Source organism: Nyctibius grandis, chromosome 1, assembly GCF_013368605.1.
Source record: "Nyctibius grandis isolate bNycGra1 chromosome 1, bNycGra1.pri, whole genome shotgun sequence".
NCBI lineage: Eukaryota > Metazoa > Chordata > Aves > Nyctibiiformes > Nyctibiidae > Nyctibius > Nyctibius grandis.
The window spans coordinates 127,875,395-128,019,573 of NC_090658.1; the positions used below are offsets into that span (position 1 = coordinate 127,875,395).

General features: G+C 41.7%; 6 protein-coding genes across 9 annotated transcripts in view; 3 read left to right on the plus strand and 3 right to left on the minus strand.

Annotated features, from left to right (window-relative positions):
• Positions 1-20,311: 20,311 nt before the first annotated feature.
• On the minus strand, positions 20,312-55,560 carry CDC5L (cell division cycle 5 like). The gene is made up of 16 exons (XM_068397651.1): positions 55,414-55,560; positions 52,991-53,094; positions 51,940-52,101; positions 51,238-51,365; positions 50,301-50,400; positions 49,826-50,044; positions 48,626-48,770; positions 47,950-48,138; positions 46,870-47,018; positions 43,635-43,797; positions 42,042-42,206; positions 40,341-40,421; positions 39,739-39,984; positions 36,912-37,109; positions 22,553-22,765; positions 20,312-20,818 (listed from the first exon to the last, which is right to left on the minus strand). Exons 1-16 carry the CDS (start codon positions 55,456-55,458, stop codon positions 20,714-20,716), a joined length of 2,412 nt encoding a protein of 803 aa, XP_068253752.1. The 5' UTR covers positions 55,459-55,560; the 3' UTR covers positions 20,312-20,713.
• A 3,442-nt stretch (positions 55,561-59,002) lies between these two features.
• Positions 59,003-65,519, minus strand: LOC137671524 (zinc finger protein 184-like). The gene is made up of 3 exons (XM_068415123.1): positions 65,419-65,519; positions 64,503-65,138; positions 59,003-63,826 (listed from the first exon to the last, which is right to left on the minus strand). Exons 1-3 carry the CDS (start codon positions 65,459-65,461, stop codon positions 61,176-61,178), a joined length of 3,330 nt encoding a protein of 1,109 aa, XP_068271224.1. The 5' UTR covers positions 65,462-65,519; the 3' UTR covers positions 59,003-61,175.
• Positions 65,520-96,076: 30,557 nt separating this feature from the next.
• LOC137671700 (opsin-5-like) lies at positions 96,077-102,568 on the plus strand. Its single transcript, XM_068415349.1, has 4 exons — positions 96,077-96,149; positions 99,354-99,647; positions 100,609-100,940; positions 102,221-102,568. Exons 1-4 carry the CDS (start codon positions 96,077-96,079, stop codon positions 102,566-102,568), a joined length of 1,047 nt encoding a protein of 348 aa, XP_068271450.1.
• Positions 102,569-108,215: 5,647 nt separating this feature from the next.
• MMUT (methylmalonyl-CoA mutase) lies at positions 108,216-130,651 on the minus strand. Of its 3 annotated transcripts, none has more exons than XM_068401323.1 (13): positions 130,587-130,651; positions 128,313-128,724; positions 125,792-126,159; positions 124,932-125,089; positions 124,018-124,189; positions 122,163-122,411; positions 120,802-120,913; positions 119,452-119,567; positions 118,675-118,790; positions 112,627-112,758; positions 110,237-110,384; positions 109,950-110,117; positions 108,216-108,633 (listed from the first exon to the last, which is right to left on the minus strand). In XM_068401323.1, the coding sequence occupies exons 2-13, from the start codon at positions 128,689-128,691 to the stop codon at positions 108,505-108,507; spliced, it is 2,247 nt and encodes a 748-aa protein (XP_068257424.1). In that variant the 5' UTR covers positions 128,692-128,724; positions 130,587-130,651; the 3' UTR covers positions 108,216-108,504. The 3 variants fall into 3 exon arrangements, with proteins under 3 accessions (XP_068257424.1, XP_068257440.1, XP_068257431.1); XM_068401339.1 differs by lacking the exon at positions 130,587-130,651 and adding an exon at positions 130,437-130,494; XM_068401330.1 differs by lacking the exon at positions 130,587-130,651 and adding an exon at positions 130,292-130,366.
• A 95-nt stretch (positions 130,652-130,746) lies between these two features.
• CENPQ (centromere protein Q) lies at positions 130,747-138,405 on the plus strand. Of its 2 annotated transcripts, none has more exons than XM_068407637.1 (9): positions 130,747-130,822; positions 133,026-133,192; positions 133,986-134,040; positions 134,718-134,832; positions 135,085-135,153; positions 136,411-136,540; positions 136,819-136,938; positions 137,202-137,279; positions 137,719-138,405. In XM_068407637.1, exons 2-9 carry the CDS (start codon positions 133,040-133,042, stop codon positions 137,845-137,847), a joined length of 849 nt encoding a protein of 282 aa, XP_068263738.1. In that variant the 5' UTR covers positions 130,747-130,822; positions 133,026-133,039; the 3' UTR covers positions 137,848-138,405. The 2 variants fall into 2 exon arrangements, with proteins under 2 accessions (XP_068263738.1, XP_068263731.1); XM_068407630.1 differs by having other exon boundaries at positions 133,983-134,040; positions 137,719-138,404.
• Positions 138,406-143,129: 4,724 nt separating this feature from the next.
• GLYATL3 (glycine-N-acyltransferase like 3) overlaps positions 143,130-144,179 on the plus strand; it is a 5,497-nt gene continuing 4,447 nt past the window's right edge. Inside the window, exons 1-2 of the mRNA XM_068413322.1 lie at positions 143,130-143,197; positions 144,070-144,155. Coding sequence (XP_068269423.1) covers positions 144,078-144,155 — 78 coding nt within the window. The 5' untranslated portion in view covers positions 143,130-143,197; positions 144,070-144,077. The remainder of the gene's footprint in view (positions 143,198-144,069; positions 144,156-144,179) is intronic.

Genomic DNA, 144,179 nt, shown 5'->3' on the forward strand with positions numbered 1-144,179 from the left:
CTCTTACTGGTGGAATCATTTCTGCTCTACTTCTGCTTCCCACTCTCTGGTTAGCTCTAGTGCCATCTATTAAATGGATTTATCCATCTAGGCAGTTTTTAAAAAGCACAGGTTCCCAGCGATTTCTCCATATTTGTAAGTATATCAAATTAGCAAATACAAATCTATGAATCCTAAGCGATTAAACTGTGGCTGAAGTTGTTTAATGACATCCTGGTTGTGCTCTGGCTCTTTAGGTGGGCTGGCTCTTCAGGTGTCATGTAGCTCTGCCAAAATCACATTGCTCTTATTCTGGTACTCTTGAGCAAAAACTGCAGTTCCCATCAATGACGATTATTGGCAGTAGCCGTGGTAACAAAGAACTGAGGTCTGCTGAGCACAGCCCTGGCTGTAGGAGGTTGCTTGCAGTGCCTGGGTGAGCAGCAGAAGACCCATGGTCCTGCTTTGCCTCCAGCAAAGGCTGGTTGCTGGTGGTACTGTCCTCAATAAGCATTTCAGGGTGCACTGGTATCCCATTCCTGGGTGCCATGCCACAGCAAGCTGCATGCAGGACCCTATTTTTTTCTCATCAAGACCTATAAAGCTACAGTGTTTGCTGAGTGTGAGCACTGACCATGCTCACGACACTTGTTGTGGGGTAAGGGCCTTGTCCATGGTCTCCTGATGGAGATTTTAGAGGCCTCCTTTCCCCCATCCCCTACACAGGAGGCTGTTGGCAAGGCGTGCATGCTCCTGATGGACCTGTTTTTCCATGCTGAGGAAGCAATTTCAGTGCCTACGAGAATATTACTCTGGGCCTGAATCCAGTGACCTTTATTCAACTTTTACTCTGTCAGGAGAATAACGATGGAAATTGGAGGAGGGGAAGATTGAAAACCTTTCGAGGTAATGCTTTCCCATGTGGTGCCACCAGGACTGTAATGGTGTATCCCACCATTGAGGCATATGTTAGCTGTTGGCTAGAGGTTCAGCCCTGGCTGGTACGCTGTCCTGGTGCCAAGTGAGGCTTTGAGGGGACATCCCCCCACCTGCAATAACTTACAGATGGATTTTTTTGGTGCTTGAAGTCCCCTTAGGAAGAAGAGGGGAGGTGAAAGCTGACAGTCTCACCCAAGAGGGAGGCATTCACACAAGTGAATGTCCTTGATTAAAGGGTTAATGAACTTTACTTCTCAGCCTAGTGCCCACAGCTGTAGATATCTGCCTGCTCCTCAGTCCAGCTCTCTTCCAGCTGAAGCTCTGTTGTCCAAGTGCTCCACATGCTTGGGACCATCCCAAGGTACCCGTAAACTGGGCTCCCCATTGCCTCTCACACAACCCAATCTGTGAGCATCGCTTCTGCATAGGGCTGCCAGTGATTCCAGCACAGCAGAGAGCAGCTCTGGATGGTTTTGCTCAAAAAGGATGATGGAAACAACGTTCTTTATGACTGTCTCCTACAGTGAGCATTTTCCATGGTGATGGAAGGTCCTGGTCCAGTTTCTGCTTCTGTTTGAGGAGATGCGATGTCTCTCTCCCACCTGGGCAAGCTACAGAATAAGACCCTTTTTTATTATCTTAACTTCTCTGCAGGCAGACTGCAAGATACTTGGGGACAGGAGGAAAACAGGTAAGAGAAAGTGGGGTTTTTTTGCACCCTCAGCTGGGACAGAGGCACCCTAAGGCTCTGCTCCCTGACCAAATAATGTACTACAAAATGCACTCCTTGGATGTAAGCCAGAGGCTATCTCAGGAGTGTGGCTGGGAGGGCAGGATCCCCTCCTGCCCAGCCCTGGGCCCTGCGGCTGCGAGCAGGAGCTGTGTGCTCTCTGGACCGAGGTGTCTAAAACCATGTGCGAGTGCAGACTTCCCCTGTGAAGTTTGCTCCAAAGGCTGCTCGTGGTCGTTTGGCTGGGATCCCTATCTGCTCCGTCAAATCCGAGGTTTTGAAGGTAATGCCTGAGACTGTTAGATGAAAGATAACAACTAACAACATTCCCTGGCTTTAACTGAGTTGCTGCTCAGCCAGGATCTGTTCAAATTCCTTGAAATAGATGTTTCACCCCAAACGTGTCCAAAAACTGAACAAAAGCTTTTGCAAGCCTGATCCCTGCCATGCGCAAAGGCTGTACCTGCAGCAGCTGAGCCCCACCGCTCAGTGGCAGCCACCTCCGCAGCCATCCTGGAGAGAAGCAGCAGTCCAGCCACATCCATCAGTTCATAGTGAACAAACATAGTAGCTCTGTGCATTATTCACCTAGCAGTGGGCCATTTTCAAAAGTTTTACAGCTTTTATTTTTTTTTTTTTGGTAGTAGGAAGCATCCTTCGAGTGAACATAAGACCATCTGATGTTACAATAAACCATTCTGCTGGCTCAAATCAAAGATGAGGCACCGAGGTGTTGTAAAAATCTTTGAGTCAACGCAAGACAGCTGGTTGAATCATTTCCCAGATTTTCATATGACTCATAAATTTGTTACATAGTGAGGAAATTCCCTGAAAGCTTCTTGGCAGGCACTACCAGTCTGACCAGTAGCTAAGAAACACATAACCTTCCAGTTATAGGGGGGAGCGGTGTGGGGAGGAAACAAAGAAGACTCTGCTTTCAGGTTTGAGCATGGGGACAGCTGAAAATGCATTCCTGCCACCAAAGACAGAATCCTTCTGCACAAGAGGCCAGGAGATTAAAGGGACAGTTTCTCGGTTGTTATGCGTATGTCCAGAAGAATCACACAGAATCACACAGAACCACACAGAATCAATCAGGTTGGAAGAGACCTCTGGGATCATCAAGTCCAACCATTGCCCTGACACCACCATGGCAACTAGACCATGGCACTAAGTGCCATGTCCAGTCTTTTCTTAAACACATCCAGAGATGGTGACTCCACCACCTCCCTGGGCAGCCCGTTCCAATGTCTAATGACCACTTCTGAGAAGAAATGCTTCCTAATGTCCAACCTGAACCTTCCCTGGCGAAGCTTGAGGCTATGTCCTCTTGTCCTATCGCTAGTTGCCTGGGAGAAGAGGCCGACTCACACTCTGCTGCAACCTCCCTTCAGGTAGTTGTAGACTGCAATAAGGTCACCTCGGAGCCTCCTCTTCTCCAGGCTAAACAACCCCAGCTCCCTCAGCCGTTCCTCATAGGTCATACCCTCCGGACCCTTCACCAGCTTGGTTGCCCTCCTCTGGACTCGCTCCAACACGTCAACATCTTTCTTGAAGTGTGGGGCCCAGAAGACTCTGCCTCCTCCCCCTCTCTCCTTCCACCTATACACTCGGGTGCACATGTGCACAGAAACACGCATGGCCAGACTCCACGAAGGTGACCTGGTGGTGTAGATACCTCCATACCAGTCGAATGCACGATATTAAACCTTGTCCCTGTTAACCAACAGCCTGACATTCGGTTTCATTTCTTTACAGGCAGCCTAAATCCTTTACAGGCATCCAGCTAATGGCAAATTTGTAGATGTTTCTGTCACTGAGATACACATTTCTTTGGGTAGTTAATGGTGAGTCTCTAATGGGAAAAGCCTGTCTGCCTTGGGTGGGTAGGTATGTTGGGTACATGTGTTTTGGTCTCCCTGCGAGACCTTCAAATGCTTTTTCTCTCACCACTGACTGTATGTGGAGAGGAATGTCTTCCTTCAGGGGAACTAATTATTCAGACACTTATAGTCTTGGCAAAGACTGAGGCCTCAGTGATGTGGACTTCAGCTCCCTAACATAGTCTGCCACAAATTAAGCCATGTGAATAAGCCCTGGTGTCCGTCTGCATTAACGCAAACATTGGGACAAGATCTTTCCTGGCATCTCAGAGATCTTTTCCACCCAGAGTTGTCTTCATTACCCCAGAAAAATGGAGCATTACCCACAAAACTCCCCCAACTTCAGATGTCACTGGTGCAGACATCTGCATCTGAATTACTCAGTTATCCCTTCTTCATGGCCAAAGGAGAGGAAGAGCAGGTTCTTCCCATCCCAAGTTAAGCGACATGAAGCTCCGTGTGATCTCTGGTATTGTACAGATGATAAACTCATAATAAACTTTTTTCATATCCTTGTGACATATAAAGAATAAAACAAGGGACATATTGTTGAAAGCTGTGATGTAACATCATTAGTACCTCTATAGTAAGACTCTACGATGAGCTTTTTGTGGTTCTGTTGGGTCTCTAAACTCTGCGCCTAGTTATATTTTGAGGAACCACCAAGGCATCTGCAGGGCTTGGTGAGCCAAACTCTTGTACAGCCTGGGTGTAAGTGCACTTCCGTGCTGGGAATGTGCATGTCTCAGGTTGTAGCAGAGAAGCTGTGGTGCTTTGGTGTGTTGGTGGACAGGTCATCTCAGGTGGTTCCCTGTCACTGCACTGTGGGAGGAGTCCATAAACCAGCTGCAGCAATTGATCCCAACATGTTGGGTTAGGTCATGGGAGTAAGACAGTGTCCAGGTTGGAGAGTGTGAAGATGATGAGAGCCACCTTGCAGAGACTTGGGGACCACCAGAGAGACGTGGGCTCCAGTTTGAGAACTGTGGAATTGAGATAATTTTTAACTAGTGCTTCAGAAGTTGCGTGAATTGGCAGTTTGCCCCATGACTTTGCACACATTTAATTAATTCATTAGGTAATTCAACAGCCATGGACAATCATGTACAAAACTCCCACTAACGTCCCAGTGCGTGAGCACACACAGGCACACACACATTTAATGCAACGCCGCTCCCCGCTCCCCAAATCCTACTGTGTTTACAAAGGCCAAAGGAAACACAAACGACATTTTGTCTCTCCTCTGTGAAAAACACTTGCAAACTCTGACCAGCAAGAATGGATTGCATTTCAGGGACTTGTTTATTCTTCTAAAGCTCAAAAGATTTAAGAGTTTAAATAAAATGTCTGAATGAGCCTCCGTGTATGTGAGCCTCTGAAATGCTCTTTTTAAGAGACAGACGTCTGACGCCTTGGAGGAGCTCCTTGGTGGCAGAGAGGGCTTTAGCAGCTTCAGGCATGTGCAATGAAAGCTGATCAGGGCTTCAGACTGGTTGACAACAAAGAAAATCACGCTCAGTGCAGCACTCCAAAATGCTTCTCCATGTCACATGTTTGTCACAGTTTTAGCTTCAAATTGCAGCATGAAATATACAGCCCATGACCAGGTTTAGGAGTAAAAATGCTCCTAGGAATCCAGAAACTTTCCCAAACCGTTATTCTGACTGCTTTCCAGATTGACTCCTTTTTTTTTTTTTTACTCTCTTTCTTTCGGTTGCTTTAATTTAGTAGAGGAAGTGAAGGCAAATAGTTTAATCATAACCATCCCTAGGGGCAATTTAGAATCATTTTCTCATTAGCGCATGTAATATGCAGTATAAGTAATGTTCAGTCAGATGGTTGCTACAAAGGCCTGTGCAGACACTGAAGTGAAATGCACTCCAATGCTATGAATAGCTGATGGAGAATAGCTTGTCTTTTTGTATCTTGCTGCTTTGTTGATGGGTGAATAGGATTTTTTCCCCCTTTCTTCTCTCTCTTTTTTTGCGGGGGTGAACCAAACTTTATTCTAAATAGTAAAATCAAGTTATAAAAGTGGAGGGATTCCAAGACTATTAAGGCTCCAGGGAATTCAATTACAAACAGCCAAAGGCAGGAAGTATTTGAAGAGGGAAAAGAAAATAAAAACACGAGGGAGCAGGAAATACGTGCTCCATAAAGATGACTTAACTGGGAGACACGTGTCACACACCCACAAGATGGGTCCAACAGGAGTACCTGAGGGTATTTTGGGGCAGACAGTAGCTTCAAAGGCTTCTCCTCATCCAAAAGCTACTCAACCTGTGATACATTTAACCCCTCCCCAATTTCATCATGCCGCTTTGTGTGGGTCAGGCTTAAAGTTGGATCATGGAAATGACCTCAGTTAAAAAGCAAGCTATGAAGATCCAAGATGGTGGGGCAGGAGTTTTTTGCACCGTCTCTCCTACCAAAGCTAGTACAGCATGGGATTACACCCAGGCTTGTAGATGGGCAGATAAGCAGAAGTAAAATGCCTAGTACTTGGATGGCCAGGCAGCCCTAGCACTCCTATCACCTGGGGTGGGCTGCTCAGAGACAGCTACGCCATGTAATTGGGATCTCATGGATCATGCTGACCGAGATGGGAAGCCCAAAGAGCACTGCCTGTGATTGCAGCACAAGCCGGGAGCTGCGGAAGGTAAACGCTTTCCTCTTCCTAGAGGAAGAAGTCAGTAGGACCCCTAGTTGTCTGCCTCTTTCTGCATTTCCCAGTAGGCTGATGCAGTGCTCAGTGTGGTACCTGCTGGCTTTGATGGACCTTGTTTGGGAGAAGGGTGAACTCTGGGATTTCCTACTTTCCAGCTGGCCTCAGGGTGGTGACTGGGATTGGATGTTGTCTCTTGGATAGTGAAGTCTCTACATAAAAATGAGGTGGCTTCACTGGCCTGTTTTTTATAGGTTAGAAGAGACACGAGTGCTGCTCCCAGCATCCGCAGAGATCAAAGGTATGAAATAGGACTCCATAGCAAGGGGGTTTACAGATCGTTTTTCAGGATCATTCAATGAGGGTTTGAGCCTCCCAAGTTTCACTTAATTCTTCATAACTAAATAAAACCAAAAATTCACAGTGAAACTCAACCCAGAAATCCACGTTCTGCTTGGTTTTGGATGGGAACCAAAGGAAATCATTTAATCCCAACATGGTTTCCACCAGAAGCTCTGTATTGGTCTGGGTTTGGTTGAAACTCAGCTTTTGCTTCCCTTTGCTGAACGGTTCATGTAAACTATGGGATAAGAAGAAACAAATTCAGGAAATACTTGTGTATTTTCCTTTAACGGTTTAAAAATATCTTCTGAATTCTATCAAACACATCAGTTCAATGGAACTCCAGGAAATATATCAGTCCAAATTCTCTGTAAATTGGAAATAAGAGAAATTTGTCACTTCAACACAAATTCAACACATTCAACACAAATACAGGTATCTTAGCACTGGGAGAAATAGGAATATGTAGCCTGCAACTTCTCCCATAGGTGGAGAAAAAAGACAACTCCAAAATAGATTCTTTGTTTTGATAAACAAAAATGAAAGGCCTAGACAATGAGATAAACTAGTTTTTCCCCTCACTTTTACAAAGCCTGAAGGAAGCAAAAGCATCACGCTTACTGCTACAACAGACTTGGAGGATGTTTTCTGAGATCTTAAAAATGATGGTGTTATACTAATGCCCTATTGTGCAACAGTTGATGGGATAGTTCGGAGATCATGTTAGTAGTGACTAGTGGGTATCAGAAATGGATGTTTCTTATTTTAGGATGTGCTTGTGTAAGTCCCATGAGAGACTGTCATACAACAGCAAGTTTACTAGACAGGCTTGTCTAGCTCATATCCTCTAGACCATGAGAACATGCTGCTTCATAGGAAGGGACAAGAAACCATAATTTATGCTTATGGGATGAGCAGTCCTATGCAGGAGGATTTTGCTAAGTCAACAATTAGGGGTTGCCTGAACTCAGTACTTGCTCCTTTGAGCTCATGGATGAGTTGGTATCAGTCGATCTGGACTACTACTGTAAATTGGTATTCCCCTTTAGGCATGCTGGGTGGCAAAAAAAACTTGTATCCAGAGTTTTGGTATGATTGTTACCCCATAGGGAGTGCTGGACATCTGCAAGCTGTGTGTAAGGCATGCTCACACCCGGGAGGTATTTTGTGGAAATCCCGCTCACTGACTTCTTGGTAATTTCTCCTCAAATTCCTCATTAATATATTCTCCACTAATAAATCTGTTCATTGCTCAACCAGCTCTGTAGAAAACAAAAGTACTGTCAGGGGAGTGTTTGATTGCAACATTTTTTCTGTAGAAATAATTATTAGCCAATAAAGCTGGAAGGAGCTTGGCAGAGTTAAATCTTCCACTGGGATTGGGTGCTTCCTCACTGGATCCTCTTGAAAAGACTCAAATTAATTTTGCCTTTGCCATGGTTTGATTAGTTCTCGTTTCACATGTGGTTGAGCTTCAAAACAGAGATTTTTATCTGTGCAGCTAAGCTGCGTAACAGCACTTGTTGCTCCTTTTGACTTTATTTAATACATTAAGTACAGTACAAAGACATGTGAAAAAGCAAACATAAAGAAAAGATTTAAAATACTGACTCGTACACATGAAGTTGTTGTGCTTCTCTTCTTACTTTGACTGTATGCAAGAAAATAATGTGTTTTGGCCAGGCCATTGTCAAAACAGATGGAGATTAATTACTGCGGCCATTTGTTCCTTTACAAAAAAGATAAAAATAACTCATGAGTCATGAGGACAGCGAATATTGTGGAGCCAAATCTTGCATCCTGTTTGCCATTTTCTAGCCCCAGTGTAGAAGAAAAGATGTGATTTTGAGAAATGATCTGATGCTATCTTTAGTACCTCTGCAGTGTTTACACAGCTAGGGAAGTCAGTGTCTGGCATTGCCTTTAACGACATGCAGACGTGGCTCGGGAGGAGGGCGTCCTGCTGCAGGCTGTGGAAGTGGAGTGTTGCTGGATGGGGTGGGAAGGGTTTGTGTACATCAGTAGATACGGATTAGGGCAGAGACATAACCTTAAAACATGTCAGGACTCAGAAATTAGGGGAAAAACTATAGTTTTACTCAAGCGGAGTCCTTCAGCATGTGCTTGGCATTTATTAGCATGTTGTCGTTTGGCCTTGACCACATGCTTAGTCACTGTGTAGAGAGGACCTCCAGTCTTAGAGTGATCTTTGAAGGGCTGGGTTTCATCCTACCATGTGGGACATGTCCTCCCATGTAGGGGACACGAATAAAAGTATTCTTGCCCATTTGCTGGTATAACCTTAGTGTTTCTGAGGTTTCCTGCCCTTGTATTATTACTAGCATGGCCAAGGAGATGGACTTCACCTCTGAAGCATTTTCATGGCTACAGATGAGTATCTGAATGGGCAAGAGGTCACTGTAGTCTCACAGGGAGTGTTGTCACCATCTTTCATGCAGAATTAGAGCTTCACATCCAGCAGCAATGCTGCCCACTGAAATACCACAGAAGTACCAGCTGATGGGTCTGCACCCCTCTGCCACAGTCTCCATAAGCTGACACAGAACAAGGGAAGACACAATGGTGATCCTGCAGCTTAGCCCCAACGGGGTCTTTGTCAAATGGTGGGCTCACCAAAAACCAGCACTGGTAGCACAAGTGAGCCTCATCTCCCCTCCTGAAGGAGAGGGGGAACCTGCTTAATCAGCTCCAAATCTTGGAATATTTTATGAATGAAGATTTGAGTGCAGGGGGAAAGAAATCAGTCAGCTCTCAGGTAAAGTGAGCACTGAGCAAATAGGCTGATAATATTGGCAGAAAAAAAAGTAACATTTTAAAATGTGAGCTAGACATGCTTAAAACCATCTAAAACCTTAAATCATGCTAGAAAAAATAATCCACAGTGCTTTTCTTCAATAGTTGAAGCTGTTTTATCATGGTAAAAGACCATCTTTTAAGAGAGATCAGTCTATCATGAGTTAATAGTGCTATCCTACCTGATAGCACTAGGCTGTCCTGTGCCAGCATCTGCTGAGATGGTCAAGGACTGTTTATGGCTGTTCCCTCATGAAGGAGGCATGAGCCAGCCCAGGGAGGATGGGTTTGGGTCTGTATATGCTGGAAGTGATGGCAGTGGGACGTGTAACGTGGCTCTGCAACCCATGGAGTAGCATGTTCAGCCACAAAAAAGGCTCCTATCACCTTGTCACTTTTGGGGGTGAGAGAGCAGCTCTTCCTTGCCTGCTTTCCATTAAGCAGTTACAGACACAGCACAGGGCCACGTGTCACCAGCGGACTGGACCTGGGGGTCTGTATTGTGCGGCTGGTAGGATGCTCCCTTTGCACCACTGATTCCCAAGCTTTCCTCAGGTGTTAGCAGGGGCCAGGACAAATTTTTAACACAGTTGTCATTTTGGGAGAATGAATTTAATAAGGGCATGGCCATGCCCCACCTTAGGGACAGGGATAGGCATGGTTTAGCTTCCTGGCACAGATGTGGCCATGCACTGGAAGGAGGACCCTGTAACCTCAGTGGGGCAGGCAGCAAGCAGTGAGCAGCTCTGGACTCTACACCCAGGTCCAAGGACTGCTCAGGTATTTTTCATTTAACAGTGAATGGATATAATAAACAAAGACAAGCCTGACCAGAGTCTCCTGACCTCTTCCTTGCAGTGCTACTGTCTGCCTGGTCTGGGGAGGAGGGAAGAGGAGCTGAGTGCCTTGGTGTTACAACACAAAATTGGGCAGCTGCTGGTCCAGGCAGTGCTCCCCAGCAGAGAGAGAGCTATGGGGATGAGGCTCTTCCAGCTGAGGCTGTCCCTCCTCTTGCCTTCTATCGGGCCAAGTGGTCTGCTGAGGAGCTTGAGCCAGAGATAGTCAAAGACCAAATACGTCACCTGAGTCCCATCGTCTCTGGGGGTGTGGTGATGCCAGACAGAAGGCATTTGAGGTCAGCCCTGCACGTGTGACATGAGCAGAAAAGCATCAGAACGCAGTTTTTTTTAACGTCGCTGGCACACATCTTGTGTGTCAGGTCATTTCTTCACACATACACATGTGTGCACTTCATTACAGCTCCTTGTCTCCCTCCCTTCCTCTGCTTTGCCCTGCTTCCCTGCAGTATCCTCCTTCCACCCTGGGGCTTGGAAGCTGTGCTCAGCCTCTGCAAGAAAACTGCTTCCAGCTGTGGGCTGTGACAGGCTCTCAGCCGCTGTGCAGCTGTTCTTGGGCTTCTGCTCCCTAAACCAACAGGATGGGTGGGGAAAGGCTGATCCTTACTGCTGACTGTCTTCAGAAGCAGTTACCCAAGCCTGGGTTTGGAGATTGCCTTTGGACACTGCGAGCAATAGGCATGGGACCCTTTTGACAAGCTAAATTGATGAGCAGGGCTACAAGAGTTAAAGGAAGAGTTCAGCAAGGTGGGTTGTAGTAATCTGGTGTCATCCACACCACGAATGCAAGAAGGGTCTAATGGCTGCTTGGGGAATCCCTTTCTTGAAGCAAATTTGGCAAAAAAGGATCTTGTATGTGCTGTGCCCAGGCAGCTCTGTCTGTGGCATGTGCTTTCTCTTCATTTGGTTACCTTCTCAGTCTGTTACTGACTTGGTCTGGTTGGATGTCAAATACCATCAAACTCTGAAGGAAAGATATTCAAGCCTCCTTAAAGCACTCTTTCTGGCTTTGGTCATATGGCCTTGGATACTGAGGCCACTGTAGATCAAATTTCTCTGTCTGAAAGGTTAAAATTCCTGAAAGCATTTCAGTCAGTTTCCTAAAGCAACTTTCCTTTTGTGCCAAGGGCGCTTCTCAGCAGTGTCCAGACAGTCTGGGTGTCTGCTTCTCCTTGAAACCAACGAGACAAAGGTGCTGGATTTGTGTTCCTGAAGACACCAGAAATAGCCCAAGTATATTGGATGAGATCAACAGGAAGACCTAAGTGTTTGCAACTGGGACTTACGGAGAATTTAGCTAGTTCGGCCCAAAAAGCTCTCTGCAGCCCTTAGGCCCCCTCATTTCTTTGTCATAAACATGCCCAGAACTGGCCTAGACTGGAGGCTTCTTTCTAATCTAAACACCACCATGATTTGCACAAGCCAAAGTGTCCCCAGAAGGGCCAGGTATGGTGTAACACAGCCCCCAGTTTGGACTTCAGCATATTCATTCTTATGCTTCAAGACTTTTGGAGGTACCACTCAGTATCTCTGCATGCAAAGGCAAGGAAGTCCTTTAGAAAAATCTGTCCCTTACAACACCAAAGGGTTGGCAACCCGCTGCCCTGCTGAAGAGGACTTCCTAGTAGGTAGGTAAGTGCCTCCCAACCAAATGGCATCTCTTGACCTCTCCTGGCCAAGTCTTTGTCATTATCTGTGGTTATCTTTTGCTTGGTGTTTCCAAGACATGTGACTGCCTGGCTCAAGCGTTCCCTGTGAACCCTTGTTCTTCTGGCTGATTCGGCAGTTTCTTCAATTACCGTCACAACCGCCCCTCGCGAGGCCACGTCGGCTTGGCTGTGCTCCTGCGATCACTCATTACTGCTGGAACAAGGGAAGGCAGGCAGACGTTTGTGCATTCTCTGGTGATGCACAATCTGCGTCCTGTGGTCACTGGGTAACCATAAAATTAAAACAGATCCTTGCTGTTAACCAAAAGGCATTTGCAATAAAAGGAAGTTAAAGACAGTGCTGGAGGGGTTGTTTTGCTGCTAACAATACATTACAGGACCTGCTAGGAAACTGGCTTCACTACTCTATTCTAGCCTCTATCCACGATTAAGTTCTCCCCAGTTCAATGTGATTTAGAATAGGATATTTTATGTTGATAGTAGATTCAAGGACCTTTTTTTTGCCTGGACTTTGGTAGCATTGCCGTTATTAAGAATGACAGAATAAAATCCACAGGACGTGTTACAGCAGGCATGAAATACACAAAATACAATTCTTGAGCCTCCTTTCCTTTCTGTACATCCTTTCGTGAGGTAGAGGATGGTCAGCTACTCCCACCTTCCTATCTAGAGATCAGGCAGGAGGCCAGAGCCAGGGATGGCGAGGCTTTCCTTACGCTCTCCCAGTAACCTGGGTCCCTTCCCCATTAACTGCTATGCAGGTTGGTGACCCTTCAGGACTCAGGTTGGCCAAGGCTGCAAGTGGTGCACATGTGAGTCCAGTCAGAAGTGCACATGGCCAAAAGAAAAACCATGGACCTATTACATGGTAATGAGGCAGGTTTCTGTAACACCAGAAAGCCCAAGGCTGGGTTTAGACGTGTGAAGATGCACCACAAGGCAATAATTTTGGGATTTAGCCCACAGAGCTGAGACCTGCCAAACCTACCTCTCCCATTTCCCGAATCACCATGGTGCAGTCAGGGTATTTGAGCAATGTTCAGCTTATCAACAGTGATGAAAAATAAGCAGGTTGATCATGGCCAGGTAGGTTCTGTGCTCAGAGCTCCTTCAGTCCAGGTCAACAGAGTGATTTCTGAAGCACGTGGGATCCATCAATGTCTGAGAGCTGGGGGACACTAGCATTTAAGGAACTCTCTTCTCTTTCACCAAAGGACTTACTTGTCCTAGATTTTGTCTTATTTTCCTCTAAACTTAAAGCAAGAAGACAAGCATTGTCTCTTTTCAACTACAGCACCAGGAAAAAAGGGAATGAAAATCTTTGAGGTGACTGTTGTAGCCAGAATGAGCTAAGGACGTAGAAGCAGCATGGTTTGAAAAGAGAATATTTTTGAATAAACCAGCTGGAAAAGGGAGGTGAGATTCTAGCTTCAGAGTTCAGGACTTCATGAATATCTGTGTTCTCCACCTATATGGTCTAATGAAAGACCCCACCTCTTCCCAAACCCTTGAGAGTGCTTTGGTATGAGCACAGAGCAAGGAGGGGCAAACCTGTGCTGTGCTAGAGATTGATTTGGTTGAGTTTAAATTAAGAAAGAACAGTGGGGGGACACAATCCATTGAATAATTTAACTTCTATTTATAGTTATTTTATGGACTGCCGTGCAGATTAATTAATGTGGCCAGTAAACTCACTCTTTTTTTAAGATCCAGCTACAGTGATGGTCCTGCCCAAGCCCTAAGATAATTCATGAACATTAATAGATAAGAGAGACAGCTTTGAAACCAATGCTTTACACAAGGGCCAGATATTACAAAGATCAGTGTAATAATTATTTTTTTAAAAAAAATCATACAGTTGAATTACTTCAGGGGTGCCTTTGTGTCTGAGGTTCAACCAGTGGATTCGGTCCTTTTAATCAGAACTAGTTCTGGAATAGATTTTGCTGGCCATGGAGCTAAAAAAGTAATCCTGGCTGGCTCCTTCAGCTTTATTAAGCACCTATGACTATTTTTCAAAAGATGATCTCTTTCTTCTCCTGACAGAAAGGCTCATCAAATACAGACAGGAGAGAGGAGGAAAGGAAATCTCAGCTTCCTTGAAGTTGAAGCCAAATCTCCCATTGGTTTCACTCGGGCCACAATCTCACCTAAGCTGCGTAACATGCTTTAAAATGCTACTGGCATGATAATTACACAAAATAGACCACACATTTCTTTTTGGGGGGAGGGGAGGGAGTGGGAAGAGGGGAACCTAACACACATGTTTGTCTGATCCTATGAGGCATTTACCTGTAGGTATTGTACTTGGCAAAAGATCTGACAAATGAACTGAATAAATAATAAAATAGTCTGTGTTTCCTCGTGTCACAATTCGTAAATGCTTTCGATGTACATAAATGATCTTAAAAGATGTATTTGCATTTCCTTTGAGGAATTTTTAAGGAATCCAAATACATCAGAACCACGGTTGTAACTTGGAAACCTGAAAGTGATCTAGTGAGGCAGACCCTGTCTAATCTGATACGTGAAAAACCTTTGACTTTGACTTGAAAGCAAGATTTTTCTAATCCTGACACTAAGGCATCTCTTAATAAATTATAAAGAAAATCCAGAAAACGCCCCCCAACAACTGGCAAACAATCAAACCCACTATGAGTAATCATACCGGCAGCAGAAGTGATGCTGTAAAACACTGCTTGTACCCACTTCTTTACCTTTTCACCTACTGTGTGGATCACAGTTATGCCTGAGGCAGCAGGAATTGGTTAAAGCCACCTCATTTAAATACATCAAAAAATTAATGAGCCATAGGCTAGCTGGAGGGGAGAGGAGAGACTTACCTAACAGCAGTGCCTGCATGCAACCAAAAGGTGAAGCTCCTCTTTTTATCCACTGCTACTCCCCTTTGCTTCGAAGTCATTAAGGCCCCGATTCAACAAAGCACTTAGAGACCATGTGGAATTTTAGAAGAGGTGGGACAATTCAATGTCCTTAGTGGAGATACAGGTATGGATTGGCTTGCATATATGTTAAGCATGTCTTTTAAGTTCTTTTCTGAATCAGGGTCTGACCTGGCTCCCATGTGAGTTAACGTGAGTGCAAGTCTTCAAGACCAGCAGAACCAGGTATTCTGTTGTTCGTAAGCAAAGGTACAAGCTGGAGTCCTAGAAAGGCAGAAAGTACAAGTCTGGAATCAGTTATAAGGACACTTTGCTGTTAGATGAGCATCTGGCTATTTTTCAACATGCATTTCACTCAGCTAAGAAAATGGGGGAAATGCTATTTGATACTTCACTTTTAAATCCTGCTTGGAAGACAGGTGTGGCTTTGAACACACAGTATAGAAGATAACTACAAGCTGGATTCCTGAGATGAATGTGAGGCAGATTAACTCCAGACCACAATAATGTCATCTTCTCCAGCAGCATCACTGTCCTGGGATATCGAAGGCAAGCCAAAGTTCACACACTAGTTTCAGACACTACTAGCTAGTTTGCAGCCAAAACAAAAAGTTCAGACATGGTTTTTGATGCATTTTATTTAGAAATCTATGTTTAGGCCATGTTTGCAAAGAGCAATGAATCTCCAGCGTTTATCGTCAGGGGCTCAGATCCAGTTGAGTCGGTTAGAGTGCCTAACCGTGGGTAGTTGCCTCATGTTAGCTGCTTGCCTTGAAGCACTGCGGACCATGTTCTTTAAGCAATGAAGAGGGACAACCTCTGAAAGAGGCGATTCTGCCCCACTTCCACCTTCGCTTGCGCTTCCTACCTCAAAAGTTGGCCCAACTCATGTCTGTACAGGGGATTGGACAACAAAGCTGGATTGAAACAAACCAAATGTGTCTGCCCCAATGCTTGCACCAGCAAACTGGGGTGCAAAAGCAGAACAAGCAGCAATAGGCAAAGACAAGATGCTCCTTCTGTTGGCACTGTAAGTCTCTGCTTAAGGAAGCCAGAGAAATAAGTGTATCTTGGCCATTGCTGGCAGGAGTGACTAATTACAACGTTAAAACAGTGCTTATTTCTCTGGAGATCTGCCATATTTTGAAGAGCTGGCTCTAGCTCTGCTGGATTTCTCACAGGGAACCTCCTGTGCCTTAGAAAAGTCTCCCCCTTAGCTCTAGCTCATGCTTGATTTTTGTTATCTGCTGGGTATGGATGAGACACTCAGCTGTTATGATTTAACGCTGCTGCCCTATTAGCTTTCCCAGGTACCTGAATCCAACTCAATTGAAGTAAATGACAGTTTTATCAACGCCACGGACTTTGAAGCAGGCTCCAGCTACGGGATTGATCCAATATGTAAACGTCAAGTCTGATTCCAGGAAGGGAGGAAAATCATCAGCCGGAATTCTTTAAAGACTTGCAGATATATCTTGGCATGCTAAATGGAAACGAAGGAATTTCTGAGGGAGAATGTTAAATAATTCTCAAAATAATTGTTAACACACACAACACAACCCCCGTCCCACCTCTGTCACTCAGTCAGGTTATGGTTTACCCACTGCAGTAAACTGTTAACTAGTTTGCACTGTTTGTGGTTATACTTACTATTGATTTTGGTAACAAACACCAAATTAGTGGCTGGCTTCAGAAGTTTAAAATAAAAATATGGTGTCAAGGTGTGCTGGTCACTCTTGCGTCCACCAAACATCTGTATTCAATTACAAAGCATTTTAGAAAGAGGTTCAGGGAGCATGTTTGGGGCATAAACTGGGCCTAAGCCCAAGAAAGAGACATAGAAAGCCCAGGCTCCATCACCACCTGCTGTTGGAAGCATTGACATCTACAAGCATCCAAATTCAGTTGAACAAATTTCCTAAGCACTCCAGTTTAGGCTACCACACCTGAATTCCTTGATCTCAAGATGTCCCAGCCAGGCTCTGCTGCTCCATTCACATCCCTCTGGATCCAACAGACACACACACAGAGCATCCAGTGTGAAGTTTTGGGGGAGATTTCAGCAGATCTACGATTGGCTGCCTTAGAGTGGGCAATGAGGCTGTGAATGATCCCAGGACTAACAACCTCAGACATCTTAAGCATCTGCCAGTGATAAGTTACTGTCCCATGGCATTGAAATACTTCTGGAAAAGGAGGCAGGAGTGGTGCCACAGTCTCTGTCAATATTTTGTGTCTGCAAAATAAAAGCCCAAAGCTCTAGTAGCAGTTACCTAGGATAAAGACAAGGTGGGGAAGAGGGAGTGTCTATAGCTTAATATCACCTTTGCACTTTCTGTCCTCTGGTCGCTAGAGTCCCGATTACAGCAGGGCTTGTTTAGGACCCTCAGCAGTACCTGACATCAAGCCTTCTCCAGCACTCTTTTTGCCCTCAAGAAGCACCCCAGGCCCTTGAGTACCTTCTGAACCAAAAGTGTCTCTCCCTGGCTCACAGCAGGATTTCCTGGCAGCTCAGGGTGGGTAAAAAGCCAAAACAGGGTCCAAGTGAGCTTTAAGTAAGGCAAGAAACTCTGTTTCATTAGTTTTCTTTCGTTATTGAGATAGGCATAAAAGGACCTGGGGGTGTTGGTCGACAGCCGGCTGAATATGAGCCAGCAGTGTGCCCAGATGGCCAAGAAGGCCAACAGCCTCCTGGCTTGTATCAGGAAGTGTGGCCAGCAGGACTAGGGCAGGGATCGTCCCCCTGTACTCAGCACTGGTGAGGTTGCACCTTGAATACTGTGTTCAGTTTTGGGCCCCTCACTACAAGAAAGACATTGAGGTGCTGGAGAGAGTCCAGAGAAGGGCAATGAAGCTGGTGAAGGGTCTAGAGAACAAGTCTGATGAGGAGCGGCTGAGGGAACTGGGGGTGTTTAGTCTGGAGAAAAGAAGGCTCAGGGGAGACCTTATTGCTGAAACTGCCTGAAAGGAGGTTGTAGCGAGGCAGGGGTCAGTCTCTTCTCTCAGGTAACAAGCGATAGGATGAGAGGAAACAGCCTCAAGTTGTGCCAGGGGAGGTTTAGATTGGGTATCAGGAAAAATTTCTTCACTGAAAGGGTTGTCAAGCATTGGAACAGGCTGCCCAGGGCAGTGCTGGTGTCACCATCCCTGGAGGTATTTAAAAGACGAGTAGATGTGGTGCTTAAGGACCCAGTTTAATGGTGGACTTCGTAGTTAGGTTAGTGGTTGGACTCCATGATCCTTTTCAACAAAAAGATTCTGTGATTCCGGACAAAAACTCTGACTGGAGACAGCGAAAACACTGAACTTGCTTAAGCGTTGTCTAAACAAACTGAACTGGAGAAACTGAACAAACCTGCTGCTGTACCTTTCAAAGATAACCACCTCCTGTCTGCTGCATTACAGGCCACAAACGCTTATCTGCTACACTGAATGATTGGTTAATTGTATGCATTTCAAGAAAGAAAAGTCTCTTGTGATTTATCAGTCCTCCTGAATTTGCCATTAAAAATATTTGCTAAGACTGAATGTTTGTATACCTGTCTATCTTTGAGGCTGTCAAAAATACAGGAAACATCAAAGACGCTCTGCTGCAGCCCTGAAAAGAAAGGAAATAATTGTAGTTGTGGTATTGGTAAACCTACAAGGGTTTTCTGTTAATATCTCCAGCTACCACACAACCACAAGAACTGTCATGATACGCATTTATATGATTTTTTCCTTTTGGGTATAACCATCCAAGCTAAAATACCCCATATGCTAAAAGATTGATGCTTAATACTTCTTTCCAGATGTGCTCTGGTTTAGTTAAATATTTAACACATTTCCAGAAGTATGTAGTCTATAATTGCATTAATACTTCAGAAGAATGATGTCCTGGTGAGTAAAGGGAAGGAGATTACAAGGCTGGCTGTGTACCTACTCCCACCAGTGATCAGTAGAAGTCAGACAGTTTACACTGAAGACAATCTTTCCCATTACCATTGATCAGCACAGATGGCATTTAAACAGCAACACAACCACAATCCTGACAGTGTCCCCAAGTAATGCTCCCAAGGCCTAAACAAAGTGATATTCTGTAACATGGTAAAATTGCAAACAGCAAAGTCCTCATTTAAATTCAAATATGCACAAGCAAAATTGCATGATGCATGCAACTGGATGTATTTAATTGCTGAATTGTGTGCTGTTAACAATACAGTTTTGCCTTTTTCCCCCATGCATTTCCACAAACAATTGCTCAAAAGACCCGAAGTGTAAGAGCTAGAAATAAGATGTATCCCTGATGAAGCGATGAACACAAAAATAAAAACATGAAACCAATGCTCTAGTGAGATGCTGGACTCTGGCATATGCATGTATTAAAAACATTGGGAATAGCTGACAAAATTTTAAACAGTACCATCGAACTCCAGTGTGGTCTGACTAAACAATACCCGGAGAAAGATTTTGGATGAGATTTAGAAAAGTACCTCAATGAATAGGAAATAATGCATTCACCCCTTTCAATAATCCCATCCTTACCCTTCAGAAGAACGGTCAAAGTAGCGAGAAAACAAAAACCTGTTGAGATGTGGTGAGAGCAGGAGGAGTAAGTAAATAGCTTTCCTCTACCCCACTCCACAGCTGCTTGGGACAACAAAGCATGCTGAGCAACCAGCTCTCAAGGAGCAATAGGAAATAGTGCCAAGGATCTCAAAGTACTATGTGCTCAGGACGTACTCCATAAACCCCTACATGACGGTGTGCAAGGGTGACTTTGTGAGATATGTGTTCATGTCTGCAGTAGTAAACCAAACCATGTCCAGGACACGCTCCTCAACACTCAGGCTAACTGGCACAGCACGGACACATCCATGCAATTAAGCTACCAGGGCTGGCCACATCCCCACTGCCTGCTGAGCATGCCCAGTGTCCCTGGCCTACGCTAATTCACAAACCATGCAGACACCAGTTGATCAGAGCCAGAACAGAGCAAAGGATAATTCTAAAAATAAGCAACTGATTTCCAGTGCTTGTGATGTGTAAGACATAGGGACATAGCCTCCACAATCATCTTCCACCATGTCCAGGTCAAGGTAGAACTGTGATGTTACCCAAGTCCTTCCACCCACTGTATAAAAGTCAGCAGAAAAATGGTTCATCAACCAGATGGAGGGAAGATGCATTATGCACAGATGATTTTAAAAGCATTAATATTTTGAAAATTTAAGGGTACATTTTCTGCTGAAATCTATGGGAACACTTAGGCGATGCTGGGTTCTTTTATAAAACTTAAACCTACCCTGTTTCAGGATGGTGAAGTTATGCTTACTGCTGGTACGACCATTTGAACATCTTGATATAAATGAGTGTTTAGTCACATGCACAGAGAAGAATCAGGAACACAGTATTACATGGATCACAATTATCCCACACAGGTCCTGCCTAATACAAATTACTGTCTTGGAAAATAAAAGCAGCAGCAGGGGAAGGGAAGACGGACAATTTACCAGAAACAAAAAAAAAGAGGCCTGGGATAGGGGAGGATTCCAATTTAGCTAAAAGAGAGATATTTTATTTCTTAATTATTTTTTAACATTCCATGTTTATTCAAAAGACATTATTCTGCAGGCATGTATCTTACAGGTCTTAAGACTGATAAAACACTAGGAATAATGTGATAATCTCAGCAAATGAAGACATGGCTAAAATCATACCAGAGTTATTTTTTTTTCTTTTAGTAAAACCTTGGACATTTCAATCCTATTTTTAATGGTGGCCAAAGCCATTCATATCTAGAGCATTTGCAATAGTCCATTAAAGGAACAAAACTTGACAAGATGCAAACAGCAGGCTACACTTCATTTCTGCAACTGATTGCAAAAGCTGCTGGAGAAGTATCTGTACACTTCAAAAATGTTACATCAGTGACGAATGGGATTTTGTGCTTTAATACTTTGCTTGAAAAGTCTCTTTATCCAACATGAAGTCAGCAAATCTCTGCTGGAGCTCCTTTTCTCTTTCCTGCTGTCGCTGCACATCTTCCTTCAGACACTGAAAGGAAAACATAATTAAGCAACCAGTCAGTTTTTCCAATAGTCACACCCATGAAGATCTTTACCAAAGGTTATATATTTTAGTTCCTCCAGATGAGGGGGTTGGAACTGAGACAGAAGACTGCGAAAATTGTTTATTTTAGATATAAATGCAAAACAGAGCAGTTGATACAGAATATAAAGAACCACAGTTATCCTACTTCAAATATCAGGTATCTTATCCTGGTTTTGACAGCAGTGAATATCAAATGCTTCAAAAGGAAAGATTTCAAATTGGAAACTTGAGACAAGCAGGGCATTGTAGTTAACAGTTATCCCTGGATTCTTCTTCCATGAATTTGTTCAAAACCTTTCTTTGGGTAACCTTCCTAGTTAACCCTGCATCTTGCAACAAGGCCTTCCGTAGGCCTTGTTCCACTAACTACACAGTGCATGAAGGAGAACTGCTGCTTGTTCTAAAACTGCCAGCTGCTAGTTCATTCGATCTCCCTTCACTCTTGTAGAGACAGCAAAGGTATTCTGAGGATTAGCCCCGAGTAAAGTGCTATTTACTAAAAACAGGTGTTATTAGTAGCTATCAAGCTATTTAATACATTTTTACTGTTAACTTTCACTATATCAGTTAATCACTCCTGAGTTTGTAAACACATCTATCAGCATTTCTAAATCGTCTTCACAAAATCAGTGTTAAGAACTGATACATTTTATCTTTTTTATAGCAAGTGGTTGAGAAGATTTGAGGCTCAATGGAACCCTCTCTTCTGGAAGAAAAAAAAATTAAAAGAAACATTGTGCTCAGATGAGCACTTATTTCTTGGAAAGCAAACCTGGCACTGGCTCAAGCCTAGGACTGCGTCTTGGTTGAGGGTTGCCTTGTTAGCTGAATAAAGCAGAGAAGAATATCCTGGAGATCCTTAAACTAAGAACAGTGTCTCTGAGGCATTGTTTTCAGGTACCTCAGTGTACCCGTTTCTGCTAGTTCTGGGCTAAAGTTAAGGCTGCTTAAGAGAAAGAGATATCTTCCTCGAAGCCATGCCAACCAGTTAGAGGCCGGTAAGGCAAGTGGTGTTATTCAGGAGCAATGGTCCAGATCACACATGCACATGTTGTTTGCTAGCAACAGGACTGCAGGCAAAGGGCCTGAACTCTGTGCATGGCTCAAAACTATAATTACAGAACAACTGCTCAGCTTCTGAAACTGAGAGCCATGCTGAAAGGCAGTACTGATATCCAGCCACCTGCAAGTCTGACAACAACATTAGCTTCAGGAAGTAACACAATCAACATATGAAAAGAAAGGATAATCTCCTGTATATTCACTGGCATTTGGTCCACTGAGTTTTAAGGAAGTATGAGGCTTTACACCAAGTTTCAGATCTACCCTAAATTCTAACAGTAATTAAAATCAAACCAAGTCAAATTAAAATAAATATGGAACTTCTGCCCATATGCATTGCAGAAGATTAATAAAATAAACCACACAAGGAAATAAAAACAAAGTTAAAGAACACACTAGTAGATTAGTCCCAGCTTCTAATATATATAACACAGAATCTTTGATACTGAAGTGAATGGCAGAGGAGTCTGGTAATAGCCAAAATTATAATTTAAACAAACCATAAAAAACTTAATACAAACTCAGGCTGTGAACCTCAGACCCCACGCACCGGAAAAACATCTTTTCCACAAAATGTCTGTATTTGACTTAAGGTATTACATTTAGGAATCTCACCTCCAGTCTCCGTGGGATTGCAGCATCTTCGTGTTTCTTCAGTTCCTCAAAAGTACGTAGCTCCAGATGTGCCTGTTCGATTTGGTCCCACAAATCATTCAACTGTTTGATTAGGCCCATTGCTCGAGACTGATAACCACCAAGCAAGATCTTCAGCTTCTTCTCCATCTTGGCAGCCCTCTTTGCTTCAGTTGTCATGTGGCCTCTGTTTATCTGTCAGAAGGAACCCAATAACCGTTTTATTTATCCAGAATTCAAAAGTCAAGAGAAAAAAAAAAGTAGTAAAGATATATCTGTGGAACTGTATAGAGTTATCGAGTTATTTGATTTCTATTAACAAATCATACTGCACATTTTACAGCAACCTAGATTTCTGGATTAAAACCTTTACAATGTAAATACATTATTCCAGGGGTGAAGTCCACTAGCCAAAACATACGGTGATGACTCACTATATGAGTCCGGCTTTAGAGATAGGAATTACTATAGTTGCTGAGCTAAGTAAGCAGCCAAGTTGCATGATAGCTTGCTACACCACCTCCCACTTACACAGGAGATATGCTTTGCCTCAGTAAAACTTTACCTCAGGAAAACTAAATTGAGAGATTATGTTCTTCCTTGTTAAAACTACATTCTTGTTCTGCAAAAGCAGCCACATCTTGCAATTCTTCTGCCTACCGCAATAGGATTCATTTAAATCAGATTCTGTAAAATAAAAAAGCAATCGGGAACATTAAGGCAGCTCTGAATCTGTCTCTCTGTTGCAGAGAACCATAATGAAAACATTTAGACTGCTCTGACAAGTGAATAGCAATGTGGGGGCATGGTAGCACTGCACACAACAGCAGAAGGACTATTAGAATAGCAATTAAATCCTACCACCTATCTGCATGCACTTTCTCAGGACAGCCAGATCAGGAGACAAAGGACTAAGACTAAATCCTGATAGCTCACAGAGGTGGGACAGGATGGAGACACCAACTACTGCCTGCTTCTTGTATGGAAGACAAACCTGAAAAAAACATCTAAAACCAAAACAAACCATGGTCACCATCCTGAGAAGAACTCAGGTACCATGATGAGAACTCAAGAGGTGGTGTCGTCATAAAGCATCTCAGAAAGACCGCTTGGATTCAAATGTCTCGGTATCTGAATGCTGGACAGATTACTTGATTAAGTGTTAAAAGTCAGGTTGGATGGAGCTCTGAGCAACCTGATCTAGTGAAAAGTGTCCCTGCCCACGGCAGGGGGGTTGGACTAGAAGATCTTTAAAGATCCCTTCTGACCCACACCTTTCCATGTTTATGTGTCTTAGTGTTTGTAAGCATGCGAGTATGAGGCTGCAAATAAGTGAAACTGGTTTTGTCTTAAAGTAACCTCACCTATCTGTAAGATCTCCCATTCAGCTTTACTACATCGCTATAACGCTGGAACATTATTCCCTCCTGCGCCATACCAAAAACCTGGAGCTCCCCAGCGGCCTCTCTAGTAACACTGCTTTCGCACAGGCCTTTTCCCTCATGGATTTCACAGCAAGAAGGTAAGATTATCTTTAGCTAACAGACAAATACTGAGATAGCACAATGAATCAGCTGCCTAAGGTCAGTGGTAAAAGCCAGAAGCAAACCCCTACGATTTACAATCCAATAACGTACACATCAGATGTGACAAAGTGATGAGATTAAAATGTGGTACCAAAACCACAAAGCAATTGGCACATTAGACATGAAGCTCTCCTTCCTGTACCATTCTGGTAAGTGCTACCCGGTGTGCCCTGGATTTAGAAGTTGTAGTTTCCCCAAAGTTGTCCAGGTCAGTCCTCTAAAACCATAATCCAGACATAATCCATAAATGCACAAGTGATACAAATTACAAAATTCTGCCAACTGGGACACAACGCAAATAAACAAGCATATTCATGTTAACGTGCTATAAATGTTTCATATAACATTTATAAATAGCAAAGGTAACAGAAGGCTTTGCATATTTTTATACATGTATTCAGTGGAGTAAAATTAAATGGGCAACAAAAGCACGAAACAACCATCAGCATTTTTAAAGCCTGATAGATGGCATCAAAGAAATCTTTAACACTGAATCACAAACCAACAAATAACACAGGACTATACCACTGAGCAAAACTGTGGAGAGGGGTAGCATTTCACATCTCTAAATACGGACAGAAAGTTCCTTGTTGTTTTTTTTTATGCTACTTCCTTTAAAAAAAAAAATAAAATAATACCCTTTTTTTCAGAAAGCATTGTGTGAAAGATGCCAAATCGAACGAAAAAGGAATCAGGGCTCTCAGATTTTGGTTTGGTTTTGGTTTTTTTGTTTGTTTGTTTGTTTGTTTGTTTTGGGTTTTTTTTCCCACAGTTAAAGATATATTAGTCCAGGAGATGAAGAAAATGTGTAAGTTTCTCAAGTGTTAAAATATAAAAGCCTAACTCAGAACCACAGTGGCTAAATCGCCTGTCCTTGCCTCATTTCTTTAAAAATCAAAGCTTTGCTGGTGAACGTTCTTACATAAATTACCACTGATCAACCAAAAAGCAGAAGCTTTTCACTGCTTTGAACCCTACAATTACTTGAGATATCATCTTTTACCAATGAAACTACACTCCATTGGGAAGGAACAACTTTCTGATCTGTCCTTCACAGTGGTAACTACAGCCAGCCAGACAACCCCTGCCACTAGGACTAGTGCAGCCATCTGAGCCTTAGGCACCAACCTATTGCAAAGTGCATTTCATCAACCTTTCAACCGTCCAGCTTTTTAAAGTACACTCTATTACACAGCTGCATGTCTCTGTAAAACGCCCTACTCCTTAACAACTTATTCACTCATTTAAAACAGTTTTAGTAGGTGGTGCAGAGATAAACAAAGTAAATGGTCAAGGGAGAAAACTGTTAATGGGGGAGTGAAAGAGAAATCTGACTTTCTGAGCTGTCTAGTTTGCTCCCGGGGAGAGATGCAGACTGCTGTGCTTTTCAGATTCTGTTTGCAATGTAGACTTAAGCTATGCCCAAGGTGCTTTAAGCATACAGAAAGGCGCCTCTTTTTCAATATTTATATAAATCTAGAGAAAATTAAATAAATAGATTAGAGATTTGTGAGGATACTCTCTGATGGAAAAGTATGAAAGCTTTAAATGTCTTCACTGGTAAATAATATGCTATTACTGCAACAACAAATACAGCTGTGCGGTAAATGAACTATTTTCCAATTACTGTTTCTTGGATGAAAAACGTGTGTTGAGAGCCACTGACATTTAGAGATCGTGGAATAGATGGATGCACAGGCAAACAGAATTTTGTTTCCAACAGAGGTCTAATGTAACAAAGATCAGTTGTCCTGTCTTGTCTCACAGCATTACAGACAACGCAGAGTATGCTTGGTGTGAAATGAAACTTCAATCAGAATTTCACCTTTGTAGAACAGGTTAAAAAAGACCATTTAGAAAAGTTCCACTATTCTGTCGTCCCGAGTGAAGATCTGCCAACAACCTAATTTTTTAATAAAATGTTAAACACAGAGTATCTGAGAACATGAAATACAGTTATAGGCGCTATCTCCACCACACAGAGCATAGACTGGATCAGGGCACTGAGGTCAGAAGTCCTGAACTATCTGCATGCTCTAAGTATCACCAGAAGCAGTGGCAGTACTGGGTTGGTCTCGCACTTTTACACACTTCAGTTGGGATCCACTTTGCTTGGCTTTAGACATCAACAGGAGAGAAACTGGCAACTCTAGGGCATGGTTCATCTGATCCAGGACCTCAGAACGGGACTAAGCACATCACTGAAGTGCTCTCCATTGACTAAGATGGGAGCACAGACTGCTTGCTCAGACATAGTTACCTAAGGTCAGGTGGATCAATCCCACCCTAAGTGTGCACTGTTTAAATGTATGAGATACAATAAAGCATTTCTTTTTCTCCAAGGAAAAACAAAGCCAGTTCAAATCTAATGCTTATTATAGTCTCAGACCCTGGTCATTTAAGCACTCTTGAAATTTTCAGACAATAAGAACAGGATTTAATATTTCCAAGTTGTTCTGGATATAGATTCTTACTTTTAACTACTAGAGCTCCTTAGGTTGTATACTGCTATTCAGCCCTTGCTTTTCTACTCAGTTGCTTGTCTGTCTTGGATTATCATAGGCCTCACTGCTGTGAAAAGAAAAATAAGAAAAGAGAAAAAAAAAAAAAGGAAGGGAAAAAAAAAAAAGAAAAAAGCCTCCCAAGTATCTAAACCCAGAAATAACAGACCTTTCTTCCTTCTCTGCTTATAGAGAGAAATGTGAACACTCACCACCTTTCCTCCTCCCTCCCAGCTACATGATTTTAGGACCTACTATGAAAAGGTCAAAAGGAGGTCTCAGCTTTTGTAACAAATACTATTTATTAAAAATTGCTGACTCCTGCATTAATGCCAACAACTGCATATAATTTTAGTTCAAGCTTCGTAAAATTTAAAGGCTCAGATACCAAGCTAAAAATTCCAAGATGTTATGAAGAGGTGTGTTTAAACAGTAGTCTACATTATTTGCTTAAAGCTAAGAAATAGATTTCAGTAAAATCTGACAACCATTTCCCCCCTGAACCTAGCAGAAAAACGTAAAGATATTTGAAAGATTTCTACACTTAGTTATTTATTTTGTTCTGCTCCTTGGCCGGCTTTGGTTCCGCTGACTTTTGTACCAGCTACAGCAAAACAAGAACAGCATGTACAGACATGGGGTAAAATGATACATGACGTTAGGGCAAGTGTCAGAGCTTCATCCCATCCCAAATCTCTTATGTAAAAGCCTTCCCTCATGCCTAGTACGCTTGTGTTCAGTTTTCAATACCGCACTAGAGATCAAAAGAAGAGAAACCAAAACAGAGCAACCGACGTAATCAGAGGTTTACAAAACATCATGTAGAACAGGGAGACTGACTGAAAATACAGAGGGTTTTTTTGTTTGTTTTTCCTCCATCTAACAAAAACAGAGAAAATGAAGAAAGACAAAACAACATGTTTTAAACATCCCAAAGATCGTTGTGAAAAATTAGTCTGTTCTTATGTCCACTAAGAAAGGAAGAGGGATTTAAATTTGGCAAGGAAATTTTAGATAGGAGGTTAGTTGTACAGTTTAACTAAGGACAACAAAGAACAGGGAAAGACTGCTTATGAGAACAAACATCCACTGGGAAAGATTTAAGAAACACTGACCCTGAGGAAGGAAGGGCTCAAGTGCCTTCAGAACTGCATTTTCACAATTCCTCATGTCACTAAGTCTACTGAGGACACCCCTCCTCAGTTCAAAGGGCTGTTTTTCCCTGTACTGACTGTTTTGTTTTCCTTCCATTAAATGTGGAGCTTCTGGTAATCCCTGAACAGCATTAAGCTCTCTTGTCTTCTAATTGATCTTCTTAATCATTCCTGATGGATAAAAGACATGGAAGAAAAACTGCTGCATGTTCTTACCAAAGCCATAGTCAAAAGTAAACCAACTCGTTCCATGACCTTGGAGAATCAACATATCATCATTAGGCTGCTTAGCTTGTGCAGAGAAATCCTCTGCCAGCTTCAGCTACGCCGGCTGAGTAGGTTACTCTTGGAACCTATATAGGACTACTCCAAACATTACTATAACTTCCTTCCTCACCTCAGACCCGCAAGCAGCCCTCCCATACTCAATTCTGCTGGCAGGAGCTGGATTAACTTAATTTATATAGCAGGGTTTCTAAACTTGTCTTGTATTGGCTCAGTCAGTCAGCATAGCTGGAATGAGACAATGCACATTAAGACAACAGCCTTCTGCTTAACGCCAGCTTACGCCGAACAGGCTTCACCAGCATTTCATATCACCCCAGGGACAACAATGATCATAACACTAGTGCAGCAGCCTCATCCTCTGTGCATGTTTAGATGATCTGCCTTTACAAGCTTGATGGTGCACTCTACAACAGCACATTTTTAAACAAAAATTCATTAACTGATCTACTTAAAATTGCTCTTGGACAGAATTCTCCATTTTTTGGCTTGAAACACCATTTCATCTGTCTACGGTTTAACCAGGCAAAACTCTCTGTAGAGTCTGCCTCTTACCTCTGAGTTAGTAAAAGGTAACAGTCAACCCTGCTGGAAACTGAGGCTTGGGGTTACTATCAAAAAATTGCATTTCCATTGTAGAACAATATGGGCTCAATCTATCAAACTGACATCAACACTAGCTTTAGCTCAGGTAATCAACTGAAACCACTCCATGGCTTGACAAAATTTCAGCCCTCTGCTCTAACACTGAAGATGATGTTTACTTAACGTACGAGGGAGTACGAGGATCACTAAGAAAAGGTTCTGACCAGTATCAAAGAAGTCAAAAAGGGACAGAATGTGTAACTTTCAAGAGACGGCAAAGTAAGATTTAATTCTAATTGACTAGGATAACACAAAGTTTTTCATGGTAAGATTCAGTCATAGGTGATCCTCAAATTAAGGCACTGCTGGTATGCAACTTCACCACTGAAACTAGACCAAATGTTCAAAGCTTGCATGGGAATATAAAGAGACCTTTCCCAATTTAACAGGGAAGCCTCAACATAAACTCCTATATTGTACTTTGTTATACAGATCATATATCATTACAGAATCAAAGAGTGGTTAAGGTTGGAAGGGACCTCTGGAGATCATCTAGTCCAACTCCTTGCTCAAGTGACTTACTGACACTTGCAGAAGGCTATTCTCTCTATTCATAGACAAAATTAATAACCCAAGAGCAATCTCCATGTGAACTATGTTTCAGAAATTATGACGACTTGCCTTCAAACATCATAACACGAGTTGGTAGGACTGCTGAGTAAAGAGACAGTACAGGGTACATCAAGAGCAAGTGTTCCCACAGAATTTCATAGCATCCAACTATCTAGATCTAGAATAATCCAGAAAGTTACTGGATAAGTTCGCAATCACTGCTGATCTACAACAATGACATTAAAGCCCACTTTGAATATTTTTATTTGGGAATTGCTTCTAAGACTAGCAGTATTATCACTGATACTCGTATTTCACAATCACAGCAGAAACATGTCTAGAAGAGCACAGTTTAAGAAGAAAAACAAATAATTTATTTTTACTAAGCTTTTCTGAAAATTCTCTACCTCTCCCTGGAAAAAAAAATTACAGTAAGATCACAGACAGCAACAACTACCTCAGGCTAACAGCTTTGATTAACTGTAAGCAAACATGGGTTACTGCTGTGTCTGATGAGATAATATGGCAGTGAGCACAGCATAATTATCTTCAAAAACTATCACTGCAAACCCAGAGTTCTTGGACTGGTCTCTTCCAGAGAAGAGGCTAACAATCTTGTGGAAACTCATGCAATAAACAAGTTGGCAAACAGCCTGGTTCCCTCTCAATACATAGCAGAAGCCCCATGATGACCTTGCAGCAGTCACTAGTACGCTATTCCAGCAGCTACTATTGCACAAGTATAAATGAAGCAAGTTACTTTGTGAGCAGCAACTCACACTGGCCTAACATTCACCGGTTCTGACACTGCTTCACATTAGGACAGGCTTTAAGGAGCAACAGGTCTGCAGATGAGGTGGCTTCCAGGAAAAGACTGTATCAATTTATACTTTTCTCTATCCCGACACAATTTTCAGCAGTGATAGCATGCAAAGGCTTTTGCAATGAAGAGCTTTGTCAGTGCTGAACTTTATTTCTAAGCACGTAAGTTCCCATTATGAACTACATTTCCAAATGTGAAACCTGATTTCACCAACCACCACAGAGGAAATCAGTGGTTTTAGACATGGAGGGAAAAAACCTCCCACCATACTATGAGCAACTGGCCAAACAAAAAGTAACTGCTATGCAGTCTAAGCTTATTTTTAAAAAACTTTTTCACTGCTCATTTCCAATGTTTTAGCACACCCTGGACTGAGGACATGAAGAAAAGACCTTTTTCTATACAGAAAGAGTTATCCAGCCCCTCAAAAATTATTACCTTAGAAGAAAGACTAGCACAACAGTCCGATTTGAAGACAATTTCAGACTCATAGGTAAGATCACAGAAATAAGAACAAGAACCCTCTTACTGGCGTTCTTCTGCTTCCTTCCAAAGAATCACAGAATCAATCAGGTTGGAAGAGACCTCTGGGATCATCGAGTCCAACCATTGCCCTGACACCACCATGTCAACTAGACCATGGCACTAAGTGCCATGTCCAGTCTTTTCTTAAACACATCCAGAGATGGTGACTCCACCACCTCCCTGCGCAGCCCATTCCAATGTCTAATAACCAAAGGTCCCAAAGTAAGCCAATAGTAAAAGAACTGGTATAAAATCAACTTTATTGTTGACCAGGCATTTTCCTCTGAAAATAACTGTTTAACAGCAAAAGTATAGTTCTGTTTCCCAAAGTTGTTCAATCGGCAGTTACATTTGAATAAAACTAGATCTGCTTTCTTCCTTCCTGCTCATGGTGATGAAGATTTTGGGGCAGTAGCTGCTAACTGCAAATGTAGTTCATGGGGAAAACCAAGGACGTAAGTCAATATACCTAAAGGACAGTGAACAATGTTTCTCCCCCACCCCCCACCCCCCGACTTCTAACACACAGAGATGCAAAGGTCCAGCTCAACTCAACAAGCTGTAAATGGAAAAGGCAACTACTTTCCAGGTAGTATAAGTATACTTAAAGATTTAGCAGTTTTAGATAGTGATTTTCAGTCACAGGTCTACACGTGCTTTGCAAACAAAACTACAGAGCCCCATAAGGCAGACATTACTGCTTTTCCAGTGACAGAGGAACCAAGGGAGACATTAAGACCTAGTTTTGTTTCACTGATCTGAGGTGCTCTAGGTGCCTCTGTAATAAAAAGAGAAAAACAGGAAACTGGAGAGGGAAATTCAACCCTTAAATGGGCCAAGCTGCTCTCAGGAGGTGCCTCATCTCTACCAAAAACAAAGGGAGCCTAAGGCAATTGCAGCTTTATTTTGGTTAGGAGGCTAAAATAAGGTGTGAACTCATGGGACTTGCTCAAAAACAGGCAATGAATACTCACCTGTGATAGACATAAATTATCCTCTGCAATACAAAAACTTATTTATTGCTTTCCTCATTATAGGTTATGGGTTACCTGCATTGTGGATCTCACATTCTGCAAGCAAAGACGTGATGACTTATAGCTAAGCCAATCTAATACCTGGCTACTGAGGAAAGGGGTCTGCTGCTTAATCTAAAAATAATTAATTTCCTGCCAATTCAACTAATTGATCCAGATTACCACAGAGTTACAAGAGCACTGGTACAAGGTCAGAGGTAACGGCAGGCAGTAGCTGGAGAAAAATAAGTGGCACTGATCCTTTTTGGCACAAGCTAAGATATTAAAGCATCCTAGCTATAGCACAAACTGCATGGTAACTGCTCTGGTAAACAGCAAAAGCGTTTTCACACACAGGTAAACAAAACTCCTAAGGGATCTGCCATATATCTGCGTCACCCAGGAGAAGTATATACCTCCCAAAATTGCTACATTAAATACATGTACTCTGATGATCAATTTGCACATCAAGCAGAGATCAGACACTGCAACAGTGGTCTTGCATAAACACTCAGCTCTACCAGGTTCTGAGCAGCATGACAGTGAAGACCACTGGTAACCCTCAGATGTGATCCTCTGGTGCCAACTACATTCCCAACAGACCTTATCAAAAAAAGCGTATTCCACAAAGGCAACAGAGTAGTACAAATGAATATATGTGAAGCATATAAAAATGCAGATAAAAGCAGACTACTCAGGATTTCACCATATTTTAATTTTATGAGTAATTTCTCTATTCCTAGCCTTATAAATTCTCTTATTTTCTCCAGGTGTTTTCTCAGTAACAGCACACCTGAAAATCCAAAAGAAACTACAAGCTTTAGAAGCATGTGAACCAGAGAGAAATTAAAACACAAACTAGTAAGTGATACACCTTGCAGCAGAGTGTACCATGTAAACCCATAAAACTCCAGCTAAGCAACTGGTTTTCAACGTAAATTAATTCAGAGGATTTGGGCTGAAACCAAAAGCAAAAATGGACACTTTGGTCTGCTAAATTACCATCTTGGTGTATCTTGGATATTGCAAAGAATAAATAACTTACTATGATTTGCTTATACAGTGTAACTAAAGCTTCTCCCCCTGTGGACTTTTAACAGTGTTTATAATTCAGCAATCAACTGAAATGATAACGTTAACTACCACAGTTTTAATAAAAATATTTGTATGCTGCAAGCCAACATTATGAACCACCTTCAAAGGAAAAGTAATGCTGGCAGGAAGCTTCTATGTTATGAACTACGAAGAGAAGCAAACTAGCTTGTTAAATAGATGCCTCTACTATTTCATCTGATAAGGTTCCTAATTTAACATACACCTTAGGTAAGAATGCTTTTCTTTATAAATACATTGCTTGGAAGAGACGGGAGTACAACGTACTGAAGAGAACTGAAGCAGTTACTAAATGCAACTGTGAGCAACAGAAAACTCCCATTCCTGAAACGGCTAGCTCTACAGTATAGCCTAGCCTTGAACAAACATGCTAGACTTCTAGGAGCTACTGGGAAGATCAGAAAATTCCACCAGGATTCAAGCAAATCTAAGCTGTACCACAGACACATTAGTAGAGTCACAGGGATTCACTTGCATGGACCTGAAACTCCCCATCTGTAATGCAAAAAAGTTCATATACTAACCTTGTAACGCTGTTAAACCACAGTAAGTAACACACTCAAAGAGTCCAAAACCCTCAAAATAAAGAAGTGAAAAGTACTACTAATACATAGCAGTACATTCCAATACTAAAACTATTGCTAAGTTGTGCATTACACTAATGATGACTGGACAGGATAGCTAGCCAAACAGAAGCTCTCCACAACCGCTCCACTTTGCCTCCTCAAGTCCATCAATAACAGCACAAATCTGTTTGTGATATCACCATCAATTTCAGAAAGATTAATGTCATGTCAACATATACAAGGCTGCCACCACTAAATCACTCAGGCAGTGAAAACAGGCCAATTAGAGAGAGACGACTGTTTGTCCACACCATCAATCCACCCAGTAATCTCCGAGCAACGAAGACAGCACTAGAAAGAGCTGGCTTTTTTGCACAAGATCTGCAGGGTGTTAGCAGTCCCATATGGAAGTATTAGACAGTGACTACCCGATGTGCAGCTGTCTCCAGCAAACATCACTAAACTCTCATGGTTTTTTCCCTAATGATCTTAGTGCAATCCAAAGGGAAAGAAGCAGCCCCAAAAGCTGACCAACATCAGTTTCTGTTGCTGGCAAGCTCTATTTTACAGTTTCTACTCTTCTCTCAAAAGGAAGTTAAAGACTACAAGCAAGTATCTTGGGGTATTGAAAGCTGAGCTAATATTCCTGCTTTTCATTAAGGTTGTCTGATATTTCCCATTAAAATATCTATTTCAACTGATATTGCTTTCAGACAATTTTCATTGGAAAAACATTAAAATGAAGGTGGGTTTTGCCATTGCTGAGAATGGGTTAGGGAAAAAAAAAAAGTGCTTTTTTTCATTGTATATTCGTTTGTTCATTAAACTGCTACGCTTTTTATTTACTATTTAAAAAATTATTCAGCTGGTGACCTATTCTTAGGAAACTGTGTATCTTGCTTTTAAGAAGGGCCTTTTAAATAGGTCAGGCAACAGAGCTGCAGTAAACTGCATTTTGCACACACTTGTGAGAGATTTTCAGCTCAAACTTAACTTGCAAAGAGTCCACCTGCACTCAACAAACAGTGAAAGGCAGCGCAGTACTTTCACTGCACCTGCAGCTGTGGGGCACAGCAAGCTCCGCTGACCCTGGGCGCCTGACTGAATTGGGGTGTGTGGTGTTTTGAACACGTACACAAGCTTGCTCTCTCACTTTAAGTGCACCAAGCAATTAGTCTTGCCTAGCAACACTCCACGCTCCCAGTTAATCTGCAGAGATGTACAGAATCACAGAATCAACCAGGTTGGAAGAGACCTCTGGGATCATCGAGTCCAACCACTGCCCTGACACCACCCTGTCAACTAGACCATGGCACTAAGTGCCATGTCCAGTCTTTTCTTAAACACATCCAGAGATGGTGACTCCACCACCTCCCTGGGCAGCTACGTTAGCAGGACATGGAGTCTCATGATCACAGCAACTGATTGTAGACACAGCTAGGTGGATTTTGTTAACTGTCTTCCATTGAGTCCCAAGCAAAATTGGCAGCAAGTGAAACTCATTTTTTTCTTTCTTGGCATGACCTCTGATTTGTATTTTGCTTCCTGGGTAACTGTCTTGTGACTACAGAGCAATGAGCACTTACAGAATGAACAAATACAACAGGAGTTTGGTGAATGGATGACTTGACCTTACTTTCTTTGCTTCAGTATCCTTAATAACCATACCACCACCAACTACTCCATCAAATTTTGGGAGGAGATGAAGAGAAATCAATAGCAGAAGAAAACCCCCACAAAAGTAACCAATTTAGACTTCAGAAATCGTGTGCAGTGTAAAGGCATAGGGCCACACACAGAACAATAAAGAGAAAACAAAATATTCAGTAGTTACTCATTAAGCAAGTACCATCCACCCTGTGCAGTAAATGAGTCTGTGGAAAAACTACGCTATAATCAGGAAATTAAAGACTGTCTCATAATGCATATGCATAGGCAAATTAAGGCTGCCAGAGTAAGGCTGTTTGTGCAGTCCCTAACGACTGTTTGACGTTGCAACTTTAATAATGCACTTCTAATGTAGTTTTGGGCGTAAGATATTTAAATTTCAAAAGCATTTGTCCACAAATTAGGTACAGCCCTCAGATCGCTGGCGTGATGCCAGCGCAGCCCCTGCCGCCATACAAGCTGGCTGCTGCTGTGCTCAGATACTGGTTTTGTCAAAATATACAGCAGAGCAGAGCGTGCGAGCGCGCAGGCAGCGTTGGGCAGGGCAATGGTGCTCTCTGCTGGGTAAGGAGCCGCACGACAAGCGCTCTGGCATTAATGCTAAACCACTCGGCTACTGGGCTACGTGCAGGTGAACTGCTCCTGGCCCAAGTTGGTTGACTAACAACCATGGAATCTATACCTGGACAACGTTCTTGACTGACAGACTTTACAAAATACACATTCATGCTGTATTTCATGTGTATGAATCAAGTGACAATTCAGCCTTTCTGGCCTCTCCCTCATGTTATTTCTGTGGCAGTAGCTGTTTGAGGAGGTTTACTTCTAGCAACAGTAGCTATGTTGATGTCAAATAAAGAAGAATTTTTTTTTTTAAGGTTTCCTTTTACCATGGAAAAAAATAATCTGATGCCTGCATAATTTAGAGAGACTTTTAGGCTAAAATGGTATTCTGAAAAACAGTTAATGACTTACTGCAAGTCTGAACAAACACATGTTCTGTGGGAAGAAACCATTTAAAGACTTTGCATTTTGAATAAACCAATGCAGGCATGTTGACACTGGAGAATGCCGTACTCTACAACTCCTCAGAAAAAGAGGTAGTTTCAATTCTTGGTCCCTTATAGTACCAGTGCCCTGCCATAATACTCAAACTGCACGCAGACACATTGGTGAGACGCTGCTATCTGAACTCTGCCATTCTGTACCTGCAGAAAATATTAGTTACACAAACACACAACAGCAAACTGGAGATCTGAGTTTAAAAAGCACACGTAAGGAAGCCTACTATTTCCTGAGAAAGCGGAACGGGATCACAAACATCCATTGGTCTCTTTTTTGAAGGGAATTGCTGGAATTGGCAAAGGATACCAGTCTGGCAAGAATTCAGGACTATCTGGACCTTCACGTATGGAATAGTCAACCAGAAACCAAATCTTAAGTTGGTAAGAGAACTTGAGAGGAGTTTTGGGACAGAGATGTTTTTTAAGCATCTTTCTCTGAAGTATCTCATACTGGCCACTATCAGGCACAAAATGCTAAACTAGAATGATCAAAAAAATCCACACAGAGTTGGGAGAGAGCAGAACCTGACCTACAAGAATAAAGTGGGTGAGATGAAGAGTCTTACAGCTAATAATGCAAAGAGAAACTGTGTGTGGGAATACTCTAGGGATATTTTAAGAAAAGGAGGAGGAGAAGAGAAGGCTATTTAAACACCTCAAGAACACCTATGCACTCCCGAGGAGAATTCCTCAACAACCTCTTCAAAGGAATCCCACCAAAAGACCTGAATGATTTATCAAATAACCTGTATCTTACACAGAAAAAAGAAACAAAACACACAGGGAGAAACTTAAAAAAAAAAAAAAAAAAAGCAGCTGCAAAAAGTGGAAAAAAGCAACACTGACCTCAAGCCTCTTTTCAAGTGACTCTATCCTGTCTTTTTTGCTGGCCAAGTTAGCTCTTGTGTAGCGGTTCTGTCCAGGCAGGTATAACACTTGGCTGTAACATTCTTCCCACACCTGGTTATAAGCTTCACTTGAGAGCTCTCCATGCCCCATTCCTTGCTTTACCACTTCCATCTCTTGTGCCAGTAGATCCTGTGCCTGTTGGAAATGAGAAATAAATTGCAGTTACAATATACAGGATACCAGAAAATGCCTTGTTTTCAAACCTTCAGTGTGCAATTCACAGGGGCAGTTTTTCTTTTCATACTAAAAGCTCACCATCAGGTTAAGCTAACTATGAAATCTAACACAGACGCTGTGCATTATAAATGAAACCTAGGCTAGAAGGCTACTCACAGCACAACTATCCCTCATTTTATACAATTTGGCCAAACCTGACATCACTCTGCTGTAGCTAATGAAAGCTGTGGCACAGCTAGATACTTCATCTTGCTGCAGAAGAGATAAAAGCAAGGACCTTGAGGGGAGGGAGAACTGTACAGACAGAAGCAGCTGTTCCATGAAACAAAACACACTTTTCATTTCCTTTAGCTTGCCCTTCTCCACACAACCTGGAAAGTCAACTCTAAATATTAACGGGTGAGCTGTGTAAGCTCCATTGCACGAAATACTACTTGGACTTTAACTAACACACATTCTGTTGCTAGAAAACTACTAGTGAGATATAAGCATTCCCCTGTTTCCTGTTTAGTTTACAAAGTAACTCACAGTGAACTGAAAACTCATGTTGTTCTCACAAATCTTAACATTTCTGACAAAGAGCCTGGCCCACAAGACTACATAGGTACCCAGGTCCTTCCAATTTTATTTGTAAATAAAAAACTAAAATATCTTTGCTGATATGGACTTCAATGGTTGTAAGTGCATGTCTTCCCTTTCAAGAGGATTTATATGTGCACCACAAATTTCCATATCAGCAGTAGATATGTCACTACAAGCAGATTTATAACAGCGTATTGCCCAGGAAGTAATTCAGGTATCACCAGATTAGGTGATTCCAGGGACAACGGAGAAAGGAAAATTAATTACTTGTCCTCCATAATCAAGACAGATAAAATAGTACTCTAACCACACCTAGCAAAGCTAAATCTTATAAAGGTTCACCTTCAATTAGCCTCTATTTGAACACTGTGAGGAAATACTTAAGGCTATTTAGTTGTGGCACTGAAACAGCTCCACAGCTTTAAGCTGTGCTTAGCACCACTGCTAATCCTTCCCAAATGAGCACTAAACATCAGGAAAAGAAAGGAGCATTTTATGAAAGGATTTTAGTAGGAAGATGTTCTAAAGCAAATGAAAAAAAGTAAAATAAACAAGCCCCAGATGAGAGCGCAGAGACAGGACAACTTCCTGGTTTGAATGTGATTTTAGACAAAGAGAAAATATTATGTTGAATGTTAGAGAGCAAGCAGGAGCAAGGATGCAAAAAACTTCTGCCCATCAGTTAGCAGACAAAATTTCCAGGGACTCTAAAGAAAGTTTCCAGACAAAAACTACTGGACTGTGTAATAGTCTCTAAGGGAAGTGATAGAAAACCCAATTCTCGTTGCACTTCAAAACAACCAGAGAAAGCACTCAGAGAGTGTTCCTAAGGGAACAATCTGACACTGGCAGGGCAGTAAAATTCATGATCTAACTGTATTTTCCATCTTTAACTTCTCCTGCTCAGAAATCTTCAAGTATAATTTTTCATTTAACAGCAAGTTGGAAGTACATACTGTTCAGTATTTCTCATTTTAGGCTCTTGATTCATTGGTCAGATATGGTCAAGGAGACGGATTTAAAATCTGCTTGTGTATCTTCAGAGTCACTTTAAAGTAATATTGGATTTGGGTGTAGAGATACCACAGCTATTGTCAGAACACAAGTCTCGGATATCAGGAGTCTGCATAAAATAGATGACTTGGTAGCAGGTGATTTTGTCCTTTTCACTCATTTTTATTCCTGTAAGCATTTGGTCAAAGATTACTGGCACAACTTCACAGGTGAAACTCTTTGAAACAGCTAACCACAGCACTGTGTGTCTGAACTGTCACTTGGCAGCAAAAGGCAACATCTGTAGCTGCTTAAATAAACGAACAACCCGAACCAGAACCCTTGATACAGGACTGCTATTGAACTTGGGATTACAATGCAAAACAGGACAGAGTGCCCAGACAGCCTACTCATTTCATCCAGCAACAACCCATTCTGCCTATCCAACACTTTTTAACCAGGTATGCTTTAAGATCAATTGCCATAGCCCAGCAGGCTCTGCATTAGCACAGCTCTGTTGGATCGAGCTTGACAAGCATATTTAAACAACTTGATTTGCTGCTCCAAGTTATAAGCTGGCTACCACTGTCATATTTAGTCTGTACTGCTATGAACAGGCAGCAGAAGGTGGATATCAACCTACTTAAAGTCTCAATGATTTAACATCAATTTCCAGAAACAGTAAAGTAAAATCTGTTACCTGTTGGGGTATCATAGCTCCTACCCTTACTTAAAAAGATAAGGAATCACAACACATTCAAAATTGTATCTAAAAGACAATGTCTCTGGACAAATACAGCATCCTCATCCTTCTGCTGAGTGCCTAGATTAACATTAGCTCACAAAAAAGAGAATGTGCACTTAAATTATCCTTACAGCTCTTCATACAACCCTCTGCAGATCTCCCAACTAAGTTCTGTGCAGGCTTGAATCCACCTTTTTTTTGCAAGATTACAGGACCATGACATAAGGAGACACTAGGTCACTGGTAATTAGGCCATACAATTCTCACCTTCTTGAGTTCCTCTTTGGAGAACTTCTCATAAGGACTTTGTTCCAGGTAAGCCATATGTTCTGCATTGTTGCTTCCAAATCCTGGGCCTTTCCCCTTCTTACCACTAGGCTGTTCTCCAAATGGGTGGTGTAAAAGATCAAAATGAAGCATAGTAATCATCTCTTTCTTTATTAGCTCTTCACTTTTCTGCAAGTCTGTTAGAGGTGGTTCCACATTTAAGGGTCTCAGTATTGTTTCATTAACCTGCCCAGGAATTAAAAAAAGTTCATAAACAACATATACACCAAATATCACATTAAATGCATACACCTCCACCCGAATATGAATTTTATATATCAGCTAAACCATGAAGAACAGATGCCAAAATCCCTTGAGGTGTGACACACATACAGCAACCCGAACACCAATTGTGCTTTCATTTGTGCCTATGAAATACCTCATGACAATTTTGCTGTGAAAGTTTCGTATAACGCTGAAATCAGCACACTCAAATAAAGATTTCATTCTTTCACGATCTACTTAGACTGTATTTCCTCCTATAATGGTTAAAATCATTATTTCTATTTTTTTCCTTAAAAGTGAATTTTGTTTCCACTTACTTCTGAGGGCCGTGGTAGATTCTTCTGAACAGCTTTGTGCATTCTCTTCAGTTCCTTTGCACGCTCTGCTTCTCGGAGAGCCTAGACAAACAAGCTAAGCGTTACTCCAGTTACTGTAACACAATCAGATCCTTCCCAGAAATGTATGTGATATAAAAACTAATTGATTATTGCAGCAAAGATTCCTTAAAGTATAAAGACTGTATGTGATGAAGACAGAGCCAAATACTCTCATGACATAATTTACTGCCTCTAAAGTAAACAGGAAGAGCACAGCAGGCTAACTCTAAGAGGAAAGACATCCTAAAAAAGTCATTTCCAGCCATCAAATTCTCCTTCAGCCTCAACCCCAGCAGACTTCATTCTTTACAAATCTCTCCACATCAAGTTTGACAACTGCTCTAGCTCTCCAAACACGAAAACTACCAGGAAAAGAAAGACTCTTAAACTTGCAGCCAGGAATCTATTTGTCCTCTTCAATGACATAAAGTAACTACCTCACTAAAACAATACTTGTGAAAGTATAAAAACATGAGATTTCTCCTTACATTCCACTTTTAGGCAATAAGTAACACGAAAAGGCAGTGCTGTCTAAAACTTCAACAATGACCAAGATCTTCCATGTTCTAATCCCAGCCATGTCACGCCTTCATTTGAAAGGCAGGATGATATTCTCTCGTATGATATTAAAACGCAAATTCTTTTCTCTATTCTACACACATGAATTATCTGTATTTATTCAGACTTTTTATTAGGGTGTGTATGCAAAAGACATGCATATATATGTATATAATGTGTTCCTCTCTAAATGAGACGTGCTAGGAATCAAATCCTGGGAAATGCTTATCATAGTAGAAGATACCAGAGCACAGGAATTTTTTGAACATTTTGTTCACCTGTCAAAGCATAGTCATTGGTAAAAACTCCTCTGAACTCAAAAAAACATTTATTTGAAGGTATATAAGAAAAAACAGACTTGCATCACAAAAATTAGGATAAGCAATAAATGGAAAAGAGACTGTTTTTATAAACAGAAAAATTTAAAGTGTCTCTAACTACTGGACAGTACAGCTACTTAACCACTAAAATTTAAGCTAGCACTTTACCCAGCCTTCCTTGATTCTGAAACAAAACAAACCAAACCAAGGACACATACACAACTTGGCTGTCTGGGTAATCCTGTGGTACAAGTCATACAAAAGGGACCAATTCACTGCATGGCAGATTTCTATCTGTGTGCTACCAGCGTGCCTGAATTTGTATATATCTGTCATATTTCACAAACAGTAACTTTTAACCTTGAGAGAATAACCTCAAACTGGGGGGGCAAGGGGGAAGAGCACAATTCTCACGTGCTTAAAATGAAGCGTGTACCTCTCTAGAAAAATGCTTTTAAATATATTTTTATCTTTTGGAGGACAAACGCAGGAGGTAGGACATACACACTCTTAAAGAGATTTCATCACAGAAAATGACACATGATACGTAACATTAACAAATGAAGAAAAGAATTCAGAGAGAAAACTGATTTAGGCTCCGTGTGTGTACACTCTGATGGCAGCATAGAAAACAGGCACGTTTTACTTCGTTATCCTTTAGAAGCTGTACCACTTCAACTAAACAGGTATGAAACTATGGGAACCATACAAGGAATGTATTTTATTTTAAACAAAAGGCACTATCCACATCACACACACCTACCTGCTTGCGGGCATCTATATCAGCAGTATCTTCTACAAAGGCTTCATCTACTTCATGTTCCTCAAGTTCTTTTTCTGCATTTTCAGGTAAAACAATCTCAAAGTCGTTCTTTGGAGCAGGAAGGGCCATGAGTCCAAGGCGCAGGTGTTCACGAGACTCTCTCTCCTGTTGAAATAACAGTAAAATATAATGCTTCTGGATTCATGCACCATATTCCATTCATCTACATTAACAGACATGAACAATACACAACTAACACCACCTGGCCATCTTAGTCTGCTACAAAGCCAACAGAAACCAAATCTCTGAAGTCTGACAAAAGAGGTACATTACTAATCCAGTCTGGCCCACAGACCACCACCCCAGAGTTTATGAACTATTACACACAGAAACTCTCTGATACTAAAAACCAATAGAACAGCTTTCTTAAAGACAGCTAATGAAATCTTCAAACAGGGTAAAATACACTCAAGTAAAGCAACAGCATGGCACCTTCACCTCCCGGTAGTTTCAGTACAAAACTGGAGACTCACATAAACACCTTCCAAGTAACTGAAAATACGTGAAAATATGTCCACACTGACGATGGACACAGGTGTATTTGCAAGCCTAACTGGAACTTTTTTCCTTGCAGTTGCTCATAAATCTGGGGATTGTGGCACAATACGAAAATGAGACAAACAGCACCAGATCTGGAAACCAGTGGAGTCCATGAGGAAATTGAAGCCCCAGTTTTCCTTCTAGCAGCAAAAAGACTTTTTACTATCAAAAGGCTAAGACAAAACCAAAGTAAGCATAAGGACATCAAATAAACCTTGTCCTTCAAGCTAAGAGGAAATCTGAAGTTCTGAAGAGTTATTTTTGCAAGAAGAACATGACAAAAACTTGAAGTGGGTATCCTTAGCTAGCCCAGAAAGAAAAATGTCAATAGCTCTGGTGGGAGATATCCAAAGCCACAGCTAGAGCTGCAGAATCACCCACATAAAAGGAGTTCCCAAGGTGCTACCTATTAGGTATATGCCCTTTTATACCATGTCTAATTGGCAGGGTACATCTGGCTGAATCTCCAAGAATGGAAACATCTGTTGCCAAAGGCGATGAAAGAATCTGGATGGGACTCAGATTACTGGACATCTCAAAACCAAGTGCTCCTAATGGCAAAAATTAAAGTCCTTTAGCTCAATGTTGTCAACAGGACAGACTGATGAAAAGGTTCCGTAGGTAAATCAGGAAGCCAAGATGATGAGGGATTTGAAGGCTTCAGGGCTGTGTGGGATTGCAAGAAAAATGAATCTTTCCTAGAGATATATTTCCTTCTCAGCTTCAAAGATAGAAGTAGGACTGAAACTTAACTATGTCTTCTTTGATGAATAGCTTTAGAGTGTTTTTACTGAACACACTGAAAGTCGTTCTAAGTGGCAAGATTTCTGTTCTTTCAAATAAAGACTTGATTTTACCAGGTGGTGAGTAGAGACCTGTAGACACGTAGTAGAAATAACACTTGCTATAAACTAAAATTCTGTTCAGGAGATGTGAATTAAAAATCCTTAAAAGTAATAGAGCACTGATTTCCTCTTCTTAATTACTTCTTACCATTTGTTTTGCATAAGATGGGTCACTGTAATCTGCCACTCCCTCTTCCGGGTTGATGTTCAATTTATCACGCAGTGGAGTTCTACCAGGAGTTGTACCAACCACAGGTTTAGGAGTTAGTCCTCCACGAGGAGTTAAGCCTTCTGGTCCATGAGAAGGTGTCCTAGAGGAAGTGCAGATAGTAATTTATTTTTTTCCTAAATAACTCTACTTACAAAAGTCTGAATGCTGCAAAAAGTTACATAAATACAGTTAATAAATTCGATCTAGATTTTTTTCTTGAAAGGCAGTGAAACCATAATAAGCAATTAGAAGAATCTAAAAAATAGTTTAAATCTGCTAAGGTGTACTTACCTGTCAAGCTGAAATCTAGGCACATCATTATGTTAAGAGAAGTTTCAGGAACTACATCAACACAAAGTCCCACTGCTACTTTTGAGAGAAAAGATCATCCAGTCACCAGGCACTATTCTGGGATACAGTAATTAGGATTTAATTGCAAGCTCTGATTTCCCTACCACCTGTGTCAAGTCATTCACTCTGAATTCATCTAGCTTAACAGCTGTCCCATCTTGCAACTGAATGAATCACTCTGAAGATCGGGGGTGTTGATCAATGGCTGGCTGAATATGAGCGACCAGAGTGCCCAGGTGGCCAAGAAGGCCAACAGCATTCTGGCTTGTATCAGCAATAGTGTGGCAAGCAGGACTAGGGAAGTGACCATCCCCCTGTACTCGGCACTGGTGAGGCCGCAGCACCTCGAATACTGTGTTCAGTTTTGGGCCCCTCACTACAAGACACTGAGGTGCTGGAGAGAGTCCAGAGAAGGGCAACGAAGCTGCTGAAGGGTCTGGAGAACAAGTCTAATGAGGAACAGCTGAGGGAACTGGGGGTGTTTAGCCTGGAGAAAAGGAGGCTCAGGGGAGACCTTATCACACTCTACAACTACCTGAAAGGAGGCTGTAGCGAGGAGGGTGTTAGTGTCTTCTCACAGGTAACAAGCGATAGAATGAGAGGAAACGGCTCTCATTCTCTGGAAACAGAGGTTTAGACTGGCTATCAGGAAAAATCTCTTCACAGAAAGGGTTATCAAGCAGTGGAACAGGCTGCCCAGGCAAGTGGTGGAGACACCATCCCTGGAGGTATTTAAAAGATGAGTAGATGTAGTGCTTAGGGATATTGTTTAGTGGTTGACTTGGTAGTGTTAGGTTAATGGTCGGACTCGATGATCTTAAAGGTCCTTTCCAACCAAGATGATTCTGTGATTCTGTGAAGATGCCTCTTTGCTTCCACTGATTACTGAAGGAGTAATTACATTACAACAATTACTTTTAAGCACCTAAGGTTAGGCAAGATGGATTAAGTCTTAGATTTTGTGGTCCTCAGTTGCTTCTCCTCCGGACTGGGAAGAAATACTGCTCTCTATCCCAATAACCTACTACATAAAACATCCAAGACATTGTCTTGGATATAGTCACTAGTTTTCTGTTGCCAGCTTACAATGAGGTTTCACATAGTGATGACAATAATAATAATAAACTGATAAGACATTGTTAAATGTCTCAAAGAAAACAAGTTCAGGAAGGGAAAAAACTTTTAGAAAAAAGCCTACATTATGCTACTCATCTACACTTACATAAATATTTTCTGACAGCAATGACAAATAGAGAATAACCCTGGCAGAGACAAACTGGACAAGATGATTTAATACATCATTTCCACTACTAGTTACTGTAATTCTGTAATGCCAGTAAGATGTCATAATGCTGGACAAACACAACTGTATATATGGCCTGACACACACTACTGGTCCTCTTCTAAGGGATACAACAGTGCCTTATTTACTGGGTATGTATGTCTGTTAGAGGCAGTGATACTTTCCTCTTACTTGAGGTTGTTCAGAGATTTTTACAAACTCTCATTTAGGGTAACAAATACAAGCAATAACATCTGCAGGATGACACCCACAAAAACAGCAAAATTAATTTTTATGTTTTCAAATTAATGTTTCATAGGATATATTTACTTTGTTGATTATACTAGTAGAAAATGTACTATGCCCACTTTCCAGAAGAAACAATTTCCAAGTAAGCGGGTTGTTTTTTCTTCTCATTGTCTCAGTTCCATGCAGTGTTTAAAACCCTATTACAATTTTCAACTTAATACCTTTCAAGAAAATTATTGCAACTAGGACATGAAAAAAAAAAACAAAAAAACCTAATGCAAGGCAACAACTTCCATAAAAACCTTGCATCAAAATACTGCAAATTTCATACCATCAAAGAAAAAAAAGGTGTATTTGAATTAAATATTTGCTCTTTCGCCCTAAGTAATAAGATGATGGCTCTGCTTCCCTACTCTGCCTCCTTAAAAAGTTATGGCTTCCCTTTGTTTATTTTTAAGCACTTAATGGATTTTTTTTTTCTCCCTGCTCGAGGTCTTGGATTTTCACACTGCACCACACTGACGCCAATAGATCTCCAGAAAAGGATTCATTTATGCAGATCCAATTAGAAGAGCAGGGCTTTTGCACAGAGCTTTTAAACAACAAAATAAAGCTGCTTTTGAAAAGCTGCCATAAAGGTCCTTTTTATTTCATTCTGCACTTTTCCTACTAGCATGATACAAGTAAAATTAGAATCTAAGTTGAAAAAACTGACAGACAAAATGTACCAAGTGTAATATTTTTTAGCTGTATGGTATTTGGCATTTGTGGGATATATATTTATTCAAGACCCACTGTAAGAGTTAAACCAGCAATTCCATACTATTTGGATTGGCAATATAAGGAATATTTTATTTTGGATATATATGGCTTATAAAATATTTACTGCAGCTTTTCAAAAATTCAGTGTGGGTTTGGCTAAGGGACCTCCCACACCTTTGACTCAGAGGTAATACTTTGGAAAGCCTAGGATCCACATACAGAATGACACTCCATCTTACTATTTATACTCCTGTATTACTCCAGTATAATTCATATTGCTCCAGACCACAGAAGACCTCATGTTGGACCAAAACTCCAGTGAGCTATACACTGTACAAATATAGATGAAGATGATGTGGCTGAGTTTGCGAAAGAGAAGGAGAGAGTTGTACAACAAGGGCTTGAAATAAAAGCAAGTTAAAATTTTTTTTGAATCACTGATCATGACCTGTTATTTCACACATTGAAATCTGTCCATCCACCCAACATGCCCAGCCAAGCACCCATTAGAAAAAGAGTCTGCTTTACCTGAAGGGTGTGGAAAGCAGAGTATTTGGAGTCTGAACAACCTGTTTCTGTGGTGTTACGCCCGAAAAGTCACTCTCATGCAAGGGAGTGTTAAGACCTCCTTTCAGAGGGGTATCCACGTTAGTGAGAGCCATCAAATTCTGTGCCTCCTGTATAACAGACAACACATGCAGTACATCACTAAGACTTTCACAGTAACACTCTACTATACATGTTTAACAGATTCAGTAGCAGCAAGAATAGTTAAAGACTTATTTGAATATCAGTTAGTTTGTGGAAAATGTTTAACACTTGGCTTTAACTCCCATAACTGGTATTTACAAACCCTACTGTTCCACTGAAAAGGACTTTAATCTTCATTTCCAGTAAAATATATAATAAATTGAAATTGCAAAAATAAGTGGGTTACTTAATGTTTCGACTTCCTTCAGCTTGCCAGACTCCATAAATCTGCAAGGTTTATTAGTGACTGAATACTAAAGTCATCCTAAGGATCCTGATTTTCAGACGGAAGAGCATACTTGCACTTTGAAACACATCAATGACGTTTATCCAAACTGCATTTCAAAGAGAACGCTCCAAAAAAGATGGTCACTATTCAGAATACCCCCTTTTTTTTTTTTTTCTTTTACAATGAATAATTAAGGCACTCTGAAAATGAGCTAATGAAACTACTGCATATAGCAATTACCTTCACAGAAGACTAATAATCCATCTACAGGACTGTGTATATGCATAATACTGCAACATATGTGGTGTCAGAGTATTCCATTTGAAGGTGAACTGAGAGAACACCCAAGACAATGGGAAATTATATAACACCAGGATAATGGTTAATGCTAAAAGTTGCATGCAACATGTAATACAGAAAAAAGCATCATAGTGTTTTGAAGCATGGTGACAACTGATCTAATAGAAGTGGATCTGCTTCTTTGCCTTTCAGCATGTCTTGGAGATCATGTGTCAGTTCAAACCCCAGTACCGCACAGATCTAAGAAATGTTTCCATGGTACTTACACCCTCTGTTCAGTTGACCACTGCACTAAAATTAAAAGCCCATTCTGTATGTTTATACTCTACCTGCAGGATCCTGTCTTGTGCTGCTGGAGTTTTGGGAGTCCTTAGTGCTATGCTGCTGTTGGTCACACTATATTCAGACAGAAGAGTGCTGGAAGCTGAGTTTGTAATTCCAGATTCCTCAGCAGTCTGGCGTGCAATCTCGCTTGCCTGGCCTACTTTCACAACTTCTTCAAGTTCTATATCAGATATCTAAAAAAGAAAAACGATACCAAACAATGCATTATCTTCAGAAAAACAAACCCCTTATTTGCATGTCAGGAAGTACTTGCCATTTGCTTAAACAGCACTACGGAATAGTCTCTCATCATTACTCCCTTTCCCAGGTGTGCACTGCATTAGTGCCACGTGGCATACTCAAAGTAGCTAAAGAAAAACCAACGAGTTTCTAAAATATCATGGTCACAAGATACAGCCCATTTACATCCCACAGAAGGCTCAAACATATGAAAATAAAATATGCGTCACTCAACCTTTCCCTCCAACCCTACTTTCAAAATCACTCCAAGATAAAACTTTCACGTAGACCTATTGGTTTTGGTCAGCTTATGCCTTCCAGCAAAGAGAAAATTCCCAGGCACAGTAAGATAAAATACAACCACGAGATCCACTGGATAAAACAGAAATCATTGATGGGCACTGGCCTTGTAAGTCGTTTATTGATCAATCCACAGCTTACCTGAGGAGCTGGGAGCACTAGTTTACTTCTTTTCTTGGTAAACTCTGACACTCCACTGGTCTGTAGAATAGCTGAAGGCAAGTCTGACTCTTTCTTCCGTTTCATATGTTGTTTGTCTTTTTTGCGCTCTCTTCCCTCCCTTTCACTGTCATTATGGATAAGAGAATCATTTATAACACGCAGAACAGCTACAAAGGAAAACAAACAAGCGAAGAGCAAAACGCCTGTACCCCCATCAAAAGTTGGATATGCTGAAATAAAACATGTTGCAGGAAGAGTGAACCACCTTGTGGTGCAGAAGTTAAGTGATTAGATGCTTCTAAATTCTGGAATTAGAAAACAGGTGGTTGCTTCAGCTACAATCAGCAGGGTCACTGGAGCAAGAAAATAATGTCAGTCCAAAAATGTAGATAGCAAGAATTTGAGGATGTGAACAGTCCCTTTTCCTCCAACATCTGCTAAGGGAAGAAGAACATTTTCTGTGGGATATGGGAACCAAGTTCTCTTCAGTACTTAATGAAAATGGTATTTTTCTTCAAACAGCAATGGAGCCAGCCTCTGAAATCATAGTTTAGTAATCCATGTCAGTTTGAAGCTCCTGCCAGACCCTCTGAACTAAGAGCCGTACAGCAAGAATTAATTAGATACCAAGCTATTAAACGAAATCCTATGTAGACTGGACCTACCCTCTCAGTAAAAAGCAGCTGGCAGAAGTAGTGGGAAATGCAATTGTACAATTAAATATGTGCCATATAGCTGATAATGAAGATGGACATTTAATTTCTCAATTGTATGTTTGGGGATTTTTTTGGAGGAGAGGGAGAAATTAAGCATTTAAGGAGATTCTACTTGAGAACCAATTCCATTAAAAATAATACCTCAACAAGTAAAAGCTACTCCTATAAGCAATCTTAATAATGTTACAATGAAAAGAGAACCTCAAGAAACTTAAGATTTCCATTTAAAGAGCAAGAATGTGCATGAAAAACTTTATTCTCATGCAAAAAGGGTCAACTAGACCTTTTAGAAAGATAAAAAATACAGCAGACTGAAAAGGCAGAAGCAACTTGCACTACCATCTGTCCCACGGAAAATACAACTCCTGCCCACATTATATTTCAGACATTTCCAGGACTTAACACATATATATGTGTTTTTTTTCAAATATACTGTTTCCTCCTTAGTATAACACACACTTACGATCTTAATTCTCCATCCAGGTCTTGCTGACGTAACTTCCTGAAATCTGCATCCAGGGACTGGTAGTTTTCCTCTGATGTATCATAAAAACCAGGGGCAGGCTTCTTTTCAAATGGAATTTCTGCATTATAATCCACCCCTCTCTTCTTTTTTCTTTTCTTCTGGATCTCAATTCCAGCAGCCCGAAGTTCTCGTCTTTTCTGGAGAGCAGCAAGCCGTCTAAGAAAACAGTAATACTATGTGATTTAAAGTGCAAACCTATAGGTGGCTCCTGTATCCTAAGATCTGGTACTACTTTAATCAGTTGCTGCTGTGATAGGGCTGCATGTATTTCCACATGAATGAAGCTCTTGTCACAAATGACTACCAAAAAGTGTGATTCTGCAATGACTTAAGGCTGTGCCTGACTTTACACATTGTAAATGCTTCAGTCAACAAAAGCAGTCCCAGTACATGAAACTAAGCGTAAGTTTACCTAGCTTCTTCCAGCTGCTTCTCTCTTGCTTTTCTTTTGGCCTTCTTTCCCTGTGTATTAGCCAGACGAGCTCTAGCTTCAGACAGCATTTCAAGTTCATCTACAATAGTGCAGATAAATATAACTATGAATTTGCACTTAAAGATGGGAGTAAGGGAAAAAATGACATTAAGATCATAAAGCAATCTTTAAAAGCTGAATGAATAGATGCTTTCACAGGCATTCTGCATGATGGCTAAACTAGTTTTCTCCAAGTTGCTCCAATGTATTTTATAAGTCATTGGCCAGATGAAATGAAGACTTTAAGAGAAAACGCCTAATGCTGAAAATAATTCAACTAATTTATACAGCAAATCAAAATACCTACCTAAAGAGGCAAACCGACCACACTAATGAAATTGTAATTTCATTTACATCTTCATCTGAGAACACTAGAGAACTTGTTAATTTCATTTACATCCACATTCAAGAGTGCTATATTTGTGAACCTGTGACTGTTCAAAAACAGTTGGTCCACTCATGGAATTACAGCAGTGTTCATTTTTTAGTTCATAACATTGCTATGTGCAAGATAAAAAAGCAGTGTAGTCCTCCTGTGCTTCAGCAGGGATTTATCTGGGGAGTATTAGCTGACAGTAAAAGATGAGGATACAGAAATAAGAATGCAAACAGGCAGAGCAGTTGTCAAAGCAAACAACAGTCAGTCATGGCAAGAGATTACAAAGACAGATGAGAAGGAAGGAAACACACCAAGAAAAGAAAACTGGAAAAGTATAACTGACTGGCCAGATACAGAAATAAGACAAAATGTGTAAGAAAAAATGATGCGAAGGACGGGACGGGGACGGAAGAAACCCAGGGTACAGAGGCTGTGTAAAAAGAAAAACCCGAAGAGATCAGATTTCTGTCAAAAGCAGTAAAAAACCTCCTATCTTACCTTCATCCATGTCAATAGGATCTGGCCTGGCTGGTTTGGTTTCTGGATTTGGATCAATTTCTCCAGGTTTAAGTTTCCGAGGATCGTCAGCAGTTTCTTCCTCATTGTCTCTCTGAGCAGCTTTGTCCCTAAAAACACATTGTATGTTTGGCACAACTGGCTCTTTGTCCTCAAAGACTGATCAAAAAAGTCACCCTGTACTATGTACCATACATAAACCTGTTACACAATTACTGCAGAAAGATTCATGAACATGGTACAGTTACATGATCTTAAATCAGACAAGAGAAAGAAGCCAACATAGTATTATACTAAAACAATAAAATATTATATAAAAATACAGTATTGACAAAGCTAATAGTAGAGAACTCTCACTGGGTAATCCTTAACAGTAAGGACAAGAATCCAAGCAGTGTGACAAAACGAACAATCAAGAGTTTCCCATGACGCTTTTATACTCAACCAACTACACCAGAATTAAGAAAGCTCACAAGGGAAAACAGCACTTTCCTTCTCTTCTCATGGCCTGAAGAAACCCTCTGTAGCATACAGAGTTGACACATGACATGAACTTCCCAACAAAAGGACTTGGTCAACTTGAAACCACCATAGTTCAGCACCACAGCAGAAGGGAATGACACATCTATACAACAAACTCTGCAGATTTTCCTGGTATCCACCTCTAGTAAAACAGTAACTCACAGCAGAAATTCATAGTGTTCCAAACACTGTGCAGCAGTTCTCCCAATAATTGGGGCAATGGTTCTCCACTGGGTTGGCATGAGCTTGGCCAGGTGCAACAGTTTCTCCTCTTCTTCCCGAGACCACTCTGTCTTTTTGATGCTTGGGTCTAGCCATTCATACCTGTTAAAAAGTGAAAAAAATTAAGGATGACAGATCCAAGCTATCCAATGATTTGTCTTGAATTAATTCAGAACAGTGTTAACCCAAATCATCACAATGAGATTTCAAAATCTTGTCATGCAAATTTCATACAAGTTTTTTCTGTACTCCAGAGTATTTTTATGACATATGAATTTGAGCTTTAAAATGTATTATTTATCCACCACTTTTCGCACACGTATTGACTTTTCTTCCTTTCCCCATCTCTATTCTGGCAAAGTAAGAAGTCACAAAGTTAAAAATCGCAACAACCAAAGGTGCCAGAAACAGTATATTTATGTGGTCTGGATCCTTCAGCAGTTACCTTACTAATCTTTAACTGTGCCAGTACTGTTACCTTTATACAGAAGTATTCTAATAAATATGTGCAGTTCAGTACTTGAGAAACTAAGTCTGATTCTCAAATAGATTCGTACTGCATGTATTTGCATTAGCTTTAAGCTTCTACTTTTTTATATAAAATGAAATTCCACAGTGCAATTTCTAAACATTTATCCTCAAGCCAAATTCTCATGATAAAAATTAGAAAATTAGCTGTAAGAAAGATTTATATAGTACAATTTTACTTCATTGGTAATACTCACTGATTAAGGATGTGTAAATACAGGGAAAAAAAATCATGTACACAATTTTAAGTGCATTTGCAAACACTGCAGTCATTGGCAAAGAGAACATTTGGCTACTTTTGTTCAATTACTTTTAAGCAATCGGAATTTGAAATAACCACAACAGCAGAAATCAAACAAACTAAAACTATTGTTCCCCTGTGGACATAAATCAATCTGTGGTAATGTCTAAATTCCCACTCATTATGAATCTCCTGTTCCCAGACACAGCACTTCTCACTTACCATCTGGCTTTGCACTGCTTTGCTGATTTTCTATGCAATAAAGAAGCAATACGAGACCACTGGTTTTTGCCATATTTCATCACAGCTGCTTTCAGAATTTCATCCTTAAAAAAAAAAAAAATATTGTTATGGATCACGAGAACTTGCAAAAGAGAAAGTTTGTGCTCAAGCAGATGAGACCACAGTGGTTTTCATCTAATGGGCTGACTGAGTGGAAACAGCACAGCACTGCTGCTTCTTTTCCACATTTTCTTCTCAAGATGAATGAGGATTTGTATTTCAAAGGCCAATGAAATCAATAAAAATTAAATGAAAAAGATAAGTGATGATTATTGTGGCCTACTTCACAGACACAACAGAACTTCCAATGCTATTACTTTCAATGCCCTCTAATGCACAGTTTTTGAAGGCAGGGAAGTGTTTGTCTGGTAATGACACAACATTTGGAAAAAAAAAATTGACAGATATCTCTGGGTAGCTTGCTTTAAATAATACCATAAAATTATCCTTTTTTTTTTTCACATTTTAATGCAAATGGAATATTTACCTATCAATGAAATATGCTGTTAAAAAAACCACAAAAATAAAGGAACTTTATGGTAAGTTTCTCTTTAACAAGTAAATCTTAAAATAAATCACTTTAATGTTGAGAGTGTAATATCTGAAAGTACTGATCCCAAAGCTTACAAACTTCTGAGGGAAGAACTAATGTAATGGATTCAGCGTGGGAGCCAGGTTGTTCACATACATAAAAGTGTGCACTCAGATTTGATCAAAAGCTAGAAGTCCTATCAATTGTCTGTCAATCCATCATCCATCAACCCCCTCCTCCCAGACAAATGGGTTCATTATTTCTCGTTTCCTCACAGGTCAGAAAGTGGTATTTTAAATGCATCAAAGCTATTCTTGCAGCCTTGTCAACCACAGGTGTTCCGCTTCCGTATTCAGTACTTGTAGGTGTGTTCAGAATCTGTTCAGCTGCACAGTGCACATGCTAGCCATCAAGGACAGGCACCCTGTCTAGCACAGCCATCTCTCAGAGCACAGAGCAGCTTTAACTGTAAGCTGTTGATGAGCTCTGGCTTGAGATGCTACAGGAAACAATGTAATTTCTATTGAAAAATATTAAATAATAAATCCTCTCTTGTATTTTAAAATTTACTTGGTGTTACATGGCACACAGTAACCATACTGATGACTTCAGCAGGCTTTTTTGCAAGTAATTGGTCATTTTCCTAATGACCTGATATCAACTGGTTTCACTTTCTGTATTATTAATATTGTATGTATAATCAAAATCTTAATCAAAAAAAGAACACCAAAGTGAGCTATTTTGTCTCTGGTACACAAAAATGGATGAAGTAAGGATCTATTTAATCCACTGCTGTTTCTCTTAACAATCACCAAAATTAGTCAATTATGGAAGACCATAAGAACTGTGGAAGCACACAGTGGTTCCTCCTGTCCTCTGCTGACCTCCAATTTAGCAGCCTCCTGGCACATAGCTGATATGTCACAAGTGGTTAAAAGCACACAGTACATTTATCTTCTGTTAATTTTTCTCACTGCTTTTTAGAACTACGTACATGCCTAGTGTTTACAGTATAAAGTGGCAGAGTTCTGGAGTTTACAGTGTTGGGGGTACCTCCTTTTGCTTTAAACATGCATCTAATAAAACTGTTATCCTTGATTTTTCGTGTTACTATTTTCCTTTTCAAAATCATTTTTGCAGTTCTGAAAGCATGTGACGGCACAAATAGGAGAGAGGGAGATTTTTTGCTCTTTTTTGGAAAAACACATAGATTTCTGTGTTAAAAGCACTTTGGGCTGCAGACAAAGAGCTCATACCCATCTTCATTTCTCTATTTGGAAGGGTCTTCGAAGGAAGAGATTCCAGCTGCCTCATACCCTAAGATAATAAGAACCCCGCCTATGTAGTGTAAGACACACTCCAGCCTACAAAAGGGACACCTCCGAGGACAACACTGCCCACGCATTCCCTCCAGCTGCTGCGGGGACGGTTTCTCCAGGGACGGGGACAGGACACACGCATGGCTGAGCTTCCTGTCCTCCCCAACACGCAGCCTTCAGGAGGAACAACACCGATCTGACCTCTGCCCACTCGGTCCGGGAACAAAGAGGAAGGTCCCGGCTGCTGAAGAATCAAGCCCATCAGAGCCACAGTGCCTGCAAACGGCTAATCCTCTACGTTCCCCGCTACAGAGGGCCCAGAGAGACCCCAATCTCCCCCCACCTCCCCACTGTTACGAGACACCCAACGACATGACCCCCCTGCGCATGCGCACCGCGACCCCTCCACCAGCACCTGCGCACTAGCGCAGGACCCCCCCCCCCCCCCATCCCCCAGCCGCTGAGACCCAGCCCTTGTGGGCGGCGGGGGATTAAAGCGAGCAACCTCTTACCTCGGTGTTCCGCCACACACCGCCTTTAATCATAATTCGCGGCATCTTGGCGGCGAGGGGGCTCCAAGACCTGCAGATAAGAAGCGGTGAAAGGAAACAAACGCCGCTCGCCTCAGCGGGGCCGGCCCAGACCCCGCGCAGGCGCACTCGACGGTCAGGGCGCGCGCTCTGCGCAGGCGCACGCGGGATACGGTAACTGACGCGCTAGGGGGGGGGGCGGGGCGGGGGGCTTTGCGCTAGCGCCACCTGTGGGCTGGAGGTGCGCACGGCGGAGAGGCCCAGGCCGGCTCTTAAATGATTACGTAAGTTATTGTGTCAAATTCCCCAACGGACACAAACACGGGAGGAAGGGGACAGCGGAAGAAAATCAGATTTCACCAATGTTACATTTGCAGTGTGTTTTGTTAATTTGAGAAAAAAAAGTGTATTTACACAGAATCATAGAATCACGGAATGGTTTGGAAGGGACCTTAAAGATCATCTAGTTCCAACCCCCCTGCCATGGGCAGGGACACCTTCCACTAGACCAGGTTGCTCCAAGCCCCATCCAACCTGGCCTTGAACACTGCCAGGGAGAGGGCAGCCACAGCTTCTCCGGGTAACCTGTGCCAGTGTCTCACCACCCTCACAGGAAAGAATTTCTTCCTAATATCTAATCTAAATCTCCCCTCTTTCAGTTTAAAACTGTTCCCCCTCGTCCTATCACTCCATGCCCTTGTAAAAAAGCCCCTCTCCAGCTTTCCTGTAGCCCCTTCAGGTACTGGAAGGTTGCTAGAAGGTCTCCCTGGAGCCTTCTCTTCTCCAGGCTGAACAGCCCCAACTCTCTCAGCCTGTCTCCATGGCAGAGGTGCTCCAGCCCTCTGATCATCTTCGTGGCCTCCTCTGGACTCGCTCCAACAGCTCCCTGTGCTTATGTTGGGGGCCCCAGAGCTGGACGCAGCACTGCAGGTGGGGTATCACCAGAGCGGAGTAAAGGGGCAGAATACCCTCCCTCGACCCGCTGGCCACGCTGCTTTTGATGCAGCCCAGGGTACGGTTGGCCTTCTGCCCTGCAAGCGCGCATTGCCAGCTCGTGGTGAGCTTCTCGTCAACCAAACAGATGCACTGTAGCCCAAGTGAAAATGGAAGTAGTAGCATACAGTAACAGACAGATTTTAACACCTATTAAATGTTACGTTTTAGGCTCTCTTAACAGCGTGCAGAGATCTCCACACCATGCTGCCTGCCACAATGCGGTTGGGAAGGATTGGAAACCCTCCAGAAGGGTTTATTAACTCAGATGTGGCTAAGCCCTCCAAGGAGAGCCCCGGCAGAGACAGTCATCTCCTCCTCCTTTCTGCCACTGGGTCCACTGAGTTTAAGGAGGAGCCACCCAATGTGATTTTTGGATTACAGTTGAAAGAGACGAGATAATCAACAGTTTGTACTTACATTCACACCTAGAAGATTTTATTAGTAATGTCCTGCCCATGTCATCCATTGACCAGCAGCAAAACTGGCCTTTATCAAGAAGGCCATGGAGGAGCTTCATTTCTTTACTGGATTATAGTTACCAATGTTTGCAAAAGAAGATGAAAGAAGAGGCTATTACAATGCCTCTTTCAGCATCATTTCTGAAATGCAAATGCTACCTAAGTGTCTGAAGTTCCCAACTGGGTACTGATGCACTGAGCTGTCGTTGCATTTGTCACCCTAACTTATTTCTTGACATTGGATTAACATCGGTTTCTGCTATTTCAAAACAACTGCTGGGCTTTCCATACTTCTCATTTTTTCTAAGTAAAAAAATAGCTGTATTTCCTTCCTTGTATTATAGATAAATCTGGCTGATGGATAACCATATTGCAGCATGGCCTTATTCACCTATATTCATAGAATCATAGCATCATAGAATTGTTTTGGTTGGAAAGGACCTTTAAGATCACCAAGCCCAACCATTAACCCAGCACTGCCAAGTCCACCACTAAACCATGTCCCTAAGCACAACATCTACATGTCTTTTAAATACCTCCAGGGATGGTGACTCTACCACTTTCCCAGGGAACCTGTTCCAATACTTGATAACCCTTTTGGTGAAGAACTTTTTCCTGATAGCCAATCAAAACCTCCCCTGGCACAACTTTAGGCTGTTTCCTCTCATCCTATCACTTGTTACCTGAGAGAACAGACGAACACCCTCCTCGCTACAATCTCTTTTCAGGTACTTGTGTACAGCAATAAGGTCTCCCCTGAGCCTCCTTTTCTCCAGACTAAACACCCCCAGTTCCCTCAGCCACTCCTCATCAGACTTGTGCTCTAGACCCTTCACCAGCTTCATTGCCCTTCTCTGGACTCGCTCCAGCACCTCAAGGTCTTGTTTGTAGTGAGGGGCCCAAAACTGAACACATGATTGGAGGTGCGGCCTCACCAGTGCCGAGTACGGAGGCACGATCCTTGCCCTAGTCCTGCTGGCCACACTATTTCTGATACAAGCCAGGATGCTGTTGGCCTTCTTGGCCACCTGGACACACTGCTGGCTCATATTCAGCCGGACATCGACCCAACACCCCCAGGTCCTTTTCTGCCAGGCAGTTTTCCAGCCACTCTTCCCCAAGCCTGTAATGGTGCATGGGCTTGTTGTGCCCCAAGTGCAGGGCCCGACACTTGGCCTTGTTGAACCTCATACAGTTGGCCTCAGCCCATCGATCCAGCCTGTCCAGATCCCTCTGCAGAGCCTTCCTACCCTCCAGCAGATCAACACTCCCACCCAGCTTGGTGTCATCTGTGAACTTACTGAGGGTGCACTCAATCCCCTCGTCCAGATCGTTGATAAAGATATTACACAGAACTGGTCCCAATACTGAGCCCTGGGGAACACCACTTGTGACCAGAAGGTAGCAGGGGTTTCTCTGTTGGTTTTCGCTTGAGCCTTCCTTGTAATACAATATTTATTTAGTGCACACACCTAATCAGCTCGTGGCATGTCACCAACACTCCTAACCTGTTAATATGATCCCAGGCTCTTTACAGAGCAGTAACTGACAGGTGTCTCACAGTCAACTAATGAAAAAAAGGGTCAAAAGAGAGAGTACAGAAAGCAGACAGCAGAAACACCACCTGGCAAATCCAATTCCATCTCTAGAACGTGAAGGAACAAGACTGAAAATTACTGCATATTAATTTACTTCTCCTTGTGTTTAATTTTTATTCACTTATTTAGTAGACGCATAGCAGATAAGATGACACCTATTTGCTCAAATTGTTCGTCATTAGTGATTTCCTATTACATTTTAGTGTTTTGTCCAAATTTAGGATGTGTTCATAAAGAAAACCAAGCAATTTTTTTTGGTTGAAATAGAAAACTTCATAGTATGATTTAGGAAAAGCTTTGTTTTTTGTTAAAACTCTGCAAGGATAAAAAATATTACACTTTTAGCTAGCAAAAAAAATACCAAGAGCAGCCCATCTCCTTATTCTCCATTCTCCATACTCCATACTCACGTAAAATGAGTATGCCTTCACATTTAAATTTCTCTGACTCGGCAGACTGAGAATCACTTCCAATCCCCAAAAGTGCAGTGCATTGCATAAGGAACAAAGGGGAACATCATCAGTCATAAAACATTTTATTTATTAGAGGCAACCACCTGGAATAATTATTTTTACAAACTCATCAAGCTCAGTGGGAAAATATCGTTATCCTTACTTAAAACAAAAAGAAACTCATGGTGTTCACAAACTCTTAAAATTTCTTTCAGTGACGTTATCCCCCTTAAATTGGGCTCCTTTGTTCATCACTGTGCAACATACTTTTAAACCATTATTCTCTATCAGATTTAGCTTTTCTAGTCTCTTCCGATACACAGGCTTACAACTCTTTGCACCACTTTGTTTCCTCTTTGCACCTGTCCTTTTGAATTTTTCTTCAGATAAATGATCAGAATTGTACTGTAATGCAGGTACAAATCCCTCCATGCTTGTATAATAGAGTTAATATTTCCCAAAATGCTTTTCTTCATTCATATCAGGATAACATTCTTCTTTCTCACAACTGTATCAGGTGGTTAGCTCAATCATTCTAAAATCTGAATAACTCATTCCCAAACGGCAACTTCCCAGCTTGTAGAAAAAACATCTGTAACCACCAGGGTTCAGAGTCACAGATATTTACTTTTCCGATTTTACTGCAACTATGAAGAACTACATCACTTAAATACCTTTGCTGATCTGGCGTTAAACACATGCATCTATTCATGAGTTTCAATTCACTCTTGAAAAATTGCATTCTGAATCACAGCATGGCTGCAGCACCTCTGGAGGTCATCTGGCCATCCAGAGCCTGTTGCCCTGGACCATGTCCAGATGGCTTTTGTATATCTCCAAAGAGGGAGACTCCACCACCTGTCTAGGCAACCTTTTCCAACCTGTGCCCTATGTTATCAGAAAGCCTCTGCAAGATATTATCTGTATTTATAAAGAAAAACATACATCTGAGAGCAGTAAAAATGCAGTGGTAGTTTCATGTTTACATTCTCTAAATTAAGCTATAGGTTTACTCCGCTGCTTCATGGGCTGAACTGTAACATCAGGGAACAGTTAGCACCAGCCCTTTGCCATTGTCTTTCCTCACACAAGAGGGTAACACCGCTGTTATCAGTATCACTGAATATTATTACAGGCTGTGATGTCCACATACAGTTTCGAGCACCATGTAACTCTGTAAAACAAGCAAAGATTTATCTAAATTTGAAGTGGAAGAAGCACCTATCTGTCTTCACCATACCAGGTAACAACTGGTGTTTGGCACATGGTTCTTATACATGGTATTTTAGATGCACAGTAAAGGTCTAACAAAGTAAGTTTTACAGTTCAAGATACTGCTAAAGTTTTCAGTGTAACTAAGTAGTATCTGCAATGTATCAGCAAGTGGTTAAATTAACAGAGAGGTTCTTTGAAAAGTATTCCATAGTCTATTTTACGCAACAAAAAGCACACTAACTACCAGACTGAGAAAAGGCATTTCATACTAAATAGAACATTAGACATTTACATAAAATTAATGAAGATTAATTTAAGGATTCTCAGTACCACAAAATATCTGATTAAGGACAATACCATTTCTGTCAAACTACTCAAAGAATTATCAAAAGTACAGACAACTGCCTAATAAACCCTTCATATATACACACATAAAGAAAACATTTTCATATCCCAATTACCTAGTGATGACGCTAATCATTTGTTTCTGTAATTTTGGGATATTTTTTTTCCCCTCTTGCCGGTATTGCAGGAGAATCTGGGAGTAGGGAATGCAACTTTCAGCAGATGGGAGGTAGCATTAAGCCTCCAAACACATTGACAATTTTAAAAAGAAAAGTTATTGCTATACAATACAATGTGCACTCCCCTCCCTCCCTTTAAACATTCTTCCAGTTAGACAAGAGATTTTTAATTTTTTTTTTTTTTTACAAGAAAATAAGTGGCACAGAATAATTTTTAAACTGATGAACGCTGGCCAAATCATAACTGTCCTCATTGTATTAAAAGTCACTCGGGCATGAAAAAGTGCCTCCAACACCTTCTTTAGCGCAGCCTCTGCTAGAACTGAAGCTCTCAGAAGAACCTGCACCAAACCAGTACCCTGAGTTTCATTCTGGACCAAAACGCTGGGTGCATCCATTACCAGCTGTTGTTCTGAGGACAGCAGGGGAATGTAACGCAATGAACAAATTCAGGACACGCAAATCTCTTCAGAACTGAGTACCAGCTTGCAGCTCCCAAGCTTATATTCCAAGCTTATGTTGCTGCTTATGCTTTTCCAGAAGTTTTTTGGTAGGCAGCATCACATTACACCTCCCACACTTGTACTTTCTTCTGTGTGTTTTTACATGCTTTTGGAAAGCACGTTTATCTACCGTAGAAAACTTACACCTTCTGCACTGCAACTTTAAATGCGTCAGCAAGTGGCGCTTCAGGTGGCTGGATGTGCGGAAAGCAACAGGGCACTGACCGCACTTGAACGGCTTCTCCCCTGTATGAATTCTCAGGTGTGGCTTCAAGTTTCCATTGTGGACTGTGGAATAGCCACACTCCTCACACGTGTATGTTTTGACAGGTAGCTGCTTTTGTTCATACAGACAGCAAGCAGATGAGCTTTCCTCACACGAGTGTGAAGCCAGATGCTGTTTCAAGGACAGCCATTTGTTTGTTGAATAGTCACAGTTACTGCACTTGAAATACTGTATATTAAAATGTGTGACTCTGTGTCTTTTCAGGTGACTAGAAGTACGAAACTTCTTCTGACAAACACTGCAGCTGTAAGGTTTCTCACCTGTGTGAGTTCTTACATGTAGTTTAAGGTTGCTTAAAATGGAAGTAGTGTACTCGCACTCTGCACACTGATAGAATCGTGGCTGACTTTGTGCTAGCAAATCATTTTCTTTGCCCGTCTGGACATCTGTCTGTACTCCACAGACTTCCGAACAGAGCAAGGAATGGACGCTCTTTGAACCTTCCAAGGAACCAAAATCTCTTTCTGGACAAATACCTACATGCATTTCACGATGCAATTCAAGATTCTCTAAATGACTATTGACATAGAGGCAATGGCCAAACTCGTATCCATTCTTTACATGAACAAGGCTGTGTTTCTGCAAATGGTTTGATGTTTCAAATGTCTTATTGCATTCTTTACACACAAATGGTCTTTCATCTGTATGTATTTTTAGGTGCAGCTTAAAGTCACTATGAACTGCAGTAGCATAACTGCAGTGTTGGCACTTGTAAGTTTTAAATGTAGACAAACTGGAAGGCCATGTATCCTTTAAGTTTTGCACAAATCTATGATATGCATCATCATCTTCAACTTGTGAATGAGAGGCCTTGGAGTTGAAGAGAGGTTCCTCTTTGCACATGACAGTGTCCATTTTGTAAGAATTCAGAGGAACTTCTGATCTATTCCCAATAATAGGTAAGCTGTTGTTTCCATGGCTGTTTTCAGGGTATTTCTTTCCAGAGCACATTTTCTTATTGTCACCTGCCCAATCAAAGTCTACTTCTGAAGGTGGCATTTCCCCACTGAGAAAAGAGTTTTCTTTACCAGAAAGAGACAGAGAAACATGGTCCTGGGCATCACTGTCAACTTTGTATGTTTTGCTTTTATGATATTCATTGCTCTGATTTGTATAACCATTAGCAGTGGCCTTAAACTGCTCATGAAACTTCTTATGAAAGCTGAGATGTCCTCTAGTGTAAAACACTATGTTACACTCATCACATGTATAATTCTTTAAAGGTCTTTGAGTTCTCTTTCTTCCACTTACAAAGTCGACTTGCTGCCCTTGGCATGTTTCTTTGCCTGCATGTAATCTTCTGTGTCTCTTTAACCCTGAGGTGCTTGTGAACGCTGACTGGCAGAACTCACAGGAATAAGGTTTAGCCCCTGTGTGTATGTAGCTGTGCCTTACCATGCTTGCAAAATATAATGAAAAAAAAGTGCAAAACCTGCACTGGTACAGCTTATACCCAGCATGCCAGTACATGTGATTTAGCAGATAGGATAAGCTAACGCAGGAGTAATCGCATTGAGGACACTGGTAAGGTGGTCTCTCTTTATGTCCCTTCATGTGATGAATAAAAATCCTCGGATTTGATGAAGCAAAGAAACAAATTTTGCAGGAAAAACTAACTGGCACACCCGGAGGTGTAAAGTCCCTTTCAATTTTGATGAAAAATTTCTCATATTTACTTTCTTTTTTCTTGGTCTCAGATTTTCTTTCTTCAGATCTCTGCCTAACTTTTCTCGCATTTTTTCTGTTTTTTCTTGCCTTTTGCAACCTAGTCATTTTCTTATGAAATTTGAGGTGATTCTTCAGGTTAACAGAAAAGAAAAAGGTTCTTCTACAAAAGCAGCATTTATGTATTTTCTTATCTCTATGAGCTGAATAAACATGTTTCTTTAGATGCGCACTGCATTTATATACAGAACTACAAAACCTGCACTTCAAATTCAACCTTTCATTCTTATTTATAGAACAAGATGCTTTAGAAAGAGGTTTGATGGTCACGCTATTACTTCGCCATGCGAAACCTTCTTGCTGGCTTTGGAATTCTTTTGGGCTTGCCTGAGGAGAAACAACTTTTTGTTGCCGATATCTTTTAGGAAATGGCATTAATGACTTATAAACATGCTCTCCAGTAGTATTTAATTCAGCAGAAGTGGAAGCATTCATCTCTGGTTTCCCTACATCTTTTAGCAATTCTTCTGAAGTAGGAGAACATCCATTAAGAAATGGAGCAGAACAATCATTGGTAAATTCTGGTTCTTCTTTCAAGCCATGTTCCAAAAGAGAACACACAGTTTCATCTTCAAATTTGCTTCTCTTTCTTTTTCTGTTATTAGCTTCATTGTCTCCATTCTTTGAAGAACCAGGATCTACAGGGGGATAAAAAGTCACATGCATGACACTTCATACAATCACCAAATATTCATGATTAATTAGCAGTAATAATCCCAAATTGTCTAACAACTTCCTTGCTCTTCACTCCTTTTGCGTCCTTAATATTTTCCTATCTCCTCTTCTTTCCTAATGTCTCTCTCCATACCTTCCCCCCCAACATTTAAATAACGTTTTAAGAGAAGAAATCCTAATTAGGAGTCTCCTTTCCACTTCCTCACTCAAAGCTCTAAATTTCACAGGACAACACTGCATCCCCTACAGTTTTTAATGAAACAGCTTTATGCCAGAACTCCTATGAAAGTACTGTCACCGAATTTTGCTAGGGGTCCATTCTCATAAGTATCATGCTCATTCTGGCTTGTTTTTTATTTTCAGATCCTTTTCCCTAATAAATGCCTGCCCTTTTGTAAACTGCAGCAGAATGAAACAGTACCAATTTATTCTAGTTTCACTATTTTTCACAGGAGTCTGTGAAAGAACTAAGCATACTCCAATATTCTCTTTCCGCTGCATACGATATTAATCTATGTTGAAATGCTTACTCTGAAATAAATGGGTCTGGCATCTTCCTACACACTTACCTACCTATTTAAAAAACTTGAGATTTACCAGGTTTCTTAAACTCTTGCACTGATCTTATTAAAAAGTTACCTTCTATTGCAACAATTGTGTCCATCTCCTGGTGGATTTCTGGTTGTTCCTCTTGACTGCCATGAGAAAGAACACTTGCAACACTGACAAGTTCCTCTTCGTGTTTGGGTATTGCTGCCAATGTCAACTGTCTGCTTGTCTTGATGGTCTCGTCTCTACCCTCATTGCTAGCAGAGGAGAGGAGAGATGGAATCATCTGAAAGCCGTCATCACCATCACATTCTTTTCTGCCACTGGTTTCATTTACCTCTGTAAGCTCGGTTTTGCAAGATGATGTAGGCAACACATAATTTTGACTACATTTATCTGTGCCTGCACCACACAAATCACTTAAAGACGATTTTGATCTGCTACACACGCTCTCAGCGACGCATTTTTCTTCAAAGTATTCCAGAGTATCACCCTTATTTGAAGCAGTCTCGTTTTCTTCCCAAATGCTTGAACTGCCACTGCCATCTGAAGGCGTCGCGTTGCTTTGTAGGAAAACGCCGTTGTTTAAGTTCGCCTCCTGCTCCTCCTCCTCCTCCTGCGCCTCGGGAACCGACGCTGCGTGCTCCTCGGCCTCATCCGGGAAAAAATCATCGTCGCTCAGCACAAGGACAGTGATGGGGAGAACAATTTCAAAGACATCCGGCTCTGAGGGCGGAACAACACAGTATTAACGCCGTTCGCAAAACACCCGCAGCGATCGCGGCCCGCCGGACCCCCAACCCCGCGCTGGGCCCGCGCCCCGCCCACTGCGCATGCGCGAGCCCGGGCCTCCGCCGCGCCGGCACCGCCCACCCGCGCCGGATCGAGGAAGCGGGGGGGGGGGGGAGGTACCACCACCCCCCCAACCTTTCCCCATTCCTCGCGCCCCTCAACCCCCACCCGGTCGCAATCCCTCTGGGTCCCTACAAGGGGAACGGCCACCTACCGCTATCGTCCGCCGGCTCCCACCGCCCCTGCTCCGCCGCCATCTCCCGGCCCGGCCCGGCCCGCAACCCGCGGCCTCCGCGCAGTAACCACACCGCGCCAGGCTCGCGGCCGCGACAGCATCGCGCATGCGCAAGGGGGCGGGGCACGGCGCTGCGCGGCGCGCGGTTTCGCATTGGCAGGGGGGCGGAGATAGGAGGGGGGTGTGCACGGCTGCCGCCTCCTGATTGGAGGGAGCGGCAGGGGGCGTGGCCTGAGGAGGGGGCGGGGTATCCGCCTCCCTGAGGGGCCTGCGCGCGGCTGCGGGTCGGGACCCATCGGTTAGGTGCTGGTCGCTTTTAAGTGGTTTAAAAATCATTTTAGTCACCCGTTACCTGGACCAGAATACCTCAGCCGGGGAGGCGGGGGGCGGTTCGAAAGCTCTGCAAAATCTTTTACCTTTTTAAGCAAAACTGTGTCCCACTCTACTCTGCACTGGTGCGGCCTTGACACCAGGTGGTTTAGTACAAGTAGGCCTCAAAGTAGGCCCTAAAAGGGCCTACTCTGTGTAACCTTTAGACAGAATCAACTTTTCTTTCAGCAATTTTCCTTTCAGCTATAATAACAGTACACTCTGAAGCTAACGGTGTGTTTTGAAGACAGGGTCTGCTTCTGGGACTGATAACACTTAGAGTTATAGTCGTCACTGATTCTTGCTTGCGCTTAGAGAGAATCCAAGGTCTCTGTTAAATTCCTCACTAATTACAAAGAAGGGCCAGAGATAAGCAAGACTGTGAACAACATCTCTGTAGTGTCTTAACTGACTTGTTTCACAGCTCTGGCGCCAGGAGTAGAGATAAATCCTGTAAGAACCAGAAAAGGATCTTCTCCTTGGAGCCACCCGCGTGTGTCAACAGAAAGGCCTCGACCCTTGCTCAGAATCGGGGTCATACAGCGGACAGGATCACTATGGGGGGTTACGACCACTAGAGACCCCCAGAGCCCACCCAAGACCCCTTCCCCCATTTAGTAAGCATGCACAAATACGATTACATAATGTATTAGCATATGCATAAGTTTCTTGGAATAGGTGGGCTTTACTCGGAATTGTATGAATATTCATTTTTCTATAATGTATATAACGGGTGTGCTTTTGTCCCTGGGTGTGCATGCTAGGAGGAGAGATCCCCCATGCACCCAGCGCTGCAACAAACCAGTGTCAGCTTTCTAAACTATCATTTGGTCTAGAGGGTTTTCTTGGTTACTATTTTCTGGTAACAGCCTCACCTTGAGTACTGTGTGCAGTTTTGGGGATCGCAGTATAAAAAGGGTATGAAGATACTACAGAGTGTCCAGAAGAGAGCCACAAAGTTGGTGAAGGGTTTAGAGGGGAAGCCGTACAAGGAGTGGCTGGAGTCACTGGGTCTGTTCAGCTTGGAGAAGAGAAGACTGAGGGGAGACCTCATTGCGGTCTACAACTTCCTCACAAGGGGAAGTAGAGGAGTAGGCGCTGACCTCTTCACCCTGGCGACCAGTGACAGAACTCGAGGGAATGGCAGGAAGATATGCCAGGGGAGGTTTAGGTTGGATATTAGGAAAAGGTTCTTCACACTGAGGGTGGTGGAGCACTGGAACAGGCTCCCCAGGGAAGCAGTCATGGCTCCAAGCCTGACAGCATTCAAGAAGCATTTGGACAATGCCCTCAGACACATGGTGTGAATTCTGGGGCTGTCCTACACTGGGACAGGAGTTGGACTTGATGATCCTTGTGGGTCCCTTCCAACTCAGGACATTCTATGATTCTAAAACAAAAAGAAAAGGTAGCCCATCAACCAGGCGGTGGAGGGCTCAGACCTCCCGGTGCCCCCCGAGCGTTCCTTGGTCACGCAGAAACACCAGAGATGCCTGTGGTGGTCTGGCCATGGAAACCCGTCTGTCCTCTGGCCCTGCTTCTCGGGAGGGAGGTCTGAGAGCACGCAGGGGAGGGGAGAGGCAGTTACAGAGCGGGTCTGGGAACATGTTTGCTGGGTGAGGACGGGGAGCTGCAAGATCTCCAGAGCAGCTTACCCAGCTTGCTGTTTCTGTAGATATCACGGACAATCCCTCAGAGATGGCTTCAGGAGTGAACTTCAGACTGTATTGGTGAGGGTCTGAGCTCAGAAATTAGCGTACTGCTTTCCTGAAGGAAGGGGTTTCCTGATCAGTGAACGGTTTCTCAGGACTGCTTTGCCCCCTTCTTACTTGCTCCTCTGTGCCAGGTCCTTGCCAACTCAGCTTACAAACCAAGCCAAAAACAAAGTCATTGTGTCATTAAGCCCAAAGGTTTTCACAGAAAGTGAAGTAAATTATTGTACTGTGTCTGGCTGCGATAGAGTTAATTTTCTTCATAGCAGCCAGTATGGTGCTGTGTTTTGTATTTGTGACCAAAACAGCCTTGATAATGCAGCAGTATTTTGGCTGAACAGTGTTTGCACAACACCAAGGCCTTCCCTGTTTCTCACTTTGCGCCTCCATGAAGTAGGCTGGGGGACGCTAGATGTTGGGAGGGGACACAGCCAGGACAGCTGGCCCAAACTCTTCATATACCATATGACTACCTTGTGTGTTATTAACACTGTTTAGTTACGCATCTAACATACAGTACCATGCGAGCTGCTATAAGGAAAGTTAACTCCATCCCAGCCAGAACCAGTGCAGGTGCTGATGGTCATCTTACAGTGTGACAGGAGATTTTGTTCCTTTTTGTTTACTGCTTGACTACCCATGTTCTGGGGCTGTTGAGAGAAAAGACAGCAAAGGAAGGTAAACTGAAATGAACAGTAAACCAGTAATGAGAGTAACAGTGGTCATATTTGCCCTGAAGAGATTGTTCTCAACTGGTCTGATGAGCTCTCAGATGCTGCCAAAATCTTGCAGTCCCTTATAATAAGGTAAGTATGAAGTATGCAGTGAATCCCTCATGCAAGGCCTGAGAGAATAGTGTTAGGGTTTGCTGAGTCCAGTAGCCCACTACATGGGGAGGCTGCTGCAGCTCCATGGTCCCTGATCCAGCATGTAATCCCAAAAGGCACTCATGTGTTCATACACCCAGTACCCAAATATATATATACATATCTAAATACACATATACACACATGGTCAGCCACACAGATAAACTGGGACAGAAAACACAAAGCACTCACACAAATACGTATGGTACAGATGGCCTGATCCTGTTCCTCCTGAGTGCCTGATCACGGTTGGATCCTTTATTGGAATGGATAGGGTATAGAAACCTTTATATATATATGTGCATACTGTATATATGTATGTATGTGTATATGTACATGTATGGATCATTGCAATAGCTGGTGTTGTGCTCAAAGTCTTGTTTATGGGCAAAGAAGCAGCACACCTTATACGTATATCTCAAGCCAAGAATTTACTGTTAGCACAACAGATAACAGTCTAATTCAAGAATCATTCTTAGTCTAGTTCTAATTATTAGGAAAAAAAGTATAAGATAGCACTTAAGATACCTCTGTGGAGAAGAAATCTCAACAATAGTAATGCAATTACAACTGTAAACGATGCATTTAGTTTCTGTCACTTTTTCTTGGTGTTATGCTCACCCTTTCATTGCTTGTCTGGGTATGAGAGTCAGAAGTTTTTGACTGTGAGGAGGATAACACCTGAACTGTCATCCTCAGGTCTTTCACTGGGAAGAATATGATGTTGATGTTGCTGGTTTCTTCTTCCTGCAGTAGCGGACATTCATGTCCACCCTCCATACTTAACAGTGAAACGGTTGAGGGCCCCAGGAACAAGGAGGATGTTGTAAATACCTTAGACATTCGACTAACCTAGCTATATAAATAAACAAAGGGGAGCCTTTTTTTTTTAATTTAGGTGGTTATATCTCACTTCAGACAACTGGGCCTTGAAAAGATAGTTTCTAATTAGGATGGCTGTATTTCACTTCAGACAACTTGGCCTTGGGAAAACAGAGGCACAGAAACCTAAAGATAAGGGAGTTGCAACAGCTGCCTTGAAGGACGCAGCCTACATGACCTACGTGATCCCTGGACTGAGTTTGCGCAGAAGCAGGGGTCAGTTAGCGAACACAGCGAGGAAGACTATAAGCCTTCATCTGAAGACCCCTGACGACCACCAGAGAAAAAGACTGCGCATGCGGAACGGACATTTACATATATTAATGAGTTCCGGGAAATCTCATGACTATGCAAAGGAGTTATTGGGAATCTTATGACTATGTATAACTTTATGGTATATAATCTCTGAAAATCTGCAAAATCGGCGGAGCACTCATGGTGGGTAATCCCCAGTGCTGCCCAGCACTGCAATAAAGAATGCCTGCTTAATAACACACTCTGGTGTTATTGAGTTTTCTTTCGGACTCCTTACCCAGCCGCACCTAGCTTCCCACCTCGGTGAGGAAAGTTAGAAAGCAAGGGGGTTTGGAGATCTCCGATTTTTGTATCAACAGTCCATAAACTGTGAGTGACAGAATCTGTCCTTAATTCACGGTAATTCCCCAGTTCATTAGGACAAGTATCCACCTTGTGGTCCATAGACTGGAAACATGCCTGTTTGGTACTTTTCCTGACAGAGTGCACTTCAAGTGTCTATGTTTTGTCTGGACTGTAACTGGAGTGTCTCCTATGATATAAGACCGGTCTTGTAAGGTCCATATCAGCACCACACACTTTTCACACCAAGTGAACTGTTTTCAATGTTAGTGAGGGCATATGCCATAGCTTGTTGCTTCTTTCCTGGTTTTTGTGATAACATGGCTACCTACATCCATAGCAGTTGCAAATTGCAGATGAAATGGTTATGCTGGATCAGAAAATCATCATGCAGGTGCCTATCCTAACTTGATTTTTGTAGCTGACGGGGCTTAATCTGGATCTGGTTCAGATTCCCAGTCCTGTGTTTTCTTTAACAGCTCGGTTAAAGGCTTACCATTTCTGCAAACATGGTTATAAAATCTCTAGAAAAGTTAAATATTCCCAAACTTAACTCATGCAAATTTGTATGTGCAGGGAGCTTTCCTCTGGGTGAAGGACAGTTTGCTGTAACACCCCGCTGTGGAATTAACTATCGGGGGGCAACTTATTGAAACTATTGGAGGCACACTTATTGGGAGTAAAGTTATATCCACATTTTACAGAACTAAGAAAGCATCTAGGGTGGGACATGGTCAGCATGTACCGTAACAGTTCCCCAGGCAACCTGACCTGCATTCTTAGATGTTTGCACACCAAGGGAGCTTGGCCTCCTAACTCTCAGACAATGGAGGGTGAAATGGTGTGGAGATAACCGTGGCCAGGCTCTGTTAATGAGGCAGATACGAGAAGTCCATGGTACCTTGTAGCCAAAATTATACCCCATTCCACCCAGACCACTGGTCACTGAGCTAGCGATTGTAGCGAAATCGTGTCCTGTGGATGAACTTTGCTCATTATAATCTCATTATAATACCAAAACACACCTCCATCCCAAAAGATACCCACCTCCCTCTACCCCTGAGCATGCTCTCTGAATTTTTCTTAGTCTATACCTTTAAATCGAAGTGAAAGAATTTTACACCAACCAAAAATAAAGATATGTATGACTAGAGTCACTCAAGCTCCACCTAAACATAGAAAAATAGTGTTAAAAACCCTTAAGAAAGAGGTAAGGTAGGGAAGATACCATCACCGAGAAGTCAGGGGGACATCACTATGGATTTCTGGGAGCAGTCGATGGGCTGAACCTCTCTTACCCACCCACAGGGACACCTTTGGGTAAGATTCGTACACTTGGTTATACCAGGTGCTTCCCCAGGAAACTTAGAATTGTATTTGTAATCGTATTAGTAGCTCTGTATAGTCATCTTGCAACATATATATGTTCATAGGAACCTAAGCGTGCTTTGCAGACAGTGTATTCATCACTGGCAATCTAAAAGAATCTGTATCTGTTGCTCAAATAAATTACCTTAATTGGGGAATTGGTTGCGAGGATTTTATTTCAGCGGACGTGCACAGATTTATGGCATAATCTGGAACAGTGTTAGTTCATCGGCCGTGACTGGGGCCCACACTATGAGTGCATCTGGACCTGTGTTAGTTCAACAAATTAGCTGTTGAACGCAACCGGACTGATAGTGCCGATTTTGGCCTATTTCAGCCAAAATCCAAGGTGTCAAATTGGGCACCACTCAGCGGCTAAGCTCAGCCATCCCCAGCCCCTCTAATATCTGAGGACAAGCTGGAACACAACGGGGTTCAGCTTCTGCCAAATTAGTCCTCCTAAAAGCAACACCTCCACAACCCCCAAATGACGGCGGTTGAGCCTGTTGCCAGAGCACTGGCACAGGCTGCCCAGGGAGGGTGGGGAGTCTCCTTCTCTGGAGATATTCAAAACCCACCTGGATGCGACCCTGTGCAACGTGCTCTGGGTGACCCTGCTTTGGCAGGGCGTTGGACTAGATGATCTCCAGAGGTCCTTTCCAACCCCAACCATTCTGTGATTCTGTGATTCTGTGAAATTACCTGCCTGAGGAGGAGCAGGGGAAGGGTGAGCATACCACCAGGAAAATGGGGGAAACTAAGTGTGTGTAAAACAATTCTAATTAATTATTTTTTTTTCAGGAAAATTAGATAGCAAATAATAATGATCAGACTCTTAAGATTTGAATTATGCAAACAATAAGCTCTGGTTTTGGCTCCTGCCTGAGCTACAGCCCTGCAGCATCGCAGCGCTGTGTTGTAGAAATTTTCACATAATTGTTGTAGTTCTCATGAATTAAGCAAATAAGAATCAATAGAGATGAAAAAGATTTAAGAACAGAATAATTAATATAAGTCTATCTGAATAAACACAGGTGGTTTTTCATAATCCATGAATATTGTTCTCAAAGCTCCTTTGTATAATCCTGACCTATGACTGAACAAATAATCAGTCAAAGTTTAATGAGTAGCTAAGCAGAAGTAGGCCTAGAAGTATTAATTTCTGATGATTCTAGTAAAAAGAATGTATGGTTAACCTTTTTTACCTTAAAAGAATATAGAATACTTAGAAATAAGAGTTAATAGAAATAAGGTTCTAAATAGACTTTAGCTATTTTAGGTTAATATTTAGGAGACATTGGCAATGGAAAACAGACTCTGGTCAACCCGGATCAAGTCGGGACGCTGATCACAGCAAGAACATCAAGGATGGGGTGTTGACCGAAGCCGAAGTGGAACCAGAAGATAAAGATGAGCTAACCAATGGAGAAGAATGGATTTTTTTGGACTCTTGACAAATGAAGAAAGAGGAATTGAAATAGTTAGTGGAATTTTAACAGAAGCTCATGAGAAGTTTGTGATGTAACTACTTATTAGTTTCTATATAAACTGGTGGTGAATTTGAGTCACGTACCATTCACTGCGGTGGTGGTCCAACTCTGAGTTTCTTCAATAAAGAATCATCAAACCTAGAGACCCAGCCTCTGCCAATTTTGTTTAACACACTGACTGTGCCTGGCCATGGACCCACTAATATGGACCTGGACCCTGACCCATCGGCTGACTGCCTGGCCTGGCCTCAGGCCTACCTCAGCACCTCGGACTTGCCCATCCATCACTGGATGGTATCTTTTGATGCAGCCCAGGATACGGTTGGCCTTCTGGGCTGCAAGCGCACATTGCCAGCTCGTGTTGAGCTTCTCGTCAACCATCACCCCCAAGTCCTTCTCCTTAGGGCTGCTCTCAATCCCATCATCCCCCAGCCCGTGTTGATACCGGGCCTTGCCCCGACCCAGGTGCAGGACCTTGCACTTGGCCTTATTGAACCTCATGAGGTTCTAGAAGCCTTTTTTTTTTTTAAATAAGGTAGCTTTTCCTAAAGGCAGGATTGTAGCCCCCTTTTAACCGAAGATAACGTGTAACTCCAGGAACGTTAGAATGAATAACTGAAATACCCATCTTTCTCCTGCCTTAATAGGTAGAACATTGGTTCCGTTTGTGAAATGCAGATGGCATAGCTAGATTTTCAAATAGAAGTGGCAAAACCTCTTGGCAGGAGCATTGTCAAAACCCTCTGAACTGAGAGTATTAAATTAGGCAAAGATGAAAGGAATATTGGTTTCTGTGTTTCAGGTCTCAGCATAAGAAGACTTGTTGCTGCTCCAAGCTGGGTAAAGCAGATGCTGGGGTGAGCAGGCTGTCTTGCCTAGATTTTTCCTACCACAGCAATCCATAGGACGTCCTTCTCCTTGTTCCTTCTGTGCTTAAAAAAAAAAAAAAAATAACAAAAAAGTCTCCTCCTGCCAGAACTGGCTGATTCTCCACAAGAGGGCTCTGGGGCCACGGGCTGTGCTGAGAAAGGCTCTGCAATGGAAGAACCTGAAAATACACCAGAGATAGCAGATAATCCTGTCGTTCAGACGGTCCAGAACATCTCTTGTGGAAAGGGGTGGCAGATAAGATCTGAATTTCAAGTAGAAATTAAGGAGGAAAAATACACCATCTCAGTTGTAATTGTTAAAGTTAATGGGAAGGTGATGTCCCACACATTTGTTATTCCCATTTCATAGGTGACTTTCAAAATGCACAAACCCCAGCTATTTTAAGGAGACTAAACTGCAAGAAATCCATTGTGAATAAGATTTCCTTTTTGGCTGTGAGTCATGTCTCAATTCCTAGCAATGTGTACACTGATAGTGATTTGTGTCTCAGCCATTTGCTGAATCTTCCACCGCCCCCCAGCTAGTTCCAAATTTGCATTTTAAAAGCACAGGGGTTAACAGCTGAAAAGGATGTCACAGCTCAAACAGCTGGTGTTTCTTGTAACCTGGGTCTGCATCTGAGGAAATGCAGAAAATGAGGAAATGAAGAACTTAATTGGGAATGTTTTAGTTGCTTATGTATTCTCACTGGAACAAGACTGATATCTATTTCTATTCTTTCTTTTTAAAGCCTAACCTTTTAAACAATCTTATTTGAAAAATACCTTCTCCATAAAAAAACCTTCAAAACTCTGCATAGACTTCACAAAGCTATAAATGACAAGCCTTTTTTCCTTGAAAGGGAATATTTCCACTCTTTTTCTTAAAGTAACAGACTATAACTCTCAGCCTAGTCCTCCTTGATTCTGCCATCCAGCAAATAAAGTTATCGTGCAATGGCTGAAGAATAAATTTGGTCTACGGAAAGTGAGTCCAGGGAACGGTGGAGCTGCCTTCACAAGCCCATTGAACAAAACTGTGTTCTGCAAATTCAGCTTGCAGTGGAGTGACAGAAATCTGCCTGCAACAGTGCTCATGCCCACACTCCACCATGAAAAAAGAGTTGTGGACAGTATCTTCTAAGGAATCTCTGTGATTCTTGCATCTCTGCCTTCTAACCTTGTGACAACGGAGTGAAGGGAGATTGTAGCGGAGTGGGAGTTGGCCTCTTCTTCCACGCAACTAGTGATAGGACTAGAGGACATAGCCTCAAGCTTTGCCAGGGGAGGTTTAGGTTAGACATTAGGAAGCATTTCTTCTCAGAAAGGGTCATTAGACATTGGAACGGGCTGCCCAGGGAGGTGGTGGAGTCACCATCTCTGGAGGTGTTTAAGAAAAGACTGGACATGGCACTTAGTGCCATGGTCTAGTTGCCATGGTGGTGTCAGGGCAACGATTGGACTCAATGTTCCCAGAGGTCTCTTCCAACCTGATTGATTCTGTGATTCTGTGACAAATCTGAGAGAAAGAGGGCATCTTCAGATCCACTGTTAACTAGAGGAGGACTTGCCACTAATTAATAGCCGAAGGTCTTTATTTATGAGCTTTGATTACGATTATCTGTGCATGTGTGTGTCTTGGCCAATGAATGTTCCAATGGTTTCCTAGACAGCAGTGACAGAAACAGGAAAACACATATGAAATATTGTATTTTTGAAAAATGTACTTTGAGAAAAATCAACCTAACAACCTACAGATTTCTGGCTTCAAGATAAAAATCAGGAATTTATTTGTACTGAAACTTTGTCTGCACTGATTAACAGTCAAATATGTATCTTATATTTATGGAAGTTAATAAATTTTGAAAAACAATATGGAAAATATTGGACACTATGAGAAATTGAAGTATCCGCCACAAAATGTAATTATTTGAAGCGTGGATTTTTGATGTCTCTGGGGCCAAAATGATGGCCCAGATTTATCTCAACTAACATAAGGTATTGACCTGAAATGTATAACTTGAGAGTGCAGTCACCCTAGGCTGCTTCTAGAACAGTTTTTTACCCTCATGCATCTAGTGCTGTATGTTGGATGGGCCTGTGACAGTAATTTCATAAAGTCTTACATCAGCGTGCTTCAGTTTGCCAGACAGGGCTCTGTACCTCCAAGAGGGAACTTTTAGACTTCCGTGAGCAGAAGAAGGTTGAACATCATTGCTGCACAGTGAGAGCAGAGGTGAGGTACTCTAGTAGAGATCAGCTAGACTGAATCACCTTTTAGAGTGTGTTTGTCTTTGTTATGGAAGAACCTATGGAAATTACCCTCCTAATATGCAAGCTTTGGCTACAAGACTAAAATGAGGTGGAGCACATGTGTCCCTCTGCCTGTGTTTCTGTTTGCATAGTACCTTGCTTAGTGGAGCACTGTCTGATTACAGCCTCTAAGTGCTGCTGCTGTATAAATATTGTTATTGCAGCAGTTGCACATACCACTTCGTATTTCATGCTCCTGATTCTGTTTCTATTAGTGGCTGTGTGTCATTATCACTCATACAGATACCGGCAGAACCTGTCATCTGTAAACGCTGGCAGATGGCAATACAAGTCCACATCCCTGGAGGTATTTACAAGACGAGTAGATGTGGTGCTTAGGGATATGGTTTAGCGATTGACGTGATGGTGTCAGGTTAATGGTTGGACTCAATCATCTTAAAGGTCCTTTCCAACCAAAAAGATTCTATGATTCTACGATTATAATGTATTGTTTAAAACCTTAAGATAAATATGGTCATCTGCAGGTGCTTTCAGATTGTCATGTGGCCATAGACGTCCACCGCTCCTAGTAATTTCAGATAAACCTTTGCGGGTTTGACACGTAACAAAAAATCAAGCTGGAAATATCTTAGCTGAGCAAAAAGTCTGAAACCTCGGGGATGAAAGATAATGTCACTTTTAGACCAGGGAGAGTCAGAGAATTGTTCCTAGGAAAATAACAGAAGAGCAGTTATGATCTGGCAATTAGAGCTGGAAAAGTGGTAGCTGAATACAAATCCAGCTGGAAAAGCATAGAAACAGGCTGGATGAGTTGGGAATGAAATCATTAATCTATCAGCTAATGTAAAGAGGGAAAATATCTCTAGAAGGGTTGTCAGCACAATATCATCTGTATTAGGACTGTGAGCTACAATGACTGAGAGCTTTTTAAGAGCCAGGATGTTGCAATAACAAACCAAGACTTCGTAAATAAATGGCTTCTTTTATTGTAAAACCTGCTGGGTTGTTGTTTTTATCTTTTTCACACCGCCATTGACAACTCTTCTTTTTTTAGTGTGTTTTTTTTTTTTTTTCTTTGCAAACAGCTTCACTAAAGTCTGTTCCAGAGGGAAGAGAAGAAAACACATCAGTGAGGAGCTAGTCATTGGTAAAGAACTGAGCAACACTTAGGGACAGAGCCTTCTAACACCAAATGCCCACGGAGAGATGCAGCTGGGGATTGAGAGAGTCATACAAAGTCCCCATGCACTCTTCTTTTCAATACTTTCTGCCTCAAGCTGATTCCTTGTCATTAAGTTCACCCTGAACTTGTTGAAACTGTATGACTAGGGAAGAAATTCAGTCTTATGGTTAGGACATAGGAGCCAGGAAGTTTTATTTCCACTCCTGATTTTTCTGCAGGTTTGTGTAGATCACTATTGTTTGCAAAGTGTTTCAAGATCTTCACATTGCTTAAAGAGAACAGGGCAGTGCTATTATGTAAGCGTCTGCAGCTCCTGGTAATTGGAAACAGAGTTTGATTTATTGCCATACACAGCATTTCCCTAAATCAGGAGACAAATATATCCAAGGTACAACTCAGGAAAACCTGGAAATACACAGCCCTTTCTCTGGTAAATTGAGCATGGTCCATTCTACTGAATTTGCTCTTTCTCTCTCCCTACAGTTTTCTCGTGCTAGCAAGGACACCAGTCTGAGAACTTCTGAATCAAAGGATGGCTCTTTATAAAGCCACACTTAGAGACTAGTCTGATATCAAAGTTGCTGTTCTGGAAAATATGCAGAAAGAACTAGTAACACACTAAAAACTAAATGTTGTTTCCTGTTTTGTTCTGAAAAATTAGCCAAAAATTCTGGATTGTGGAGTATGTTGCAGTTTGAGAGAGGGACAAGAGATGATACCAAGTATTTCTGTCATGCTGTCCTGGTCGCAGGTGTTTCCCTAGAAGGGAGAGAATCCTGGAGGTCCTGCATCTTAAATACATGCTAAAATGCATAAGCCATCCTCTTCCCTTCGTCTCTTGCCCATGTTCTGCAAGAAACATTGCAGAATCGGCTCTTCCCTCTGCTCTTACTTCTGTTATTTTACAGTTTTGTGTCCCTTTTTCCTACCTGCCAGTTTTCTTTTTGCATTCCCCAGATTCACATCTTTCTTTCCACTGTCTTTCCCTGTTCTTTCTCTCCTAAACCTTTTCACTCCCAGTCTTACCATCATTTTTCAGAAATCTTTATTTGACTCAGTTCACACCTTTCTTCGCATAGTGGGGGCTCCAGCAATTCCTTCTGCTCTCTGTGTCACTGACCAGCATTTTGGTGACCTGCAGCTTCTTGGAGAAATCTTTACAGGGAAGGCCTTGCTCAACCCCAGTGACCCCAGGGTGGATGTACCTAATGATCCAAGGGATGGTGGGAAAAGGAGCTGTGATGGGAGGAGCTCAGTGCCAGCACACTGGGCAATATAGCTGTCAAACTAAGTCTCTCTTGAGCTTGTATAAACTGATCTTTCCAAGGGCTCAGAGCTCTGTTGCGTTTGGAAGAACATCATGAAAACAGCCAAAGATACAACATTGTCCCCAGGGTTACATGTATGGCTTGATTTCAAGTTCCTGCCTCAAAGCACAGAAGTGCTAGAGCTTTTCAGCAATAGTGTATGACTGATTGTATTTTTTGTATTATTTTACGCACACAAAATATTAACATTGGTCTTGGAAATGACTGGGGTTTTTTTATTGAACCTTTCTGAAAAAATATCAATGTGAAACAAATGTGGCAAAGGAAATTTCAGCTTGAAAGTTCCAGCATAGCAATTTTATTGTGGAAAGCGTGATGAAATCTTCATGTAGGATATTGGTGCCTCCACCTTTGATAATAATTTGAAAACCGAATATTAAAATACTGACAATTTAACAGAGAGTAATGAGCCATCACTTGTCAAAAATAATATTGTAGGAAAAGGTCAGCTGTTTGGGAAAGCAAGTGACTGTGGATTGACAAGGTTAATCATAAAAAAAGCGTATTGCTGCCAGATTGTCAGTTGCTGGGTAACCCACAGCTGAAGGAAAGTATATTTGCTTAATGGAAGGAATGTAATGATTTACCATCTGTGTGAAGTTTTCTTCAGTGGAGCGTGTAAGACTGAAATATGTGTTGGACAGACAAGAAGCAACCAGCTTTGTTGGTGGAGTTCAGGTTATGATTAAGACATGAGGCTCAGTCCAGTTACCTGCACATAGGTAGGTGCCTTGGGCTGATGGAGAAGCCCTAGGCTACCCTATTGGTTCTTCTGATGCTGGTCTAGAAGGAGCAGGTATCCTAATTGTGTCATACTGCCCAGCCCTGTGAGGATGTCTCCCATATCACAGAACATTTAAAATGGGGCTAGAAGTCCATCTATGAACTGACTCAAGTCTTTAAAATCAGATTGAGCTACAGATTAAGAGACCTGCACCACACGTGTCTACAGGTGCAGTAGATGTCTAAGCTCCTTTTACAGACTGTAGACCCTAGGGAGTAATTCAGCTGATCAGCCACTACAGACATGGTTCAGTTGCCTAAACATGGGTGTCTAGGACCATTTGAGGTGCCTTAGGGCATGTGAGACAACTGCGTGGGCTGGCAGATATGACAGATACAATGGGAAAATGAGCCCTTCTGGAAGAGCACCTGTAGACCAGGCAAGATAACTCAGGGCATCTCAAATGGCTCGACACTTTTATTTAGGCAATGCAGTCTACCTGCTACATTTGGTCAGCTAATCTCTCTCTAGACTCCATTGATAATATTGGCTTCAAGATCAATTCAGTTGGCTGAACATGAATAACAATAAAAAGTTCCTTTATTTAGTTTTGATGTATCCCTAATGGACTTAAAATAACTTAAAATAAAACATCCACACCAGATAAACTACACGTGATTTATTTATGGGAAAGTTTCTTCACAGGCACAAGGGTTGAAGACGAACCTGAAAACATGATAAACAGAACTTGATGGCTAAGGCACCTCACTCAAAATGTAATGTTCTGCTTGCTTTTTGCTGGATATTATTTTGTTGTTTAGCTGGTTCTTGACGTGGTTTTTGCACGTGCCAGGGTTTTTTGCTGTTTAGAGGCCTCTTGGTGTGATCTGGCCATTTCCTATTGTGAATTTCTCTTACCCTCCAAAACTAGGTGGCTAGATCCCAGTTGTCATTTGGAAATTATCCATCCATCTCTCTTTCTCTGCCAGGCTACACCAACAAATTAAACAGTGAAAGACACCTGCATAAGGCAGTAAAACTCAATCCATCTGTATTGTCAACAAGGTACTGGCCTGGCTTGGATCCAGGCAAACTAAAACTCTCCTAAGCAATTTCCAGGTGCAGTTTAGGAGTTAGCATGGGCCAGGGACAATTTCCCAGGATAGAGAGCAAGACAGAGAAACAAACAGAGGGAATGACCAGAAGAGATTAATTTCCTTACTAAATCAGGTGGAAAACCCTAACACCAGTGAAGTCATCTAGAAACATGATTGCTACAAAATAAAATAAAACTGGGCCAATCAGAACTTAATCCACCTTCTTTTCTCCTCTTTTGCCAATTCGTAGAATAATGTATTATTACCTCACCTATCTACCCTTCTATAAGGCTTCCTTTAAACTAGACACCTAAGGCCCTTCTTATGGATAAAAGAGAAACAGGCACCTTTAATGTGCAATCCATCTGACCTTTAGATGTCTATGTTAAAAGAAGATGAGTCTTTCACCTGGAAATACCTGTTGTAGTGTGTAAAGGGGATCTAGACTAGCTTAGATGACTCCCATCCAAATGTACCACCATAATTTCCTGAGAAGCTTCTATCTTCAAACTTAGTGCACTAATCACTAAAGTCATCAGCAAGAGAGACTAAACGGGTACATGCAGAACAAGAAACCTCAGAGTTAGGACTTCAGCAAAAAGGATATTTCATTTGACTACATAAAATATATTTTGTCTAACTATAACATATAAGTAACTTTTTGTTTGTTTCAAAAGCTTTCTTAAAAAATTCCTCCAAAACCTGAACTATATGTTGCTCAGATGTGGCTTATGGAATTATAGTCAGCTTGGTTACTTTGCTGCAGTTGGGAGGAGTGTCTCCATTGAAAACAAAATAGATAAATGGTTTTTCAGCTGTTTTTCAACTTTGGTATGTATTCTGCAGCTGCTTCATAATCATAGCAAAAATCAACTATAGTATTCATGCTGACAAGATTGAAAATGATGGAAAATTGTGGAAAAGGGGAAGCCAAAGCTTTTTGTGTTTGCAACCTTTTCCCCAGCTAAACACATCAGGTCCCTCATAGTCTATTTTAGTATTTTCCTTCTAGCTTAGATTATTCCATCCTAAAATAGTTTGGGTTATACTTTTAGTAATGGAAAACACATGAGGGACATTTTATGTGATACAAAAATTCTCTCCAGAATTGATTTTCCCCTCCATGTTGCAGAGTACCAAGTCTGGCTTCAAGCGAATTCCATTAATGCAAATACAAAATACTCTTTTTTTTCCATAATTTTTCCTTGCATAAGTGAGAGTTACACAGCACATTAGAAGTGATTGAGGTATTCACCGAGTAGTATGGACTTCTCAGTAGAGTAGGATGATTATTTGGGTGACTTACCAGTCAAAAGGCATTATATTTGCCATGGCTATGTTGTGATTAAGCACAGATGAGACCCACAAGCAAGCATTGCTCTGAAAAATGCAGTTCACATAATGCTGAATTGAAGGAGCTTTCCAAGGAAAGGGGCTAGGAAGAAACTTATTTGGCACCCATGATTTCTCTGAACTGTCCCAAGCCACTAGCTTGTGGTGCTTCGCCAGAGACCAACCTGTGACATTCTATAGGAAGACACTTCCTTCTTACCCTGGCAGACAAAAACAGCACTTGGGGTTTTTCCAGAGGGTCATTTGCTGTGCCTGCATTTACCACGTGTTCCAGAAGTGGCAAAGTTCACACTGACAGACTTCTCCCTAGCTAAAGTTACCTGGAATAACTGTGATTCACTCAGAAAACTGCATTTCTATTAGATAAGCTTCTCACCAAAAAATATTACAAAGGAGAGATCTCATTTTAGAGGTGGAGAAAAGAAAACACGGAGGACTCTCTTGCCTGGTGTCCTAGGCACCATCTCAGTGCTGTATCAATGGGAACGCAAAAGGCAGTTGATGGTTAATGCACTGACAATCCTGCTGCTCATGCCATCTCCTTGCACCAATTCCCTTGCCCAGTCTGGCAGTACTTCGAAACCCTACGCCATCTCTCTGGTGCGAAAGAGAGAAATTCTACTTACTGCCACTCATTAAAAGAGAAATCATTCCACTCTTTCAAAGGTTAAGTATAGTTTCTAGGCACATTCTGAGAGCAAAACCCATATTCAGCCTACCTGAAAATCCAAATTGGGCTCAATTTTCAGAAATCTGTGTTCATGCCTTATCTGTATTTCTTTATAGAGTTTTTGAGAACAGAAGTCCAGTTCTTGCCCCAGAGGGAGCTGCATTCCTTAATAGGTGATATGAGTCCGTACATCTCAGATAAGTCTGTTAAGTTCACAAAGTGCTCTGAGATTTCAAAATACAGCTATTATGGCAATAGCCATTGTTGTTATTGTTTTTAATAGCTGCCGACAATCATGAATATTTTGAGGACAAGTGCCAAGTTAGAAGCTGTGTTTCTGAATAGAGCTTTTCAAATACACAAGGACTCTATTATGTTTTGGGTAATTTCGTGAGAAGCTTTATGTTGGTGTGTCTGGACTATCATCCGAGAAACATCTGGTGGAAGAGGATCAGACTGACACAACAAAGACTGGCAGTCATACTTACATGTCCCCTTGTGTAGCCAGTTTATGGTTTTGGCTGTGCTAAAGATGTTGTACACTTCATCTTTGCAGGGCTCTATCGAATTTACTTGAGCTGTCTGAAACTCAGCATTTCCATTCCATGGCAAATGTTGAAGTTTCACAGTATATTTTCATTCTCAGTATGAACAAAACCACAAGTATAAAAATTTTCCTGCCCATTTAGAAAAGTGTTGCTTTAAAAAAACATATATAAATATGTATGGACACAGGAAACTTCACTTCAAAATGAAATTGTTACTTCAAAGCTTATTTTGGGTTCTTTTTATCTTTGTATTAGTTCATTGTCTCCTGACATAACAGTTCTAGTGGTCCAGGATATGGCACATCTCATCACACTGTATCCTGTCAGGATATCGTCCAGGTAAGGATGTTATTACGGGTAACCAAGGGGGCAGTTTCCAGTGGATGGGATTCCAACTACAATTACCTAATTTTAGGTATCTTCTCTGTGTAGTGACTACATTGGAGCTGGTGGTCAAATTCCTGGTAGTCCATGTCACTCTAAAGTAGATAGAAACCTACATTTAGGCAGGTGATTTCCGTTCCAGTCTCTATTGCCTGTATTGACTAGTTCTCCAGTAAGTATAACAGGAGCCTAGACTCTACTGTAGGCACGTACATTTAAGTTTGAATTTGGTGCTGAACTTCACCCTATACTGTTCACCAGTGGGGTGAGAGCTTTCTGAGAACAAAGTAATAGCAATAATTTGAAGCCTCTTGTCCATTTAATATTACTATCTTTGGAATATACCTGAGACCATTTTGGAACTGTCATCCAGAACATGTAACCAGAGCAGGGTACATCAAAGGCTACCTTGTCACTGAAAAAACTTGGTATATTTTTAAGCTGTTAATATAAAATCCTACTGAGGCAAAGCTCTGTAGTTCATGCAAGACAACTCAAAGCCAACTGGCTTTACCTGAACCTGTTTCCACTAGGGTCTTGCATTGACTTAGCTGTTTGATTTAGCAATCAGATATAAAAACACAACATTTTTGAAGCTTGTCTAATGAAGATGCTTGGAGTGAAATCTTCCGACCACATGTCAATGTCTGAATATGAGAAAATTACCTCAGGCTCCCTTTATTGTCAATGGGAAGAAACAGGCATTTAGAGTATGAGTCATCTGACCTATTTTAGATGTCCATTTTGGAGTGATGAGTTGCAGATGAAATGCTGACTTCTCTCCATTGAGTACCAGAGAAGCAGAGGGTGATTATCTTAGACGTAGATGTCTAATGGATGAACTCATCCTATCCCCACTTCAGAGTACAATGAGGGTATGCTTCGCCTTATCAGCAGCAAATGGCTTTATAGAATCATAGAATCATAGAATGGTTTGGGTTGGAAGGGACCTTAAAGATCATCTAGTTCCAACCCCCCTGCCACAGGCAGGGACGCCTTTCCACTACACCAGGTTGCTCAAAGCCCCATCCAACTTGGCCTTGAACACTGCCAGGGAGGGAGCATCCACTTCTCTGGGTAACCTGTGCCAGTGTCTCACTACCCTCACAGTAAAGAATTTATTCCTAATATTTAATCTAAATCTACCCTCTTTCAGTTTAAAACCGTTCCCCCTCATCCTATCACTCCATGCCCTTGTAAAAAGCCCCTCTCCAGCTTTCCTGTAGCCCCTTCAGGTACTGGAAGGCTGCTAGAAGGTCTCCCCAGAGCCTTCTCTTCTCCAGGCTGAACAGCCCCAAGTCTCTCAGCTTGTCTTCATAGGAGAGGTGCTCCAGCCCTCTGATCATCTTCGTGGCCCTCCTCTGGACTCGCTCCAACAGCTCCATGTCCTTCTTCTGTTGGGGGCCCCAGAGCTGAACCCAGTACTCCAGGTAGGGTCTCACGAGAGCGGATTTCATCGTTTGACCATCTTGACGTCTACATCTCAGTAGCAAGTCTGGTGGATTAAACAAACTACCTCTGGGGATGAGGGGACTGAAAGTACCTTTGATAAGAATTCAAGGTAGACAAAACTTCTGGGACAAAACTGCATGTTGTTCCTCTCTGCCAGACAGGCAGAGGTGTTGCTTATACGAGGGAGAACTGATAAGAGGAAATACATTATTGAACTGTATTACTGAAGCTTTAAATCAACAATAAGTAACATGAAAGGACACTGTAGCTTTTGGGGCAAGTGAAGACTTTGGAGAGAAAATATGAGGGTTTAAGGATTTGTCTTATTTTTGTGGCATTGTGGGTGCTTTTGCAATACTTATACTTTTACTCACCCCACTGCTCCAATCTTCCTTTTCAGTTTCTGGGAAAGATTACTCTTTTGTGCCTGGAGAATGCCTCAGAGAACATGCTATTGCCTTGCTAGCAGAGCCTTAACAGGTACCAACAATTTTCTGCAACAACTGAGTGGCAAACTCCTGTTCCCCTTGTTGTTGAGGTTTGTGTGATAGGACTTTCACAGTCAAACTGGGATAATTCAAATCCTAATAACATCATTGTCCTAATCATGTTTCTACAGGAAGAAACTGGAAATTTAAAACCTTTGGGAAAATGATATTAAAGTTGGATGGCTAAAATACTTTTTAGTTTTAAATATCAAGCAGGATTCATGGCTGTTGCATGGTCTAAGGAATTTCAGATTTTGGTAGTAATGGAAACAAAGAGAATATACGCAAAGTTTAAAGCCTTAGCTCAAGATTTGGGACACCTAGATTCCAGTTCATCCTTTCCTATAGGTTTCTTGTGTTGCCTAGAATAAGTCTCTTGGGACAGGATTCAGCTCAACCAAATCTAGGTGGCTTGTTTAAGACATCTCTCTGGGCTCTCTGTAATGTCAATAAGCACTTCCAAATGGCAGCTGATCTCAATCAGATAAGGTGCATATTTCTCCACCAAGAGTGCCTGTCTTTCACCATTGACTCTAGAAGAAGTCTGGATTACCAGTTTAAACTAGATCTTTTAAATGGTTTTATTTAGCTGAATTAAATTCTCTTCTAATGTTAGGGTTATAAAATCCATTTAAGTACATGTGACAGACAGATTTTAATATATTCAGTTACAAGTGAATAAACAAGTTTTGCTTCTAATGTTAGGGTTATAAAATCCATTTAGGTACATGTGACAGACAAATATTTTAATATATTCAGTCACAGGCAAAAATAGATTAATATTATCCTGTCATCTCCATGCATTAAAGTGATCACAAGTCAGTATCACAGAAACGACGAGTGAAAAAAATCATCATAATTATGGTTCATTATTTACCTCATGGTTTTTGTGCCTGTTGTATTGATGTTGTCAGAGTTTTTCTAAATATGGATAAAGATGGCCTAGAATTTTCCCTTCTTAATGAATACAGAGATTCTGTGCTAATGAGGAAATGGAGTCTACAAACAAACTAACACGTTTACAACACAGACTGAATACCAAATGCTCTTGGGGAGGGATTCTCCAAGTGATGAGCACCTCTACTTCCACATAAGCCCAAGTGTGCCGTGGGGCCTTTGCCCCCGTGTGCTGATGGCAGTTCAACAAGCCCCCAACAAGCCCGTTTTCCCCCCAAGCTCTGTGCTTGTGTGAGTGAAAGGAGCCATCAGCAGTGCTCTGAGCAGCAGGGCAGGTGGCACAGCTCAGATCTACGTACCTGAACCTTCTTCCTTCCCAACACAGGAGGGAAACTGTCCACCAGGAATGGTCCCTGGCGCACAGGTACCCTTTGGATCATGTCCAGACGTTGCCTGAGAGAACGCTGATTTGCACAGGCCACAACTCTGCCACGAGGTGTGCTAATGATTTAAAGGATATAAAGAAGAAAGCTTTATTGGCATCCGTAGTTTAATTTTGGGGCATTGAGGCACAAAAAGATTTAATCACTTGCCGAAAAGCAGACAGGAAGAGTGTGGCAAGGCGAGGAACTGAACGCAGCACTCCCCAGGGCCCTCACCACAAGACTGTTTGTTTTTTTTTTTCCCAGGCTAGGTTCATCTCTGTTTTCTCAGCATAATTGAGTGCAGAAAGTGTTCACAGTTGCTGTTGCTTGTTTTAAGCATTATCTATCACAGAATAATCTGAACCAGTGTCTTAAAAACTGAGACAATATTTTTTTCTGATGTACAGCAATTACTTAAGCAGCAGCAGAATTTGTGTCATACCTACCTAGAGGTGCAGAAGGCTGCAGTGATGTGTAGCTGTTCTGAGGCCTTTTGCCTTCTTACTCGTTTTTCACTGTAGAGTGGCCCTTGGAAGGTTATGAGAGGGGTAACTAAATATTAGCAAAGCATAGCTGAGCACTGTTTAAACATGGAGGAAATAGCTGAAAGTTTCTCTGCAGAAATACAGGGAATATCCACTAAATATTTAACTTACCCCCTGACCCCACTTTTGTTTCCTGTCAAGTATCAAGAGCAATGAGCAGAGCATCTGACTGCAAGTTAATAACACTTGTGGGAATTATTTTTTTACAACTTAGGTGGTCTCTTGTATCCCTGCAAAGGTCATTTCATACCACTGCAAAGAAGTGAAGTGCCAGGAAGCAAACCCTAAAGCACCTTCTAGCACAAAGGTGTGGGATATGCTCTCTGAAAGCAACATGTAGCTGCAGCTCTGTTAACTTGGAAGACTCAAGCAATTAAAATGCTAGTGCCTAATGTCTAATAATATTGAGAAAGTAGTACAGTAGTTTCTCTTCTTTGCCTCACAATCCTACTCTGTGCCATATTTACAGCCAGCTTGAAGCTTCGCAGTTTTGCATAGTGAAGATTAAACACTACTGGGCTTAAAGGGTCAAAAAGTGAAGGAAAAGAAGCCAAGACAGAGTAGCAGTGGCTTCTCTAACTCACATAAATATAATCTGAAGGCTGAAAAAGAGACCTGAACATGACTTTGCAAATTTGATAAAGACCTCAAAAGCAACAGAAGGTCTTGACATGAGTCTTCTGGTGCCATCCCTGCTGCTCAGGACCCTTAAACTCACTCAGCCAAGCAATATCTTTCACATGAAGTTCCAGGGAAGTTGCCTTAGCAGTGGGTTGCTGCATTAGTAGTTGCTGGGTAGGCAGCTATGCTGAATGCTGTCCTTAACAGGGTCATTTTAAAAGTAGTGTTGGTGCTACCACAGCTTATTGTACAACAGTTTTGTCTTCCCCATTCTACTTAATAAGAGATTTGTTATCATCAAGTCTCTGTTGCACCTTTGTTTCCCAATCTTTATGTCTTCTTTCCCCATTAAACATTGTGTTGCAGATTGAACAAGGAAACCTGTTCTTTTCCATCTAAGAGAAACACCTCCATGAATTTCCACTCATATTTCCCACTATATTTTTACAGGATTCAGTCTCTCAGCTATTTTTCTCTTCCAAGTCTCTCTAAATAATAAATGGTAATCCTGGCATTTCTGAATTCCCAGTATGGGTCCATTTAGAATTTAGTAAGAGTAAAATTAGCCAAATCCTAACATGAAATAAAATTGGCCTCCTTCTTAAAACTATTGTTGTATCACAATGGTGCTGAGAGGCACAAGCCAATAATGGTGCTGCATTGTTACCAGACACTGAGCAGAAATAGTAGGAGATCAGTCAGACCTTGAAAAATGTTCAATCTCAGAGAATAAATCAGAGCCAGAAAGAGGAACGAAGTGACTTGATGAGTGTCACGCAGCAGGCAATAGCAGGGCCAGAGTGGTACCACTGAGTTCATCTCTAGTGCCATGTGACTGCATCCCTTGAACCCTACTCCCATGTCTGTCTGCACTGGATACACACCCATGCTTTCTTTGGTATACCTTGATCTCTTGTGTCCTATTCTGGTAACAGTTTCTCTGACTACCTTTAAATAAATCTAACAAGCTGCCCTCAAAACAAATCCCCCTTTCCCTCCTCCAGTGAAGCACACAACACCAACACAAGCAAGAATGCAATCAATGGAATCTACAAGAGGCACCACTGGGTGGTTTTTTTTTGTCCTCATGCCTATGTTCAAAAGGGTCCTCTAGTGTTCCCCATTCCATATGACCCTGCATGCCAGACATCCTCATCTGTGGCTGTCACCACCCCAGCTAGTTTTGTCCTGTCTCAATTCTGCCAGAACCTAGTCCTGCTACCAAAGTTACAGAACAAAGAGAAGGACCAGTTTCACCTGTGCTGTTGGAGTGATGCTACCTCTCAGCACGGTTCTGGATTTCCCAACAAAGTGGACAGAATGGAGTTTTGTCATTCAAAGGAAGGAGGAGTGAGTCCAAATCAGCACTAGTTCATATGAAAAAGAGACAAAGAAGGAGCAGAGCTGGGACTAGTCTTGAAGCTGGGGAGACTCCTGGAGAGCTGGTCTTCCTGCTCCCAGTGCTGCTGGAGGAATCTGGGCAGGTACGGTTCCTACCTACACACTGTGATCCCTTTCTGATGTCTCTCCCAGTGGCATGATTGCTATTTTGCTGCTTCCAGGACACTTCTGAGCTCTGGATCACAGACAGTCAAGTCTTTGTTGCCACCATGCTACAGTTACACAGAACTGGAGTCTTAAATGATTCCATCTCTTCACTGGCTTTTTGGTGTGTAGAGTGGCTGCAATGCATTGCTCCCAGTTCATCCTTCTCTTTAGCCATGCTCCTGCATGCGGTCTGCCTAGAGGTGTGCAGAGGATGATGATACAGAGCTACTGCACAGCAGTGTTCTTGTGGTGGTAGAGTTCTGGGTGGTCCACTCTACAAATTGTATGACTTTTCCCATGGTCTGAAGGACACAGAGGAACCATGAATAAATGGAATGCAGGACCAAAGTGCGAAGGAAAATTCAGTGGAGCTTGCTACCGAAACCTACTGTCAGTAAATAGTTGAAAAATTACTTAAACTGCAAGCAAGTGCCCCCACCTTGAAAATGAGAGGATTGATGCTGTTCATGCTACTATTAAACTGAGGTCTGCAAATGCTGTCACTGTTTTAAATATGAGAAGGTTTGCGTTGTCAAATTCCAAACCATGGGCAATACATTTTATTCTTCTCTTTTCCTGACATAATAGTAGTTTTCATTTTATGTTAGCACCTTTGGTGCCATTTCCTTTCCACTCATAGTGTGTTAGTGTCTGTCTCCTCACACCTTTGAAAGAAATAGCTATAATATGCTTCGTACTTGCATATTGAATTAACCTTTTCGTATCTCATTACCATCTTTCCCTTCTCACCTCATGCTATGTTTCTGCTTTGTCTTGTTTTCATATTGCTTCTCAAATTACTGCCTTTCATTTCATATTTGGGAACTGTGAAAAAATTTTTTTAAAAAAATTGTCCCTGAGATGGCAGGATGGTTGAAAAGGGCTGGCTTGTCATTTCAGGGACACGACACATCTTTACTCCACGTGTGACTTTCCTCACAGCTTTACATCTTGTTATCTCCTTTTTACCAATGCAGAATGAATATCAATGGTTACCAGCTACAAAAAAATGATGATATTGTTGTTTAATAAACATTAGCTTCTGGCTTTATTCCCATGATATACTTACTAGTCCTAGTGTGGAAATTGTACAATTTTTATGTTTCCTCATATCTCAGTCACTGATCATTCAGTGTTAAAAGTGCTATTTACTCTCACCTCAAACTGCCAGTAGCATTAAACAACTCTTAAAAGTGAAGAATAAAAGTGATGTAAAGAGTCTTAAAATCATCTTTCAGTCCTGTGCGTACAAATGGTCTTGGGTTTGGAGCCCGTTTTCTGCTCTGGGGTCAAACACTCACTGGAATAACCAGCTGCAACTCAGGTCTTCCTGATGGGTCTCTAACTCATAGACTCATAGAATCATAGACTCATAGAATTGTTTTGGTTGGAAAAGACCTTCAAGATCATCAGGTCTTCTATGGTGCAGAGCTGTGCTTACTTTGGGTTAACCAACAGTGGAGTATTATATGTAAAAATAGTTTTAGTGAAAGAGCAAAATTTATTGATCCCAACTGGATTCTTCAAGCAGGCAGTTACCTTCAGTTGCTATAGAGGGAAGCTAGGGAGGTTAGTGTCCCTAGACCAAATTTAGACTTTGTAAATAGCCCCTCAGGCAATAACATGTAAGTCAGTGCAGACATCCAGAAGAAAACGATTTACAAATTACTATGCTTGAGGTTGCAAATACCAGCTTAAACAGGATTTGGTGGTTGAAAACATACAACTTCATGAGCAGACTCTGAGAATTCAACATAAATGCTGATTCTGGTTTTCATAAATGGAGGTAAAAGCTAGAAGTCTCAGCTAGAGGTCTCAGCTCAAAGATGTGCTTCAAAAGTTAAGACTGCAGAAATAGCCTCATAGTTAAATGGAAGTAAGTTGTAGGCATTCCTGGAGAATATGATGAAGTCGTCTCCTCCAAGGAGTCTGGAAAAGGTGGCATTTGTTAATGAAAAATCACGAGTGTGCATCATGGCAGACTTGTTTTGAAGTAAGGAGAAGGCACCCAAAAGGGACTGTCCAAATAGACTGTTTGCAGTACTCTGCTGAGCTTGAAACCTCAGAGTCTTCACAGAAGAGAAGACCTGGACAGAGCAGACAGAGATAAACAAGAATAGCAAAGCCAGGATCCTCTTCTAAATGATACATGACTACTTTTGATAGACATGAATTCTGTGCACATATGGACAGAGATTCATAGCCGTCTCCAGGGATAAGGAGGTATCAATGATATTGATATATGGTACCAAACCAAACCCAATATTCTTGGCCCAAACAACTCCAAACATTAGGACATTTTATCTCTGCAAAATGAACTACCACATACTGACAAACTGATAATCCAGAACAGTTCCCTTCCTCCTACAGATTCAGAATACTCTTTTTTTTTTTTTTCCATGGAAAGGAAGAATAATGTTGTAGGACATTCTAACTTGGTAGCATCAAGTAATTACTCAACCCATACCCTGTTTTACATCAACAATAGGAAGTTGTTTTGTATATATGTATATATTTACATCAAATATATCTACATGGTTTCTTGGTGAGTTTTTCTTCGAAGTTTCACATAACCTTTCAGAAGTGACTAGGTAGCAACTTTATTCTTCCATCTGTCTGATTTAAAGAGCACTTTCTTAAATTGAAGCAAAATTTCACAAAACAATTCTAAAATATGATCCCCAAAAATTTGGTCTGTCAATATGTATGAACTTTGACTGTTCTTTGGTTATAAACAGATAATCTAGATTGATCTGACGTGCAGAAAGATAATGCTGGGTACAACTTGCTATTGTTAAATGACACATGAATAATGCACTGGATTTGGGATCAGTCAGCTCTTCTGGTTTTAATCATTTATTTTCTTTTCTTCCATTTCATAACTGAACTGTTGATGTAATCCTACCCCATGTGAATGCTAAGTTCAGGGTTTCACAATAAAAAAAATGCCATCTAAACCAGCATGAAATATCCACACAGTGTAATCTAAGGTGCCCACAAAAGTTGGAAGAGGATTAGGCTCCTGATGTAGCCAATGGGGTCTCCAGGGAGTAATTAAATTCTCAGCAAAATGTTTTACTCTTGTCTCTGGTTTCTCTTTGCTTGCCTGAAGAAATTAATGCCTTATTTCTGTAGTGAGAGGATGGACCATGCAACAAGTGGGAAAGCAGAAGATCTAGCTTGGACTGGGTGACATCAGGCTCCCTGAACTTGGCCGTCTGTCATGTTATCACCAAGAAAGGCCAAAAAGAAACATTAGGTGAGCTGACTACATAGCACAGGCCAGGAAACTTTCCAAAGAATTTTCTTTATCAGAATTATAAGCTCTATTTGAGCACTAACAATCCTTTAAAACAGTCAGTTCTCATCTAATGACCGCACCTTGAGAATCTGTTTCTCAGCTAAATGTTTGCACCCAGGATAAGTGCAAAACCCATGGGCAACATGTGTACCAGGGAACCAAACAGTGTCACTTCGTCTTCGAAACCGATGACCTTACTGCCTACTGGGAATGGTCCTGGGCCCATTTCAGCTGACCTATGCCTGGCAATGACTTAGGACAGCACTAGCTGGCCCAGCCCAAAACAGTGCCAGCAACTGTTCTGTGAATTTAACAAGGTGAACAGTTGAATTCCAGCATTTTTGTGGTGTTCTGGCATTGTTTAATTTACCAATATTATGGTTTTGTGTGTACTATAGTGGATTAATTGTCAGAATGCAGCAATCTTCTACTTTCTGTTATAGGATTTAATGTGTCTTTTGCTGACTCCTGCAGACATTTCTTCCCCAAATTGGGACCAAATTGTAACTTCTCTTTCTTGAACAGACTACACTGATTTGATCAAGCTATTTAAGACTCTCATTACTAGGCATGTTTTTGAGACATCATATCTGCCCTTTTTTAGCCTTTTCTGATAGAACAACTTCCTTTTATAGTCAATATTGTATATATCCTACCTTCCCAGACTAAACTGATATTCGCTTGCTTGAGAAGCATTGCAACAACCAGCCACATTCAGCTGAATATCTGCTGCCAAGGAACATTCAGTGAAGGACACCTGCACTGAACATCTAATGAGCAGGTGCTTGATTTCTTGAGTTAGGCAGTATCTTTATTCAAAAAACTGTATGAGACTTTGAATGATACCACAAAGGGGCACTGGAACAAGTTGTCCACAGAGGAGGTCTGCCTGTTGTGGAGTCTCCATCCTTGGAGATATACAGAACCCAACCGGTAACAGCCTTGAGCAATCTACTGTAGCTGGTCCTGTTCTGAGAAGCAGGCTTGGACTAGATGGTATTCAGAGGTGACTTCCAGCCTCAGTGATTCTGTGATTCTGTGATTCTGTGTGCTTTTATTCAGTGAATCAAGGTTTGGAACACCAGTCTCTCTTCACCCAGATAAGAGTCAAAGTCCCTCCTGCCTGTTTTTTCTTCCCTCTGCCCATAACTCATGCCTTCCTAGCTGTCCAGTTTAAACAGGAACCTCACAGCCTTTTTGTCTTATCTGTTCAGATTTTTCAGGCCAGCAATTTCTGTCATTGAATTAGAACTTTATAAGCTCTGGAGAAGAACTAATGAACTGTTCCATCTCCTGCTACTAATCTATGCCATGAACACATGCAGACTCCATTGTGCTTCTGCTGACTTTGGAGTGACACGGGATGAGTTGGGGGAATTTTTCAGGAACACTTGAGCTGACTACACGTAGGCCAGCCTCAATCAAGAAGTAGCTTAGCACAGGGAAGTGGTTTCTGAGGATGGGAATAACTGGTTGTAGCATCTCTTGAAGTCTCCATTCTGATTATACTATGAGCTACAGTGTCTATTCTCTGATGGAAAAATAGACATTCTCTCTCTGCTCTCCTCTGCTGTGATTGACTACATTTAGGTCCTGGCAGCAGGACTTGGGAACTACAGCATTGCTGTGGGCCGCTGAAGCCACCTAACTCTTAGTAGTCCTCAGTCTCCTTTAAAAATAAATTTTGTGTCTGTGACAGCAGAATTAGTGTTGAATTTGGTACCCAAGTTGTCTTTTCAGTGGTGGAGGCAGATTTACTAGGGACAAAACTCATAACACCCAGCATGCTGACAGTGGGGAATCCTGATATGGGGCCATGGTCCCAGGTACAGGGATCTTGTTTCCCTGAAGTGATGACTCTACCCTGAGCAGCCCCTCTGTGAGATTGGTTCACTTTGAAGCTGTAGCTAGCGGCCAATACTGAACAACCATTACCCCTGCAGATTTTTTTTTATGCTATAGCTGTTCATTGCAAAATATATTAACAACTTTTGGAGCAAGAGCTCCCTTCAACACCATACCTGAGAGTCAGATACCATTTTTTTTTTTCTCCCTCCAATCTTGTGACCTCAGTGTGAAGCAATCCAGCTTCAAATGGAGATGAAAGCATCTCTCTGTTGTGCCATTTTCCTTACCCCAAAACATCTATAACCTGCAGAATAAAACACTCTTACAGGAAAAACATGTATTCAAGTCTCTGAAACCAGAGGAGGGAACTGATTTCTCCGTTTCAGGGAGGATGGCTAAGCTTTTAGGACAAAGGTGCCCTAAGCAGGCTGTGAGTGCTGCTGAGCCCTGTGCTGTATGTGTTGTGGTGCATGTACTTGGTTGCTGAACTAAACTCCTCAAAGTCTTCAGTGCGGGGATCCCTGGTGTGTAAAACCCCAACAGCTTCAGCAGGGGACAAGCACAGAGACATGCAGCAAAACTGAGGTGGCTGCATATCTGTGCATGGCCAGTTTTGCTTTCTGGTGGAACTCAAAGCTTTTAAAGTCTCTCAGATTCATAAGGATTTCAGAATTTAGGCTTGTACTGCTCTACTTAGGCACCTAAATTCCACCTAGGTTGCACATGAGATGCCTACGTGCTCTTGGGGAATCTTAAAATTCCTTATGTCTGAACAGAGTAAAACAGGCCAAGTAGAGAATGATGCTAATGCAGCTTAGCATATCCAGGTACTGGAAATAAATAATTTAGAATAGATCAGCTCTTCAGTGTGCTGGCTGGTACTGCCCAGGCTACAAGTCAACTTAATTGCGACTCCAGACCTGTAAACTGCGTGCACCAAAATCAAGACCTGCATGTGTAAATTGATAGATGAGCCTGTAACACATATTGGAAGCCTGGCACAAAACTTAGCATTGCTTATAAAGATAGAGCGAGTGTTATGATGATTTTAGGCTCAGATATTATAAGGAGAAGGTAAACTTGGATGTGAGGCGTTGCTTTCATTGCTTGTCAGGTAACAACACTGGAGTGTCACTAGAGCGAACGCAGAACTTGGTTCTGCTGTGGTGCTCTGCAGCTCTGCACACCGGACTGAGCGTCCTCCAGTTCTGCCCTGGAGCAGCTCTGAAAGCCCTGCCTTCAGTGGTGTGACATTGACCCTTCTGAATCCCTGCAGCAAACAGCTTCCCTCTAATACTTCAACGCAGAGATCCCCCCACCCCAACCATGTATTTCCCGTACGCAGTCGTAAAGCTGGAAAACAAAACTCCCAACCTTCCTTCCCCTGCCTGATCCCTCAGCCTGGATTTATTTCCCAAGGCTGCTGATGGCTGAACGACAATTGTTTTTGCTCAGCGATGGCAGTCTGAAGGGATTTGCATGGCGAAGTTGCTTGACAAGCCAAGGAGAAGAGTGGTGTGAGAGGAGGGGGTGGGTGGAGAGATGCTCTGCCAGGCAGGCGGGATCTGCCCAGCTCTCACTGTGCCTCCCTGGGGAGGGAGCCTGCCTCTCACTCCAGGCTTCTCCCCTGCCATGCGAGAGGGAGGGAGAGAGGAGAAAGCAGAAGGGTCCCTTCACACTGACAGCACCCAACTGCCCGGCTCACACCTGCAGCAGGCGAGCCATGAGGAAGAGGCTCTTTGCCCCTACAGTCACTTCACCTTCGATTTAAAACCTTCCCCCACTTCCACAAGGGACGATGGAGGAGCAGTACATTTCCAAACTCCACCCGGTAGTGGATTATGGAGCTGGGGTCTTTCTTCTCATCATAGGTGAGTTCTGCCTTCACAGCCTGCCTGTTTGCTTCAAGCCCAGGAGCAGACACACCGGGGCTGCCCTGTCCGTGCTGCGGTCGGACAGAGAAGCTGGAGGGAAATGACAGAAAACCTGATTCCACACAGGTTCCTGCTTATTGCCTCCGCGTGGGTTGGATGCCAGGATTAATCTCCACTCTCAGATTTGCAATCTTTTATTTTGATGCTGAAGACTTGCCAGCATAAGTTTGCCTCCGTGGCATTACAAGTATTCAAAATAAGTTGTCTACCTCTTATCCTGGCATCTCAGCCCTGTGAACTGAGAGATGAGGCAGCCCGTTTCCTGAGACTGATCAGGGGAGAGCAACTTTTGTCTGACCCTTTTTTTTTGGGGGCGGGGGGGGGAGGGTCATTCTGCATGAAGAGCAGCTGTGTCTTGGTAGGATAAATTGGTATGAAATAGCAAAGGGTTTCCAAACAGCAGTTCTGTGTTTTATAACAGCCTGTTTGCCCTGCTGGAGGCAGATTTACAATGACGTACAAGTGGGGATACGTATCAGTCTGCTCCAGCAGGGCTTTAGCTAAGGGTTTTCTCCCTTGTCTGTTCGTTGCCTGTACCCAGGTGATTTGTTTACTATCGTGGATTTGGAGAGGAGCAGAATTGGGCATGCAGCTCAACTGAATTTTGCTAAGATGCGAATACCTTCCTCCCTTCAGCTCATTTGAAAACCCTGGTTGATATGCATTTAAGAAAGACAAGCATATATTTTTATGTGTTCTAACAGAGAGGCTTTGGGCAACAATGCTGGGCTTTAGCATTTCACATCTCATCCCTGTTTCCACACGCTCTTCCCTGCACTGTGCTGTCCCCTCAGTTGTGCTGACAGCAGACAGTACAACTCAGGCTGAGAAAAATCACCATCTGCAAAACAACGAAGGGTTTTAATGCAAGTCAGGATGCCAGCAGTTTTCTCACACAAATTACGTAGATGCAGTTCACAGTGTTGTCCCATGCCAGCCAGCAGCCTCACAGGCAGTGGAACGGAGGGGAGCAGCATCTGTCAAAGTAAAAGAGAGGGTAGGCCTGGATGTCCACCCCTGATGGTAAGACTAAGAGCTACTTCCTACCTCTTGCGTAGTGGTTAGGGCTTCCTCAGAAGAAAGTGAGCTGGGTTCATTTTCCTCCTGAAGCCTGAGGACGTCCCAGCCTGCGGCTGTTGTTTGGCAGGAGAGTGCTCTTCCCACCAAGCCACAGGTTGCTATCGGTCAGCAAGCGGTCCCATGCCAAACCACCGTGGGCATCTGTGTGTGCAGACATCCAACTCGTGAGAGCTCAGGAAACTCTGCAAGCATATCCAGAGGTGCCAAGTGAACGTGTGTGGTTAGAAAGTGAATGAATGAGGGATGTGCCATCTCAGATTTGTATCTCTGTTGTGTTTAAGGCTTTTTCTTGGCATCTCTGCCCATTCTTGGATTTATGCCAATGTATTTATTCCATTTTGTTGCATGTGCCTTTATTAATTCCTCTATGGGCACTTTATTATGGGGTATCTGTGAGCAAATGCAGACTTTCTGCTCTCACAGTGACAAGGGAACATGACAGAATCTTTTTCTGTTTCCCTACTTCACTTTTGACTTTAGAGGACACCTTCTCGGGAAAACCTTTGGTGAAAATGTAGCTCCAGCACTATGTTCACTTGAAAGAAAAGAGAAAATGAGTTTGCTACGTGTACTTTTGACACTGTTGCCATGAATGCTTTGAAGCCCTATGGCATATCTGAATAATGTGTGTCTGACAGGTCCTTTTGCAAAGAAATCTCTGGTCTGTTGCATGCCTCTGGCTAAACAGTTTCTATGGTGTGTCTCGCTGCTCTCAGAGACCAACAAATAGTGTGGGTTTCTGAACAGCAGCACATAGTGACTCTCAGCTGCTTGGCCAGCAAGGACCCTGAGGACCCCCAGCTGCCACCCCCAGGAGAGTGTGGAGTCTCCTTCTCTGGAGATACTCAAAACCTGCCTGCATGCAACCCTGTGCAATGTGCTCTAGGGGAACCTGCTTTGGCAGGGGGTTGGACTAGATGATCTCCAGAGGTCCCTTCCAACCCCAACCATTCTGTGATTCAGTGATTCTGAGCTGCCCAGCCAGCACATGTTGACTATCAAGGCAGCCCAGAGCCCAGGAGGCTTGTGCTGGGGCTCCAGTGGAAAATACATTGCAAAGAGGGAAGGCTTTGGGAAGTGGAGGGCACTAGATGAGAGGAGGGGAGAAGCAGGCGGGACAGCTGGAGTTCTTCAATTGGAAGAAGTGGGAATATTACTAGGGAAGAATGAAGGTGGATAGGCCCGTTTTACCTGATAGCGTGGGCTGTTCACATGAGGTAGGAGCCACAGGGGAATAGGTGGGATATAGTTCATGGAGAGGGGAGGTGTGACATGAAAGTGAAGAGCTGTAGTGTGATGATAGGAAGGGTCAAGATATGGTCTACTATTCATGTGACAAAATTTCCCCCAGTCGGTAAGGCTGGCCAGCACTACGGGAGGCTCTGAACAGAAACCTGAAGCCCTCGTTGGTCTACCAGGTCCACAGTGGAAACACAGCGTGACTGGGAAATCCCTGTCTAGCAGGGAGGCAGGAACTGAAACCCAAGAGCTGGCTGAAGCAAAACAGCGGGTGCCGTGGTGAGGATGCCGAGCTGCGTAGCAGCTCTCAGAAATGCCATCCAGGTGGCATTGCCTATCTGCTATCTGAGAGAAGAAGTTTCCTTGCCGTGAACTGAAGAACAAGGTTTCATAGCAGGGCATAGCAGATATGCACCAGAGTGTTTTCAAAGCATCAGCACAACACAGTCTTGGCCTGGGAGGTGCTGGATTCTGGCTCATCTCTCAGTCTGTCCTATTTTCTAGACCAGTCCCAGGCTAATGACTGGCATTTTTCACATCCTTTGTATAGATAAGTATTTCTCAGAAAGGGTTATTAGACATTGGAATGGGCTGCCCAGGGAGGTGGTGGAGTCACCATCTCTGGATGTGTTTAAAAAAAGACTGGACATGGCACTTAGTGCCATGGTCTAGTTGACATGGTGGTGTCAGGGCAATGGTTGGACTCGATGATCCCAGAGATCTCTTCCAACCTGATTGATTCTGTGTGATTCTGTGATTCTGTGATTTCACAGATGTGCTAACTCTGTGATATTATTTTCTGTGCTGATTCTTCTCTTTCAGCCATCCTCACAATCCTTGGAAATTCAGCCGTCCTTGCTACAGCTGTGAAGCGCTCTTCCCTCCTGAAGTCACCCGAGCTGCTTACAGTCAACTTGGCCGTAGCAGATATTGGAATGGCAATCAGCATGTATCCGCTGGCCATCGCGTCCGCCTGGAACCACGCTTGGCTGGGAGGAGATGTGTCCTGCATATATTATGCCCTGATGGGTTTCCTTTTTGGTGTCTGCAGCATGATGACATTGTGTGCCATGGCTGTGATTCGATTCCTTGTTACCAATTCATCCAAATCTAACAGTAAGTAATTACGTCTCTGGTAACCTCATAATGGTGCATTTGAGCTACTGTGTTCAGAGAGGTACTTTGCTGAATATGCCATGGAGTATCAGTTCAATAACTGTAGGCATAAGCCTTAACTTTTAATCCAATATCAAACTTCTAATAATATTCCTAGAGGAATCTCATTAAATTCCTTTTTAAACAGTGAGGCTTCTCACTTAATACCAAGTGAAACTACCTGAGGGTGCAGAGCCCAAGTATTTTGCTGGGCCAGACTGTCTTCCTATTTGTGTGCAAGCAGACATATAGAACCTTGAGAGGAAAGAGTGTTCTCCTGCCATTCCTGGGCTGGAAGCACAGTACATTTTGGGTCAGCTTGATGTTGTAAAGCTCCCTGACTTACCAAACTTTCGATCAGCACTGAGGACTGGCGGGGGGGGGGGGGGCGGGGGGATGTTATCAACACTTACAAACACCTTAGGGGTGGGTGTCAAGAGGATGGGGCCGGACTCTTCTCAGTGGTGCCCAGCAACAGGACAATGGGCACAAACTGAAACATGGGAAGTTCCATCTCAATATGAGGAAAAACTTCTTTCCTTTGAGGGTGACAGAGCACTGGAACAGGCTGCCCAGGGAGGTTGTGGAGTCTCCTTCTCTGGAGATACTCAAAACCCACCTAGACACGACCCTGTACAACGTGCTCTGGGTGACCCTGCTTTGGCAGGGGGTTGGACTAGATGATCTCCAGAGGTCCCTTCCAACCCCAGCCACTCTGTGATTCTGTGACTGCATTGAGGTCTCACCCAATCCATAGACACTCTCTGTTATGCTTCTCAAGAAGACCAAAGGTTAGGGAACTGCAGCAGCAGCAGCCCAGGCATATTTGTAGCCACCATCCTTCTGTTGGAGAAGAAGTTATGGCAAAAACCATGTGGCTGAAAAGAGATTCATATATGCTTGCTCTTTGTCTTTATTGCAGGTAACAAAATCACCAAGAACACTGTTCGCATCTTGATTACTTTCATCTGGCTCTACTCCTTGCTCTGGGCCATTTTGCCCTTGGTAGGCTGGGGCTACTATGGCCCTGAGCCATTTGGCATCTCTTGTACAATAGCCTGGAGCAAGTTCCACAACTCCTCCAATGGTTTTTCGTTCATCTTGAGCATGTTCCTCCTGTGCACAGCCCTGCCTGCACTGACCATCATTGCCTGTTACTTAGGAATTGCCTGGAAGGTTCATAAAGCGTACCAAGAGATCCAGAATATTGACAGGATCCCTAATGCAGCTAAACTGGAGAAGAAGCTGACATTGGTGAGTTATCCCAAAGAAGGGCAACGAAGCTGGTGAAGGGTCTGGAGAACAAGTCTTATGAGGATCAGCTGAGGGAACTGGGGGTGTTTAGCCTGGAGAAAAGGAGGCTGAGGGGAGACCTTATTGCTGTCTACAAGTACCTGAAAGGAGGGTGTAGCAAGGAGGGTGCTAGTCTCTTCTCCCAGTGATAGAATGAGAGGAAACGGCCTCAAGTTGCGCCAGGGGAGGTTTAGATTGGCTATCAGGAACAACTTCTTCACTGAAAGTGTTGTCAAGCACTGGAACAGGCTGCCTAGGGAAGTGGTGGAGTCACCATCCCTGGAGGTATTTAAAAGACGAGTAGATGTGGTGCTGAGGGATATTGTTTAAGGATATTGTTTAGTGGTTGACTTGGTAGTGTTAAGATAATGGTTAGACTCGATGATCTTAAAGGTCCTTTCCAACCAAGATGATTCTGTGATTCTGTGATCCCAGTGAGGAGAAGAGTCTGCAGTAATCAGGAGCTTGCAGAGAACTGTCTCTGCTCGTGCATGGCTCATGATGACCCTTCATTGCTTTTGCCTGGTATTGACCAAAGATGGAGATATGTTTCCAGTCTCACCTATACTCTGCACTCCTCAGAGGAGCAGGGGGCTCCTGGAAGCCTTGTCATTTCAGTAGCTTGATCAGGATTATATATTGTGGCTACAACACAGCTTGTTAAACCTTCTTTAGGCAGCTGCACCCATGATTTTCATGAACATACAGGTTTCCGTTCATGCTGGAATAGGTGTTGAATCCATTCACGCTGTAGTTGGGGTGAAGGTCTTGTTCAGTCAGCCTGGGTATTTTTAATTGACTGAGCACTGTTCTGACTGACAGCTACATAGAAATTCTGTATGGAAACAGGATTTTTCAATATAACTTTTTTTTCAAATAAGCACTTCAGTTGCTCATTTCTTGTGGAAAAGCAGAATTGACCCAAGGTTTCTAGAGAGAGATCTACTGATAGGCTGCACTGTCTGGCTGGGCTGTGTCTGCCATGACATATTGCAGCCAGAATCATGGAAGGTGATGAAAACAACAACTGCCTCATAGGAAACCCACAGTGTAGATCTACCAGGTGGGAATAAAAGCATGTATGCACTGTCCAGTGTTACCTGTGCTCATGTCACAACAGAGCAAGCATATAGCTTCAGGTATTTCAGCTGGTTCAGGCGTGGTTTCATCCACACACCACGTGCCTGAGTATCAGACCCAGTCAATGCAAGCTGAGAACTGAAACCCTGTTTCCCTTTCAGATGGCCGTGCTCATCTCGGTCGGGTTCCTGAGCTCGTGGACACCGTACGCAGCAGCCAGCTTCTGGTCCATATTTAACTCCGGCGGTTCCCTACAGCCCACTGTTACGCTGCTGCCCTGTCTGTTTGCCAAATCTTCAACCGCGTACAACCCTTTTATTTACTACATCTTCAGCAAAACTTTCCGTCGTGAAATTAAACAGCTGCAGTGTTGCTGCGGCTGGCGAGCTCATTTCTTCAGCACCGACAACTCTGCTGAAGACCCTGCATCGATGATGTGGAGTGGGAGAGACAACATACGTCTCTCTTCAGCTGCGAAGGTGGAGAACCAGGGAGCTGCAACTCGCTGAAATGCAGCAATGGTTTCACAACCCAGGGCGAAACTTGGGCTCCCTCATGGGTCCAAATGAGTAGGAATGCAGCACATGGGGTTCTCACTGCATACCTTATGTCAAACACAGAGGTTTAAGTATATATTTTTAAGCAATTCTCAAATATTTTCTTTAAGCTACACAACAAAAAATCCCGCTATTTTTTTCAGGAATTTCCACTTTAGAGGAAATAAATAGATAGATTTATGTACTAAACATAAAATCATGTAAACTAAACTTATTTTCAGGGAAACAGTATAATTAAAAGAGGATTTATCATTTTGTTTTTTTTTTCTTATGCTTCTGACTTTTTAATGACATCTATCTGCAAACTCGTGGCTCTGCCACTAAAACAGCAATCAGAGTAAACTGTAGGTTGAACTCAAAGTCTTACCAAATAAATACAGCTGAGAGTGCAGCTTTCCAGCAATACAGACAGAAAACCATATGGGAAGCAAGAAATATTCCCTGCCAGGAAAAGATTATAAAGTGGCTGCTATCAAAATGTCTTAGAGAGATCTACAGGTCCTTGTTCCATCAGAGGTAGAGTTCCAACTCCTCAAAACAAGCTTGAGGAGTCGAGCAGCCTTAGCCTGAAGAGGTGAGGTGGGGAATGTGGCAGTCGGCGAAGGATGCCTTCTGCCTATCACTAATAGCACAATAAGCGAAGGGATCTCTTAGCAAAAGGAACTGTGCACTGATGCTGTTCTTGCTGAGGTAGAACAGCTCTTTACCACGAAAGCTGTTGGAGCATTTGTTTTCTGGAGGAGCACTCTGTAGCATGCCAAAAGACATCCCCAGGATAGCCCGCCCGGCAGTAAGCAAGCCTGCAGATGCAGTCTGAGCGCTCGTCGCTTCAGTGGGAGCTCCTGAGATACCGAGTTCCCCACTGGCTGCAGCACTGACACAACCGCAACCAAGAATAGGGTTTGCTGATTCGATTTAAAGCAGACATACAACCGTAACATCATCCTGCTAGCCAGTTTTAACAAAAGAGATTCGGAGGTGGAAATGATGAGCTCCCACAGTTTAAACCTCTCTCTCTCTGACTTACTGTTTGTGATTTTAAAGGACATAAACACCTATCTTTAGGGTTTGAAATGTTGCACAAAATATGGCTTGATGGCTGCAGCAGTTCTTGCTTCCTCTGCTTGCTCAGCTGACCACATCTGTCTTTGCATTAGGTTCGGTGAAGATGAGAAGAGTTAAATCACAGGCAGATTTGGCAGAGATTTTAAACAATAGTGAATGGACTTGAGTTCTTGAAAATTTCAGCCACACTCAAACCCTAATAGTTAGTTTCATTTTATAAACTACAACTAAGGCCAAGAACAGGATTAAAAGATAGACTCAAGCACTTCTGTGCTGTGAGAATTTCTGTTGCTGTGGAGTCTGGATTACGAAAGAACAAAAAAATGAGCTGTAACATATACTAAGGCACAAATTAATTAGTAAGTTGGGGATTAGGAAACTTTAAGGAGCTTGCTTTCCCCTGAACTCCTGCCACTGGCAGTGTCACCAACTCTCATAAATATTCCCTTAGATTAAACTAGGTATATTTGTAAAAAAGGTTGAAAAATTCCTAAATTAAGTTGGCCTCCAGGGTGACATTATCTTGTCCTGGGTTGTCACTCACATGTGCTCCATACAGAATAAGTGCACTCAGTCTTCTGTCCCAAATACAAGGAAGTGAAGCATCCTCTGGGAAACAGTCACCTCTGACAGCCCATGGCACAGGCAAATGGGAAAGGGAAGAGGAATGGGAAAGGAAAATGGGAAAAGGGAAGTGAAAACACCAGTAACTGAGAGGGAAGCTTGTGAAAGCTGGAAGAAAATCTATGGGGAGAGAAGAGAGGAGAGGCAGGAGAGCGTTATGCCAGTGTGTTTGCCGGGAGGGCGGGGAGGTGGCAGAGGGACATGCAAAAGGAACGATAGTGTAAAACAAAACAGGGGTCAGAGGCGTGTGGCAGCAGGTGGAGAAAATGTTAACATGCTGGAAGCGGGTTTTTTCTGGTTAATGTCAATTATCAGCATTTTTTCATCTTTAAAAAATAATCTGATAGGAAAATGCAACTTTATTTTCATAATCATCTTCCATCTCAGAGTTTTTACCTTCACTTGCTCAGTTGCTTGATGTTTAAAATAAACAGCAAAGTGTATATTCCCATCTGTTAATTGCAGATCTGTGAACAGAACAATGACAAGCACATTAATCATGTAATGTAATGTGAGCTTCCTCTGTCAAAAATTTAGGAGCAGAACAGGTCCACATCCACTTGTAAATGCTTTTAAAGTCTATGTAATATGAAAAATATGCCACTCTACAATACAGGCAAAATCTCTGTAAAACCAAAAGATCTGTATATTGTTAATGTTTAAGTGTAATGCTTTAATAGCCTGATTTATTACCTGTTTATGTACTTCATTTTTAAAAATCAAAGTCCAGGTGTTTGTGTATCAAATATGGCTCAAATCTCTCATTTTTCAGACTCAGTGAGAAGCAAATCAAAACTTCCCCAGTAGAGACTCTGAATTTCAGATGTTTTTATGTTATATACAGAAAATTTAAAAAGCAGGGCTGCCCTTGACCAGAGACCTAGGAAAGGAAGCACAGAGTACTATATAGGGCACTAGTTCTTTTTTCTTAAGTTTCATGAAGTTGATCTATGGTAAAATTATAACTCTAATTTCATGGTATTTCCTGCCCAGCCCTGGACTGTGTTACCAACTAAGTGATGTTCTAAGACACTGAAACAGAAGGCAAGCACTTACCTCAGGAGCGAATCTGGGCATCTCATGTTTGCAATCATCAGCACAGTCATCCCAATGTGAATATTTAAGGTAAAAACTCCAAAAGCACCTAATCTGCTCACATCCAAGGAGTTATCTCACCAAACTGTGGAAGGTTACAATGCAGACATCCACAGCTGAGAGAGCACCTTTGTCTCCTTTCCACTGAGGATAAATGGAGCTCCCTACTCAGATGATGAGGTATAAAGTTAAATAACACAACTAGCACCCTGATTTGCATTAAAATAAATTGGAATTCAGTGCCTTACTTTGCAAAACCTTCTAGGCAGTTTATCCATCTCAGCACAGGAATAACTTACAGAACTAGGTCACTTCTGTTAAGGGTCAATTTTCCATCTGTAAAGTTAAATGTGACTCATTTCAGAACAAAGATCGATTATTTGAGGGAGGTCATTGTAGCAGTTAGAGCACGAGGCTAACACCGTGGAGACCTGGATTCTGCCCCATTACTTTGCCAGTTACACTGTGAGACTTTGGGGAAATCACTTAAACTTGGTCTTATGTTCTTCTCTTACCCACACAGTAGAGACAGTCTTGCTGCTCATCCTTGTAAAGCACTGATTGTTTGATGAGCTGCTTGATACAAGTGCGAAAGCACCAATCCTGAAGGCTGTGAAACACAAAGAATGAAGAACAGATTGCTACTCCCTTATAGCAATGTGTCCTCTGGATCATCTACCATGCTCAGGAGGTCACTTTACAATTGAAAGTCAAGAGGAAAGTTTGTTTCACAGTTAGGGCACTGGCCTGGGACTGGGTGCTGTGCCCAACTTCTTGCTTTGTCATAGCTTCTTTCATGAAAGACAACGCATTGCAGTAAGTCGATTCCTATGCGTAAATTAGGCTCTCCAATCTCCAGCCCTTTGTCCTATCTGTATTCCTTGCATCTCTGCAAAACAGAAAATGTCTTGCACATAAGAAAATATCTACTATTTTGTCACTTGCTAAGGGAAATGACTTAGCCATGCAGTAACCTGCCGCTACCTTGCTCATTCCTATTGGAAAGATCCGAGTGGTTTATAGTTATCCTTTTGTCCTGGAATATGCCAAAAATACTCATATTGAAACAAAATGTTTCAGTATATTTGCAGAGTACCTACTTGTTGCACTAACCCAAAGTCTCACTAGCCCAAAAAGCAGTGCAGTTTTAAAGCAGCCATGTTGATGAGGAGTGTGTGCAGCATCAGAGGTTTTAGTCGGTAGCCATTCACTGTTACTGATGAGGGCTGACAACCTGACATCAACTCGTCAGTAAGCGCTACGTTCACTGCTATGCTGCTCCAGCAGGAGAGAATGTTTAGGAAAAGCATGTTCCATCTTAGCTTGTCACCCCATAAGGAATCTCTACTTGGGCAGCAAACTGACAACTCGCTTGAAGGAAAAGTGTTCACTTGAGTATTTTCTTTCCTTAAAGAGCCTAATGCAAACACTGTGTGCCAGGTGAGAGAACCATTCTTTCCCTAGACTCACCATTTTGGTTTCCAACCTTGATATGACAAGAGAGAATCAATGTACGTCAGTCAGTCCTAGCCTAGAGCTTTGAAGGGCCCTCCTTCAAGCATTAAAGGTCTGGAGCAACTCCAGTTCACATTGGCAGGATTTTTTTTACTGAATTCAAAGGGAACAAGATGCAGATTTTAAAGAGCAGAGAAACCATAGACAGAAAGAAACCAGTGTCATTATAAAGCTTGGAGGTCACCAACACTTTGACTATGTATTTTTTCCAGTTGGCCATCAAGACGGCTTGTGAAAAGATAAAAGGGAGTATTTTTATTGTTGTTACCTTCTGTATATCCTGGTTTGAACCATACCAATCTTTCTTGGAGGGAATCAGATATTTATAAATAGTCAAGGATAAACCCCCAAGCAGTTTTAAGGGCGAAGGTCTGGTTTGGGATCAATACTTTAAACCTTAATTAGAAAGACAGAGAAAAGAAAACAGGAAGTCAGTTAACCTTGTTTCTGAGCAGTGTGCGACTATGGGCACATGCCCCATTACATAAGCTTATTTTAAGTAAAGATCTCATCAACTGCAATCTTTGAAGTGAGGATACCATGCTATTAATTGAATCTGCAATTTCCAGCCAACTGCAGAATCTATTTCTGAATAAAGCACGACGGCGCTGAACCTCTTAGAAATGTGCTACAGCCCCTTCCACCATAAGTCAGGTACAAGCATTCTCCCAGCAAGGCTGTAGTCTGATTTTATGATGGGATGCAATAAGCAACAAGGCAAAATGAAATGGGATAGGGCCATAATGCCAGGGACTGCCCCTCAAAAGACCCTCACAGCCCATTTGCATTGTATGCATTCCACAAAGGACTTTTCACATGTATAAATCCAATTCCTTCTGGAGAGGAGACAAAAATGGTGAGAATTTAGGACCAATTTACCTGAAGAAAGTCCAAATGCTAAATAGACAGGGACAGCAAGAAGAATAACTGGACAAAAATACACAACTAAGTAAGGGAGAAGGAGCACTGGACTGAACTTCATTTGAGACATCGTGAAGTATCAGGGAAGGGCAGTGATGCAGACAGAGCAGAGGTGCACAGCTGCTCCTGTACGGGTTACTGCCAGATACGGGATCTGTATCTTATTAAACAAACCATGAACTTTGAAAAATTATGGCTTATCTAGTTATATGTTTCTAAAGAGAGTTAAGTCAGATTAACGCTAACATCAAAGTGATGCTGGATTCAATCACATCTCTGCTGAACTTCAGTGATTTTGCCTGAAGACTTCTAGGTCTACAATGCCTGCCAAAAAAGTCAATAGAAGTTATCTGCATGCAAAAGAGATCAAACAAAGAGCTGGAACAGGTATTTTATTTATCAGTATAGCTGAAAAAAAACCCAAACCCACCTACTGAATTCCCTTAATTCCCTGAAGTCATAGTTCTAGCGATAAAATTTTCTTGTGGGTACATATATAAATAATCCTCAACTAGAACAAGCAGAGAATTTACAACTTTCTTAGAAAGCACAAAACACCAGGCCACAGGGCAGTGGAACCAAAGGAATGTGGCTGGCCGTCCCTTGCTGATGATTACGTTCTGTAAGCGATTAGTATAAGGCTGGTTGCGTTGTGTGACATTTCAGCATTACATCGATTGCTGCCTCTTCTCCAGGCACTTCTCAATATCATCCAACACTTGGACAGCTGCTTTTGGAATACGAGTCCCTGGACCAAACACATTGGTCACGCCGGCTTCATACAGGAAATCGTAATCCTGTTCAGAAAGAAATTTAAGATCTATAGTTAATAGCGCAACAGAAAATAGACCTTTACAATTGGTGTGTGCTCTATCCTGCATGTTGGGCCTAAGAAAGCAGACGCAACAAGTCCCAGAGAGAAGCACTACAGCATCAAGGGAAATGGCAAAAAAATGGTAGTTAGGAGGAAAAAAAGAAATACTCCAAAAAAACATCCACAGGAAAGATTTTATTGGTTTAGCATCAGACTAATGTCAGATCCTTGGAAAATACTCAAAAGTCAACTGGATGTGACCCTGAATAACCTAATATAAATTTGATCTAACTTCACATTTTGAAAATACTGCTTTAAACAAGGGCTTGGACCAGATGACTGCCAGTGGTCTCTTGCAATCTAAGTTAGTCTAATTTTATGATTGTCCTGAAATTTCAAAAAGACCTGGGAAGCAGTTATGTAGTGTCTCTCACTTCTATATAGGATGTATTATACCTTTTTCAACCACAGCCTAGCAGCATCCCATTGAGAGATACTGGACAGAACACAATTTGTCTTCTAGGAAAATACTACAAGTTTTGTTTGTTCAGTTTAAGTCTGTCACTCCTGAACACTTACCTAATTGGCTAGAAAAAGTAGTCTGGGAAAAGGGAGTAACAGGAGATTTATATGCAAAATCAATTTGAATCTCTCTAGACAGAAGACGACCCTAAAGGTGATACAGCCAGGCAAACTGTGGATGAGCTAAGGAAAATTTTAAGACAAAAGCACAGATCTGACTGCAAGAAAATCCAACAACCTGTTCAATAGTTTAGCAGAAATAGTCAAGCAGAGGGAATGAGAGGCAACACCGAGGCCTGATGATGTGGAACACGAGGAGAGGCTAAATAGTAAATGAGATGTGCAGCCTAGAGGTGTTGGGACCTGCCACATGTCTTAGTCACTATCTGTGCCTCTTCCAAATTATTGCTGGAAGCCATAAAGTCTCTTAAGACAGGAGCTAGCCTTTATCAGTAATATGCAAGGTACTGGTAATCGGAAACAACAGAGCTTCAAGAACGTCTCCCTGAGGCTAGTCTTTTCACAACACAACTAACATTCCACCCAACAAACACTGTAAGTTAAACCAGGACACAATGTACAGAAAACCAGATCAATGAGGCCTGATAGCACTCTGGACCAACCTGCAGATCTGTGCTGACCCTGGTGACTGCACACAGTAGCCTTCAGCACTGTAAATCACCTCTGACATTAACAGAATAGAGGAAATAGCTAAAAACAGCACAGACAGAAACAAAGCAGTCTCCTAGTCTTGATGGAAACGAAGCTGACCCGTACCTGAGGTGGGATGACACCTCCACATATGACAAGAATGTCTGGCCGGCCAAGGGCGTTGAGTTCTTTGATGAGTTCAGGCACAAGAGTTTTATGACCTGCTGCAAGTGTGCTCACACCAACACAGTGCACATCTGCATCAACCGCCTGCTGGGCCACTTCTCGAGGTGTCTACATGGAAAGAGGATTACGTGACAAGTAATAGTTATCCCCAGCCTGGTGGCTGAACAAGCAGTAGAGGGAAAATCACAGCATTTGAAATACATTGGACACCGTTCAATCAGTCATACCTGGAAGAGGGGACCTATGTCCACGTCAAAGCCAATGTCTGCAAATCCTGTAGCAATAACTTTAGCTCCTCTGTCATGGCCATCTTGACCCATCTTTGCAACAAGCATACGAGGCCTGCGCCCCTCACGATCCATGAACTTGTTAACTCTGATTGAAAACATATATTGTAATATATTGTTGTAAGTCACTGAGAATCATTAAAAGTATTTTCACAAATAAAAAAAGCACTGGCTGCAACTGTAGCATCATTTCTGTACATCACATCAAAAGATCTTCCCAGTCATGGTTTGTCTATGTAGTTGGCATACTATGTTAATATTCATGTTATATGATTGCTAACCAATTTCTTGTAATTACTACCCTGAAAAATAAAAAAAAAGTTCTTTTTTAAACAAAACCACTCCACTACTTTTCTGCTTTGTAACGGACAAAATACTGAATTGTCTGGGCATTTAATGAGCTGAATTACATTTAAAACATATTTTTTATATTTTAAGAATAATTATGACCAATTATTTCAAAAGTATTTGCATAGCACACAGGCTAGAGATGGGTCCTAGACATCATGCTGCGTATCATCATTCAACTGGGCACAAGTCTGTGCACAAAAGGATTACCATATCCCCTGTTCTGCGCACTCACTCCAGTGCCTCCCTTTTTCTGATTAGGGGCAGTTCAGATTTCTGTTGGGTAAAAGTGACTGTATAACCACAGCCTCAGAGATTAATCTTCTAATTATCCATGTACTGCCAGTATCTGCCCTTGCGTGGGACAGTAAGACTACCACTTCTCAGAAAAAAAAAAGGTTGTGTTTTTTTTAAAATATTTTACTGTTCTGGGCATTCTGGTAATGATGGAGCTGTATGGATTTGGTGTGCCTTCAAACCATACGCTGACCTGGCTGGGATGACCACTGTATCAATCCAATGGCTTAGTTTGGGGAGAAGAATGACTCTAGATAAAGCATTTATCAGCACAGATTTGAACAGCCTCAGGAGATGATTCCAGGACAGGAATATGCATTATGTAAGAGGGAAAAAATAAGAACTTGGACAGCTTGAAAAGGAATTATGTTAGAGAGCCTAAAGAAGCAGACCGACAAAGCTTCTGCTTGAGGATGTACAGGAGTTGGGCCTGCCTTCTCTATTCCTAAGGACTGATGAGAATATCAACGAAGTAGGTATCTGAATTGATCTGTGATATCTTTAAATCCTTTTCTCTGTATTGTTTTCTGTTTCCATATTCCTGTTTTCTTACTTCCCCACCCACAGGCTCCCTCCCAACAAGAACAGCTCTAGGTGCTCCAAGCCTGCCATGCTAAAACCACCTGAGCCACTGCAACCCAGGGCTTGGTTTAAGTGTGGGGCAAGTGTGAAATCATACTTTTGAAGGCCTGTGCAAAGATCACACATAGTAAATCCAGTTTTGTTACCATGTTTACTAACTGGTACATATGACCTTGGACATAAAGGCAGGTATGTAAAAAAGCGAGCTACATCTTGATTCTCAAGGACCCAGTTCAGTTTCATGTAAATGCATAATTAAAAAAGATTTAAAATAAATATTTAAAATAAAAAACGATGGTGACATACCCCAGCACAGCTACTTTCAAGTCAGGCTAAACACCACAATTGTGAAGCCATCAAGTAATTCCCTTTTAAGAGAGCCTGTAACTCTTTAATGTGTAAGCCCCAACACAGCAGGGACTTACGAGCATCGATTCATATTACATCACCACCCACTACAGCAATTCAGTCTCTTCACCCAAGAGGACAGCAGCAAAGGCAGAAGCTGACAAAAGGCACAAATGGGTACTGTTTTCACACATACTACCATCTTCTGATGTCTTCTCCCTCGTGATATGAGTAAGTAACACCCATGGACTGGAATTTATACGTGGATATCCAAACAGATTTTAGCCTTATAAATTTAGGAACAGAAAGAGTGAGGTTGCAGACACAACTTATGGGCAGACCAAAACCAGGTTTTGCAAATATGAATTGCTGGAAATATTTGTAGAGATTACTATTATAGTCTTCAAAAGAAGCAATCCAATGTATGGGGATTTCAGGCAATGTTCCTCAGCTGCTTAATCATATGTCTGCCTAGTCTATTTGAACAAAATCCTCAAATCATAACATCAACTCAGTGGAATTTTTTTTTGCAAGCAAGTACAAGTTCAATTAAGTTTTGACTAGTCTCTTATTGCACTTACTACTTCTCATTCTGCTTACTTGCTTACAGGCATGAGAGTGCCTATGTGGGTCATTGTTTTGTTCTGGGGATGTCATTCAGGTTTGGGAAACGCTTTTTTAGGGCACAATGAGTAGCACATGTATCTCATGGATTAAACGTGAGCTTGTTTGGCTTCCTGAGAAGCTATTCTCACCTATTGATGGCATGAAGAATTTCATCACTCTCTCCAAACTCCTGGCGATAAGCTCCGCTTACCATTCGGTCACTGGCTTTATGCTCCCCAAATACCTTCTTCATGGCATCTGTTATTTCTCCAACGGTGCACCTAAGTTATAGAAACAAAGTATTAATGCTATCAGGAGGCTTATAAGAAAACAGAATACAGAAATCACTGGCAGTGGCCCAACTATTTGCCCTGCTGCAGGACAAATTCATTTACACGCGTTTCCCCTTTGGTGCTACAACACTGAACATCTGACTCACCTCACTGTCATTCACTAATAGAACATGTAAGAGTATTCTTATGAAAATACTGTTTTGCTGATGTGAGAAGTGATTTTACAAGTGACAAGGCAATAGGGACCACTGCATGGCAAAATATTTCAGGAAATTAAATCAAATTTTATTTTTTTGGGCTCAGACTGCAAGATCTTGCATTTGGACTAAAATTCAAAATATAAATCAAGAGGAAAAAAAAAAAGGAAGAACACACAGAAAAGACTGAAGCCTAAATTTTAACTGGAATTTGTTTGCCTTTCCCTTGATGTTTACATTTTAGTACTTCTCCTCTACTCCTGACATAGCTCCTTTATCCACTGAGATGCAGAAGAATCTGGGAAATCCATTTACATGCAAGTTACAAGCTTTGTTTGCTACTGGAGACACTGTGCATGTTCAAAATAATACACTATTTACTGCTGTAGCACAAGTGCTAGAAGCCAACTAGGCTGTGCTGTCTTCTTGTACAAACATCAGAAATCATAGAATCATAGAATTGTTTTGGTTGGAAAGGACCTTTAAGATCATCGAGTCCAACCATTAACCCAGCACTGCCAAGACCACCACTAAACCATGTCCCTCAGCACCACAGCTACATGGCTTTTAAATACCTCCAGGGATGGTGACTCCACCACTTCCCTGGGCAGCCAGTTCCAATGTTTGACAACCCTTTTGGTGAAGAAATTTTTCCTGATATCCAACAGCCTCTGTCCCAAAGCATTTAAAAATCTCATGCTTAATGGACTCCACCTTTCTGTGTAAAATCTATAATGCAGACTGTACCAAAAAAACCAATGCTGTGCTCTAATTACAGTTGAGCCCACAACCAAATACTTGATGAAAGGAACTTATTTAGAAGAGAAAAACAACTCATCTATGGAGAAAGAGCAGTTCTGCTCGTAGCTCCATCACAGCAAGCTTCATACTTCTGGTATGAAATTAACTGGGATTTGGTATTGTGTATCAATTTTGAAGGTACACTACTGAGCTCTCGATGAAATCTTTCATCAAAAATATTCTGATGAAAATATTTTAGTTTATACTTGAATAGGAAAAGGCTAGAGAATTGTGTATACTATGAAATGAATACAACTTGCTGCAAACTTTGTCAAAGAAAGAAAAATACTACTCTCATAAAACACTTTAAAGGTATGCTCACAAATACAGAGACCAAGCCCTATCCATTCAGCTACTGCTAAGCACCTTTCAAACACCTGGAATTCACATTTTCTCCTGTCACATTGTATTTAACGATAAGCTACTCTGAGGCAAAATTAGGTTAAGCATCCTCTGAAGCTGTTACATAAAACGCTCAAAGGATGTTCGGACAAGATGCAACTTCTTGTCCACATGCTTTTGGAAGCGGATGGCCAAGTTCTCAGTTTTCTTTCTGCTCTTTGCAGTTTCAGTAGCTATTGTCTGATTCCTACTTTATACAATCTGCCACGCACCCAACGTAACAGAAGATGGATTTCTGCTGTATTAACTGAATCCTTCAGTAAATTTCAGAGGTATTTTACTTCCTGTGACCCTCCCAGCTATTTTGCTCTTTTGCTAGCTCACGTTTTTTATACTCAGCAAACTTAACCACAGTTATAAACTGTAACTACGCTAATGTAAAATGGCAGAAATCCTACCTTGAGCATATATCATATATACAGCAAGATCTGAATCATGTATAGGCCTGAAGCCAGCCTCTTATCTGTCTGTAGATATCACCCTTCACAGTTGGCTAGCTTCGTCTAGAAGACAGGATCATGCTGGAACATACATTTTTTAGACTGTGTCACGTTACAGACAGAGTCTTGGCTACTTTTTGTCATCTCCCCTCCCCTGGCTTTTTGGAATTATATTTTTAAAGTGCTCTGCTTTTATCCATTTTCTTCCTCAGCACACTAAGGAGTTCATATCTGCATTTATGAGGATCATAGTCTAGAAAAGCAGCTAATGCAAAGTAATACCAAATTTATAGTATCTGTACAGCTATGTGTGAATGTTACTTAGTCTAACAGTCTCTTTGAATTGATTTATTAACAATGATTTAAAAAGCATTAGTTATAAAGCAACCTGTCCATGACTGCATCAGAACCCATTGACATGGCTATGCAATACGCTTCATTTTTACAGCACCTGTAGGATCTCAGAAAGCTTAGCAAGCACTACCTGAGTTACAATAGTTCTCATACCTTACTCACTGATATCATCAGTTTTTGTTTTTCAGGGCATGTAAATAATCTTATTGATATAACTGCTCTCTGATTTTACTAACAAATTGAAAAGTAAACTGCATAAGTGCTAGATTAAGTGGCTTCCCCAAGGTTAAAAAGCAAGTTTATAGCAGACTTTAAAATATTATCTAGAAATATTGACTCCCTCTCAGAGTGCTAGGCATCACAGATTGCAGCCTGATATAGATACATGCCATGCATAAACCTTGACAATTTTGTCCTGTGTAAACCCTGGCAGCTTGGTCAAAGCTTACAATAACATAACATGCATCTTTTCTTCTAGAGAAAACTGCAGGCTTAGATGAATCTTACTCCTCCTTCTCCTTTGCAGAAGCAGCATCTGAGTACAACTTCAGTATTAAAGCACAGCATGTGTAGATACAGTTGTGGTGTGCTTTTCTGTTCTTACTATGTAAAAGTGTGAATGAAAGTTTCATGTAACAAGTGAAAAATAAATGGTTTGGACTATCAATTTTATTGAAGTATAATCTGGTGGCTGGGATGAAGTTTTTTTGTGTACTGCACAAAAAATGAAACACATTTCTTTCTTCTATAAATACTGCTTTTGAAATCCCTTTAGAGTATCTTGAAAATTCTGTCCCAAGTCTCAGCAACCCTTTAAATCTAAAGTTCCTAAGTAATAACAGGAGTTTTGCTTTTAAACTATTCATGAATGCTTTCCTATTATCTACCAATAAACGTTTTTTCTAAAATCTCTGCTTAGTTCTTAGCCCTGCTGCACTGGTGGATGCCATCTAAGTATCCACAGTGGAATAGCTCTGTTTGGAGCCAGGAAAACAGCCTCTTTTCTTAGCAGGAGAGTAAAAGCATACTTTTAATGACAATTACACTTTTCTTTAATTGGCTAGCCATAACATTGGACAAGTTCTTTACAATTTGGATGTATAAACCCCCTCTCATTTCTGTTTACCTTTACAGAAATATTTTGTTCTGGAGACAACTGTTTTCATCTCACTGTTATAAAACTTAAGTAGCATAAGAAACAATTTTTATTATTAATTCACATTTTTTTCAATGCATGCTGATAAAAACCTACTAGAAAATTATGCAAAATTGAGAAAACAGAAGACACTTTGCCTTTATTGTAAAAATCTGTGTTTCCTTCATATGATCATCATTCACATTTGCCTTGTGTGGAACTGCATGTTTTGGTAGCACCCTTTGTTTTGATGAATAACAGGTATTTTATAACCTAATCTATGGTTTTAAGTAAACATAAAATTTTGAAATGGAGACCAAAGGATAGCTATATTCTCCATTTTGTGTTTTATTGGCCTGTAGCCCTTACAACGTGTCTTGTGACAAGGACAGCATGTTTGTACATAAACTGTAGCCTGCATCCTGAGAACTTCTGCACTGCTCAGAATTACTGTTGACCAACTGCGCTATATCAGAGCCCTCAACTGTTCAGAGATTCCCTGAGCTTCCTCAAAAGCAGGGGACCTCCAAATAAGAGGAGCTTGGCTCTCCACTAAGCTTTTGGGAAATTCAACAAGGTCAATGGGATGAAATACAACCACAACTGTGATGGCCAGAGAGGATATCGTTCAATTCAGTGTGTCCTTTCAGGCACAGGGTCTATCTCCTTTAGCAATTTGTGCTATGACTCTCTCACAGTGGTTCACAACCAGATGCAGAGGCTATGCTGCACAAATATGAATTAGAGGAAAGAAAGTCAATGACCATAATGTGCCTGTTAGGACTGTCACCTTCTGTCTGTTCAGTTTCATACTACTGCCGCTTCCTCTCTGCATTTCACCAGTAATGAGAGGCAGCACTGTGTAATCAGGCAACAACATACCATGAGGACACAGACTGGGCAAAGAAAGAAGCAGCGCTACATGCTACATTGCACTTCGTGCCTGCCTTTTCCATCAACAATAGCTGGCACAGCAGGAACTGCAAGTCTGGAGAGGGACAGAAAACCAGCACTGCAGATGAAGGAGATGAGAAAGAATTTAGCATGATCTGTCTCATGGCCTTATCTAATTACACCCATTTTCCTGTAACATAGCTTCTCATGAGCAATAAGGCACAGAAGGGAGGCAGTACTGCTCCTGTTCCCTATCACCTTTGGCCTGCCTTATTTCTTTGGTTACAATAATAAAATGACTTTTCTACTTCTGCTTGTCAGCACTGAAATCTCCATATTAGTCCGTGGAGTCTTTTCCATAGTTCAATGGTGAAAATTTTGTGCTACTCCTTTTATTTCAATTGAATTACCTTACTTGTCTTCATGATCAAAACTCACCATTTTCTGTTCAGTAGGAAACAGGCATCTGTCACTAACCTGCTGGTCATACTGGCCTACTTGTCTACTGCTTGTGAAGAATGAACATGATCCCTTGAAAATCTTTTCCCATGTTGCCTCTAAGAGAAGGGCTCTCCGTAAACGTTCACAGAGCTCACAGTCCTCCTTCAAACACGCTTTATCAGATGCCACGAGAACTTCTTTCTACGGTCACATCCCATATATAGTTTTGGGGCAGAGGCAAGTTTTGTGTTTGTAACTGTACAAAGTGGATCTGCAGTCCATTAATGCTTTTACGAATGCTAAAAACAAGGTCACCAAGGAGAGAAACTAGCAGTTAACTGGTTGATTTTGGTACAGAAGGTACGAATCCCCGGTAAATCCAACACTACCCTCCTGTGACCTTTACAGTTTAAATACAGGTATAGACATGCTGCTGGAGAATCATGACAAGCTCTCTGTGGGAGAAAATGTATTCAAAATACGTCTGTTAAGTGTTCAAGGAAAGGGAATGAAGGAATTTGAGACATCACAGTGAAAACAGGACAGCACCTCAATGAGTAGTGAATTTGGTTTGCTCATTTTCGGGGCATTTAGTTAATTAAGGAACAGACAAATAGGATCTATTCTAGATACTGATGTTTAATTTGAAGCAGGAATGAAAATAGTCCTAAAAGCACCTTAGGTGAAAAATAAAATGTTCCACTGGACTCTAAAGGATGCCTCACTGCCCTACCGAAGAGCATCTTTTACATCTCGGCTGATTAAGCAAACTTATTTCTCCTTCAATCAGAAAATGTTTTCACACCACTCTATGGTGCAAGGAAGGACGAAGAAACAGACCATGGTAAGATTGTGAATATCCATTTTCACATCTCAGACACTTCTTAAGCCCCCTGACCCATGAAACAGCAGGGTGACAGAGAAACCTAGTGACATCCTGAAACTGGTAAGAGTCTGAGTTGTAAACAACACAATGTGTATGAACAACATTATTTCACATGAGATTCTTTGTATCTGTATTGTTCTTTGTGAGAAACTAAAGCATAGCCTTAAGAGACTGTAAAATGTAAGTTTATCTTACAATGTCAAACTGCAGCCATCTTTTACTTCCATCTCTGAAGAAAAACCCAAAACATCAAGACACCAACCTCACTGACACCATACCCAGTAACAGTTAAAAGGTGAAAATGAACCATCGATTTTTAAAAAGCAGTTGGATATTCACCCTCACCCCCAATACCTTGCACGTGCTGCTTCCACTGCAAGCGCAAGTAAGTTGCCTTCACCGGTAGCAGCACACTGTGTTAGAGCAGCGAGACACTGCTGGGCTGCTGCTTGATCTCTACTAGCCTTCACCTAAAGTGGAGGAGAAAAATATTAAGTTAAAACAAACTACAAAGTAAACTGGGAAGTCGAGTGTGTAAGACTTTCTGATTTCAAATATTAATTCTGGAGGCATGGAATTGTCAATTGTCAATATATGCTACATATTTCAACAGATTAGAAATAAAAAGGCATCTCAGACCTTAAAAAATGTGTACAAGTCCATAAAATAACTCTAAAACTATTTAACCTACATTTTTACTAATTACAAAAGTGGACGTTGATTTCTGGGTCCATAACCCTGTCCCTTAATAGTCCTTGACAAGCTGCACCAAATAGTCTGAGTGATTAAGTAATGTTACGTACTTTTAGAGCAAAACACTGCATAGTTCTATCTCGTTTTCAGAAAATGTAAAGTTCTTGATTTTGAAAGGTTAGACATATTCATGAGACTATCTGAAATACAATGATTAAAACCAAGTGAACGTAACAAAAACATTTTTGTTTGGATTTCAATACTGTGTTTCTTGGGATTTTCCAGGAGCCTCCACTGCAGCTGAACAGAAATCTAGCTTATCCGCTAAAGACTAGAGTCCATTCTCAGAAATTGAGGGTCAAGTTTCTGGCAAGCCACCTTTACTCAAGTTCTATCTGCAACTACAAGAACTTTTATTTTTAAGAAGGTAGTTCCCACCTTATTAATCTTCTCGATCTGCTTGCTACGGACTGAAGTATTATCAATAGCCAGAACTTCGACTGTCTCTTCTTTTTCTAGCTGATGCTTGTTTACTCCAACAATTACTTCAGACCCTATTTCCAGTGGAAACACCAGAAACTCAGAATACATTTGCAAACTACTGTGAAAAGACACAATATTAATAGGACAAGAAAATTTTGAGCATTATAATGTAGTGCTTTGCTTTATAACTATACACATTTCAAATTTTTTTTCTTATAGGAAGGACTTAAGTCTGTATTTTCCATATTTTATGATGAGAGATAATTAGATGCATGAACATTCTACTCAGTGAATACTGGGCCAGAAAAAAGATTTGAAATAGACCAGTATTTATTTTACAAACCGATTTAGTAATGAGTCACTAACATACATTAGCTATTTTTCTCTTTTTAAGCTTACATAACTGAATCCTTACAGAATTAAACAGAAGTGCTGGTCTCTTGCACTGCTCTGCATTTACTTTTGTGATTTACTAGATAAATAAGAAAGTGAAGTTCCTACCTAAAACCACTCCATGTGAATGAAAATTAATTTATCATGTTGGAAAACTGTATTTTAGCTTTCAGCCAGTATGGACTTAACAACCATTTTTATGGTTAACACAGAACTTTATTGATTATTATTTATTGGTCTTAGTTAAAGACCTGCTTCAAATTTATCCTCCAAACAAAAAAGTTCATGTAACTTCTTTCATGTTTGAGTTATCCCTAGTTTCTGTTACGGGAGTGCTACTGGAATGCAGACTACAAAAAGCAGAATAGAGCTATAAGCACACACGTATACACATCTCCACATATACTTACTATATGCACATACATATATACATCACAAACAAAGAGCTGCATCATCACCTAATCTGAGATGACTGCATTTTTTCTGGTCTTCAGGAAAAATGGGCAGTTCTGAAGCATAACCAGGAATTTGGCCAGATAACATTCACTATCGCCATCTTCTGGCAGTCATGCTTTTAAATTCAGGAATCACAATTTAAAGATAACCATCAGAATTACGCGATTAACTATTGAAGGCTCTAAATACTCCTTTAAAATAGTCTTTCTAGTGCTTTGTCTAATCTAGTCTTAAATATGTCAAGCAAGACTGTTTTCATACTGGTACTATATTTCATATATACTGCTATCTCTTTCCAGAAGCTTTCACTGACAGATAACTATTACCATTTTATCACTCACAATCTGCTATTCCTAAACTAAGAAGAAAAAAAAACAATAAAAATGTGTGTAAAAAGCCTTTATACAAAGGTATTCTATTGGCAGTTTTCCCTTGTTTCACCTCCCTGCTCCCTACCAGAGTCAATCCTGGCTTGTCTTCGGGCTGCACACTCTTCAATACGAAGTTTGGGAATTCCCTCAGCAACTGCTTTGGCCATTCCACCCATTTCTTCAATCTCCTCAACAAGCTGGAAAATTAAAAGGATTGAGAAAATGAGTAGCAGGAAGGTTCACAAAATAAGCTTTACATTTGTACTGCCATCCAAGTTTTTATTATACCTATATATATACAGTCCTGTGCTCTACAAGTATGTTTCCTATTTCCATGTCTCTGACTACAGGTTTTGGTATAAATTAAGAGACATCTCAAACAAAACAGCAGTTTTATTACCAAAACTCCATGAATTCAATAACAGTGCATGGCATATTGTTCAACCAGTAACACCCATGGATGAAAAGGCTTAAAATTTGAGACCCTGCCTCTGCACTGACTTCTGCCTGGCAACCAGCCCTTATAGTTACATGTATATAAATAAAAATAAATTTTTAAAAGCCAGATCCTGAAGAAAAGTGGCATGGCATGGTTCAGCTCTTACAGAAGTCCATTCAGCTATAAAACAGGGTGACTGTATTCAAACTACCTACTGAAAATGGCCATCAGACCATGCCTGGCACTGTCTAGAAAAGTCCTAGTTGACAAGGACCTGAAAATCACATCTCAGACAGTGCACTAACAGTGTCTGTACAGTTGCAGGCTAGGGTCTGAGACTGTATTAGCTTATTCATTTGGGTTTCACTGTAGGCTAGACATGTAGGCATGTATCTTTATGCAGGACTGCCACCAGTCAGACTACTGCTGCACAGTATTTTTCACGTGCAAGTAATGACTGGCAGCTAAATGCATTACTAAAAAAAAATATTCTGATCCAAAAGAAAAATTTCTCCTAAATTCTGCATAATACTCAGTTATGGCCAGACAATTGTCTGCCTACATGCTTGGCTATAAAACTTTGCTTTCAATAACCCCTAGTTTTAAAGTCTCAAGCAGACCACCACAGGCATGAGTAGGCATGTAACGAAGTAGGTTAGTTTGACTCTTTCTTCTGTTGAATCCTTTTTTTTCTTGCACCTAAAACAGAGATCCCAGCAAACTGGGAGTCTTCAGTACGCAAGGGACTTTGCAGGCCTTGATTATTTGTTCCACACTGGGATATTTCCCTTTTGAATGTAGTCTGCCAGGAGGCTGAAGCCTCTCTTTCTCTAAATATACACTGTATTTTTGTAAAGTTCATTTAAAAAGAAATCACTGAAGCATAAGTGTAAAATAATTCCCTCTTTAGGAAGTACCAACTTATCAAATAGTCCCTTAAAAGACATTTCTCAAAACTCCTATACCTAAAATTTTCCCACAGAACATAAAAGGTTATGCAAACTGACCTTTAAAGCAGCTTCATAGACGTCGTTGGTGAGGCACTCCATGAGGTAAGATCCCCCCCAGGGGTCCGCCACTTTAGGAATACCTGACTCCTCCTGAATTATGATCTGCGTGTTCCGAGCAATGCGGGCACTCTTCACTGTAGGCAAACCCAAGGCTTCATCAAAGGAATTTGTATGCAAAGACTGTGTACCTCCAAACACTGCAGCCATTGCTTCAATTGTAGTACGGATAACATTGTTAAAGGGATCCTGGAAGGAAAACAAGAGCTCTGTAGTTCAATGGTTCTGCCACGGGGCTGAAGCAGATCAGTCACACATATACTACTGCAATGAAATGAATGCAAGATTCCCCATTGAAACACTGTAACCATAACAAAAGCTGAAAAGGAAAACAGTCAATAATAAGCATCTAATCAAACTGATATATCACTTATCAGTATCTAAGACAAAAGATTAATCCATTAAGAAAGCTAAAATTATCAGTGTATGAGTAAACTGGTCATGATAACAAAGCCAAGCCTAACTTATATTTAGTGGTGTTTCAAAGAACTTAATGAATCCAAGTCGGAGAGGATGGAACAGGTAGTCCTGATGTCCTCCATACTTGGATTCCAGAATTCTTGGAGCAGTGAATAGCACATCTATCATATATGTTACTAGTTAAAATCCGTTTTGGAACTAAATGTGCTTAATACTTTCATTAATGACAGAATTACATAAAGGTAGGATTTACAGTTGAAATTTGCTAGTGCTATAAAATTAAGAGATATCTATGAGGGAACTGGGATATCAACCAAAACAAACTGATAATCTGGAGTACGAGGTATAGAAAAAGAGTCAGTATTACAGAATATAAACTCAGCCTTTAGGTCAAAATTTTTATCTGCTCTTTTCAAACATCTAGACAGTTGGGTTGTATATATGTGCAGTTACAGTCAAAGAGGAGTGATCATGATCTCCAGAGGATGACTTATGTTGTGAGATGGAGTGAAGAATCAGACACTGCAGCTGCCTGTCTTATTTAATGTGATTATTGAGGGAACTTAACAGTAGCTCAGATTGTGCACCTAATTCTTGACATGCTTAGGTAGGATGAAATGTATCCAAAATAATTAAGAGCTACCAATGTTACAGGACCTTGAAGAAGGCAAAATGAATCGTGAGATCTGTGAATTACATTATTTTCCATGAAGAAACTGAATTAATATCACTATTTTACAAGGACACGGTAATTCTACCTACACTGGAGTCTATTTCTGGTTTAAGTATTCTGTTTAAAGAATTACAGAAAAATGTGATTTGGATGAGCAAGAATGTAAAACCTAATTTATGAGTGGATACCTATCTAAAGGCAGGCCAAAGGAAAACATATTTGCCCTCTGAAACCTATAAGGAGTAAAAACTGGGCACTGAGGAGGTATATTAAGATAAACAACAATGTTTAGACAGGAAAAAAGGGTTATGATCTGGCCAGAAATATATTTACACTGGACACTGGAAGACCGTTGAACATATTTTTGGTAATATTAATATTTTTGCACTCATACAATCCTTTTGTGAATATAGTCTCGAGTCTTTAGGTTCTGCCCTTTTACTGCTACATGGCAGTCCAGAATATCAAGGTATCTTGTAAACCAGCATTTTGGGATGCAGTGCTGCTGGCACTCAACAAGACCTTTTTGTGTTACATAAGCAAAAAGATGCATCCAATGCTAGTGTGTGCATTTGTCAGATTGAGACAGGTTGTCTCCTTCAGAAAGCTGTATTTTTATGAGTAAAACCAGCAGCCTCCTTTAAGATATACATCATGAGAGCATATTTAAATGAGGAAGTTGATGAGAGTCCAATTTCTAACCTGCTCAGTGAGTGACCAGCCTGAAGTCTGACAATGAGCTCTCAGCAGAAGAGATTTAGGATCCTTGGGCTTAAACATTTTCTCTATCAAGTGAGCCCACAGCCGCCTCCCAGCTCTCAGCTTAGCTATTTCCATATAGAAGTTCATGCCAATTCCCCAGAAGAAGGAGAGCCTGTAACAAGAACACATGAACAGGATAAAACATTAAACCATTTTAACAATTCTGTTTCGGTAAAGGAGAAGTCATACAGCAAGGTCTCTGATTAATTTACTTTTACAGGTATAACCCAGACATAAGATGATGGGAATGTTCCTGGACACTGATGCCAGTTTCTACAGAATGATACACATTTATGCCAATAAATATGTGCAACAGGCTACATGAATCACACCTTTTGTTTTTTAGACTCACCGTATAGTTAGGGAATCTCTAAATCAACCAGACCACTGAAATTGTAATTCTGCTCAGTTTGGCATTAACTATACAAAACCACAATATTCTGCTTAAAATTTCCCAAATATTTCAAAATAATACTAATGAAAAAAATTCAGTAACACTTTAGCATAAAAGAACTGCAAAAACTCTCACTGCATTCTGCAGTCCTAAAGCTACAAGTGTATTAGATATAACAGCTTAGAGATCCGCTTTCTGACCCAGCGACTGTCAAAACAGACCTTGACAATGCTGGGGCTTGTGCATGAGCTTTATTCAGTTTATCAGCATAGATATAGTCCAAGTGTCTGTGGGACCAGATATATTTTCCGACTGTTGAAACTGTGTAACAAAACCAAAACCTATCTGCAATGTGAGCATTGCCAGTATTGCTTGTATGGGTAAAAATACTGAATTTGATATTAAACTCTAGAGGTTTTACCAAAAATGAGTTTTATACTTACAAATTTCTTTAGCTCACCTTGGTGCAAATTCATCAATGGTAAGGCCAGCTTTCAGTCCAGTTCTGCAGTACTCCAAGCCATCTGCTATAGTATAAGCTAATTCCAGAATGGTGTCAGCTCCTGCCTCTTGCATATGGTACCCGCTGATGGAAATAGAATTAAATTTTGGCATATGCTGCAAAAATAAAAGACAACAGGGCACAACAGTAGAAGGGGGGATCAGATAATTGTTCTATCAACATTCACAAATAAGCCATTCTTTGCAGACTGTGAATACAACTGTCTCTATTAAATGGTGTTTGCAAATGTTTACTTCACATGCTTTTACGTTTTTGCACTATTCATTGTGCTTAAGCTATCACCCACCATGGTAAGTATCTTTCTCAGTTACAGGCTGTGTGCCACCTCTCCAATGAAAACGCAACTAAGAAAACAACCAGTAGTACAGAACTTCCAGTCATCAGTTCAGGACTTCACTCCTTTCATTACCTCCTTCTCATGCTAAATTTTGCAGCAGAAGTCCTTCAAGACCTCTCACCTCTTTGCTCCTGCTTACAGCTGTATAATGCTTCTTAACTATGGGGTTTCTTACTTTCCATGCAAAGAACAACCTGTCTGTTCCTCGTCTCCAAGCTTCCTGCCATCCTTTCAGGCTTAGGCTCATCTTAGGTCTGACTTTGATTTGAACTGACTTAAAAATCTTAAAATTTATGCTGTAAGTGATTTGGGATCTTAACTTCTCCTCCCGGCCCTTTCCACAACCACATCGTTCTTCACTATGACAGGTCTTCCTGCCTTCTGCTTTGTTCTCCAAAGTGCCTCATAAATAGTTAACTAGATGTAATAATAGAAGTAAATACATTTAAACAATGAATACCTTTGAGGTGTACTGGAAGATGTCAGCAATAATCCGCATTGATGGTTCTGGGGGGAAAATGTACGTGTTTCGGACCATGAACTCCTTCAAGATGTCATTTTGGATTGTCCCTGTCAGCTTGGCCTGAGGCACTCCCTGTTCTTCTCCAGTTACAATGAATGTCGCCAACACGGGAATGACTGCCCCGTTCATTGTCATAGACACTGACATTTTCTCTAAAGGAATTCCATCAAAAAGGATTTTGGTGTCTTCCACTGTATCAATGGCAACTCCAGCCATTCCAACATCTCCTCGAACTCGTGGATTGTCTGAATCATAACCACGGTGGGTGGCTAAATCAAAAGCAACAGATAATCCCTGCTGGCCAGCTAAATGAAAAAGAAAAAAAAAAACAACCAAACAAAAAAAAACAAAGAGAAAGATTCAGAAGTGTTGAACAGACTTGCAGTAGAACTGGATCTAAATTTATTGATTTTATTTTACATGATTCAGGCTTTGACAACAAACCATTTTTTTATATTAAACACTGTTCCCTCCCAAACTTGTCCAAGGTCTTCTAGTCTTAAACTTTAAATGAAAAAGCTTTTAATTGAGGAAAAAAAAATACTGTAGTCCTTCTAGCTCAGCCACACAAACAGCTTACCATGCTTAACAAATTACTGAATAACAGTTTAGCCACAAGTTATAAATGTGCACAGACAGACAGTATCAGAGCTTATACACAGAAATTCTTCTTAGTTTAGCTGGAAACAAAAGTTTGATAAACTATGTCACATTACCTTCTCTTTATCACAAATTAAACAGACGCACAGAGATTGTTACCCTGGCTCTAGTGACATACGTTGTTTATTCATAAAGCAAAGTGATGCATTACTAAATCTGCAGTAGGAGAAAAATATTCATATAAAGCAGGGAACAGGACAGTTGGAGCTCTTGGCAGACTTGTTGCTGCAACCTGAAAGCAGTACCTGAAACTCTGCAACCCCCAGGCATTCACCCTCTGACCAGCACTGCTGTTCCTGAAGGAACTGTTATCTACTACATTTGCAAATCCGCTTTTCAACATCAGCAGAGCTCTGTCAGACACCAGCTACCAGACACCATCGTCTTTGATCTAAAAAGCTAGGTGTTAGCTCTGAAGCACAATGACATAAATTAAAATTTCTGCCTAGTTTCAAGCAACAGAAACTTCAGCACTTATGTGAACTGATAATGCATTCTTTTTTAGCATTCCTCTAATTACAGAGAGATTTTAATTGAATTATTAAAAATGCTTTACAAATAACTAGGTCAGAGTCAGAATTTATATTAAATAATTCAATATTAACACAACCATTTACACAAGATAAAATTACAATATTACAATGTCAAAACTTGAATAAAGATGAAAAATTCCTGGCAGCAAACATTCTTGAGTAACTGAGCTGTGCTACCAGCTAACCCAAGTGTTAGCTCTTCTGCTTCAGCAGCAACACTCAGCAGTAAGGCAGAGTATATTCAGAACAACCTTTCTATTGAAATGTTAGTTTGCAAACTTCTAATACCCTGTATTTATTATTTTTTAATTTACTGAGTTTTATAAATGGAAAGAATCAAGAATACCTGCAAGGATGCAGCAGCAGCTAATATTGCTTCCTATTAGCTCATGACGATATTGCAAGAGGTAAAAATCCCCAAACAACTCCTCCTCCTCCCCCTCACCCTAAACAGTTATGTTTTGAGTAGAAGGGACTGTAAAGTGGGAAATAAAAGTGTCACAGATGTATTCCTCAGAAGGCAACTTTCAGTGGTCTGTTGTTTTGACTGGTAAGGGTATAACTAGCTCCAAACAATTGCTAAGATGTATGGCTGGAGTAAAACTAATGTTTACATTTATCAAGAGCAACTTTTTAGTAGTGGTTTTACAATGCCTAACTCAATAGTATATTATGATGACACTCCAGCTATTACCTAAACAAAGTGCTGCAAAGCACAATACTCTGCAGAAATATTGAGAAAACCGCTCCCAAATAAGAAAAATACTAATACTTTTAGGAAGCTGGCTTTACTAATACACCACGAATTACACTATTCATATGTATTTATGAATTCATTTAAAATTTATAATATGAGATGGAAACCCAAAATGTCAGAATGCACTAACACCAGATGTTTAGCTAAGGGATAAAGGTCGACACTTTTTTCCACTACAATCTTCTCTCATGGTCACAAAATGAGTATAAAGTGCTCCACTCTGGTCCCTGGGATGCAGCCAAATTATGTCTCCCTCAGTGTTAAGGCAGTAAGAACTACAAATAGCATTTAATACATTCATTTTTCCATCTCAATAGCAAAATGAAGCAAAGGCAGTTTCAGAAATAATCCACCTTCCCAGTAATAAAGAAATACAGCGCCACTGGGAAGATCCTATCAGGAACCAAAACTCACAAAGTGAAATAATCACATTTGCCATGTAATTCACCATATGAATGTTCCCCTTTGCTTTGCAAGGCAATGTTGTTTCCCAGATCAGCTGTCTTACCTTTAATGTTGTCCTTGTAGAACTTATTGCTCTCCTCCACTGTACTGAAGCCAGCATATTGGCGGATAGTCCACGGTCTGTATGTGTACATGGTTGGGTAGGGTCCTCGTGTGAAAGGTTTCACCCCTGGCAGCTCCTCAGGGAGGTCTTTCGTGTCCCTTTTGGAGTACAAGGGCTTGATGTCGATCCCCTCTGGGGTGTGCCAAATTAAATCCTTTGGATTCTTGCCTTTCAGCTGCTTTTCGGCAAGAGCAGCCCACTCGGGGTGCAGCGGCTGCCTGTGCAGCGAACGCCACACGAGCCGGCAGGCTGGAAGTTGTGCTGGGCACGTGCAGCAGTGGGGCCACAAGTGCAGGAGAGCATCCTTGGCTCTTAGCATGTCTGTCCCACTGGTTGGCGAGTATGGGGTAAGCTGAAGAAAATAAAAACACATATTTTGCATCATCATATAAATCCAGCATGGGAGAAGTGAGCATGGAGAGGTCAAGCAGTTTGCTAAAGCCAAAACAATTATTCAGGAAAAAACTAAGTGTATTTATTCACTTAGTCATTTGATAGACACCCCCTTCCCCTGCCTTTCAACCAGACAATGCATAAAACAGAGTTCAGGAAAAATCCTACATTTTCCTCTAGCTAAGGAAAACATTCCTAGAACTCATCTACATCCACATATGAAATGTGTAACTTATTTCAGTCCCTAAGCAGCACCGTCATTAACCAGTCACTGAAAAGTCAGTGTCAGGCATGAAGATAGCATGCCTAACTACTTTCTCACCTTCCCATCTCTCTCTCATATCTACAAATTCCTTAATGTCAGAGAGGGACCCTCTACATCAAAGAGGCACTCCAAAGGAAGTGGACTGTCAGAAAATTGCTGACATATCACACACTTTGGAAAAGGTGGCTTGAGCTGGATAGAAATCAGAGATATACTGAGAAAGAAAGGAGAAAAAAAAATGCAGTATGCAAGAACACAGGGATAATACAAGTTGCAGAGCACCACGCATGAGACTGATATGGGGCATAAGCTCAGTAACTCCTGAAAGCTTCTGCTCTCCCTACCCTATCTCTGCACTTCCTTCCCAAGCCAAAACCTTTACAGCTTGGCTCCAAGGGCCAGTCACCTCCTCTCCGCCTCATCTCCTTCACAACTCCCTGGAAACACACACTTCCCTGACACATTTACAAAGAAGTCTGCATAAAACTGGAAAGCGTCTCTATCACTGTTACGGTGCTGCAGCAACACACTCCACACAGAATCACAGAATCAACCAGGTTGGAAGAGACCTCTGGGATCATCGAGTCCAACTGTTGCCCTGACACCACCAGGTCACCTAGGCCACGGCACTAAGTGCCATGTCCAGTCTTTTTTTAAACACCTCCAGAGATGGTGACTCCACCACCTCCCTGGGCAGCCCATTCCAATGTCTAATGACCCTTTCTGAAAAGAAATGCTTCCTAATGTCCAACCTGAACCTCCCCTGGCCAAGCTTGAGGCTGTGTCCTCTTGTCCTATCGCTAGTTGCCCAGGAGAAGAGGCCGACTCCCACTTCACTACAACCTCCCTTCAGGTAGTTGTAGACTGCAATAAGGTCACCTCTGTGCCTCCTCTTCTCCAGGCTAAACAACCCCAGCTCCCACAGCCGTTCCTCATAAGTCAGACCCTCCAGACCCTTCACCAGCTTGGTCGCCCTCCTCTGGACTCCCTCCAACACCTCAACATCTTTCTTGAAGTGCGGAAAGAAAGAGCTTTAATAATATATATGCTACGTGTGGTATACATACAATCTGATGAGCAAAAAGGAGCACCAGAGGAGCACTCAGCTCCCTGCAGAGACGTGCTCCTGCAGCCAGGATGGAAGGCAGCCTCTGCCTCCAGTGCTGCACGGGGCCCAGCGCGATCCCCCGGCCCCATACGCCAAGGAACCACACAGCTGCCATTACACCGCCCTCCGCACCTCCCTCTCCACCCCTCATACCACAGCACCCACAGCCGGAGGGGGCAAGGACCCGAAAGCACCGTTCACCGGCCCAGCCCGGCCTGGCAGCCCCACACCGCCCGGACAGGCCCACCCGTGCGCAGCGCCCCGCACCCCGCGCCGCCACAGCCCGCCCCCAACACACCCCCTCGGCGCCCAATAGGGACGGGGGAGCGGTATGGGCGCTGCCTGGGGGGGTCGCGGCCCTGTCTGCCCGAGGGACGGGAGCGCTGGGCGGGCTGCGGGCTCAGGACAGGCCCAGGCCCCGGCCCCGGCCCCGGCCGCCCCCCGGTACCTGCTGTCAGCCCCTCTGCCGACGCCCACAACCTGCGCGCAGCGCGCATGCGCCGTGCCGCCTACCACGCATGTGCCGTGCCGCCTACCGCGCATGCGCACAAAGCCTCCCTGCGCTCCCAGCAGGAGGCGGGAAGCGGCATTGCGCATGCGCCCGGCTGCGCGGGGAAAGCGGTTCGCTAACGGCTTTGCGGTCTGACGCGGGGTCGGCGGGAGCCCTGAGGAGGCGCCGGGGCGGTGAGTGCCGGGGCGGGATGAGCTGAGGGGAGGTTTTGTGGAGGTTCCCGCTGTGTTATCCGGCAGCAGCGGGGAGGAGGAGTTTGGGGAAGGGGGGGGGGGGGGCATGAGTGGTGAAGACTACAGCTCCCAGCATGCGTTTCGCTCGGCGGGCCGGTGCCGCAGCGGTGGCGGGCAGCGCTGCGTGCCGGGAGTTGTGGTTCGGCCTCGCACCCTTGTTACCGGAAAATAGTAACCAAGGAAACTCTCTAAAGCAAAAGGTAGTTTAGAAAACCGACATTGGTTTATTGCAGCGCTGGGTGCATGGGGGATCTCTCCTCCTAGCATGCACACCCAGGGACAAAAGCACACTCATTATATATATTATAGAAAAATGAATATTCATACAATTCCGAGTAAAGCCCACCTATTCCAAGAAACTTATGCATATGCTAATACATTACGTAATCGTCTTTGTGCATGCTTACTAAATGGGGGAAGGGGTCTTGGGTGGTGTCTGGGGGTCTCTAGTGGTCGTAACCCCCCATAGCTATGCTGTCCGCTGTATGACCCCGCTTCTGTGGAAGGGTCGAGCCCTTTCTGTTGACACACGCGGGTGGCTCCAAGGAAAAGATCCTGTTCTGGTTCTTACAGGATTTATCTCTACTCCTGGCGCCAGAGCTGTGAAACAAGTCAGTTAAGACACTACAAAGATGTTGTTCACAGTCTTGCTTATCTCTGCCCTTCTTTGTAATTAGTGAGGAATTTAACAGAGACCTTGGATTCTCTAAGACTAAGCCTAAGTAAGAGTCAGTGGTGACTATAAGTGTTATCAGTGCCAGAAGCAGACACTGTCTGCAAAACACGCCGTTAGCTTCTGAATGTACTGTTATTATAGCTGAAAGGAAAATTGCTGAAAGAAAAGTTGATTCTGTCGAAAGGTTACACAGAGTGGGCCTTTTAGGGCATGCTCTGAGGCCTACTTTTACTAAACCGTCTGGTATCACCCTGAGGTGTGCTGGACATGCAATCAGTAGTTACTGGAGAGGGGTGAGACACAGGGCTTTTGTTCACCTGGTGTCGGTCATGACTGTCGCCTGGCGAGCTGTGACGGGGCCTCTGCATGAGGGAAGAAGCGGCTTGAGGGGATGAAAGGAAAACTGAACACACCTGAGTCGCTGTGCTTAGAAAAGAGGTTTGTGGGATGTGATGATTACTCTCTTCAGTGTGACTCCTTTTGCCTCCATCTCTATAGGGAGTAACAAAAGGTTTAAACTGCAACAAGCAACATCATGGTTAGATGCTGGGGTAAAAGGTCCTGGTAGTAGGATGAATGTACTGAACTGCATTAGAAGGAAAAATAATTTCTGTTGTTGGAGGCCTTTAAGAACAAGTTAGACTGTTCTCAGTGCAGTTACCATTGCATTACCATTGCTGCTCTTTGGCATAGAATCATAGAATCGTTTTGGTTGGAAAGGACCTTTAAGATCATCGAGTCCAACCGTTAACCCAGCACTACCAAGTCCACCACTAAACCATGTCCCTCAGCACCACATTGACACCTCTTTTAAATCCCTCGAGGGGTGGTGACTCCACCACTTCCCTGGGCAGCCTGTTCCAATGTTTGATAACCTTTTCAGTGAAGAAATTTTTCCTGCTATCCAATCTAAACCTCCCCTGGCACAACTTGAGGCTGTTTCCTTTTGTCCTGTCACTTGTTACCTGGGAGAAGAGACCGACACCTGCCTCGCTATAACCTCCTTTCAGGTAGTTGTAGACAGTGATAAGGTCCCCCTCAGCCTCCTTTTCTCCAGGCTAAACACCCCCAGTTCCCTCGGCCACTTCTCATAAGACTTATTCTCTAGCCCCATCACCAGCTTCGTTGCCCTTCTCTGGACTCTCTCCAGCACCTCAGTGTCTTTCTTGTAGTGAGGGGCCCAAAACTGAACACAGTATTCGAGGTACATACAGACATGCTGGATTTTAAGTTTAGAAAGACATGTGAAACACGCAGTGACTTGTCTAAAAGGCAAATGGGAATGCTTTTTAGTGGTCCTGCACTTAGATCAATATGCAAGATTTAGACTTTGGTTAGCAAATATTCAAACATTTGGGCTCATTTAGCACTGGGTATTTCTGTCATTTTGCATGTTAATGTATGGTTTGTACTGTATGGATGATAAGTGCCGGATTTTAATTTTGTTTTTGTTTCCTCCTGTTCCAGTTGGTTTATAGATAATGAAACACCGCCACACATCTTCCAGTAAAGTGGGGGAGACCACTGGTGGGGGATCAGCAAAAAAAGCTTTTAAATCACAAAATCAACAAGGGCCTTCCAGCAAAAAAAAGGGAACAGATGGAGAAGGAAGAAAACAAGGTCAAAAAAGAAAGGTAATCATTATTTTGGATCAAACAAGTTAGAAAATTAACCAAAGAAAAAAAAAAGGCACTTTTGCCCAATTTTCTATTGAAATTTGTAGATAATATTTCATTAACTAAATGTAGTCCTCTTGAGGAAATGTCCAGTGTGAACAGCTCTTTTGAGACTTCACTGTACTGAAAATCAAGATCAAGTGAGCTTTTGCCCTTCTGCTCCGCAGGAGGTTTCCGTCCTCCCTGCTTCCTTGTTTCCAGAATTTCTAGTTCCATGCTAATGTGCCTATGGCACGTAGAGGGAAGCATTGCCTGATCATTAATAAAAAGGCAAGCTAGTTGTGCAGTTTTGAGGACTGCATAGCATCTGTTTGAACAGAGTGATAAGATCAGCCTTCGTGCAGCTCAGATGATGTTTATTCTGTTCTGGAGAATATTCTCTGCGTGTCTCAGGATTGGGCTAGGCAGCTTTCTGTTGGAGAGGGCTTGCTTAACCACTGAATTTATGAACAGCATGATCTCAAGATTTGGCTATCTAGCCAAATAACTTGTGCATTTCTTATTTCATGCCCCCATTCTTAGAATGGGAGGAATTAAGAAGAGTGAATTGCTTTCCTTAACGTGCTCGAGATGAATTACTGTTTCACAGTTCAAAAAGCCTTTTATGTGGTCAATAGCAACAGACCTCTGTCAGGCACTGAAGTGCTTTCACAGCCTTTTTATAGCAGGTTCCTAGTAGTATATGACTGACTGCACAGCAGAGGATGTTTCAAAATTACCATGTTTGCTGTAATTTTTATCTTTTCAGCAGGTCCTTCAGACAGTCAAAAGGAAAGCTAAGGAAGATGAGGACTATTCCCCTGCAGGTAGGATTGTATTCTTTCCTTATGTTTGTCTTGTGCAAATTCAGTGGTTTGAAAAAACACTGGAAGTAAAAGTAGTAACTGCTGTGTTGAAATCATAGATGTCTGAGGCGTCACTGAAATAAGTTTCAAAGTTTGCTTTCTGAACAGTAACAGCAAATATTTGCAGTACAGTCTTAGTGTGCATTCGTATTAACCATACGCTTTTGTTTGCAAGTAGTGTTCTTCGCTTGTAAAATTCCACAAGCACCCAGAACATTTATCTTTCTCTTCAGAGGTCATTGTCTTCTCTGTTAACCTTCTGTCTTAAGACTGGCGTGTGTTGTATTGAACATACAAATGAGATGAGGCCCCTGCTGCATTGAGTTTCTTGCTTATGTATATTCCCACTTTTTTTTTTTTTTTATTTTATTCTGGGTTTTCTCACTTGTATCACCAATCATTTTGGGAAAGTATCTGTTTAGAATGAAACTGCTGTAAGAAAGAACCTTTTCTATTTTGTGCTTTTTAAACAACTTGTGACTTGCAAACGGTAAGTACCACCTAATGTGGATAGATTTGCCCTGATAGTTTTGTGACATGGAAAAATCTTAACTGTTACATCTTTGACTACGATGTGACTGAATTGAGCCACAAAGCTGTTTATCCAGGTTTGACACTTTTTTCCTTTGTGTTAACAGGAGAAAAAGGTTCTTCAAAAAAGGTGAAACTAACCAGTGCTAAAATAGGATCTTGGCAGACTCTCTCAGAGAGCAGCAGGCAGTTTCTGGAAACTGTAATGGATTCAGTAATATTGTAAGTGCCAAATATCCTGGTGCTTCTTCTCTGTTTCCACAAGGAATAAAGTGAAAGTCGTAACCTTGCTTGAACTGGAGAAGCTTTGGAGCTTTTTGGGGCAGTATGGCTGGCTGTGTATATTTTGTCCAGTATAATATAACAATTTCTATCTGAAGTTGGAAATTTTTTGCTAGAGAAATTCTGATTATGTTCACTTCACTTGTGCTTGCAGGCTTTGAGATGAAAATTCTGCCTTTCTTTTCTTTCCAGATCTGTTTTGTGCCAACAAAGTGAGAGAAAAGATGATGTTCAGAAGCACCTCAATTTACTGAAAGAAAGGTAAGAAATTATAATTTAAGAAAAAAAAAAAAGAAGGGATTTAATTTACCCAGTTTTTTTGTACCATGCTTAGACAATTGCTTCTGGGAAAAATCACATTTAGGAAATCTCGGAAGAGAGAGTTGATGCAAAATCAAGGAGGGAAATATCTTGACGGTACATTGATTGAAATAGTCAAGTAAGAGTTATTGAAAGACCCACCTTAACTACTTCTATATGTGTAACAGAACCTAGGAGGTATTCTTAAGAGCTCCTTGATCAGTGTTGTACTTTTTATATAGGGTTTAAATTTGTGGGCAGCTATTTATTTTGTTGTCATTTCATGATAGTGGCAGGAGCAGTTATAGCTAAATTTTCTTAAATGCTAATTCATTTTCTGACTGTTGAAGTTACTTCAGAGAGAGTTGAAATTTTGTCTTGGGGTGTAACTTGTAGCCTTTACATGTAATTGTGGGAGTAATTGTCTATGCTTGAGTGTCTGAGAATTATTGTGTGCATGTGTGTTGATACACCAGGCTCTTATCAACATGGAGCCTAAGCCTATACATTGCTGCTTTTGTTCTTACAGTACCTCAAGATTCAAACATGAGGATCTAGTTTTTCATAAATGGTTTTCTTTTTTTTTTTTTTTTTTTAATGTTTAATTTGTGACGTGTTGGGTCTGATTTCTGAGTTGCCAAACTCCTGCAGTCTCATCTAAGATGTATGGAAATTGTGGCAGTTTGGTGTATCTAACAGACAGATCCAACTTGGAAGAATTCAAGTCTTCCTCAGAATCAGAAGGACCATTGGGAGCAAGCTAAAACTCTTCTTCTGACATAGAGCTATATATCATATTTCACAAAAGCATTTACAGATTTAACTAAAATGATTTTGTGTGGAAGCAGTTAATAATGCTGCTTTTAGAACTTAGCTTTACTTTGAAAAGCAGAAAGGTCAGAACTGGGAAAATATTAGTTAATGTCAGATTACAGTCAGGGAGTGTACAGGCCAATGGATAGAAACCACATGATGTCAGTATAATAGCAAATGTTAGAATGATGGGTTTTCTTATTCCTCGTTCCTTCCTTAGACATCTATTCCACATGATTTTTGGAAAACAAGACATCTTTTCTTCCTGTCTGGATCCTCTTACTTCACTGGCAGCAATTGGGCTAAACTGAGTTTAGTTTTTCCCCAGAGTAGTTATTAGTCAGTTTTCTTTTTGTTTTGCAAAGAACTCCAAACAAGTCATGCTTTCCTTTTTCTCTAATAAAGGGTGCTGAGATTTTTCAAGACTTTAAAGGTGCCTCCAGGGAAGCTGGGCAACCTGAAGAATCTCCCGAGCCTTCAAATGGCAGAGAAACAAATGCTTGAGACAAATGAAGAGTCTTTGGTACAATTGCAGGTATGAAAGGCAAGGAAGGGAAGAAAATGTCTTACCTGTCTGCTGCTGCTCAGTGTTTTGTAACGTCTTAGTAGTAAGGACTGCTGGCTATGCCTATGCTGTTGTGGAGGAGTTGTCCACTGTTCATCATTGTCACCCACCTTCGCTACAAAGCAGTGTATCTTTTAGGATGTTTTTTCAGTGACTCAGATGATGTTGATCATCAGTACCTTATATACAAAAGGCTCACCATCTCTAAAGTAAATTTTATTTTGTTTTTCTGTCTTATTTTGTCTTAGGAAGAAATAAATGAAGCTGCGCGATCAGCAGAACGTGTTGAAGAAAATGTACAGCAGCTCCAGTACAAAATCCAGGTGCTCAAGAACCAGTTAGAGGAAGATGAAAAAAAGGCCAAGAAGGTATTTCCAATGGACACTGGTGCATTCCTCTAAGGAGAATGCGTTTCCAGAGCTATCGCACCCAAGCTGTTTCTGCAGAGAGTATCATATTAGGAAGGCCTTATTTGCCTTTGGGAATGTATCTTTTCAGTCTTTCCGACTTCAGCTGCAAAATTAAGAAGTTCAGTTTTCAGAAGTTTGATGATGACACCAGTTTATTTTCCTACTTGTGTGCCTGATGTTTGGGTTTGTATTTTCTTTTTTTCCTCTTTTCCCCCTTCTAGGTATTCCAGGAAAATGGCAGTGGAGCACTCCACCTTCCAGAACTCCCCAAGCACAGTTTACAGGCACCTACTTTGCAGGTGAGCATGAAATATATTTTCAGAGACACCTTGGTTATGAGAAGACAGGCAACAGAATATGCTTTTTATCACTTAACCTCTGCCAGAGGGGGCAATTCTGAAAATTCTGAAATATCTGAAAGTTTTCTCTTTTTTTTTTCTTTTCATTGAGAACTATATGCTTACGTTTTAAAAACAGAACAAAACCCTATAAAACTTGCCATTTAAAGGATCACATGTCTTTTCCTAGGAACCCTATGGTCTAGGGAGCCTGTAATCATTTCTGAAATATATCTCTCTGTAACTGATGGAAGGAAGACTGTCCCATTGTGTGTCTTTGAATCCTTTTTATTTTAGCTGTATTTAGGTACAGCTAGGCTGCATGAAAGTGAAATTTCTGTCGGACTCAATGAAAGCTGGTTTTTATTTGTTGTCTATTATTTTATCTTTCCTTCTTTAGGAAGAAATTTTGAAGATAAAAAATCAGAAAGGTCTTTTAAAGGATATGAACGCTATTCAGCAGTCAGATGACTTGAAGAACATGTTAACCCTCATTGAAAAAACCTATGAGAAGGTGGATTTCCTTTGAGAAACCAAAATATACGGAGTCTCCTTTGAAGAAGATAATCTATGCCAGCACTCTGTTAATGTAGAGCAGCAGGATGCTAATCATGGAAGCAGTGTTTTCTTCCTAATGGCTTTCCTGTTGTGACTGCTGAATTTCTGTTAAAACATTTTCTAGGAATATCGGTATATAAATGTGTAGATACATTCTGGGACTTTAGTGATTTAAGTGATCAGCCAAGGTTTTTGGGGTTTTTTTTTTTTTTTGGACCTCTGATGACTTCTAATGATGAGATATACTGTCTTAGAAGAAGAGAGAGAAATGGATCCTGGGTTTATTTGGGCATTTTTGTATAATAAGGCAACCTGTTCCATTATATTTGGACTTCTATATCACATCTGTAAATCAGTGAAGGCAGTCTGTCTTACCAAACTAACTTTTGTTTTGGAGTTAAAGCCTCTTTAAACCTGAGACATGTAGTAAAAATATGCTTATCTAATGCTCAGTTGCAAATCCCTGTTTCAACTTTCTTACCATTTTTTAATAAAAACCCTTCATGGCAGGAAATTGAATAACATTTTTGTCCTGGTTTGGCCTAAACCAGGCCAATTTTCCTTTCAGTGATTTTTACTTTCAGTTAAGTGTCTTCTAAGTAACTGCACTGTCTGAAACTAACTGCATGTTTTGCAGACAGTGTCTGCTTCCAGGACTGATAACGCTCGAAGTTTATAGTTATCACTGAGGCACCAGTAGGGATGTTGTGCAGAAAGGCTCTTGCTGTACTTGTTCTTAGAGAAACCAAGGTCACTGCTAAATTCCTCACTGCTTACGAGTGAGGAGCCAAAGGGGGGTCGCACCTGCAGGGAGGAGCGGACAGGGCAGGTGACCCAAAATTGACCAACGAGGTATTCCATCCCATACACGTCATTCTCAGTATAAAGCGGGGGGATCACGAGGGTCTCAGCCTTCCTCCATCCTTCTGCTGTTTTGGGGGGCCTCTTCTGTTTCTTTTTGGGGGCCTCTGCCTGCTTGGGCTGCTTTGGGCTGCTTCTGCGGCTTGAGCCTTTGGCCAGTGTCCAAGGAGGACTCTGCCCGTTTTCCTGCTGCCCCCGATCCCGATCCGTGCATCCCTGAATCCATCGCTGGGCCCAGCCTAGGCCTTCCCGGAGCCTGCCCTGCAGTGCCGGGGGTGACGTGGCCGATATCCCGGGAGCTCAATTTTGGTTTTGTGTATATTTGTATATATTTGATTATTCCAATATTATTATTATGCTCTTTTTCATTATTATAGTTTATTAAAACTGTTTTAACTTTCCAGCCTGTAAGTCTCTCTCCCCTTTCCCTTCAGGTGGGCGGGGAGGGTTAACAGAGAGCATCTGCCACAGGTTTAATAGCCGGCCCAGCTTTAAACCGTGACGCTTTTATCAAATGTATAGGATTTTTTTTATATTTTCATATTAACTGCTTAAAATTTAAAAAAATACATTCACACCTGGTTTAGCCAGATGGTTGGGGAACGCAGATAAGAGCATAATAGAGCAAAGCTCTAATTTCAGAGTTGTGTACCCACCTTCTATTTCATTAACTGTCAGATATTCTTCAGCTTTAGAGAAAGAAAATTAAGTCAAAAGTCTATTTTTCCATGCACTTTAATCTCTTCTCTATTTTTTCCATGATAGAACTTCTCCCTTAAAAGATTCAGTTATTATAAAGTGCCTTCTCCAGTCAAATTATCAGCTAGAAGACAGCAGTGCTCTTTGCATTGACTTACCACACGAACACTTGTTCGTTTGTTTACAAGCTGCTGGTACTCTTAACGAGGCATGAGCTAATTATATCTATTCTCCTAGGAGAGATTAAAAGCCTCTCTGTAGTTGCTACATGTAGGATCAGGAAATCAGACTAGGTGCTTTCTTGCTTTCTACTGAATCACATCAAAAAGTATATAAATACTCAGAACTATTTCTCAAATTATTGGTCACTCAGCAAGGGGAGCACTTACTGACATAACCGCTACCCCGAAGTAGTTTAATCCAGTTTATGGGTTAATGATTTTCATGCATGCCAGCTATCTGGTACTCTGCGTACCAGTGCCAGAAGATTCTGTCTAAGCCAAAGTGTATAAACAGGTGTGAAAAAGACATAAACAAATACGTGAAGCATATAACCATCAGAGACAATGGTTTGGACACTGTACTAATACATTGTTGATGTACTTTTAATCATACGTGCTGACACTGGGAAAGACGAGGTACTGAAATAGGATGAATTTTTGTTGAGCTATTTGCATCATTTCTTATGTTTCCCCAAGAAAGGCTGTAATTACAAGACCTTTTGGAATTATTCCTGTGCCCCTGGAACTGAGATTTGTGGTCTCTTCCTTCCAAATCTAGTTGTTTAGATTGCAATGTGTTATGCTCAAAAGAGTGTTTATATGCAAAGAGGGAGCACTCCCTGGTGGGGCAGCATATAATGTCTTTCATGTACATTACGTGTTATTTCTTTGTTACTCCTAAAATCAGTTTTGTCCAGCTCCGGGTCTGTATTTTCTGATCTGGTTGTTGGTGAGTGTAGCTGAGGGGTCTCCTGTGCCAAGCCTCAACTCTTATCGTCCTCACCGCTCTCCCGTGCCTCCTCACTTATCACCCCATACCTGTACTTCTCTGCACCACATCCCGTACCTCCATCTCTCAAGGCCTCTCCTACCATGCTCAGCCTGTATTTCTCTATTCTATGTCATTGCGTTAGTCACAAATATCTCATTCAACATAGAATAACGGCTTGTTACTGCTGTGTGTATAAAACTGTGGTTGTACCATACAAAGATAACAAAATAATTATTCATAGACCCCCGGTCAATTAGGGGAAATACTAAATTACGCAGCTAAGTAAAACAAAGAGCACCTGATGAGCCTCAATCCTGAGGCCATGTAAATGCAGTGCCAAGCTGTCACTAGCGATGGAGGTACTGTGTTACAGAAGCAAGCCATAATTATTATATTTTTTTTTTTCCTGATATTGGGTGATTTATGATAGGCTGGCTGGCTGTGGATGTTGTTACTTTGGGATTGTCATGCACACATAAATAGGACAACATAAAACAGGAACATAAACCCAGACTTTTCGGAGGTGATCTTAGGTCAACTTACTTGATGGTGAATACCCTTGGGCAGAGTTGCAGAATGATCAGGTTCTGATTACTGATGAGATTAGAGGACTCTTCTAGGAGAAGGTTCACTGTTGATCAGTGTGTGTGGAGCTGTGAACTTGGGTGGTTTGAGCTCGGAGCATCTGAAGCTCTTCAATTGCACAAACCTTGGCTTCAAGTAGGTAAGTTACAAGCTACAGATTTCTTAAGATATAGCAGGAATCATAGAATCGTTCTGGTTGGAAAGGACCTTTAAGACCAAGTCCAACCATTAACCTAACACTACCACGTCCACCACTAAACCATGCCCAAACATAAAAAAAAATCAATCCATATCCTTATCAACTCTTTCTCATGCTCAAATAAAACATCTTTCTGCATGTGCTCTCCCGTAACACTTCAATGTTCCTTCTCTATTGACTCTTCTACCTTCTGCCGTAATTTATCAAGTCCAAATCAAAAGGGCAATATAGGTTAGCATCATCAAACTGGACTGTCTAGGACAAACAAAAATATCAGGCAAAGGGTGAACAGGGCTGCCACCCCAAACGATGCTTGGGGCTGCTTAGCTGGGTTGGTTTTCTCTGGCAGAACATGTCTCAGTTTACCTCAGGCTCTTAATTCCTTCATGGCATGAAGCTTAGCACTGAGAAAGAGAACTGACTACTTTAATTTCACTACCACTGAGAAGAAAAAGGGTAATTATAAGTATGTGCAAAGCAGATCACTCATTGGTATGAATGCAGAGATTATATGTCCTAATGAAAAAATTAAAGGTTCTTGCTAGAGCCTAAACTCCTGAACAAGCCTTTTGACACTTCATTAACTATGCTTACCGAGTCTCTCCTCCTCTGAAGGTGTGGCTGGATCTGCTTTTATTTCCATGCTCCGCAAAAGAAAGAATAAACCTTTTAGGAACAATATACGAGTTTAGAAAAATTTGGATCAATAAAATTATAGTTTTAAGGTTCTGGACAAGGGCTCTCGTCATTCCCCATGCAGAAGCAGCCACAAAGGGGATGCAGTTTGTTGTCTCCTAACTTCAAGCTTATCACTGCAGTTTGGAAGGACGAGCTACAAGACTGAAAGCAGGTAAGCGATCAGGTGGGTGGTCTATCAGTGCAATATTTATTTTACAATCTGAAAGCGCTTCCAGGCATAGAGCTGTAAGAACTGTCCTTAGGTAAAAGTAGCTGTATATTCAGACACGTATCGATGGTGCCTTTAGATGTAGTTACATGCATACTGATGCATTGTGACACAGAGGCAGTTTTCCCCTTGGAAATGGAGTATAAGCTTCAAGAAAGGTAAATATGCACATTTGGTCATTAAATGAGATTTTTTTTTTATTTTTATGTTTGGTGAAGCAAGGCAAGGAACAAGGGGAGGGCTTGAGGCTGTTGGTGGATCACATGGATGCTAGAAGATATTTTCTTATCTGAGGCACAGATATCTTAGTGGAGCAGCCTGAGCTTCACTATCTTGCTCTGTTCACATATATCTACCCTGACCTGGGGAGCAGATTGCCTCTGTAAATGTGTTGCTTAATGCTGTGGTTTGTTCAACCCTTAATCTGTCTGGCAAGGACCACAACAAGAGCCAATTAGTGCTGACTGTTGTGTTGTTTCTCTGTTAAACAAAGCCTCCTCACTTGGAAATGTCTAAATGTTTGAAACCTAAATATGGAAGGAAGATTCAAGTTACGAGATTCAAAAACCTTTAGAAAAAAAACCTACATGCTGTGCATCTGTAGAATTAAACAAAATAAGAAAAAGGCCAGATTGGTGCATTGTATTAAGAATAAGTGAATAGAAGCCTTTTCTATGGGTAACAGATCGGTCATAGCGGTGATCTTGGAGACTCCCTGACCAACTTGCAGTAGAAGATCAACTATAAGGTTAATAAATAGTGCTGACAAGCCAAGCCATCAATGCTGAGACCCTTCAATATTTGTAGTATGCAGATGCTTTTTATTTCCTTTAAAAACATAGGAAAATCAGATTGAGTAGCACCTGGTTGTTGTTTTACTTGTGATCTGTGTGTTGGATCAGTACCTTTGTAGTAGCCATATAGTGTTTAATAAGCAAATGTGGGAGCTGAGGATGGATGACCACCTAGCCCCCTGCTACAGGATTTATTGCTCCATCTCTAATCCTGACAGGTGGCTGCTTATAAGATGTTTGTTAGTGGTAAGGTGGATACTTGATGGCTGCAACAATTTGTAAGGTATGTGAAGATTTATAATGAACTCCAGCAAAAGGAGATGCTTTTAAGATTAATTGATGCACATTTAAGAGGTAAAAGAGAGGATGAAGGATGTGATACTTTTGAGAAACCTTCACATTTGAATTTTTTCCTTGGATTTTTAAAGTGAAGATACATGTTTATTGCTTCTTGGAGGTTTTTTTGGGGTTTGGAGTGCTTTGTTGTTGTTGTTGTTGGGTTTTTTTGACAGACTGTAGCTATGTTGTTTTGGATGGGCTACTTTGGATTTACAGCAAAGGTGGAAAGAAAAAATAATTTCCAAGGGAAGGCAGCTTTTTCACAAATAAGATTTGTGGCTGTCATTCTCACAGTAACTCCTCTGCTAAAGAGATTACCCTGGGGAATAAACTGTCCCAAATCATGGTCTAAAAAGTTAAAGCTGAATTAACAAAGTACAAATTACTTGTTAGTAACCAGTAAGAGAGCTCAGTCATATCTAGGCTTAAAGCATTTGATGGTAAGAATTTATTTTTACAGTTTTTACCAGTAAAAACTAACATGATATTTTGGGGCAGACATGAGAAAGCCCTCTTTTTGAACCTATCTGTAAGTGACCTGCCTGATGTTGCACAAGAAACCTGGTGTAGAATAACAAATGAAGTCCAGGATTTTCCAACTCCAACTTGGTCTGCCAAACACCATCCCATCTTGCTCTTCTCTGCACATCCATCCATTGAAAAAAAAATTATTCCTAAAATGCTTTCCATAGGAAAACGCTGAAAAAGGGCACTTGTGGCAGCTATTGTATTTTATGAAATTAACAATTATGACACTTAGATCCTCCAGATTATTGCTTTTCTGAGTGGCCCTTTATACCTTGTATGTGTTTCCAGAAAGGAAGATGCTGGTGCTCAGCTGCTCCATGAAGCTGCAGATGCTGGAGAAAATGCTAAGGTGGAGTTTCCCCGAGTCCCTCAAGGTAACACAGCACTGACCTATTGTT

Coding starts and splice junctions, on each gene's coding strand:
- CDC5L (XM_068397651.1), bottom strand. CDS start 55,458: ATGCCGCGAATTATGATTAAAGGCGGTGTGTGGCGGAACACCGAG. Junction 50,401..51,237: donor TCCTATTGACATGGATGAAG/GTAAGATAGGAG, acceptor GCACTATTGTAG/ATGAACTTGAAATGCTGTCT. Junction 40,422..42,041: donor ATATAGATGCCCGCAAGCAG/GTAGGTGTGTGT, acceptor TTGTTTGTCTAG/GCTCTCCGAGAAGCAGAGCG.
- LOC137671524 (XM_068415123.1), bottom strand. CDS start 65,461: ATGGCGGCGGAGCAGGGGCGGTGGGAGCCGGCGGACGATAGCG. Junction 65,139..65,418: donor GGAGCCGGCGGACGATAGCG/GTAGGTGGCCGT, acceptor TTCCGCCCTCAG/AGCCGGATGTCTTTGAAATT. Junction 63,827..64,502: donor CACAATTGTTGCAATAGAAG/GTAACTTTTTAA, acceptor ATCCCCCTGTAG/ATCCTGGTTCTTCAAAGAAT.
- LOC137671700 (XM_068415349.1), top strand. CDS start 96,077: ATGGAGGAGCAGTACATTTCCAAACTCCACCCGGTAGTGGATTATGGA. Junction 96,150..99,353: donor GGTCTTTCTTCTCATCATAG/GTGAGTTCTGCC, acceptor CTTCTCTTTCAG/CCATCCTCACAATCCTTGGA. Junction 99,648..100,608: donor CAATTCATCCAAATCTAACA/GTAAGTAATTAC, acceptor TCTTTATTGCAG/GTAACAAAATCACCAAGAAC.
- MMUT (XM_068401323.1), bottom strand. CDS start 128,691: ATGCTAAGAGCCAAGGATGCTCTCCTGCACTTGTGGCCCCACTGCTGC. Junction 112,759..118,674: donor GTGGAAGCAGCACGTGCAAG/GTATTGGGGGTG, acceptor TCTATAACTTAG/GTGCACCGTTGGAGAAATAA. Junction 110,385..112,626: donor ATTCTTCATGCCATCAATAG/GTGAGAATAGCT, acceptor GTTTTCAATCAG/AGTTAACAAGTTCATGGATC.
- CENPQ (XM_068407630.1), top strand. CDS start 133,040: ATGAAACACCGCCACACATCTTCCAGTAAAGTGGGGGAGACCACTGGT. Junction 133,193..133,982: donor AACAAGGTCAAAAAAGAAAG/GTAATCATTATT, acceptor TTATCTTTTCAG/CAGGTCCTTCAGACAGTCAA. Junction 135,154..136,410: donor CTCAATTTACTGAAAGAAAG/GTAAGAAATTAT, acceptor TCTCTAATAAAG/GGTGCTGAGATTTTTCAAGA.